General features: G+C 38.8%; 1 protein-coding gene across 3 annotated transcripts; it reads left to right on the plus strand.

Annotated features, from left to right (window-relative positions):
* The first annotated feature begins 4,778 nt into the window (after positions 1-4,778).
* HOMER1 (homer scaffold protein 1) lies at positions 4,779-101,471 on the plus strand. Of its 3 annotated transcripts, none has more exons than XM_080679972.1 (10): positions 4,779-6,540; positions 38,121-38,277; positions 43,016-43,147; positions 47,307-47,399; positions 53,975-54,114; positions 88,619-88,775; positions 89,499-89,609; positions 90,720-90,800; positions 97,981-98,174; positions 100,991-101,471. In XM_080679972.1, exons 1-9 carry the CDS (start codon positions 6,536-6,538, stop codon positions 98,167-98,169), a joined length of 1,065 nt encoding a protein of 354 aa, XP_080536098.1. In that variant the 5' UTR covers positions 4,779-6,535; the 3' UTR covers positions 98,170-98,174; positions 100,991-101,471. The 3 variants fall into 3 exon arrangements, with proteins under 3 accessions (XP_080536098.1, XP_080536099.1, XP_080536097.1); XM_080679973.1 differs by having other exon boundaries at positions 101,225-101,471; XM_080679971.1 differs by lacking the exon at positions 100,991-101,471 and having other exon boundaries at positions 97,981-100,853.
* Positions 101,472-124,138: the final 22,667 nt, after the last annotated feature.

The raw sequence follows: 124,138 nt of genomic DNA on the forward strand, positions 1-124,138 counted from the left end.
TTCCGGGTGAGTGTTTTTTGCTTCTTTGTATTTCAAATCTTTGACTTGATTCTTGCGATCCTCTAGTCTGCTGTTGGAGCTCTGTATAATATTTTTTATTTCAGTCAGTGTATGCTTAATTTCTAGTTGGTCCTTTTTCATATCCTCAAGGGTCTCATTAAATTTATCGGCCTTTTCTAGGAAATTCTTGAAAAACCTTATGAACTCTATATCCAGTTGTTTGCTTTCCTCCATTTCTTTCATTTGTGATCTGTTTCTTTGTCTCTGCATTTTCGTTGCTTCCCTGAGTTGATAGAGTGGTTTTGTGTGCTAGGTGTCCTATAGGGCCCAGTGGCTCAGCCTCCCCAGTTACTTGAGGTGGACACTCTTGGTGCACCCCTTTGTGGGCTGTGTTCACAGCCTTGTTGTAGTTAAGCCTTGATTGTTGTTGGTATCACTGGGAGGAACTGACCTCCAGGCCAATTGGCTGTGAGGATCAGCTGTGTCTGTGCTGGGAGAACTTCTGTGCTGGAGACACCCTTATGAGACAAGACTTGCAAAAAGCCTCTGTGCTCAGCTTGGATGGGGCGGAGTCTCAGGGCGGAGCAGACAGCATTGGTTTCCCATCAGCCCTGCCCTAAGAGGCCCCTGGGTCTCAGTGTCCCGTGGTAATCACGGCAAGCACCTCTGAGAGAAAGCCGCCCTCGAGTTCCGCCCGCTGCCAGACAGTCCAGTTTCTCCCCATATGAGTCTGGGTCCCCAGAGTCTCGCCCGGAACTGAAGTTCAGTGCAGTTGGGAGCTTTTGTCTCCCTCCCGCTTGAGAAAGCCAACCATGTACTCAGTTGCCCGCCCTCTTTGCGTGCGTGTGCCTCAGTACCTCTGCCTTCCACAGTTCCTCTGAGTCTCAGTGTGCTTTTCTCTTCCCTTCTAGTTGTAGAATTTCCACTCAGCCAGCCTTCCTGTGGTTCTGGATGATGTCCATTTTGTCTTTTAGTTGTAGTTTTGAAGTTGTTGTGCGAGGCAGCAGTTCAGGTGTTTACCTATGCCGCCATCTTCGTTTCTCCTTCTCCCATCATTCTTTAGAATAATTCTCTAACTTCCCTCTCTCCACCATAACCCACCCCACTGGTAAAATAGTGCAGACACACCAAAGAGTAAAAATTGTCCTCAAGTCATTGCCTTGGAGATGCCAAACACTTATACTCCCACGCTTGAGACTATTAACTAATCTATTTCTGTTCGGAACATTATTGATAATAGTAAAAGATGGTTTTGAACAGGCCAAACATGTCTTACTGGCACCAAATATCTGCTATACTGTAGAGGAGGTGGGCTGACTCTGGAGAATCAACTGGATAAATTCTGTTTCCCTATAACTCCTTCATTCTTTTCTTATTACTTTTAGGTTTTGCTGGTTACACTTAATTCTTTCATAACTAGGTGCCATCAACTAGGAATCTTGAGATTTCTATTGTATGCAGAGATAACTTTTATTTCTACCTAAGGCTTTATTTGAAAATAGTTGTATTTTGGTCATTAAAAAGAGGGAATTTGAAAGGGAGTTGCTATTATCTAATACAAGCAATTAAAATTAAATCTGGCTTTAAGTCTCTTTCCTGCAAAGTTTTTCTGTCTCCTAGATGTCTTTTCATTGAGAAAGATGTATCTCATGACCAGTCTATGAACACCCATTGACTATTACCATCTCCTATTAAGGGCATGGAAGTAAACTCTGTAACTAAAACAGATGCCTCCACCCACAGATTCTAAAATCAGGGTATTCAGAAGCCTCTCCATAAATTTTCGGAGTGTAGTGGGAAACAGGAACTGTTAAAAATTTGAAAGTCTACCAAAGTACTTTCTGCCTCTTCCGGTAAAAAAATAAAAATAAAAAAATTATATATATATGTGAAGCTCATTATTTTAAAAAACATACAAAGTAATCAGGGTTAGAAATTCATGGCTAGCACTTGGGTTACATCAGGAGAAAAGATATTTACTTTGTGTTGGAAAACCATAGAATGGTTCTCTGACTTCTCTTAAAATTGCATTAGAATTGTTTCAAAAGGGATGGGGAGAAAAGGGTATTTACTTTATTATTTTATGTCTGAGCAGATATTCCATGAAATATCAAACGTCTTACTTATTCCTTTGGGCACATGAACATATAGATTCCCAGATATACTATACAAGCTAGGGGGAAAAAAGAACAATTACTGGCAGAATTTTCTAAATTAAAAGCAGAAGCTGAAATTAAATAATCACATAAACTTTGAGTAATTTTATCACAATGCACCATTAGATTTATATAGGAAAAATGTTGCTCTGCTTTCAGCTGACAAAAGAGCAGCTGAGAAGCGACCATGTAGCTTTGAAAAGTAGAAACTCTAAGGAAGGGTCAGCATTCTAAAGGCAGGGAGGCAGTTGACTCGCCATTTTGACATTTGGGTAAAGATGAGGGGGCCTAAGATTATAACCCAAAGAAGTCATGATAAAAGAGTAGAATCAAGTGTCTAATAATGACAAAGTGAGCTTGGACAGAAAGAGCAGGAAAGAGAGAAAAGTAATTTAGTTCAGACAGGAAATAATTTGTAGAGAAATTTTAGTAAATAACTTAATTTGTATTTCAATTTGCAATAGCCAATGGATGACAATATTTGAAGACTGACAGTCTTATTGCTTTTTATATATATATATAATATTTTTATTGATTTCAGAGAGGAAGGGAGAGGGAGAGAGACAGAAACATCAATGGTGAGAGGGAATCATTGATCAGTTGCCTCCTGCACACCCCTACTGGGGATCAGCCCACAACCCAGGCATATGCCCTGACTGGAATAGAACTCAGGACCCTCCAGTCTGCAGGCTGACATTTTGTCCACTGAGCCAAATCTGCTAGGGCTATAAATATATTTTTAATGATTTCAGAGAGGAAGGGAGAGGGAGAGAGATAGAAACATCAATGGTGAGAGAGAATCATTGATCAGCTGCCTCCTGCATGCCCCCCACTAAGGATCGAGCTCACAATCCCAGCATGTGCCCCGGCCGGGAATCCTGGTTCAATAGGTCAACACTCAACCATTGAGCAACGCTGGCCAGGCAGTTTTAATATTTTATACATATGTAAGAAACTCCATTTATTTGAAAGATAAATTAGTACAAGTTTCTATTAATATGATAGTTGTCAGTCAGGGGGTTGTTTTTTATTAACCTGTTATAACCCTAAAAATACTTTTAATATTTCAAATTGAAAGCAATTGAAATATTAAATTGCTTAATTTTATAATGTGAGGATAACCAGAAAGCCTATTTAGTTACAAATTGGTCCTATTTTGGCTGGTGTCCTTTAATGATGGGCTCCTAAATCGACCAAGAAAATATAAATACAGAAAGCTGTAAAACCAATATTCCTTAAATAGGAATTATGCTAGTAGTTTAACATAAAAACATTTTAAAAAAAGCTACACCTAGTATAAATTCTGCAGAGTTTTAGCTTCTTTTATTTAAACTGCATTGATATCCATTTTTAGCTCTCCTAACAACAATCACTTTATAGGCTGGTAATCCTATGTCCTGGATTTTCCAGGTCACTTCAGATTTCAAATATTTTGTCTATTGTCAAATGATATGCCTAGATTTTGGTTTGGAAAATGTGGTCACTGAATTTATAGACTAACTGAAATAGCAATGGCCTTTAGCATTATCTAGTTATTCTATTTCTGGGTCATGACTATCACATTAAATCAAATCAAAGTTCATTATTTAAGTCTAATAAACTATCAAAATAATAAGGACATTTTATAACTTGCAGTAATTTGCTATTTTAAAAGCATTCATAATATGATTTATTATGCACATACACAGCTAGTAAACCTAAAAATGGCTATTCCCCTTGCCATATAGGAAATGAAAAACCACATATTTAAGAGGTTTTGTTATCACATGGCCCAAACTAAGAAAGACAAACATAACCTAAATGTGGTTTTGTTAATTTTTTTAAAGGGGGATTTGGTAGTCTTTCTTATTTTTAATTTCCATAGACTGGAACTCATATTCTAGATAAACCAGAATTGAGAGGATATACTGGCATTTGCTGTCTATGATGTTAATTATCTAAGATTGATTCATTATCCTGTGCCAAAACTTTGCTGTTCTGCAAATAAAAACACTTAGATTATTTGATGGCCTTCTTCCCTATTAATTACTATCCTTCATTGCATTATAACATTTGTTTATGGCTCCGCTCTTTATTCATTCGTGATTCAGCTAACCACTAAGCGGGAAAAAATTGTTTTTAAGTCCCCTATGTCCAGAATAGCATTAACTCTTGAAAATTAAGGTGATTTTTCCTAAGTCTTGTTAGAAATAATCTATCACTAGTGATCAGGCTTTCCTCCCACATACCCGTGCTAGTTGGGACTAGAAAAGCCCGGGGATCCAGCTGCAATAGAGGTGCGAGTGGGTGACAAGCAAGCACCCGCTTGACACTTTGGCACTGTTGCCATGAATGATTCACTCGCTTTTGGCACCTGTGTGCCAAAGGAAATCTCTGCCTCTTCCTTCTCCAAGCTCCTCTCGGGCTGTCTCCTGTGCTTTGGCCTTTAAGGAAAAGCGAGAACAGGTGGGCACAGAGAGGAGCTTGTGGAACCCTCCTCCCCTGCTCCTTCCCTAATTTAGCAGTACTTCCGGCCGCGTGACATCATCCCCCGCACACCGGTGACGTAAGCGGCGGGTGACGTGTGTGCGGAGAAGAGCGCGCTGACGTTGCTATTTAAAGGTCCTCCTGCGGGGAGGATGGAGACAGGGCGCGAGCACCCGGTGTGGAGTGCAGAGCAGGGGGCTGTGGCAGCCGGGAGCGGGGCCAGGAGCCAGAGCTGGAGCAGGGCGCACGGCCCGCCAGCCGCCGGCCACTAGGGGAGGAGGAAAGGAAGGACGGACGGACTGACGGACTCGCTGACCGGACTAGCTCCCCACGCGGACCGGCTCGGTGCCGCCAGCCTCCCCGCTGCCCTCGCGGCTGCAGCCGCCTCCCGCGGCACGCAGGGCCCCGCCGGGCCCTCGGGACGTGTCAGCGCCCCAACCCCGGCGTCCGCCGCGGCAGCCGCCAGCCTCCCCCCGCGAGCAGGGGGAGGGACCGCTCTGGCCCCCGTTCTCCCCGCCCAGCTCCCCGCTCCCCCCGCCGCAGCCAGCTCTGCCGCCGCGCTGGGCTCACGCGGCGGCGCTGACCTGGGAAGGGGCGCCCTCCGCTCGGCGAGCGTCCGGTGAAGGCAGAGGCAGCGGCGGCTCCAGGGCCGCCCAGGTCGGCGCTGCCTGCTGAGCGGGAGCTGGAGGCCGGCGGTGCTGGAAGTGTGAGGAGGCGGTGGGGCCGGGGACTGAGCGACGCGTGGCGGCGGCTCGGAGCGTGAGAGGCTGGGAGCAGGGGTGGGGGCGCTGGAGCAGCGGCTCTCCGGTGGCTTCGAGTCCCGCTCCCCGCCCCCCGACGCGGAATTAGCCGCCCGCCTGGACTCGGGCGGGCTCCCGTGGACCCTTCAGCTCCGTCCACCACCGCTCGGCCCGCCCCGGAGCTGGGGGCCGGGTACCAGGGCAGCGTGGGGCTAGGCTCTCTGATTCATTCATTCTCCGCCGACGGGAGCCGCGGACCTGCTGTGCTCGGCAGAGGAGGGAAGAGTGGGCAGCCGCGAATGAAGGGCCGGGCGGAAGCCGGGCTCCATTGTGCTCGGCGGCGGGGGGCGGGAAGGGGCTGAGGGAGGTGGGATCGGGCCCCCTCCCCCTGCTCTCCTGCACGCGCTGCGCCCCCAGCCTGCTGCCAGCCTGGAAATGGCTCCGTTTATTCTCGGGAGAATGAATCGATCCTGCCCAGCCTTCTCTGCCTCCTCCCCACCTCTTCTCGGCTCCGAGTCTTAGGAGGGGAAAAAAATTTAAAAGACAGATTCCAATGTGGAGTGCTGTGCACGTCGCGAGCTGCCGGGTTTGCACTTCGAGGAGGTTTTTCTATATAGCCTTTTTCTAATGTGAGTGCAGGGAAGCAGTGGCATTACTGCTTTTAGGATTTTTATTTTCTCGTAGGGCTCTCTATAAAGTGCACGTCGCATTGGGTTGCACGCTCCACCCCCAGGGACCTGGTGTGGTGGAGAAATTTGAACCCGCAGCCTTAGTAGCACCGAAAAGACCGAGTTACCTGCCTCTCCGAGAGTGGAGGAAGACCTGAGCGAAATGACCACCCAAGTCATTTTTTATAGGACTCTGTGAAGCTGGATTCTGCGTTTTCCAACACGTAGACTCATTTTGTGGAATAGAGTTGACCGCCGTCTCCTCCGCGCAGCATTTTAACTCTAATAAGCAAATGCCACCTCTGTGTGAACGTTTTGGTATTTCTGAGAGAGAATTCATTTTACATAAGGGAACTAATTGAATTGTCAGCATTACTGAAATACCTCCAGAAAAGGACCTCGGGGGGTGGAAAAGCAACTGCGAAATAGCAGACGGAGAAATTCCTCTGGAAGTTATTCCGTAGCCTAAGAGCAGAAACTTCAGAGCAAGTTTTCATTGGGCAAAATGGGGTAAGGATTTTTGTGTTTAACACAGCTTTGAACCTGTGTGTGTGTAGTGTGTGTGTGTGTTATTGAGCTATGGTGGCGATTGTCTGTATTTTATGTTTTCAAACAAATTTGCCACCTTGCTAAACTGGCCGTACTTTAAAAATATAGGTGTGTGAACCTTTCAACAAGATTATTTGTTTGTACAGTGACGCCTGAGGTCATAATTAAGAAATATTTAAGAAGACAACATACACTGCACTTTACTGGTCAAACTGCCACATCAGTTTGTAATCAAAATCATGTCTTGGGTTTTGTTGCCGTTATCTTTGAGAGAAGTACGGTACTGCATTCTCTCAGTACTTTGAGAATAATCAGTTGCACAAAGAAACAATTGTAATGAGTGGTTAGACTAAAGTCCTTGAAAATGATCCAATGTAAATTGTTACCCACACTGTGCCCTCTGCTTTGCCCTTGAGTATCCAAAGTTAAAATGTACAGAATTGATTTATTGGAGCATTGAAATGAAAATCCGAAAGCCTTACTGATGGGGTCTTCACGGTGCCAGTGCACTTGGTAAGAGATCAGAGCTTGAATAGAAAAGAGCTTTTTATTGAAGGAACTTGTTCATTTCTTCTGCTGTTTGCTTATAAGCTCAGGTCTTCAGTTTGTGTTGACAATGTCAGATCACCTTCTTTCAGATCCAAAGTCAACTAAGAGTGCATTTTCCAACCTTTTATTAACTCTTCATGCAGTAAATTGATAAAATGCTACTGACTTCCTAATTTAAGCCAGAAACCCATTATATGTTAATGGAATAATGATCTAAGCATTTCATTCATAGATTGTTGATGCTGTTTGTCAAAGAGAAACTTCTAGAATTTTCTCCCTCTTTTTTTTTTTTTTTTTTCTGTGGTGGTTGAACGAACATCTAAAATGTACTTGGGGGGACAGCAATCTAAAGGATATACTTTGAAATTCATTGCGACATTTTAGGGATGTCCACACCTAAACTTTCTTGAAACTTTTGGAGGAAAGTTCTTAGATACTACCTTTTTTCTTGGAGTTACAATTTGAAGTGTATTAACTTGAACAAATTTGAGAATGTAGAACATATATTGTAGGAGCCCTTCGTCAGGAATTAATGAGAAAGAGGGATAATTTTAACATTTAAATGACAGTGGATGAGAACATATTTAACTTGCATGATTTAGAGCAATTAAAATGTCTCATTCTATTTCTAGTGCTTTGTGATCTGAGGCAAATTACTTAACCTGTATGAACTGTTTTCTTATCTGTAAAATGAAGAACTTCGATGAGTTTTAAAAAAATTTTTAGTCTATGAAAGTGAATTTTTTTTCTCCTTTCTGTTTTGATGATTACTAGTTGGTTTCTTAAAGTAAATCTTTCAGATGGAGAGATTGTTTTCTCTAAGCAATTTTTAAATATGTAAATAATGACATTTGAAAAATGTTTTGGATGTATTGTACCAATTTTAGTAAGAGAAAATACTGAAAAATACTACGTGAAACCTTGGAAATATGGCTTCTCTTGATATTCTACACTCTTCCGTTTAAAACATGTTAGAGAAAAAATAATCATGTGGCATTTTTTCATGTTGAAGGCTGCATTCTCTCTAGAATAGATGGTGGAGCAGTAGCATCATGGGAGAAAATCGTTTAATCTGCATCATTGCTCTTCAATTTACCAAGGGAAGCTTGGTATGAACTTAATACTAAGGGGACTAGTGTTTAATATGTGAAAATAAGCCCCCACACATAGCACACACTTTAGATACTTCAGTGTAATTAAATTTGTTTATGAACTTATTTATTTGTCCTTTTCTTAATAAAGTCTTAAAGGTGGACTGGAGAGGAAAAGGAATATTTATGTCATTTTTCTGAACGTCTATATTTGGGTCTATTACTCTTTCTTACTAATATACTTAAGCAGAGTTGTCAAAAGAAGATGGATAATCGAAAGTAGACCATACAGAGAAGGCATTTGTACAAGTTTCTATACTTGGTAGGTGTTTATACCTAATAAGTGTAGAATAAGCCATCTTCAGCACTTATTTAAAGCAAAAGGAAACAGAACTTTAAATGGCTCTTTAAATTTTACCCAGGCAATCCTGAATTACCTTCCTCTAACACAGTGGTTCTCAACCTTTCTAATGCCGCGACCCTTTAATACAGTTCCTCATGTTGTGGTGACCCCCCCACCATAAAATTATTTTCGTTGCTACTTCATAACTGTAATTTTGCTACTGTTATGAATCATAATGTAAATATCTGTGTTTTCCAATGCTCTTAGGCGACCATCTCACCTGCCTGTCGTGACCCACAGGTTGAGAACCACTAGCAGGGTCGACTAAGACCATCGAAAAACACAGATATTTACATTACGATTCATAACAGTAGCAAAATTATAGTTATGAAGTAGCAGCAAAAGTAATTTTATGGTGGGGGGGTCACCACAACATGAGGAACTATATTAAAGGGTCACGGCATTAGAAAGGTTGAGAACCACTGCGGTATCAAAAATTAATATAGTGGGTGAAGTTTCACATTTTATGAATATATTGTTGACTGTTAGGTTATAATAATAATTTATCTTTGCCTTAATTATGGATAAAATTGCAAGTCTGGGGCAAACTTTAAGCAAAAGAAATTATTTTTAAAGAAAATCATTAGCTTAGGCAGAAACAAACATGGCTCATGTAATAGTAGTTTATGAACTATGGTGGAAACAGAAAAGAACAGCTGAAACTGACAGTTGGCAGAGTCTGTCAAAGTATCTTGGATGCTGCCTGCACTGTTTTTAATTACACTGAAGGCAGTTGAAGTAGTGGCTTGTGAAATAGGTGTACCAGACCTCCAAGAATTACAGCATTCATGTATGTAAGATAAAGCCTACAAAAAGCTTCAAAGCCTGGGTGAGGAGCCCCTGTTAGGTCTGACCCCGGTCTTCCAAGTAGTCTCTCATAATGAGAGCAGTGAGTCAGTAGCTATTTCAGAACTATTACAGTAGGTAACAGAACCTAAGTAACTTCAGTGAGTTACTTCATGCTACCTTTTGTTTTGCTTAGCTCATATTGGCGATTTAGTGCCATCAATACGGGAATAGAGAATCCTCCCTCTCCTACCCTCCACTAGGAGTTATTTATAAAATGTGATTGTCCCTGCTAAGGAGGTCTGATAATGCTGTTTCTGATTTATCTCACCTGCCTGTGAGAACCTCTGGAAACCCTCTTGTCCGCCTTTCCCTAGATAACCTCCTGAAGCATGGAAGTGGGTGCTGCTGCATTGCAACCTGAACTGAGTCCCTTTGCTTAGCGAGGAAGCTGACACCTCCTCTTTCTGCCTTAGGCTACTGGGTGCTGCTCTTGGGAGCTATTGTAGCAGAAATGAGGAAATCTTGATCCAGCACTGCAATATGAACAGCCGTTGTTGCAAAGGCAATCATTTCTAACATTAGAGAAGTTAGATGCAAGTCCCTAATTTTTTTTTGTTCATTTTGCCAATTTTGAACCCCTATCATATGGTATGTACAGTAGCTCAGTGCTGCTGATACAGAGACTAGTAAAAGGTATTCCTTCCCTCAGGGAGTCTATAGTTTAGAAGTTGGGAAGATAAGCCTAAAATTAAAAAGGACAGTGAAATGTCTAAGGGGCTATAATGTAGGTTATAATTCCTCATAAAGGTACAAAGTGTGTGTCATTAGCTGCCAAGAGAAAGATAAAGTGTTTGTGGAGAAGGTAACATGTATTAATTAATGAAAGATGAGTATAGGGGGCCTCATGAGAGGTCATTCAAGGCAGAGGGAATAGTGTGATTGACTGCACTAAGACAGGGTGCTACAAAAGTTTGGCATGATGAACTTGGCTTTTTAGGGTGTAGCAAGAGCTAGACCTAGAGCCTTATGCAGGGGCCAGGTTAGAGGGCCTTCTAGACCAAACAAAAGCAGGTATTTTTCAAGCTTTTGGGGGCAATGGTCCATTATAGTAAGATACACAGTTTTATCTCAAAATCTAGTGCACACATATAGAAATGATAAAATGTTGTGAAATAATACACTTTGTGTGTTGCATTCTGGTATTTTCTATTTTTAAGAAAAAAAATGACAGAAAAATAATTGATGGTAGCAACTGGTAATTTGAAAAACACTGCTGTTGGCTGTGGGAACTCCACTAAAGAGTTTTAGGGTAGTTCCAGGAAGGGTCAGGGAAATAGGGTGAGAAAAGTTTTAAAAACCATTTAGAATTTGGTTTTATATGTTTTGTCCTATGGAAAGACCAAGCCAGAGCAATGAACCTGGCTAGGAAGGGGAAGTGGATAGCTGGTCAGGCCCTGGAAAATTCCACGGTAGAGGGAAGGAAGGATGGTGATGAGTTGTGTGTGGTTATCTGAGCAGTACTTTTTTAGGATTAGGGCATTTATTGTTCAGAGGTAAAAATGTAGGACATGGCATGGTATGTTCCTAGCAGAGCTGCTTACTCACATGGGCTATGAGACAGTGAATTTGGGACTTTAAAGGACTTCCAAGTCCTTTAAAAGGAACTTTCTAGCTCACATACAAACCACATGGAAAGTAAGAGTGAGGATATTTAAAAAATTCTACCAATCACGTAATTAAAGGGTACTTGGAGATGCTAGTAAGATTTGCCTTGTAAGCTGAAACGTTACTTGTCCTGTGACTAACATCCTATATAATAAAACCCTAATATGCAAATGGACTGAACGGTGGAACGACCAGTCACTATGACGTGCACTTACCACCAGGGGGCAGATGCCTGCTGGCTTAGGCCCGCTCCCCACATCCCAGACTATGAGAAGGTGCAGGCCAGGCTGAGGGACCCCCCCACCCCCAGTGCACAAATGTCATGCACCGGGCCTCTAGTAGAATTATAATTTTATATCTATCAGCATATATCAGGAAGATACCAACCATAAGTAGAGAAGAAGAGTTTGCATATTTTGAGAATAGGCCCCTCATTTTATTGAAATATGATTGATATAGCATTGTATTACCTTAAGGTACACAATAGTAATGATTTGACACATGTATATATTGTGAAGTAATTACCATAGTAAGTCTAATTAACATTCATCACCTTACATAGTTACAAAGTTTTCTGTGTGATGAGAACTTTCATGAGAATAGGTTTATTTTTTAATATGTTAATGAATAATTGAGTCCACCCCACTCAATGAAATTTTGAAATAACTCTTTTTTTGTTTTTAGGTGGTTTTTTTTTGAGGTAACATGTGGACAAGGTGACCTTTGCTCTTTGCAAATGTCCTTTTCCCCCAATCTGCAACCTATTTGTGTCTATGACCTATTGTTTTATATAGTGAGGACTTTTAAACTGCTTCTTCTTGCTTTTATTTCCTTTTGTCCTTGTGAGTTCACCCTCTTTTTTCTTGTCCTGGTGATATAAGCAGGGATAATAGCAAAGGACTCTCAGGACTTTGCTGGCTACAATGCATTTAGCCACTTAAAGGTAGTGGAAAAAATTTAAGCCCACTCCCACCCTCAAACTTCTGTTCCTGACTTTGCTCCTGTAATTTTCTCCTTTCTTCCCACCTTCTGTTTGCTTCAATGTTGGGATTAGCAGTATTCATCTGAGCCCTCCTTCCCACCCATCCCCTCCAAAAAAATTGAAGGAGGAGGAGAAATTTTCTTTTCCAAATCTAGTGGTGCTGGGATGGGTAGGCCATCCACTCTCAACCGAAAGGCATGATCTCTGTGAGATAGCAATTTGTGTTATCATGCCAAGTTGCAGGAATAGTATTATTTAAATTTATAAATAAGATATTTTATAATGTCTTTTTAAAATGGATTTGATTCTAGAGTTTTTGAAATGAAAATAAAAACTTTTTGATTAGTTTTTCATATTCAGCAGGACACAAATAGAATGAGAGGAGGAGAATCAAGATTATGGTACTTGGGTATTTGTGTAAAGCTATTGTAAGACTATATAAACTAATCAATGTTGATTACATCAAGAATCTGTGTAAATTAACCTTTGGGAGGAGCAAATACTATTAGAGCTGGGATCATTTGGGAGACAATGGATACAGTACATGATGTTTTTGGCTCTGGCCTGAGTTTTTTTTATAAGAATGAAATAGTGATTATGAGAAGCACATTAGGATGTGATTGTGTAATTCTTGAAAGCAAGGTATATTATGTCATTTTGATTAGTCATATTGTGTAGACATTAATCTCTTTTTAAAACCTCCTATTGATCCTATTTTTTTTCCTTTCACTCGTAACTTTCTTCTTTATTTTGATTTCCTGCTTCTCAAATAGAAATTAAACTTTCACAACAAACTTGCAGACTTATCATGAGCAAACAAGTGTATATACAAAAATATCCTTTCAAAATATAAATATATAAAGGATGTGTTTAGGGGAATCTAAATTTTGGTTCAGTATTATAATTTATTAGTTTAATAATTTTGAAATGAAGTCATAATATAAATCTGATTAGTGTGACTTATTTTGGGGGATTAGAGAATCATTGAAGTTGATTTAGGCTAATTACCTGAAATGTTATTCATGGCAGTTAGGGGATTGATAAAGGAAACTATCTTTATACATAGTTTGTAAACTCAGTTTAGTTTTAAGTGAATGTCTCAGATGAAAAAAAAAGGTTAAATCTCAAAAGGTCCAACCTCCCTACTGCCACGTGAATTTTTTTCCCCCAGACCTCTGGTGTTTAGCTGAAATATTTATTCTTGTTATTTAGAATTATTCCAAGTCACTGGACAGAAGAGTAGGGAAAATGAATTACAACTGTTTAATGTTTCCTGATATAATTTTAAATGACTGATATAAGACATTTTAAATAGCTTTATTTCTCAGCTAGTTAGGATATGTTTATTTGAATGAAATGAGCAATTTCTTGTTTCTTTTGTAATGCCTTATAATCTGTGGCTTACCCAGTAAAGTGACCCTGTAGTTTATAAGGTTGATTGTGTTCATGGAATAAGCAAAAGAGAGATTTAGTCCTAGAAATCAAAAAAGACTTTCCCTTTTAAGGTAGACTACTGGAGGAAGGCAAAGAAGTTAGTGTTTTCTTTCTTGTATCAGAAAATAAAATTACTTATAAAATAAAAAAAACTTAGCAATCTAATCAGTATTTTCTCTTCATAGTACAATTTACCTTTGCACGTTTTCTTTTTAAAAAATCACCTTAACACCTAATATTAGCCTTAAAAAAATAGCTTTGCTTTATGGACATTTTCTTTTAACATTCTTTCATAAAACATGAAACATTTCCGTGTTATCTTTGAGAGGAGTTGACAATCAATTCCTGAAGACAGAGCAGTTATAAGAAGCAGGAGCTTTTTGTAAAATCACCAAACAAGAGTTAGATAGAAATTAAACTCAAACAAACAAAACACTGTGCTGAGGAACCACAGATATCAAAGCAGCTTTCATTACTTTATAAGGTCATTTAAGTCATGTTTGTTACGTCATGTCTATTGGCACATCTAGATCCATGGGTTCACGTGCCTCAGAGTCTAGAGAGCTGTAGAACAGTATCCTTAATTCCCCCTCTCACCCCTACACCTCCACCCCAGCTCACCTCATAGAAGGGCTTGCTCCTCATTAGTTCCTGTTTTAGTAGAAGGGCTTTCATAGACATGAACTGAGAGAGAAGCTCTGGTACAGGTTTATATGGATACTATACTGTACATTTCCTAAACACTTAGCTCATAGTATAGCGCACACATGCAGTGTAGGTTGAAGGGATCTGGGAAATTAGAGCCCATTTTTAGTATATAGAAAATCCTGATTCTTAGCAACTGGATATACAGTTGGTCGTACCAATTATTTTTCTGATAATTTTTCTAGGTAAACTGTTGGCTCCTTCCACCTTTACATTTATGTACACCTCAATCTTAAACTTAGTAGTTATTGTCTCCCTTCTGTTACATTTAAGTAAGTTTAAGAGGGCTACTCTTAATAAGGCTTTTTTTTTTGTGAGTTAGAATTTTCTGCCCTAGTTACTTTCAGTTTCCCCCATTAGGCTTTTAATAACAGTCTCTAAGAAATTACCTTAAGTGGATTTGACTATCAAAGAGCTCAAAGTACTCATTAGAAAATTTCTGTCAGTCATTCTTTCTTTATGGAAAGTAAGTGTGTACATTTCTAAACTTACATAGGACAATTATTTCGAACCTACCATAATATTTTAGTATGCTTAGCCTATTCCTTTGCCTTTCTGTGCTTTCTTTTTGCTTATTCTTTTGTAAAATTGCCATTTTCTGTCCTACTCTGTTGTTTTGAATTTCTGTCACATGACTTTTAACATTAAAATTCAAGTGCTTTGCTCATTCAACCTGCCAGCTCCCAAGATGCTTACAGAATGAGGATTCTACCTGCTTTTATTTACTCAGCATTACCAGGGATCTTTATACATTTGGCTGAATGAGAAGACTCCCAAGTCACCCTTAAACTCATCTGTCTTGAGGATCTGCTGGGTTTAAAAAAAAAAATAGTTCTAGATCTTGCAGACTGCCTTTTTTCCTTATTCCACTGATAATATATAGAATTATAGTCATCTGTTTTTATTGTTTCATGTAGTATTTTATTAATGCTAAATTGATATTTATTGTTCTACCTATTTAGTTTTGTTTGGTGGTATATTAGTATATTCTGAGTAATTACTATATGATCTATGGGTAGCTAAACTATAGGCTATTCATATGGTAGAAAGCTAGCCTGAAGAATGTTTTCAGAGATGGTGCAATGGTCAGTTAGAAACCAGAATGCAAAATTGTATATTCTCTACTACCTCAACTATGTAAAATGCATTCTGTCTATGCATAAAAAGATTTGAAGGAAATTTCTTAAAGTGCTACCATTTTTATTTCTGGAAGGTAAGAGTGTGAAATTTTATTTTTTGAGTCTGTAATTTTTTGTTTTTCTATGATGACTATATTAAGTATTAGAACTTTTCTTGGATTTTAAGGGTGAGGGGTATTTTAAAAATGCTAATATCTACAGTGCAAAGTTATCAGGATCAGTCACTGCTCCTGTATATAGACACTTATGTGTTTGTATCAGTTTTTTGCTTGCTTATGTCAAATTTTATTTCATTTTTCTTTTAAAATTGGCTAAAGAAATAGTTACTCTAATGATAGCAAAATTGGTTTCTTATTTAAGTGTAAGGAGTAGTTCTGCTGTCAGTTATCAGAGTGTTAGTACTGATCTCCGCTTTTTATGGAAAGGAGACAGGGAAACTGATTTACGGGAGGTTCTGCAACTGTGAAATGGCAGAGCATATGCTAGCTCCTCAGGGCTCTTACCGTTAGTCCAGGGGATCCAAAATGGATGCTCACATAATATAAAGATTCATATAGAGAAGGCTTTCTAACCCCTCATAGTTAAAAAAAAATTCTAATTTAGTGCAATCTTAGTGGTGAATTAATTACATATATCTTGTTTTCCTTTTAGATGGTTCTGAAACTGCATTCTGATTTTAGTGTAATTAAATCTCTGCTCAGTGCATTACATTTTGAGTACATTGAATTCTTTCTCGTAAATGATTTGAAGTTATTACATGTGTTTGGTATAGAGTTTCCAAAGTTGATATTAAATTGTAATTTCTATTAGTCAAAGCTCTGTTAACTGCCTTTATAGTTATTAGGCACACAAGCCAATGGAATACTTAAGTAGGCAGGGCCTACATCTTTGAAGACTTCAGACCAGAAAAAGAAAGCTTGATATGTTAGCTTGTAACACTTTTCCTAGGGCTTAACATTGGATCAAGAGACCCACAAGTGGAAGGACCAGTTGTAGCATACTATACAAATTTCTGTATCATCATGAGATAGCTGTAAGTTACTTGATTCCCTAGAATTCGTGAGAGACGTTTGGACCATATTGTATACAGATTTAAAATTATTATTTTTTCTGAATTCCATTCCCCAGAGGTCCTAAACTCTGACACTGTCATTGGCTGAGCAGAAAAATGTGTGAATGTATAAGTAGAAGGCAGTAGGGATTGGTAGGGACTACGGGAAAGTGAAGAGAATATGACCTGCCTAAAGGCATTTCTATCCGATGTGTTCTAAAAACCTGGTGAAAGAAACACATCCGAAGCCTAATGTCTTAATTATTTAGCAAACGTTTTTTTGAGCTCCTACTATGTGCTAGTGACTGTGACATTCTAAGCTAGACCAGATACAGTAAGTTTGGAAATTCTTAAATTCTTGACTAAGGAAGGGAGACCAGAGCATTGCAGCACAATGGCAGAACTTAACATTAGATTATGAACCTGAACAATTTTGAACCTGAATCAGAATCACCTAGAGGGCTTGTTAAAAGCACAGTTTACTGGGCTTCAGCCTGAGTTTTTCATTCAGTGGAAGGGGTCTCATGAATTTGTTGTTCTAACCAAGTTCCAGGTAATGCTGATGCTGCTGGTCCAAGGACCAAGAGTCACTGCATTTGATAAATGCAGCTTACACAAGTGAGAAGCTTTGTTGAAAAACTTCAATATTCCTGGAGCCTTCCCCCCTGTTTGCAATGTGCAAAAAATTAGAATTTTGAGCCAAGGAGAAAAACCCTGATTTGAGCCTCGTATCTATTTTTTATAAGGTAAAAGATCCAGGACAACTTGAAACTGATCTCTCTCTTTAAACCTGATTACTTTCCGCAGTACTTACCAGTTATACTCATTTCTTATACAGAGTGACTTCTGCTTTCTGGAATTTCTAAATGTATTATTTTAAAAAACGGTCTGATACTGCTTTGACTTCTGAAGTTTTATGCTTTTGGAGTTATTTATCTTGCTTAGTTTGTTCACATGCTGTATATAGTATTGGTTCTCCATTGTTGGGTGACAAATGAGTACAATTTTAGTGGCTTAAAACAACACCCATTTCTGTGAGTTAGGAGTCTCTGGATACCTTAACTGGATCTTTTGCTTAGGGTTTCACAAGTCTGCAGTTAAGGTAGGAGCTAGGACTAGTCTGTTCTAGTGGATCGGTGTCTTCAAAGCTCATGTGATTGTTGGCTGAATTTAGTTCCTTGCAGCTTTAAACCCAGAGGCTGTATCTTTAAAAGAAGGAGCTGATCCTCAACAAGAGTGAGATACTCAGGTCAGGGCCACTCAGGATAACCTCCCTTTTGATTAACTGAAGGTCAATATGTTTGTGACCTAATCACCTGTGTTATTCCATCTTTTCCAACCCTTACACCAACATTCGACACTCTAGGGGAAAGTTCTGTGTACAAAGTGTCCAACAGGTGGCAGTAATTTGGGGCCATTTTATAATTCTATCTTCTACATCATATCAAATAACTATGGATATATTCAAATGTGCAAATACCAATATTTCCATTTTTTTTTTAACTTTTAAAAATCTATAGCTCTCTACACTCCTGCTCCAGTATGGATTGATTACTCTGTAGGCATTCATTGTACAGTCCACACACTAGACCTTCCCTTAATTTTTTTTTTTTTTTGGGGGGGGGGCGGGCATTGTCTCTCCTGTTTCCTGGACACTGTGTTTTCTTTTTTGGTTTGTCTGAAGATTATTTTCCTGTAGTGCTCTGAAATGACTAGGTAGGAGATAACTTTTTTGAAGCATAGTATATGTGAAAGTGTGTTCCCTCCCCCCTCCCTTCCTTAATTGAATCTAGATCTCTAACAGGAAATAATTTTCTCTATTTTGAAGATACTGATCTATTGTATTCTGGTTTCCAGTGTTCCTGTGGAAGGCTGCTTGTTTCTGATTCCAGTTCCTTCATGTGTGACTTCCCCACTTTGGAAGGTTTTAGAATTTTCTTTTTTTTTTTTCTCTGCTGTTCAAAAATTTTATCGTGATACAGTGTCAGGTTTATTTGTTTTTATGTTTTGCTTTTTAAAAAATCATATGTTCTTTTGGTCACTGCTGGGTCCTTTCAATTTGTCAACTCCCCAAAGTTTGGGAGCTTTTCTTCTATTTTTAAAGGACAGTATATATTTCCTCCACTTTATCAACTTTTAGTTGGATGGTGGACCTTTTTGTCTCATCTACCATTTTTTTTTTTCTTTTTATTCTGCCTTCTAAGGAAATTTCCTTGACTTCATTTTCTAATACTTCTATTGGGTTTTAAATTTTCACGTAACTTTTAATTTCCAAGTCCTCTCTCTCAATTTCTCATTTATTGGAGGACATTTATAGTGTTTTTGAGGTTTGGTTTTTTATTCCCTACTTTGTCTTTCTTTTGTGTTCCTTTTTTGTTTGTTTAATTTCTTCTTTCATGTTGGAAACATTCCTGGAATGTCTGGTGATCCTCAGCTATGTACAAGAGTGAGATACTAAAAAGCTGATTAGGAACTTTTAGTGACTCATTGAGGCTTATCACTACTAGGCCTCAGGTAGGCAGTGAACTGACTTTTTTCTTGGGTGGTCCCCAGGTGACAGTAAGTAGAGATCTGTTCTCTGAGTTTTCTCTCTTTTTTCTGAGACTGTTCAATTTCTCTAGAGAACTCTTTCAATATATGCCCACCTCTTGGCATTCTGAGAGCAAGGTAAGTATATTTCATTATACACCTAAGAGGTGTATTACCTGCTGTTATCTGAAAACAATGAAGGGGAGGGCTTTTGAGGGGCATGGTTTGCTTTGCACCCTTTCTCTCAGTGCTCCTATTTTAGGCCTCACTCTTGTCTTCTGCTGATGGAAAAGGTAGTTGCTTCACCATGAAGGGTGAGGAGAGGGGGAAGAGGATTCTCACTGCTCTGTTATTTAAACTTTCAATCAACTTTCCAATTTCAGCTCCAAACCTCATACCCTCTCCTGCCTTCCTGCCTCTAAATTCTGGCCAGCAAGTTGTTCACTTATAATTCCCCCTTTGCAGGTACTTGACATTGACATTTTCCTTGGTTTTGCCAAGGGAAATACTATTCCCCCTCCCCCCGCTTTTTTTCTAGATACTATTCCTTCTTTCAAAACTGCATTAAAATTATAAGTGGCACTAGTGCATTAGTATTTTTGGTGTTATCAGTTTATATCTTCTTTTCCTCTTTCATTTTAGTGGAATTTCAGAAAAGGAAGATAAATGTGTGTAATTAATTTTCCATGTTTGACCAAAATCACTGAGGCTTAGCATTTGAATTTATATAGGGCATCTTTCAGAATGTGTTGGCACTGTTGACAGTTAACTGATTAGAATTTAGTGAATGATAAAGTGTTGGCTTTCTAAAAAATCTCTCCCTCTTACCAACACCTGAAAACTTAATGCATGATGTAAGCACATCTAAAAATTAAAAAGTTAAAATTGATCATTATTCCAAACCTCAGCAAAACAAAGCATTTACTCTCTCAACTGTGTTGGTAACTGAGGTGTTGCTATAGTTTATCCCCTAACACTGTGCCTCTTGAGCACTTGCAACAAACACTAAGCACTTAATTTGTGTCATGAGTCATGCTAGGCACTGCCAATACAAAGATGAGTAGACCGCCATGTAAACAAGAAATTACATTACTGTGATTTAAGTGCTGTAATAGAGATGCACATTGTGTTTGGAAGCACAGAGAAGGAAGTGCCCACCTCCATCTGGAAAATCAGAGAAAGCTTCATGTAGCCAGTGTTTGTTCTAAACCTTAAAGAACAAATAAGAGTTGATGGGGTGCCGAGGGCAGTGGAGAGAAGGAAAATGTGTGAAGGGGTATTAGGGCATTTCAGGCAGAGGGGTGTCACAGGTACAGCTTAAAAGGTGATGTTTGCTAGTTAGAAAGTTAAAGTAGTTGGACATACCTTGTTTAGAGTATACAAGTAGATTTGACTGGAAAGTCAGTCCTGGACTAGCTATAACTATGTGTCTATTAAAGGATTGTACTTAACCTCTAGGTTAGTGGGCTCCCCATAATTTTCATGTGGTACCCACATCTATGAAAGATTTTGAGCAAACTCCTTCATATATGTATATTTATAAGTTACAGGTCCTACCATATCTATACTAATAAAAGGATAATATGCTAATTAGACCAGACATCTTCCAGACTTCCTTCCGGACAAAGCCACGGTGGCAGGGGCCTAGGCAGAGGCAGTTAGGGGCGATCAGGCTGGCAGGGGGGAGCAGTTAGGGGGCGATCAGGTCGGCAGGGGAGGGCAGTTAGGGGCTATGAGGCCGGCAGGGGAGGGCAGTTAGGGGTCAATCAGGCCAGCAGGGGAGCAATTAGGGGGTGATCAGGCCAGCAGGGGAGCATTTAGGGGGTGATCAGGCTGGCAGGGGAGCAGTTAGGGGGCGATCAGGCCGGCAGGCAAAGGCGGTTAGGGGTGATCAAGTCAGCAGGCAGAGGTGGTTAGGGGCGATCAGGCTGGCAGTGGAGCAGTTAGGGGCATCAGGCCACAGGCAGAGGTGGTTAGGGGCGATCAGGCAGGCAGGCAGGCAAGTGGTTAGGAGCCAGCGGTCCCAGATTGTGAGAGGGTGCAGGCCAGGCTGAGGGACCCCCCTCCCATGCACAAATTTCGTGCACCAGGCCTCTAGTGTATATATAATAAAACATACATAAAAATAGATGTGAAAGAGGAAAAACCTATCTACTTCCTGTACCCCACTTTAGGACCATTACTTGTGTTTTAATTAACTACTGAGGCTGCAAAATAGAGGAAGTTTTGGACTTGTGGGAGGGTGTGTGTGTGTAAAATTGGTGGGGGTCTTAGAGACCTTCAAATTCAATTGTGTAATTGGTTAATTGCAGCAATTTAGTCAAGAATAATGGCTTGAATTAAGATAGAATAGAAGAGGGGCTGAATTTGAAAGAGCCCTAATATCTACAGAAGTTGACAATGAACTATATAGATGTAGAGGGGTAAGGACATTGGCTTGGTTAGCCATTAGTTGAGATAGGGCAGTGGTCAGCAAACTCATTAGTCAACAGAGCCAAATATCAGCAGTACAATGATTGAAATTTCTTTTGAGAGCCAGATTTTTTAAACTTAAACTTCTTCTAATGCCACTTCTTCAAAATAGACTTGCCCAGGCCGTGGTATTTTGTGGAAGAGCCACACTCAAGGGGCCAAAGAGCCACATGTGGCTTGCGAGCCGCGGTTTGCCGACCACTGAGATAGGGAATAAGGAGAAGAGAAGCAAGTTTGTAGTGGAGTGAGATGACAAATTAAGTAAAAGTTGAAGTATGGCCATTCACGTGAGAATGTCTGTTATTCAGGGTAGGAGAACTGGGCTGAGGCTAGAGTTTTGGGAATCATTAGAATATACAAGTATTGGCTGAAACTATGAATGTGGATGAGCTCATTTGGGGTATTTATAGAAAAGAACAGAGCAGATCTCTCTGGGGGAATAGTCATTTAAGGGGCAGGGAAGGAGCTGAGAGAGCTGTCAGGCTAAAACAGTCAGAGAACAGTCAAGAAACCAAGAAAGAGTTTCAAAAATTGAGTTTCTAGGATCAAATGTAGGAGAAACATCAAATGAGGCAAACAATACGTATTCATTTGGGTAAATAGTGGTCCTTTAATCTTACCTTGGGAAGTTTGATCAGCCAGGGTGGAAGCCCAATGGCCATGGGGTGATGGTGCTGATAAAGGAGAAGGAAGCAGAGACCTGAAGCGTAGACTTCTCCTTTAAGACTTTGAAATAGAGTGTAGCTTCAACAACTCTAGAGTTTGGGGAGTTCTTTTGGGTTTGTTTTCAAAATGGGATTAAGCATTCTTTTTCAGTCCTGAGAAAGGACTCTGTAGCTTGGGGTATTTAAAATTACAGTGAAGAAGGATAATTACTTAGGAAAGAGATGGGGGAAAATGCAATAGGGATAATTACTGAGGAAAAAGGTGGGAGGGAATGCAATCTGGAGCACAGGTGGAGTAGTTAACCTTAAGTAGGAGGCATGTCTTAAGTTTGTGTTTCAAGAGCAGAAGCCTGGGAGGGAGGAGTTCCTGAGCTGGGAGACTTCATTTCCTCAATTCATTCCTTGATTTATTTAACAAGTATTTATTAAATACCTACTATGTGTCAAGCACTGAGAGACACATCTGTGAACCAAGAAGCATATATATTCTAGAAAATGATAAAAGACAAGGCCATCTGCTGAGAGTTTGGAGAATGAAGGTTGGGCTGAGCATAGGGAAGAAGGGTGAAGAGTGGGAGACATTGCTGACCATGAACAAGCAGGAGCTTGCAGGGCCCAACTGAGGTGAAAACCCCAAGTTTGGTGCTCTTATTGTTGAAGCAATCTAAATCTAGGTTACTGCTATGCCTGAGGAGCAGAGAACTGTGTGTTAGAAGGGTTTTCATGGTCTCCATTCTGCTAAAATAAAGCGTGAAAGAGGTACGAACAAAGAGGTAATGTTCTATTCGGTTATTTTAAATACCACTCCCCACTCAGTTGCACTTTTCCTTCTTTAGGGAACATTGTTATCTTGGGAAACCAACCTTGTATTATGTTTGCCAGAATATCACCAGCTTTTTTAAACAATTGATATCTCTTCTGTGGAAAACATCCTAAAACCTAGTCCTGTGGAAGGTCTTGGAGTTCTCCTGAAGTCTGAGACAACATTTAATATTTATCTTCTCATCCCTGCTTATGTCCTATGCTCATACCACACAAACACACATGCTCTCATGGGGAACCAGAGTGTAGCGGGGTTGTTGTTATTTTTTAAATATATTTTTACTGATTTCAGAGAGGAAGGGAGAAGGAGAGATAGAAACATCAATGATGAAAGAGAATGATTGATCGGTTGCTTCCTGCATGTCCCACACTGGGGATTGAGCCTGCAACCTGGGCATGTGCCCTGACTGGGAATCGAACCGTGACCTCCTGGTTCATAGGTCAATGCTCAACCACTGAGCCAAGCCAGCCAGGCTAGTGGGGTTCTTTAATACTTTTCTCTTCTCTTATACCTGGGAATGTCACAGAAGTGAATTGATTGGTGTAAGCACTTGGATATTGCTCTGATTCCTACTGAGAAGTCATGTTACTATTTTGGACAAAGTCTTGCCACTTTAATTTATCCTATCTTACTCTTGATAAATGGTAAACTGGTAGTTAGATCTAGGCTTGATTGCATTCTGGTTTGAATCTCTCCTTCCCTCCCCCAAGAATGGTGGGTGGTATATTTCCTGTCGGTAGCATTACACTAGAAGGCACATAAAAATGTCCTGGCATTTCTCTTTTTGTATGTTAAACTTGATCATGGGGCTCAGTGTTATCAGCTTGATCCACCCATTATATTCCTTCAATGAAACCATTATATTTTAGTTATTTCTAATTTAATTCTTGAGGAATACCTAGCTGTCCAATGTTAGTGCCTTTCTTCTAATTTTTCTTTGCAAGGAGCCAGAATAATCTTTTAAATATAAATTGGATCACAAAGTAGCCTGCTTAAAAGGCTTCAGTAGTGTCCCATTATTCATAAACTATACCTAAACTTCCGTCCATGGTCTATAAAAATCTTCATAACCTGGGCTTGATCTACCTTTCTAAACCTCATTATGTGCCACTCTGTTCTTTGCGAGGAAGTACGACATTATTCGTAGCATGGGCTCTTGCACTAGACTTCCTGAGTGTCAGTTCACTGTTCTGTGCCTCAGTCTTCCCATATTTAAAATCAGTGTCTTAAGGGTATCTACCAACAGGATTGCTATGATCAAATAATACAAACAAATCCCTTAAAACCGTGGTCGGCAAACTGCGGCTCGCGAGCCACATGCGACTCTTTGGCCCCTTGAGTGTGGCTCTTCCACAAAATACCACAGCCTGGGCGAGTCTATTTTGAAGAAGTGGTGTTAGAAGAAGTTTAAGTTTTAAAAATTTGGCTCTTAAAAGAAATTTCAATCGTTGTACTGCTGATATTTGGCTCTGTTGACTAATGAGTTTGCCGACCACTGCCTTAGAACAATTCCTGTATAACATAATAAATCCCAAACGTTGGCTGTTGGTGCTGGTGGTGGTGGTAACTGTTATTTATCTCTGTGCTCCAGCTGTACTTTTCGGTTTCTGGAACTGCCAAGATCTTGCTAGCCTCAAGATCTTTGCCCATTGTTCTGATTATCTCTTGCTACATAACAAACCACCCAAACTTTAGTGGTTTAAAGCAACAGTAATCATTTAGCTCACGAGTTTGCAACTTGGGCAGGGCTGGATGGGGCAGCTCATTTCTACTCCGCATGGCATTGCCTGGGATGGCTTCACTGGGGGCTGCAGGATCTGCTTTTAAATGGGTCCTTCATTGTGGTTGGCAAGATAGTGTTGGCTCTTGACGGAGAGGTCAGCTGGGGCTGGGGTCTGGGTGCTTCTCCATAGGCTGTTTGGCTTTCCTCACAGCATGGTGGTTGGGTTCTAAGAGTGAGTGAGCAAGTGAACCAAGCTGAAGATGAATGGCCGGTGACAACCTGGTCTCAGAAATCACACAGCATCACTTTTGCCTCATTATTTTGATCCAGGCAATCATGAAGGTCCTTTCAAGTTTAAGGGGAATGGACATAGACTTTGTCTCCTGACAGGAGAATGGCAAGGTTCTAGAAGAGGGACAGGAGGTATTGCTGCAGCCACCTTTGGAAAATGCATTTTGCTGCACACATGCTGGTTGTTGTCTGAGCCTGAAGCACTATTATCTCTCTGATTCCCACTCTTCAGCTAACCATCCAATCTAAATTAGGTTCCTCTTCCTCCATTCCCATTGTGCACTCTCTTTCTCTAGCACTTCATTTTCCTTGGCAACACTGTTCACAATTTGTAATTATCTCTTTAAGTCCCTGAAGGCTATAGTACCTTGCATAGAAGCTGTTGAAGTGTTAAAATGTGTTAATGGTAACTTACAAATATAAACAACATGTATCACATTTTCACTAGGAAAAGCATATCCCAACTCTGTAGGGAGAAAGGAACAGAAATACCAGGAGTCAGTCCTTTAACTCCTCATATTTCATGTCCTACTGATTAGTGAGGATGGGGTAGAGAGGAGAAACCTGTATGTATAAATTTTGTGGATGAGAGAAGGTTGGGGGCGGGCGGGGAATAAGCAGTTCAAATGGCTGAATTCTTACTTATTCTTGCTTTACTTTTAAAATCCCAAACCACAAATCTTTCTGTTTGCCTATTTTTCTAGAATCCAGTCATGGCCAGAGACTTCTAGCTGATGTGACAAAGAAGCATGGTAGCCTAAGAAATATTCCATACTCTCAGGGAGCAGCCAAATAGATGTACTTTACTCAAGAAATGCTAACCAGACCCTCACTTAGAAAAGGGTTCTTTTTCTTTTGGCACAGATCTAACAAGATTGGTCATCAGGTTTCTCAGCCCCTGGAGACTGGTAGGAAAAAGGAATAGGCTTTTGGAGGTGTAGGGTACAGTTAACAGCAAGAAGAACAGTTGTTGATGTGTTACGTATTGTAGCCTGGGAATAGTAATGTGCGATGGAAGTTTACACAAATTCTGAAGGCATTCATTACTTAATAAATACTGCGTGAGGCGACCGGGCTGATCAGGGGAAGGCGCCAACCCCATCACCCCGCTGCTGCTGCCACTGCTGGTCGCTGCAGCCGCCAAGGTGTTTTCATCAACACTGACTCCAGTCCTTCACCACAAAAAAATGACAACTTACTTTAGGCATTTTTAAGATGTCTCTTTCATAGAACATGACATTTCTTTTTTCTTTTCTTTTTTTTTTATCCGCACCTGAGGATATTTTTCCATTGATTTTTAGGGAGCGTAGAAGAGAGAGGGAAAGACAGAGAGAAACATCAAAGTGAGAGGCACACTTCGATTGGTTGCCTCCTGCATGAGCCCTGACCCGGGCCCCGTCCAGTGAGGAGCCTGCAACCTAGGTACATGTCCTTGATTAGAACTAACCCGGACCCTGCAGTCAGCAGGCTGAGTCTTTACTCACTGAGGCAAACGGTCTGAGGCAGGATATGATATTTCTTAGCCCCTCCAGCAGCAGACCTTCGTTTTTTTCCTCCAGGAATGAGGTGGAAAAACCCTAGATCACCTTCTTGGATTCTTATTACCCAAGTTACCAAGAACACTGCAAGTGGCATAGGGGAGCTTAGCCAATGAGCGGTCAGAAAAGGTGTTTCCTCTGCAGCTCACGCACAGAGGCGGGACTGACGGCATGCCACGCCTGGCAGGCCCTGTTCTCTGCGGGTCTGTGCCATCTGTGGCTTGCCTCACCGCACATGCAGTCCCCACCCGCCCACCTGTGCGCGCAGCCTCCTCCTGAGCGGTCATGACGTTACGGCGTCCTGGACAATTTGCACATTACCTCTTTATATAGATAGCTGACTTTCTTACAAGCATCATCTAGTTGGGTGTTGCTGTATAGGCCTGACAATCTCTGCCTTTTGACTGGGGTGTTTGGATTTTCTCTTCATTATTGATTTAAAGCAATTGAATTATGACGTCCATTGCTATAGCTTTGGATTTGTTGAGCTTCTTGGGAATTATTTCTTTGTTTTTTATTTATATGGGAATTATTTCAACCATAATTTCTTCAAATAGTTTTCATCCCTCCCGTCTTTGAGGACTTCAGTTGCATGTATAATAGGTTACTTGAAGTTGTTCAATAATAATCACATTGATACTCATGGTCTTTTTTTTTTTTAAAGTTTCTTTCTCTGCTTTATTTTGAGTAGTTTATATATACTCAAGTTAACTAGTTTTCTATTCTTCTGCATTGTCTAATTTGCTGTTAATTTCATTCAGTTTATTTTTCATCTCTAGAACATTGATTTGGGCCTTTTATATATCTTAAAGTCTCCCCTTAATATGCTTATCTAACATTCAGAGAAGTAAAATACAACCCATATGAGCAGAAAAATCCATCAACAGAAACAGACGCAGAAGGGGCATAGATGATAGGACTAGTAGACAAGGACATTAAGATAGTTAATTAAGTGTAGCCTGTGTATGAGTATGAGATATGAGATAACTCCTAGTCTCCAAAATCTGTGCTTTCACACAGGCTAACACTTTATTATTGTTATTATCTTATTCTGTTACAGTGGTGGAGTCATTCTATCAAAATACAGATCTAAGTTATCTTCCCTTACAGAAGGAAAGCTCAATAACCAAAATTGACATGACTAAAAATAAGTTTTTGGAATTCTCCCAAACCACAATATAATTTCAATGAAGTGTTATAGAATAGATTGTTTTCAAAATACAGGTAAAAGAGTAAGTGGTACCAGTGTACATACAGACATTTTATGAAAATACTTAAGTACTCTTAACAGTGTTTAACATGCATAGTAATCAGAGTTGTGTGGCTGTATTATCCCACATCTGTCCACAAAATTCCAGACAAGGGCAAGGTGAGAGTTTGGTTACAGAAGTGAACCAGGTTTATATGACAAAATAATTATTTTCCCATCCAAGGATTCAGAATAGGATAAAGGTATGAGCTCTGACAGTGTTCGTATTTTGGCTCTACCATGTGTCACCTTAAGCAAATTATATACCTTTTCTATGCCTCGGGGTTCTCATCTTCAAAAGAGGAATAATAGTAACTACCTCACAAAGGTTGAGAGGATTAATTAATACAGCATAATGCTTATAACAGTGCCTGGCCATTTGGTAAGCTCTCAAAAATATTAATTATAACCAAAGAATTGACCACATACTGTTTTATAAGTGTAGGCTTTTGTTCTCAGGCTTAAGAGGGGCATGTTTGAATTTCTCAGTTTGAATTATCCAATCTGTGGCTTCCCTCCTTATTCACAAATTATGAAAGTTGTTAATTTGTGTGCTTGTTAATTTTTAAAAGGGAAATGGTTGAGATAATCATCATCCCAACTACAAAAGGTTAAAAATGATCAACTTTCTTCTGTCACTATTACTATTTTTAAAGTCAATAAGTAGTGTTTAAGCTATTCAGTTTTTATTATATTATGTCTGTAATCTTTCAGTTTCTACAGAGAATTTCCAGTAATTTATGAAATCAGGAATAAGGTAAAGCGGGACATTTAAAAATACAGTGTTGTAAAGAAACAGATGAATACTGGTAGATGTAGCAGGCACCGAGGTGAGATCATTACCGGAGTGGAAAACAAGATGGCGAGGCAAGTGAGGAAGACGTGTGTTGAGTTGTCTTGTTTGGATATAATACTAGCAAGCAGACAATTTTTTTCTTAATGTCATATGAGATACTGAATAATACGGGGATCTAGTGGGAGTTTCTTTTATCAATATGTTAAAAGATTCACGGGAGAACTTTAAGTCTTAATTCATTGAAGGCTTTCTTCTAGGGGAATTGAAATAACATGAGAGGAAGCTTTAGTATTAGAGAATTTAGAATAGTTAACAGCTTCCTTAAACAAATCCTTTTGATACTTTTGCTAGAGTACCTCAGTAGTAAAAAAGAGTGAATGCATTTAGGATAGGAAGGTCTCAATTTTTAAAAAATTAAGTTTATTGGAGTTACATTGCATTGCTGGGAACACAGAAATGATTAAAAAGACAAGATCCTTGCCCTTTAGGAGATAGTACTTTAGGTGGGGGAGAGGGAAAATCAATAAAATACATGGTGTGTCAGCTAATGGTAAGTGCCATGGGGAAGAGGGAAAGGAGGGAAATAATAGAATCCTGAGAGAGAAGAGGGAGGGGCTGCACCTTTTAGAGCAGCCAGGAAGGGTGTCACTGAGAAGGTAACATTTGAGCAAATACCTGGAGGAGGCGAAGGAAGATACTAGGCAGATCTGAGGGGAAAGATTACTTCAGGCAAAACGCCCTGAGGTGGGGGGAGCTCGGCATGTTTGACAAACACCAGGAGTGCTAATGTGGCTGAAGCTAAAGACAGTAAGGGGTAGATGAGGTTGGAGAGGGAGCAGGGGCATATCCTGTAGTGGTCTTCTCCTGGCTACATGTGAGAATCACCTTGGGAGCTTGGCTGCCCACCAGACCAGATGGTAGAGGTAGAGGCTGGTTGTTTTGATGCAGCCAGGGTGGAGGAACACTGGTAGAAGACTTTGGACTTAATTTTAAGGACTGTGGCTTTTACTATGAGACGGGAAGCCATTGGAGGGTTTTGAGAAATGACCCACCTGATTTAGGTTTTATTACTTTTAAACCCTAGCCTATGAAATTTTTCAGACATATAAAAAAGTAGAAAGTACAATTCTCCTGTATCACTATCATCTCGCCCACTTCAGTAGCAGTCTACATTTGCTGTATACTGACCATCCACCTTTTTATTCCTGGAATATTTGAATGCTAACTTGGGTTTTTAGAAGGATCACTCTGATTTCTGTGTTGAGAGAAGGGGAGGCAGGACAAGGGCTGAATATAAGTATACCCTCCAAGTATATTTTTGTATGCATATAAATACATTAAAAAACACACAAATTATATTGCATTCACTGTTTTGTAAATGATTTTCATTTACTATATTGGACATCTTATGTCACTGAATATTCTGCAACTTTGTTTTTTAACGACTATGTAGGATTCCATTATATGATATGCCATAATTTATTTGATCTTACATTATTAGGCATTTAATTCACAGTCTTTGGTTGCCAAATCTCCACATATACCCATGATTATATCCTTAAGGTAAGCTCCTAGAATGGAATTACTATGTCAAAGAATATGCACAAAAATTTAAAGGCTTTTGATTAATATTCATTGTCAAAGTGTTTTCCAGAAAGACTTTACTCATTTATATTTCCAGCTGCTTTTGAAAGTGTCAGGTTTTCTTAAACTCTCACTAACACTGGATTTTTTTTTCATTAAAAAAAAAAAAAGGTCTTCTATTTTGACAGATGATAGCTCAGTTTTAATTTGCAGTGTTTTTATTTCTAGTGAGGTTGAATGCCGTTTCCATTTGAAATATGTTTATTCATATCATTTGCTAGCTGTGTGACTTTGGGTATGTCACTCAGGACCTATATTTTTGTTTGATGAAATGGGTACCTGCTTCATAGGTTTTTTATGAACATTGAATAAAAGCATTTTGTATGTGCAGATTTTTAAACTTTTTTTTATCACGATCCACAGTAAAAAATACATCTTCCATTGTGTCAAGCATATTTGAATATGTAGTCAAAAGTTTCATGGAATATCTAGGCTGGAGTATACTTTTCATCTAGTACCAGTTAAAGCATCACTTACCTTGATCCTGAATATTCATGAGTTTATGAACAATGAACTTTGAGTAACTTTTTCTATGTATATACCCAAAGTTTAATAATTATAAAAGCACCTGATTAGATCAGGAAAAAAAGGGAATAAAACATAGTTTCTTATTCAACACACAAGATCTGAATTTTGTCCAGGTGCTAGACCTTAATAATAAAATACATATTTTAAGTTTAAAAAAAGTTTCATGAAACAATACATATAACCTGACCACGTGTGATGTACTCTGATTATTTTACATTCTTGTTCACTTTCTAAATGCCCATTGTTAGCTATTAAATTGACCTCTGAGTTGTGACCCACTGTTGGAAAAACACTGCTGTAATGCATCTTATTAGGTGCTCTTTTATCTATAGTGATTACCTCTTTCAGGTACCTCAGAAGTCAAATTGCCCTTAACTCCACTATAATTCATTTTCAGAAAAGTTAAATAGGGAAAGGTCCCAAACCTAGCTTATTGTATTCCTATATCAAATTTTTGGTCAGTTAAAAAAATAAAATACCTTCACAGTCAGAAAACATATTTATTTGGGCTTCTATGATACCAGGACTGAATTATCAACACCACTATTATGAATTAGATCTAATGCATTTGAGCAAAAACTCTAAATCATTACAGAAATTATATTTGCAAAACCCTGAGTTGGGACACAACATCCTACCAAGAATTGTGTCTAAAATTTGTGTTACCTGAAAAGCTAACAAGAAGGGAAAACATAAATCACATTCAGTTATACTTAATATAGTCCTTTTTCAATAGAACAAATAACATGAAAGCTAGGTAAATCCAGATGCTGTTCTTTGGTAGACTTATAGCTAAACTGCCTGAGGACCACTCAGAAAGTTAATCAGATATAATCATTAGCTGTGACCAGAGAAAACCAAATCTGAGGGATGTTGGAATGAAAATTGCATAGGAAATAGAGTGGGAATGGAGTGGTGGTGTTTGCTGGATGAAAAACACCCAGGAGATTAAGCTATCTGACAGAACTGTGTTGTTACTTTTGAGCTCCAGTTTAACATTAAGTATGTTTTGTTTAAATTATTTTTGATGCTAAACCAGGAAAATGTTAAGCGAGTAAGTTAAAAGTTTGATAAGCATTTACCACTCCTCTACTCACCCCTCCACAAAGGAAAAATTTTGAGGAAAGTCAGAAACAATTTGTTAAATAAAAATAAAAACTACCAAAGAACTGTAATTTATCTTTGAAAAAGAGCAGAATAGATGTGCTGTATCTGTACTATATTGATTTTTAAACATTAAGTGTTATCAGATTTAGAAAAATAACTGCCTTTCTTTACTTTAGTGGTTGTTTATCTTAATTAAGTTTGTACCTGCATTTAGAATGTATATATGAGATGTTCCCATGCATATGGATTGAGCTGAATTTTGGATTCTGGTGTTTTCACTCTTCGGAGCTAAAATAAGGTTTTAAACCAGCCCCGGAATAAGTGTGGAACTCTATTGGGCTCACATGGCCCAGAAATGCATAAAGCGCTCCTCAGCCTCACTAGTAATCAAGAGATATGCAATTAAAGCAACAATGAAATAACATTTCATGCCCATCAACCTGGCACAAATTAAAGATGTTACTTGGACATTACCAAGTGTTGGAAGGAAATAATATAAGACTATTAAGAATATAAATTGGTGCATGTGCTGTGCAGAGTAATTTGGAAATATTCTATGGTGCATACCCTGTGACCAGGAATTCAGCTTCTAGTCTATCTCTTGCATGTGTCCCCAAGTAAACATACAGGGGCATTTATTTGTAATAGTGCAAACATAGAACAACATGTATGTCTATCAGTGAGGAAATGGCTACCTAAAATAGTCCAGTATTTTCCACTTGAAATACAATGTGAATAATGTAATATTAACTTTGTTTTTAAAGTTTTAAAAAGGTGAAATCAATATGTTTTGATACAGTATGTCCAATATATTTTTAACATTTGATTAATATAAAAGTAATTGAGATATTTTATTTTTTTATATTAAGCCTTTGAAATCCATTTTTTATTGTGCTTAGAGCACATATCAGTTTGGATGCTAAAATTTTTGTTGGAAAGACTTGGTCTGGATTTGAATTTCATAAAATTTTCACTTGAAACAGTAGATTCATATACCCAAGTTGTCCATACCTGCTTAAAACTATTTCAGTAACTGACTGGGGTATCAACTAAAATTTAAACGAATCCACTTTCTTACACTAGCTGTATTGCAAATGTCCAGTAGTCATGTGGCTAGTAGCTACCTAATCATTACATGGATTTTGGCACAGCAGTTAAAATAAATGATCTACATACACATAAAATAAAATGTGGCTGATTACTCAAATTTCACACTGTCAACAAGAATTCTAGAGAAATGGTGTGATGTTTTGTCTTTTTGAGCATTTTAAAATATTCAGAATAACACAGGGAATAATACAATATCAATGCAACCACTATGGAAATGTAGCAAATGTTAACATTTTGCCCAAGTACCTTCAGCTCTTTCTCATCAGTCCTGGGTTTGTTTGTTTAAGACTATATACGTGTTCAGATACTATATGGTTTGAGTTTCTACTAGGTTAGTTTGTAGTAGGTATAAAGGAAAAAAGAGTACCTAAGAATATTATTGTTCCTTGAAGTGTAATTGGTATTAGACCTTAAATAATATTGTAACATTTAATTCATTTAAAAAAATTTTTAGGAATTGGATGTCTACTAGAAAATTATTTATTTTAGGTTTTTAGAAAAATAATACCTATATTAATAAGAATTCTCATTAACAAGAGGCTATTTTCCTTAGATTTCCCAATGTATATTGTGAGTTTTTGGAATTTAACTTTATTTAGTGGAAATCATTTGGGAAGAGAAGAATATTTAAAGGCTAATTTAATTGAAAATACAATACTAATTTTATTTATTATTATATTTTCATTCTCACCTAAGGATATGTATTTTTCCCCCCATTGATTTGAGAGAGAGCATGAGAGAGAGAAAGAGAGAGAGAGAAATATCAATGTGAGAAATATCAATTGGTTGCTTCTCGTATGCACACTGGCTGGGGATCAAACCCAAAACCTAGATATGTGCCTTGACTGGGAATTGAACCAGGAACCTTTTGGTGTACGAGACCGTGCTCCAATCAGCTGAGCCTCCCAGCCAGGGCTACAATACTAATTTTGAATGTAAGTGAGTTACCAGACATGGGTGTTGATATATTTTAAAACACCCAGTATTTTATCTGGAATGGATAGGGTTTTAAATGGGGAGGAGGGACAGAGGTAATGTCACTTGGCAGTTATTTAATAAATAGCAAGCCAGGTTCTTTAGCATTGAAGATGTTACTTAAATGTATATATTGAGTGAATTTGCTTGCTCTTTATAATGAATTTCTGCATATCTCTGATCTTTTAAATGTAGCTACTTATTAAAGTGCCCAAGGTAAATAAGTATTGGAATTTCTTTGACCTAATAAAAGGACTGAGATGAGTAAAAATTACTTTTAAAATAAGGGATAGTATATAAGGAATATAAACAGTATTCTTATGTTCAAGTATAGTTTTATAATTTAACTAGAGGCCTCATGCAAGGGGCTCGGCCCTCACAGCTCTCGCAGCCCTGGCTTCGTCCAGAAGGTCATCTGGAAGGACGTCTGGAAGGTCGTTTGGCTGTCCGGTCTAATTAGCATATTACACTTTTATTATTATAGATAATTTTAAATTCCAAATGGAAATTTTTAACTTATTTGATATTTTCTTCAGATATGCCAATTAACAACTTGAGGTCATGAAAGTATTCCTTTATTTAAACTTTTAAATTACAGTTGACATTCAATATTACATTAGTTCAGGTGTGCAGCATAGTGCTCAGATATTTATAGAACTTATGAAGTGATCCCCTGTATAAGGCTTGTACCCACCTAACACCATACAGTTATTACAATATTATTGACTATTCCTTATGCTGTACTTTTACATCCCTGTGACTATTTTATAACAGACAATTTTTACTTCTTAATCCCTTTACTTTTTTCACTGAAAATATTTTTTATGCTCAGTTGTTGTGATGCAGACAATTATTTTCTAAATCTTTCATTTGAATGTGCATTTAACCAAATAAAAGATGAAGGAATTCGGATCATACAAGTAAAATAAATACTTCCAGAAAAGACATTTTGCAGTTGGTAGTGTCACATTTTATGTCTCTATACCTCTGTTATATCAACATCACAATTTCATATTTCTATATACAGACTTGGAAGTTTTAAAAAACATGCCTGTTATGTTTTTAGTTCATCACTAGATGGAGTTCTTGCAGTACAACTATGTGTTGGGTAGCCATTAGAATAATCTTTGTTTTCCTTAAAGTAAGCATATGTTTTAAAAAAGCTAAATGTATAAGCAAACAGCTGTCAACCATATAACATGATAATAAGAATACATAGTAACATGCAGTCACAATCTGCTTTGGGGGCTGGGCAGGGGGGCAGTTAAACTGGTTCCCCGATAATCAGTGGAACTACAATTTATATTATTAATTTGTTCAGCACAGTTCTTTTGAAGAAACTCTAATGCTTGAGCTTCAGATTGTCCGAAGACTTGCTGTGCCCTCACAGTGGCACTGAAAGTAAATTCTTCAGGCATTCCGTCTGAAGTTACATGGTCATTAGTGTCTGTCCACTCCTTGTCTTATCCTTGCTCATGTCCTTTTGGCCTTAACAGGTATTGTCCACCTTCTCTTGCCACTTCAAACTCTAAAAACCAAGCTGAAGATAGAATGTTTTTCCTCTTACTTCCTGTGTACTTACCTCTCAGGAAGGGGAGAGTGTTTTCACCAACAGGTGAACGTATCTTCAGCGCTTCCAGTCCTGCAGTTAGGCATGTTTGAGTTTGTGCTTCTCTCCTCCTTTCCCTTTATTCCTCTGTATGAATAATAGAACACTTATATCGTGCGCTCTAACCAACTGAGCTAGCTGGCCAAGGCCATGATAAGATCTCTTGATGATTCCCCACACTTTTCATCCAGCTTGGTTTTCTCTGCTGAACCCCAGCCTAATATTATTAAGTTCCTGTGCTGACAGTTTTACATGCAAGGGCTCTGAACTTAGCCAAAACTGAGCTCGTCCTCTCCCCACTGTCCTGCCAGTCCCCGGCTTTACTTGCTGTTTCCCATCCTGGCCAGTGACATTGTCTTCTTTTCAGTCACCCAAGCCAGAAACCCAGGAGAGAGATTCCAATCGCTCCTTCATCTCCTGTGTTAGGATTTCTCAGCCCTGGCACTATTGCCATTTTTGGCTGGATAATTCTTGGTTGTGTGGGGCTGTCTTGTGCATTGTAGATGTTTAGCAACCAGCCCTGGCTTCTCCTCCTTAGGTGCTAATAATAATCTCCCTCAGTTGTGCCAACCAAAAATGTCTCCTGATGTTTTGAAATGTCCCTTGGGGAACAAATTACCCCTGTTTGAGAACCATTGCCCATGTCTAATCTGTTACTTAACCTTAATGATTCTACTTCCTAAATTTACCTTGAATCCTTCCTCCTATCTTCATCCCACTCCTACCTCCTGTTTGTTGTATGGTTTGACTAGCCTGCTTTTCTCTGATGTTCTTTCTTCCCAATCCACCCTCTTCAGTGATGCCAAATTTATCTTTTAAAAGGCAAAGCTGTTCTGTATTTACATCTTTCAGTAGCTTCCAGCCAGGACCCTCGTGAGCTGGCTTCTTTTTATATTTAGCCTTATTTTTCTTTTAGTTTTATTTTATTGTTTAAAGTATTACAAATAGTACATATGTCTCCTTTTTTCCCCCCATTGACCACCTCCTGGCCTCCCCTACCTCCTGGCACATAACCCTCACTCCCCCCTCCTCCCCCGTGTCTTGCGTCCATTGGTTATGCTTATATTGATCTCTTACCACCCCCCCACAACCTTCCCCAGCCTTCCCGCTACAGTTTGACAGTCTGTTCGATGCTTCTTTGCCTCTGTATCTATTTTTGTTCATCTGTTTATAATGTTCCTTATATTCCACAAATGAGTGAGATCATGTGGTATTTTTCTTTCACTGACTAGATTATTTCACTTAGCATAATGCTCTCCAGTTCCATCCATACTGTTGCAAATGGTAAGAAATTTTACTCCGAACTCGAAAAATTTTGCATTATAATGCTTCTATTATATACAGATAATCTCAGACTGTAAAAAATCTGTAATGATCATATTTTGAAAATTTTAATAGTTTTGGTTTTTGAAGTTATAATTTTTAAAATCTCTTGTACATCTGTAAGGCCCTACTGGATCTGAGTAAAAGATACTGTTGTGGTGAGCCACTTAGTTGTTTATATACTTTTCATTATAGAGATTATACTGATGTAAACTTTCTCAGTAAGTTATTTACCTGTTACCAGAATAATGTAGTTTTTTTTTTTTAAAATATATTTTATTGATATTTCACAGAGAGGAAGGGAGAGGGATAGAGAGCTAGAAACATCGATGAGAGAGAAACATCGATCAGCTGCCTCCTGCACACCTCCCACTGAGGATGTGCCCGCAACCAAGGTACATGCCCTTGACCGGAATCGAACCCGGGACCCTTCAGTCCGCAGGCCGACGCTCTGTCCACTGAGCCAAACCGGTTTCGGCAATAATGTAGTTTTAAATGGGTAACAACCTTTAACCTAGTGAGGGTCAAATAGAAGATGTATATTTTAACAAGGCATAGTCAGATGTCATTATTCACAATTGTTATGTTCTTACAAAAGCTCCACAAACACTGAAGTTGTGAATTTTGACCCATTGCCTCCTAGGGGGAATAGAGGGTCCCTGTGAGCCTCTGTTGTAACATTTTCATCAACCCATCGATACATAAGTTTGTTTTATGTGTTTCTGTTTAAAGATACCTTATTTAATATATATTGTTGATTCATTACCATTGAACTCAAGGCCATTAGTGCTGTAACTCATGCCTGAAAAAGCTTATCTAACATACATTTACTCCATAGGGCACATCACAGCCTCTTGCCCCAGGAACAGGTAGCACTTCAGCACTATGCTTGGGGGCCATTTTAAACAGAAAGCACAAAAATGCAAAATACCCCCGGCACTAAATAGATCGCAAAAAAAGGACACTTTATTATGGTATGAGAGCTGCAACAGAAGGGCTGAGTGTTGCCTTGATCAGCGTCAGATGGAAACATGCTTTTCCAAGGACACACATTTTTCCCCTGCAGAAGACCAAGAAAGGACCTCAAGCATTGCTTTTGGGGTTACAAATACATTTTGTTGAGTAGGCAAATTCGCAAACACAGAATCTTCAAATAATGAGGATTGACTCTCATTGTTTAAAGAAGCTTATGATTGAATACTTAGAATATTCGAATTTGAAAGTTTCTCTTGTTTTCAGGACGTGGGGAGTTTTTGGTTAAGTGGAGTCATCCTCATAGTTTTCATGTTTTATTGTCCAGTGGAGTAAAATGGGCTGGTTTCAGAGTGTCATTTTATTTTCTCCCCCACAGGGAACAACCCATCTTCAGCACTCGTGCTCATGTCTTCCAGATTGACCCAAACACAAAGAAGAACTGGGTACCCACCAGCAAGCACGCAGTTACTGTGTCTTATTTCTATGACAGCACAAGAAATGTGTATAGGATAATCAGTTTAGATGGCTCAAAGGTAAGTTACATTTACTTTAAATAATCTTGCTATTTTGCTTTATACAGTATAGCATCTCAGTTTTAAAGGAATTTTATCTTTATTAAAATATTGAGAGATTTTAAAACAACTTTAAAAAACAAAATTGGTCATTTTTAAAAAATACTTTCTTATTGATTTCAGAGAGGAAGGGAGAGGGGGAGAGAGAGAGAGAGAAACATCAGTGATGAGAGAGAATCATTGATCGGCTGGCTCCTGCATGCCCCACACTGGGGATTGAGTCCGAAACCTGTGCATGTGCCCTGACCAGGAATCAAACCTTGACCTCCTAATTCACAGGTTGATGCTCAACCACTGAGCCATGCTGGCTGGGCCAACATTGGTCATTTTTAAGGTAGTGACATATTTTGTCTACTAAATTACTTGGATTATCCACCTTATTTATACTAAATTACATGTCAAAATATTCTACAAATCTGAGGTCAGTTTTATTTGGGAAATATTCATTGATTATCTGTTATATGTCAGGCATTATGCTAGGGGCTAGGAATATAGTGGTGAATAGGGTGAATGCAATTTCCACTCTTACAGATTAGTATGCTGTTCAAAATCCCTAAGTCATATGAAGTCTGTCAATATTAATATTAAAGTTTATTCTGAGCATCCCTCATTCAGAAAGAAGCATATGGACAGTTCCTACATTTTTATTTTTAGGAGAGGCAGATAGTCTAATATTTAAGAGCATAGACTACCTGGATTCATGTCTCAGCTCTACCATCTACTAAGATTTTGACTTTGGGCAAATTACCTCTCTGAGCTTCATTGTTCTCACCTCAGTGCTTGAAATTGTAAGGATTAAATGAGTTAATATCTGCAAAAACACTTAGATCAGTGCCTGATGGATAGTATACCCTTCAAAAGGGGAAAAATTCCAATTTTTTTATGAGTGAATTTTGAACAACACATGAAGATAAAGAAATGCCAAGCATCATATTCTGGATATAAAGTGTGTGGAATGAGGGCTCCATTCCTTTTCTTCAAGTGTTCATGAAGCCATGAGGCCTTTCTATTCTCAGAAATTTTAGCAATTTAGTTTAGGGGTTAAGGACACAGACTATATAGCCAGACTGTCCGGTTTGAATTTTTGCTCTACTACTTGCTAGCCATTTGGCCTAGAGCGAGATATTTAATGTTTGAGTGCCTCAGTTTTCTCATCTGTGAAGAAGAATTAGTAAGTTGTCTACGTCATCATATCATGGAATTGTTGTGAAGATGAAATACATTTAGGCAAAAGCACTTCAAGGGTGTATAGTAATCTCTATACAAACACAACTGTTACTGTTACCATTATTAATATTATTAAACTATTAATTATGTAGTACTGAGTGGTTTGGGGGAATAAAAGAAAAATCTAATTCAATACTCAAACTTCAGTCTTTTCTGTGTGCTCATTTCTTATCTCATTAACTAGATTATAGGACCCCAGGGACTATTTGTACTTTGGTTCATAAGTGACTAACTTGTATTTATTTGAATAATTGATCCTATTTTCATTTTCATTTGGAGGATTTAAAGGACTTGGGAAATTGAAATAGTTAATATTTGTGAAAGTGTTGTTTTTTTTAAATGAACAATTTTGTCATATTTTATAAGTATTTAGTGAAATGAACAGATACTAATTATTATTAATTTAGACGTTAATTTATTTCTTTTCCCTGATTCGAATCTTTAGTTCTCTATAACCTGTGTTTCTCTCTTGGCCCAAACTACAGATAAAGTGTCATTTTATTAGACAGGAGAGTTAAATGGTATAAAAAATAAAGTTCAACTGAAGTAGTCTCATGTACTGTGTGATTAAGTAATCCTCGTGTGTCTTCCTTCTGAAGCAATATGAACTATTGCTTCTGGCATTTTTATTTTTGAACATACTTTGCAGCTTGTAATTTTTAGGCTCTTAAATAACTCCTATGAAAAAGTTTTTGTTTCATTTCTTTTAATAAAATTCACCCTCTGTAGCAATTAAATTTTTCTATCACATTTTCTACTTTCTAGTTACCTTTCTAAGCTGATGCTGTTAACCACTGCCGTTCCCTGCAGGAGTCATCGGGGTTTTTTGTTTTGTTTGTTTTTTATAAGCCCTACTGGTTTATTTGATGCAGCTAAATGAGTGTTTTTCTTACCACCCTCACTTCTGTTTCTGCACAGCATGATCAGTTGAAAAGGCCTTAGGTGCCCTGACTAGAAAATGTACTTTTACTGAGCATATAAAGTTTGCAGAGACATCAGCTTGGCCAAGGGCCAGGATCAGGGCACTACATGGTCTGTAATAACACAGCATTTCTATCTCTTCTCCTTGAAAGGACAAGAACTTTGGGATTGAGAGACATGTTTACTTTATAGAACTAATTTTTTTCTTTTAAATGGATTCATTGTAGCATTCTATTCAAGGAAGTCTAATAAAATATATTTTTAAGGAAATGTTCAGAATGGGGATTAAAACGGAACTCTTAAACTGAAAAGTAGAAAAAAGTTCATTTGAAATAGTTAAAGCTGAAGGTCAGTACCAACAGCACATGGATGGGCTTTCTCAGCTGCCTGGAACACCTATTGCCATCTCACTTTCTGAGTTATTAGGGTTACCTGTTAAATGCCCTTCTCTTCTTAAAAACACAAACGTGCCTTCCTCAGGGAATACTCCAGAGCCGTGGGATCTCAAGTAGTGCCTGACAGTCCTGGCCATCTAGCCTTTCAGTCTCTATCATATCCTGGTCTTATGGTCTTCATAAGCACTTACCACTCACAGAAAATTGGTCAGCTATTTATTTATGTGGTCATTGACGGACTCTTTTTGCTCTAGAATGTGATCCACAATTATATTGCCTCTTGTTGTATCTCAAGTTTATAGAATTGTGCTTGACATTAATAGGTACTCGATAAAATAGTTGAATAACCAAATGGTTCCTTAGCAAACTAATACAGTAGTTCCCCCTTATCCACAGGGAATACTTCCAAGACTGTGAGTGGATGCCTGAAAGTGCAGATAGAACTGAATTTTTTCCTGTACAAACATACACTTTACAGCTTTTCTTTGGTTTACTCAAGTTGCCAGCATCACTACTCTTGTGCTTTGGGGCCATTATTAAGAGAAATAAAGGTCACTTGAACACAAACACTGGGACATTCAACAGTCAGCCTGATAACCTAGACAGGTACTAAGTGACTATGGGCAGGTAGTGTATGTAGTGTGGCAAATGCTGGACAAAGGCATGATTCAGGAGGCATGATTCAAAGGCAAGACAGGACAGCGAGAGATTTCATCATACTACTCAGAACAGCATGCAACTTAAAACTTATGAATTGTTTATTTCTGGGAATTTTCCATTTACTATTTCAGACTTCTGTTAATCACAGGTAACTGAAACTGGATATAGGGGGACCACTGTATATTCTTTTCCATTCAGTCTTTTCATTTGATGACAACCTCGCAAATCAGTGCAGTTATTAGCCACATTTTACAGGATCTAAAATGACATGCTAGGAAAAGCAGCTTTTGAATTGAAGAGTAAGGAGGTATATGAGTATATAAATTTTGTAAGAGGTAAACAAAAAAGCTTAATCAAGGACAAGGGCTCCATATAACAACAGGTAACACATTTGCTGTCTTTCAGAGAAAGCAAGGGACCACTCTTCTACTGTCTTCTGTAGCAGGCAGGTGTCATACTTTCATTATTATAACTTCACCAGTGCCTGCTTAGCTCATAAATATTTACATTAAACGGTTGTTCACATGGTAAACATTTAGCTTTGTTCTAAAAATGCTCGATTTTCATTCCATATTTAATAAATTACCAGAAAACCACTTATGAATGTGATCACGTTTTTATTTTTATTGAATCACATTGTAATCTCAATTTTGGAGGGCAGTAGACTTAAATAAAATGGATTCTAAACTTTTACAGTACTGGCAGAGGAAATGAATTTAAGTTAATATGTTATAATAATAGTTGAAATCTATTTTAGTGATCACCAAAGTTAATAATATTTAATAACATACTAAAATACTAGTTTTCTAAGAAACTATGTGTTAAACAGAAATGATAGTGATTCTCAAATCATGAATTTATACCACTTTATGAGAAAAGAAATGAAGTATGTATTTCAAGGTTTGTTTTTCCCTTGAGTAAAGGAAAAATACTAAATGATTGAAAGTCTTTTCTGTATCATAATATATTTCAAGTAAGTCAGCTTTTGGAAAATTGTTGATTATGCATTTTAGAAAATTAGTGTACAAATAGAAAATTTTCCTATTGATGTATTCATTTTTGAAAGATTTTTTTGAGAGTGGGAACTATTTTAAAGAAACAACTATTAAAACTTACTTGCTTTTAGTGACTATCACCAAAATTAATAGATGTTAAATAAAATTAAAACAAAATTAATAGATATTAACCCTAAATGTTCAAAGGAAAGAAACTAATTACACTAAAAGCTCTTTAAAATGTTTTGCATCATAAGAAAACCTATTTTGACTCTAAGGTATTGAAATTTTTGATAGAGTGCCATTTTATTTATAGTTCTAGTAGTTACCTTATTTCCACTCTGTCACTTGCAATAATATAAACTATTTCTATAACTATACTGTATATTTAATGTTCTGGCTCATTAAGAATCCTAAGTTCTTATGTAACTAAATAATCCTGTGTTTAAATGTCTGTTTGCTAATTTTGGGCAGGTTACTCATACTTGTTTTATTTCTTAGGCAATAATTAATAGCACCATCACCCCAAACATGACATTTACGAAAACATCTCAGAAGTTTGGCCAGTGGGCCGATAGCCGGGCAAACACTGTTTATGGACTGGGATTCTCCTCTGAGCATCATCTTTCAAAAGTAAGTTAATTCATCAGATCTAAGTGGAAATCTTCGTCTTCAGGTCAGATGTCTTAAATATATAGTAGCAAATGGAGAGTGTAAAATATATAGGAGAAATTTGTTTAATATTCTCAGAACTGTTGTGGTTTTAGAGCAGGAAGAGATCATTGGATTCTATTGTCAATTGGTAAATTCATTGCACACATTAAAAATAGTCACCGCTGATTGAGAAGGCTTTGCTTAGTTAACTGTGTGTATGATAGGAAATAAAACATGTGAATTACCACTTCAGAATGGACTTTGCTCATGACTTTACATCCTTAGTTGGAGATGGTCTGCAACATAGGTAGACACCAAACTTTTATGAATTGTGAAAACTCAAGCTGATAATGGTATATATTTCAACTTTCTGACATGACAGCAGACACATATAAATCACTATGTTTAGGGAAAGCTGTGCATTGTCTGTGTCAGAATTACTCTGAGCTCTCTGATGCAATACAGAGACCCAATAGATACTATGAGGAGTTCTTGGGAAATATTCCTCTTCTGACCAAGTGAAGTACTGTGGCCAGAAAAGCCAGTATAATACAGAACATCACCAGGTTAAATATTGCAAGCAAAACAGTTGTCCTGCCTATAAGCAAAGCCAAGCAGTGTTCACATCAGCAGCACCTTGAGTTCTGTGGTTATCACATGCAAAGAGTATGTAAGGAAAAAAGGAAACAATCTCGGGATGCTAGGGTCTTTCCGCAGGTAGGGTTCAGGAATCTGGAGAAGGGGCTGCTCATAAATGGATAAACTAGACATGAAATATAAATTTTGAAGGCATGGGGGAAAGCCACACAGAAACTTAGTTCTAGTGACTAAGCTCCCTGAATCTCCGGACCTATGGCTTTTTATTTGCTGGAAAACACATTGGCCCTTTAGGAAAGCAGATAATACATATCAAAGGTAAGGTTTGATAAACAGGAAACGATTATCAGGTTAGGGGAAATGCCTTCGGCTGTTCCAGCAGCTTGGTAATAACATGCAGATTTTCAGCCCTGCTGAATATGTCCATTCAACCTTTTGAGGACTTCTTGCATTTATTATGACCTGCTGGACTTTGCCTCCAGCATCGGGATACTAAGATGATGGAGAAAATGAGTGTTACTCACTTTTGCTCTTCAAATTCTATGCTCACCAGACCCAAAGATTTATCCTTAAAACTTCTCTCAAGCATTCAGTTAAAAGGACAACCCTACATTTGAAACACTTGACATGTGTTTTAGTATACACAGGATCTCATGGCTCGAGACTTCAAATTGTTGGGGTCATTCAGATCCTTTTTAAAAGTCTTACACTTTTTGTGACTATTTATTGACTTGAAGTTATTATTAGATAGTTCAGTGGATGTCACATGGAAAGAGTATGTAAGGAATAAGTATGAAATAAGCTTTGTTTCCTTTTGTTTTAGTTGTAAACATTCCTTAACACTTGTTTTCAAATGTTATCTTTTTCACAAATTGTAGTTTAAAGCTCAATTTTTAGACGATTTTAACTTTTGCCTTGGTGATTATAAGTCATTCTTTATAGGACAATTAAAACAAACAAGTTACCTGATTTGGTTTCTCTTATACCCATCTAATTCTCTAAATACATTACTTGAACTGTGGTAGAGGTATGAGTTTTAGAATCAAAGTATTTCAACATAACAGGGACACAGGCATCTGGCTGAGCATTGTCTCTCCATAAACAATTCCCTTAGGAAATTATATGTTTATTCTAATACTTTTGCCATTACTCAGAACCTTAGAACTTTTCTTTTGGAACCATCCATTACAGACTATAGCAAGAATAAAATAAAACTATAATTATATTCCACTTGCTGAATTTTTTTTGGTTAGCACAGGAACTACAATGTGGCTTAATATCTTCAATAAACTTGCATGAAATGATTTTTGAGCTTAAGTAATTTTGACCATATATTAAGTTTTTCATTGTGTCTTTCAGGTTAGTGGGAAAGTAGCTAATGTAATAAAGGAATCGTTTATTAAATTCTGTTCAATTACACTGTCTCCTCTCATTTGATCTTTTTTCTGGGAATGGCTTTTATATTTCAAGAATTTTATTTTCCTTTCTCAAAATTAGCATGTATTTTTGACCAACCTTACCAGTAGTGAATTCTAGTATTTTACATGTGGATTGACTATCAGGAAACAACCTATTAGCTCTCAGAGCCAAGTCCAGGTTTTTAGTCACTAGATTTGGCTCTAAGAGTTTACAGTTAATCTCTTCAGAGTGCTTTGGACCAAAGCATTCTGAAGAGACTAACCTTGAAGTCTAATATGGATGCTTTATAGACTGTAGAGGACCCAATGGAGTGTATAACATTTTATAGAAATGAAGCAAACATGTAAATATTCTGACCTTTTTTTTTTATCATTACAATGAAAAATGAATGCAGGGGTGGAAGAAGCCTCTGAAGGCAGTTGTAGACAGAGGCCTCTCAAAGTAAGGGAGTGTGGCAGTATTAGAACAGCGTGGTTTGTTAAGGTTGAGGCATGAGAAAAATTACAACTGTGCTTATAGTGCTTCCTGAGTTGTATTTTGTTATCATGGAAACAAGTCTTTAAAAATCAGCAATAGCATAGGTTTTTGTGAAATTGAGAAGGATTTTAAACATTAACTACTTTAGAATGCTAAATTAGTGTAAGAAAAGTTTTCTGTACTACAGATTACATAAAGAGAATTATGGTTAGTTAATTCCACCAATATGAATTAAGACCTTTTAAGCTTTGTATTCAGTTTTTTTGTGTGTTTTTTTCTGTAAGGAGATGTTCTGTTTAATTAGTGAAGTATAGTAATACAGATTCACTTCTCATATCTACACGTTGTAGGAGGGGGTGAAAGATTCCCAATCAGGAGGGGGTGAAAGATTTAAAGCAAAAAGGAAAAGTTGCAGTAACTCTAATTTTGATCCTCCTCTATCTCCCAAAGGCACATCAGAGTATCATGAGCCTTTCCTATCAAACAAAGCTTTCCTTCCCAAGATGGAAATGAAATCAGGGTTGGCTTATGGGGTTTGAGGAGAGAAAGATCATTTCATATTTTTATTACCAACTTTAACCAGGTGGTTTAAGTTGCATAGAGATTTTAGGTGTTGTTTTTTTTTTTAAGTCCTCACCTGAGGATATGTTTTTTATTTATTAGAGAGAGAGAGAGAAAGAGAGAGAGAGGAGAGAGGAGAGAGACATCAATTGGTTGTCTCCTATACCCACCCGACTGGGAATTGAACCAGCAACCTAGGTATGTGCCCTGATAGGGAATCGAACCTGAAACCTTCTTTTGTACGGGACGATGCTCCAACCAGGCCACCCGAACAGGAAAAAGAGATTTTAGATTTTTAAATTTGGTTATTTTGTAACCATAACTTACTCTCTCTGAGAATAGTGGTAAACTAGTATCTACTTCCAAAACATAGATAAGGTAGTATTTGTAGCCATGACCTTTATAGATTTCTGTGAGTTCCTAAGAATTAGCATTTTATGTACAGTAATTTTTTAAATTGTTACCAATCTCAAAGACCTTTGTGGAGACATATTATTCCTTCTGCTGCTGTACATTAGCTGTTCAGGAGTCTTTAGAAATGAAGTTTTATTAATGCCAATTAGTAGTAATAGTAAATGTTGCTCTTTGTGTTGTTGAAAATAAAATACCTTACATAATACAAAAGTTTATATTATAGTAAAAGTTAAAAGCGTGCTCCAGATACTGAGATGTTTAGGAGTTGATACTTAAGAGATTCCTTTTTCTCCATGATAAACAAACATAGTATGCCCATCTTTACTGATTCCTCTCCCGATGTGTACCCCTCCGCACCCCGCCCCCGTCTTAGTAAAGGATATCTGAAAAACCAAGGAAGGACATAGGTAAGGTAGCTGACACCGGATTCTAACTTAGTCATGTTGTGATGTTTCTGAATGAGATTGGTCAGTGTACTTTGCAGTATATATATGTTTTGGTATTTGGTTTCTTTCTTTTTTTTCATTTTCATATTATACTTGTAATTGATTTGAGGGGTAGGTTGTATGCATAAGAGTAAGTTATAGAGAAAATAAAAGGAAATTAAGGTAAAAGCGAGCATTGCAACTTGTTTTTATTTGGTTAATGTATATAGTCTTTATACATTCAGTTTGCAGAAAAGTTTCAGGAATTTAAAGAAGCTGCTCGACTAGCAAAGGAGAAATCACAAGAAAAGATGGAACTTACCAGTACACCTTCACAGGTGGGTGTTTAATTTCTATTCTTATTTATGAGCCTTGTTCATTTTAGATGATACCCTTTATGCCAGAGTTAAACTTAAGAACATAATGGCAAAATTAAGATAATTTTCAAAGTGGACATAGAAATGTACCCTTCAGTTCATCTGTACTAGTCAAGAAAGAAAGGTGTTTGTCCTATATGCCAATGTCTACAAGAATCTGGGGGTGGGGAGGGATTAGCTTAGCAATTAAAACTCGGATTTTTAAAATGTTCGTACAACTTAAAAAACAATCGTACCTATAGAGCATAGACTGACCTATTGTTTGTGTTCTGTGATAGTCACTGAGGTGCTGCTTCTGGAGCAGACACAGGGGAGGCTCAGGAAAACAGAGGAGTAGAGTTCAGCTTTGTGCTTTTACTCTTTAGTAATTATTTTTGAAGTTTACTTGGGAGTTTTATGAAGATCAGATGTACAAATGTTTCTCTGGAATAATGTCAGTAGTGGCAGATTTACATAAAACTTCCTTGAGGAAGTAAATAGAAATTGCCTTGGAATTTAGTGACTAGCCAAATGATTGGAACATTTTAGAAAACTTTCACTATTCACTTTCTTCCCGACCCTGGCACCAAACTCTGGCAAACCCTACTGGTATAAAGAGTTTTGTGTGTGTATTTTTTTTTTTAAAGGAAAGGAGAGCTCTCTTAAGTATACTTAAAGTACATATTTCTTCACAGACTAAAGGTGTACTCTGGATTGAAGCTTCATTATACCTCCTCTGTACTAACCGTGACCAGGAATAAAATGAATGATCATTTTGAAATTTCTTTTGAATCTATCTTTCCCTAAGTGCTCTGATGGATTGGTGATACTTTTAAGCATAAAAGCCTATTTAAAATTTAGTACTAACACGTGCTGGGAACTCCAGTTCCTCAGGTGAATGCTTGTAGTGTTGCAAGAGAATACTCAAACGACCCCAGTGAAACTGTAATGGCTTACTTTTTGCCTTTGTACTTAGTTTCTGTTTCTCCAATCACAACTTGCTTTTGTTTAATTGGCCATGAACTATTACAGGTCGCTAAGGTACCTGCTCCTCTTTGGTGGAAGTAGTGTCTTTAAGCCTTTACATACATTGAAGGGATATTTCCAAGACATACCATAAGCTCATCAATATTTGAGAGCCAAAATATATTGATGCCAATTTATCTTTTCAAAATATTTGAAGTTTGATCGTTAAATGAAGCCAGAGAAATAGTGAAGAAAAAAAAAAGCCTTTTTCTTCCACTTCTCTTTTCTCCCCTTTTTGTGACAGTCCATTACAGGGGTCATTAACATTTGTTTTAGTTTGCAGTGTTTGAACGCTGGCTACTCCGATCCTGTTCAACTAAAGAACAGAGCTTGGTTCTCAGTGGTTTAACCCAGTCTGCTAAATTAACACTTTGCCTGGAGAATAGAATATGACTCATGAATTCAGCAAAAGGATCAGAAGGTTAAATTAATAATAGTAAACACTCAGTTAGGCATAGTTTTTGTTTTTATTTGAGGAGGGATAAACAAGTGGTTAAGAGTATGGGTGTTTGAGTCTGACAGGCTTAGTCATAAATCCTTTTTCTGTCACTGTGTGATCTTGCTAAAATTGCTTATAGATCTGTAACACGAGTATTTCATTACTTGCTTTAAAGGATGGTTGGGAGGAACAAGTATGATAATGGCAACATTATTATAACAGACTAGAGGCCCGACACACGAATTCATGCATGGGTAGGGTCTGATCGGCCCACCCTGGTTGGGGCCAATCAGGCCAGGCCGGCCGGGGACTAGGGGGGCCATGGGTGGTTGGCCGGCCGGTCCCACCCCCTGGTTGAACTCCTGGTTGAGGGGACAATTTGCATATTAGCCTTTTATTATATAGGATGACATTATGACAGTGTCATACGATCGTGGCAATAGAGACCGTCTTCGAATCTGGTTTTCTGATTTAAGCAAGTTACTATTTTTAAAAAATCTATAAAATGGGAATAAGAACAGTTATCTTCTTATATGGTTTTGTGAGACTTGAATGAGGATTACAAAATGCTTGGCATATAGTAAATGCTTAATAAATGTTAACAGCTGTTGTTGGTGATGTGATTGTAATGGTGAAGATAATGATGTAAAGCCTCGACATAGGATCTGGCACATAACAGTTATTTAGAAAAACACGAATTCCTAATTGAATAAAGCCTGCATCAGAATCCCCTGGAAGAGTTGTTAAAACACAAGTTGCTGGTTCCCACCCGCAGAAGTCTGATTTGGTGAGGCTGAGATGGGGCCCAGGAATGTGCATTTCTAACAAGTTTCCAGAGATGCTGATGCTGTCAGTCTGGGGACCACACTGTGAGAAGCAGTGCCATGGACAAACCATCCCACCTCTCTGAAGCAGTTGGGCATTGAGAGCAAAGTTATCCACTTCCCCATTCTTAAACTTCTGAGTGCGATCATGTCAGATAATCTTTTTTTAAGTGATTCTTTATTGTTGAAAGTATTACCAATAATCTTAATGTTTTCTGGATAAAGGATGCATCTTTAGGAATAGGTTGAATTACATGTTAATTGTTAGTTTCTTTCATATTACTCTTTAAATAACAGACATTAACTTAGAACTTTTTCTCTATGGAAGGTCTTATATTCTTATGTTTCCATGGAAATCTTATAAACAGTTAATTTTATATCAAATCAAGAGTTATGATTGGTTTTACTCCTGAAATTTTTTATATGGTTCACAGTAAAAATACTATATTCCAGTTAACTTGTTAGGTTTTTTTCTCAGAAAATGCATTAAAGATAAAAGGGTTATATAATCAGATACTATCACAATTTTTCTTCATTGGCGTCTAGAAAAACAATTTAGCTGTCATTTGTCTAAGACTTTTAAATTGAGTCAGGAAGGAGAAAGAGAAGAATAGAAGGAAGAGATCATAGATGGAGCATTATGCAGAAGATATTGTTGTGAGGGGGGAGGATGGAAACAAATTAGCCCCTATATCTGAGATAGGACGAAAGGATAAAAATGGATTCAGATACAGATAAGAGGGAGATTGAGGAAGCCTATGCCAATTTATTTCTATTTTCTCTGTGAAAGAAGAATTCAATCATTCACTGAGAGGAAGGACAATTAAAAAGAGAGAAGGCTTGAACAGAGGCCTGATGGATGCCTGATTGATGTTAGGTAAAGAAAAAAAGAAGAGTCAAACGGAGTAGATAAAGATTACTTGGCACTTCAAGAGCATAATTAAAGTCAGAGCTCAAAATTATCTTCATGGCACCAATCAGCATATTTAACAGTATATTTTCTCTCATAGCTCTTGGTAGCTTGGGCACATAAAGAATAGGGAATGATGGTTCATTTTATATGAAATTAAAATTGACAGCATAGGTGTTATAAAAGGTAAAGGAAACCCGAAAATTAGGATGATGCTAGTCAGAGTATAATTAACATGATTGGCTTTCTGGTGTATGGAAAGAAATAAAACCAAAGATTGTTAGTCTTGAGGTTGAAGAGCAGGTGGAAAGTGGGTAAGGTTGAGAGGACAGGAGGGGATACAGCACAAGCTCTCTTTGGTTGGAATCAAAACTAGTAATTGATGAGTTAATCTAAAAAGTCAGTTAATGTGAAGAATTTTAAAAAGATTATTTAAAATTTATAAATTAAAATTCAATACTATTATGTTTATTTACTCATCCATATTTTGATTTAGAGTTGAAGCCTTTTCTTTGAATATGAACAGATTGAAATTCCATGTTGTCTTTCTTACATAAATTATACTGATAATTAATAGCCCACAATTTTCTGGATAATTTTGCTCAAAATAGAGCTAACCCTTGGCACTTGCAAAGAAATCTGAATGTGATATTAATAGATTTTTTGGTCATTTTTATGATATTGTCCATGATTGACCTGGAAGGAGTCACTTTGGATAGTGTTCCCATTATTCCCTTAGTATAATTTGACTTTGTTGTAAACAATTTTATGTTGCACATTATCCTACTAGAGGCCCGGTGGACGAAATTCGTGCACGGGGGTGGGGGAGTGTCCCTCAGCCCAGCCTGCACCCTCTCCAATCTGGTACCCCTCAAGGGATGTCTGACTGCCTGTTTAGGCCCAATCCTACGGGCAGTCGGACATCCCTCTCACAATCCAGGACTGCTGGCTCCCAAATGCTCGCCTAGCTGCCTTCCTGATTGCCCTTAACCGCTTCTGCCTGCCAGTCTGATCACCCCCTAACCACTCCCCTGCCAGCCTGATTTATGCCTAACTGCTTCCCTGCCAGCCTGATTGCCCCTGTCTCCCCTGCAGGCATGGTCACTCCTAACTGCCCTCCCCTGCAGGCCTGGTCACCCCTAACTGCCCTCCCCTGCAGGCCTGGTCCCCCCCAACTGCCCTCCCCTGCAGGCCTGGTCCCCCCCAACTGCCCTCCCCTGCAGGCCTGGTCCCCCCCAACTGCTCTCCCCTGCAGGCCTGGGTCCCCCACAACTGCCCTCCTCTGTAGGCCCAGTTGCCCCCAATTTCCCTCTGCCCACCTGGTCACCCCTAACTGCCCTCCCCTGCAGGCTTGATTGCCCCCAACTGCCCTCCCTTGCAGGCCTGGTCCCTCCCAACTGCCCTCCCCAGCTGGCCATCTTGTGGCATCCATCTTGTGTCCACATGGGGGCAGGATCTTTGACCACATGGGAGCAACCATCTTGTGTGTTGGAGTGATGGTCAATTTGCATATTACTCTTTTATTAGATAGGATAGAGGCCTGGTGCACAGTTTACCCTGAAGGGTGTCCTGGATCAGGGTGGGGGTTCCCTTGGGGCATGGGGCGGCCTGGGCGAGGGGCCTGTGGTGGTTTGCAGGCTGGCCACGCCCCCTGGCGACCCAAGCAGAGGCCCTGGTATCTGGGATTTATTTATCTTCTATAATTGAAACTTTGTAGACTTGAGCGGAGGCCAGGGCGGGTGGGAAGCTTGGCTTCCTCCATCGCCAGGGGCAACCCAAGCCTCCTGCTTGCTCCAGCTCTGTGGCCGCCGCCATCTTGGTTGGGTTAATTTGCATATTTGCTCCTGATTGGCTGGTGGGCGTGGCTTGTGGGCTTAGGAGAGGTATGGTCAATTTGCATGTTTCTCTTTTATTAGATAGGATAAACTTTATCCATGCATTGACTGTTAGTGAAAACAAAGAGGATTCAGGAAAAAGATTTAATGAGTGAAATTAAAGTTTGAAATAGAGGTTCCATTAGTATTTAAAAAATAGTTAAGTAAGAATGTGGAGTCAAGAGAGTTGTCTTTTGATCTTTGATAGCTTATATAATTTATAGCATTGTGGTACTATTAGCTAAATTATATTTAAGTTTGAAATAAAATGCATTCAGTGGTGTAAAACTAGAAGCCCCCTCAAAAAAAAGTTAGTGTCACCACATCAATATTTTCCATATTTCTTCTTAGCACTTCATGTGCAAGATTTTTCATGTAAAGTATATAAATTATCATAATGTAAGCTATCTCCTTATATTCTTCTATGTTTTTTTCTAATTGGAAGCATTTCCCTGTATTACACATATTCTCCTTCATTTTATTTTAGGAAATCTTGTATTCTTTTAAGTTGACAAATTATGACCATACCTAACCAGTTCCCTAGTGATATTTTCATTTTCTTCCCTAACAATAGACTATTATTTCAAGTCTGAATTTCTATTTCCCAGCAATCACAAGGGGTCCACCAAGCTGCTCTTTCAGTATCTGATGCTAGAACCTCACCTGGTTAATGGTTTATCAAATGACCCCTCATTCTGATTTCTAATATCAAATTTGGATAATTTGATCATGGCAGATGCAAGAATAAGTGTCAGCTTGAGCTTCATTTTAAATTCCATTTATTTTCCTAAGGGATAAGTTAAATTTACCTTGATATGCAGATCAATTAAAAGTAGATTAAGAGGAAATTTTGTGAAGAAAAATAATTCCATTTTGAGTAGGAGTCAAGAAAAGCTGAAATACACTGACATCATTATGTATGTTATAGAGCAGTGGTCGGCAAACCATGGTTTGCGAGCCACATGCAGCTCACCAGCCGCGGTTTGCCACTCTGTTGACTAATGAGTTTGCCGACCACTGTTATAGAGGTATTTCTGACTGCTTTTCTAAGTAATTTCAGGAATTGAGAAGTACGGTAGGTAAAAAGGTTAAAACTTATTGAAGACTTCTCTCTCCACTTTTCTGTCGCACCCTCCCTAATCAAACCTCACATCTCCTTGCATTTTTGTGCCATTTTCTCTTTCTTCTCAAGCAATTCATCGAATATCCTTTATTCTAACTAATTAGTTGCTTATGTAAGCCCCAAAGTGTTTCAGTTCTTTGCAACTATATTCTAACCTGTGTTAGATTTCAGATAGTTTTATTGTGAGTTGCTTTGCTTTAAAAAATGATTTCTCCTTCAAATTTCATTTTTAAGTTTTTGATTCAAATTTTAATTGAAATATATTTCATAAGTAAGCATACATCAGAGTCAGTTTTAACTTTAAGATGATCTTGTGTCTTTTAGTAGAAGCATAACAGTTTTTTATCCCTTTGTTTTTAAGGAATCAGCAGGTGGGGATCTTCAGTCTCCTTTAACACCAGAAAGTATCAATGGGACCGACGATGAAAGAACACCTGATGTCACACAGAACTCAGAGTCAAGGGCTGAACCGACTCAGAATGCATTGCCATTTTCACATAGGTACAAATTCAATTCAACCATCATGATTAAGTAAAATATGTAAACATGGAAAGTTACTTTGGGTTTCAGATGAATCTTGCAAAGTTATAACCCTGAGTGAAAATTCCAGGTCAGATGTTTTTACTGTTTTTGTTAATTTCAGAAAGATTTTAATAATTTATAGTTGCCTGGATGGGCAGGAATGAATATTTCCTTTATCTGTATAAAAAAGGGCTACTGACTAATAATAGTACAAATCATTTTTCAGTGAAACAAGATATGTATTATTGTAAGTCTCTTCTTATTTTCTAACATAGTTGCTGAAAGGCTCCTTGTGTTAATCTGGTTTCCATTTTCATGTATGTTCTTGAGGGTTATAATTAAAAAAAAAATAATTTCCTACTCTGAACTTAAGCTTACCATAGTTTTAGAGGTGATCTCACTGTATGATTTCACAGAAGGAAGCAAGTTATTGGGGTAACTTCTAGAATGAACCTGTTAATGTGAGGATTATTTTTGCACACCAACTAACAGAAAAGAAATCTTCACATGCTTCTGAATTTTAAAAAAGAATTTGATACTTAAAGCAGGTACAGTTTATCCTACATGTGTTCCAAATCAGTCACATTAATTATGGGCCAATTATTAGTACATTTTGGGAATGTAAGGAGGTCTATGAAACTACATTATTGCAAATGTAAACAAATACCTATCAGTCGTCTTAAAGTTCATTTTTACCCTTCTTTTGGCAATTTTTGACTGGGTTGAAATTAAGAAAACAATTTTCCTTTGTTGTGCATCTCTTTTTGGGACCAATTTTTAAAAATCAAATTCTTTAGCATATTCAGAAGAATTGTGAAGTGAGATATTCCAAACTCTTTTTTATGAGAGCCTTAATTTTGAGTGAACTTGTTGGATGTTAGGGGCATAGGATTGAACATATTAGAGACTAGAATTGAGGGACCTCATGGTCAGGCTCAGGAAGAAGAAGAAATTAGGTAAGGTGGTTTTTTTAAGGAATGAATGGGTAGAAACTATTTGACAGTGAGGCTATTCTGATTTATTTCCAAAAAATGCTCATTTACACAAACCGTAGACATATCTTAGAATTATCATGGAGATCATGCTTTACTATTGCAGATTAAGCATGTTCTCTTTTCTGTAGCTATAAAAATGACTGAACACATGAACACTTTTAGTTCTGATCTGAAGACTGTGATTTGTAAAACATTCAGGTTTTTAAAATATGCAATTACAATTAAAGAGCAATGTGATTAGTATGCAATTTTAAAAAATATTTATGTTGAGAGAGGAAAATGTCCTTTTCTATTAAATTATATTTAGTATATCCATTTAATAAATAGACTTCACTACACTGAGTATAATTATAAACTTGAATTCTTTGTAACAATCAAGTCATGTGCATTGAATAGTGTAGCATTTAGAAATAGAATTTTCCTATTTAATATTTGTAAATGCTATTTCTAGTTTACTTTATGCACCAAAAGTTTTCTGAATGTTTATTGTTTTGCTAATCCTTGGTATTTGGAGTTTCTAACTGGGATTGGTCATCGGATGATTTTCTCCACTCCTGGGAGAGTCTAATAGGAGTTATTTACTTTGATTTGAAGATAGAACTTCTTTGACTACTGGAATCTACAGATTAGCCGTGGAGATATTTGAGTTCTGAAAGTAAAACTTAACAGGTCAATTTAAGCTTTTAATTGTGTTAAAAGCATTACATAATCTTATAGTTTTCTTATTATTGTAAAGACATTTTAGCTATAGGATTTTAGATTTATTCTCTGACCTTGTTTTGATTTCTACCTGAGACAAAAGATGATGTATATTGTAGTGAATGTTAGAATCCCAAAATATCAGTTAGAAGAGACCTCAGAGATGATATAAGATAGGATTTTTCAAACTGTGGTAATTTAAAATTAATTTAGGTTATTCATGGCATTCTGAAAAAATGAAATATAATAAAACCAAATAGGAAACATCAGAGTAAAGCGCACATTAAGAGTAGAAACTTTAGCTCAGCTGGAATGGCTTTGTTGGTTGAACGATTTCCAGTGCACCAAAGGGTTGCCAGTTCGATTCCCGATTGGAACATGCGCATGGGTTGAGGTTCGATTCCCTATTGGTGCTCATGCAGAGGACAATCACTCAATCAATCTCTCTCTCTCTCTTTCTCTCTCTCCCTCCCCCACCCCTCTCTCCTTCCTTCCCTCCCCCTTTCCTCTCTCTAAGCATGTCATCGGGTGAGGATTTAAAAAAAAAAGAGTATAAATTTTGTTTCAGTAATGTACATATTTATATGTGTGCTGGATTAACTGTTCCTATTATCCTGTGTAGAGAAAAGATCACTGGAAGACAATTAAAATCTGTTTTAAGGCTTATTTAGACCATTTTGTCTTTCTTCCTTAGTACATTAAAAGTTTTTCTTTTATTTTTCAATTATAGTTGACATTCAATATTATATTAGTTTCAGGTGTACAGCATAGTGATTAGACATTTATATAACTAACGAAGTGATTTCCCCCATAACTCTAGTACCCGCCTGACACCATATATAGTTATTAAAATATCATTGACTATATTCCCTACTCAGTACTTACTTTAACAGAAAAGAATGAATAGCAAAAAAATACTTTGCCAACATTTTTCTGTTCTGGTTGATACTATTTTACTAATAAATAGGGAGCATAATGCTAAAACGTCTATTGTTTGTTTTTGTTTTTAAAAGAAGGATATAGGGAACAGTGATCTAGTCAGTCAAGTTAATTAAGAGTTGATTATAGTAATAGCTACTTAGCTAGCCAATTTGTGCTCTTCTTAGAAATCAGATTTGATGCCTTAATCTCATTAATTTGTGAGTTAACATATCAAAAGAAGACCCTGATTTTCATTTGGTCCTGAACATTTTAGTAATGTGATTATAGTTTGTTTTTTACACTCTGTTAGCTTTTTTTTTTTTTTTTTTTAAATATATTTTATTGATTTTTTTACAGAGAGGAAGGGAGAGGGATAGAGAGTTAGAAACATCGATGAGAGAGAAACATCGATCAGCTGCCTCCTGCACACCTCCCACTGGAGATGTGCCCGCAACCAAGGTACATGCCCTTGACCGGAATCGAACCCGGGACCCTTCAGTACGCAGGCTGACGCTCTATCCACTGAGCCAAACCGGTTTCGGCTACACTCTGTTAGCTTTGTGTATTTTTTAAAAAATACCACTTAGGTTTAAGATATAAGCAAAAATTTTTGTTACCCTTTAAATCTATACAAATTTTCAAATTTATGTGAAAGAGAGAATACTGTTATGAACTCCCATGAACACATATATCACCTAGTCTTAACAGTTATGAAAAAATGGTCATTCTTGTTTCATTTCTATCCCTACAGACTCTTCCACTTCTGGAATTATTTTTAAGGCAAATCTCAGACATATAATTTAATCCACAAATACTTTTTTAAAATTACTTTTGAACTTTTATAAAAGTTATTTATGAAGCTAATACAACTTTTTATTTTCTGTCTAACTCAGTGGCATTATAGGGTTACTTGAATTATTTACTCATTTCTTAGATTTTTATTATACTTCGTAACTAAATTTTAAAATGAATGGGCTGCTCAATACTCCACAGTCAAGTGCTATAGTACTGTTTTATGTCCTTGCCATAAACTATGCAAAAACATTCTCGTTGAATAAGTTTCAATAAATCAATATCTATTTAAATGCTTTTAAAGTTTAAGGATGTGAAAAAGAGGCAGATCGTGAGTATGAAAATGCTTACTAATTTCTTATAGCAAATGATATTAAATTATATCTAAATGGCATCTTTTTCTTAAAAATTACTTTTAAAACTAAATGATAATATCCTTTTGAGACTGTGCAGGTATACACTGTGGCTCACTTGAATGTTCAGGATATCGTTTGAGACAGTAGTCTTAGGTTAGCTATCTATATTAATAATAGAGGAATATGCAAATTGTCTGGGATGCCATCACAGTAACAGTAATGACCGGCAAGTTGCTTGGAGCAACCAAGCCGGCAGGGGGGTTAGCGAGGGATGACCAAACGACTGAACAGCAGGCTGCGTGGGGTGACCAGGCCAGTGTGTGTGGGGGGGGCAGTTGGGGATGACCAGGCTGGCAGGGGGAGCAGTTGTGGGTGACCAGGCTGGCAGGGGGCCAGTTAGGGGTGATCAGGCTGACAGGTGGGCAGTTAGGAGCCAGTGGTCCCAGATTGTGAGAGGGATGTCCGACTGCCGGTTTAGGCCTGATCCCCGGGATCAGGCCTAAACCGGCAGTCGGACATCCCCCAAGGGGTCCCAGATTGGAGAGGGTGCAGGCTGGGCTGAGGGGACCCCCCCCCCGTGCACGAATTTTGTGCACTGGGCCTCTAGTATACTAAATAAAGTAGCTATATACTAATAGAGTAGCATATACATATGGGGGAAGGTTTTGTTCTTTTATTCCAGGGAGTATTGTTTGTTCATAGCATCAGCTATGTGGAATTCTGAAATTTATTTGTTATTTCTTAATAATAATAAATTCCAGGATTTTTTGTTTTTAAGATTTAAAGCTATTTAAAATTCTCTTGGAAATAGTTAATTTTATAGCATCCTCATGCTGTTAGAATATAATACTGAAATATAATATTTAAAACTAAAACTATTAATTTTGTGTATTATAAATTTATGACCTTCAGAGATAGTTATATATGATAAATAACTGCTGTTACATATTTGAGCATTCCAAACAGATATATAGACATTAGTAGCTTGTGAAACTATTTTTTACTAATAAATGTTAACAGTTTTATTATGTTAATAAATATGGGCTATTTTAAGCACTGATTATATTTTAATTATTGTAATGTTTAGATGATAGAGTCTCTCTTTTTAAAAAAATATATATTTTTATTGATTTCAGAGAGGAAGGGAGAGGGAGAGAGAGAGAAACATCAATGATGAGAGAAAATCATTGATCAGCTGCCTCCTGCTTGCCCCCTACTGGGGATCGAGCCTGCAACCCAGCACATGCCCTTCATGGGAATCAAACCTGGGACCCTTCAGTCCACAGGCCGAAGCTCCATCAACTGAGCCAAACCAGCGAGGGCAATAGAGTCTTTTGGTGCTGCTAGAATTTATGCATTTTGGGGGTACTGCACGTATCATCTATTGTGTTTAAGAGATTTTTCTGCCACTACGTGTTTCCAGAAAGTATTTATTAAAAGATGTATGCAGAAACATTACTTTTTAATATATTGATTTTGCTTTAAATCAGCATAACTACAAGTTTACTAAAATTTATGGAATCTGGCTGGGTTAATTGTATTTTAAGATACCTTCATTATCAGAATTTTGGAAAGCTACTATTTTAAAACTGATTTAGGGATTCTTTTACAGTTTCAAAAACTAAATTTCATTGGAAATTTTACATGTCATTTAGTTACATGTTAAAATTTTAAAAAGTGCTTTATATTGAATCAAATGCAGTTTGTACTTCAAAGATGATACAAAGAAGTAAAAAGTGAATTACTGTGAAGAGCTCTGGGGTACTGTACTCTCAATAGCTCTGCCATTTGTCTCCTTTATGAATAGTGAAGAAAACTTGTACGATTATAGATATGAACTACAATAGGAATGATTGTGGCAGATAACTTTTGTGTGTAAAGCTGGGACTGGTTTTACAAGAAGCACTTTGTCATTGATACAATTGCAGATGAAAACTGTAAGTTGTAGGATTCCTCTTATTGTTGCAGTTCCAATTAACTTAAGTACCTTCCACCACTAACCCTCAGAATTAGATTAGGTTTTTAAGAGTTAATTTGAAGGCCAAGATAGTTTGTGAGGGATTGTAACACAACCGTTTGGAGATGTCAGAGTTTCCTTTATCATCATTGTGAACAGATAACACTTTATAAGAAAGTGCTCTAGTAATCTGGTAACATATACACTTAAACATTCTCTAGGAAGTGAAAAGCAGTTTGTACATTTTTAAACAAGATGCAATAAAAATATAGTTTAGTGACCAAGAATGTTTATTAGTTTTCTAAAGAAGTATAAATTTCCTATCTTGAATTTTAAAAGAACTAACCTTTATTCTCATCTGATGTGTGAAAAGCTTTTGAAGAAATTTTAAAATTTGCTGAAGCTTTTTTTCAGGCTTTATAATTTAACTAGAGACCCGATGCACGAAATTCATGCAAGAGTAGGCCTTTGCAGCCCCGGCTCTGTCCAGAAGGTCGTCTGCTGTTCGGTTGTTCGGTCGATTTGTGTATTACACTTTTATTATTATAGATATAGGTTATTTGCAAGAAGAAAACTACTATTCATTTGATATAAAGACATTACTAACCACCTTCAATAGAGATTAGTCCTTTCTCCTTCTCCTTGGCATTAACATTGTTGGCAAAGAATTAATGGCAAAGAACATTCACCAGTCTATCCCTTGTGATTGTCAACTTCTGTTTTCAAGATGACCAGCTGGAGTTAATGGTGTGGTTATTCACAAGAGGTTATTTGTAACTTCTTCCCTGTAGAGGGCTTTTAAAAATTCATAATTTTCTTCAATTTTGCTCTTAGAAGACCATCATGAGGATTCCAGTGGAAGGGAGGTTTGGAACATGGACAGCTCTGTTCTCAGACTTAGGGAAAATGTTCTTCCTTTGAATTTGGCTTTCCATCTTTCCTCTTACTAGAACAGTAAGGGACAAGTAAACATAGAGGACAAGCAGGCCCCTTAAATGTGTGAAATTTGTGGTGACTATGACAGTAAGGAATTGTGAGGTCTGTGGTAAAGTAGAATGGGTGAGGTTCACTTACCTATATTAAAGGTCTTAGGCTAAGCAAAATAAGCTAGTTAAAGTCAAATATCACATGATCTAACTTATATGTGGAATTGAATGAACAAAATAAACTGATGAACAAAATAGGTCAGTGCATAGAACAGAGTGACAGATCTCAGAGGGAAGGGGGGTTGAGGGGACAGGAAGAGATTAACCAAAGAACATATGTATGCATACATACATAACCCATGGACACAGACAATAGTGTGGGGTCGGGGCAGGGTAAAGGGGGGCACAAGGGAGGGTGAAATGGGAAACATTTGTAATAATGTCAACAATAATTTTTTAAAAAAATCAATGTTAAAATACGGAGGGATTGGGACTAGATGACCCATCTGGTTTCCAGTTTAGACTTTCAAATGGCATCTGTGATTTATATATGGTTTAGCTCAGGGTAAGGATTTCTAGCTGATAATATCCTTATAAACTCCTGGTGGAGGTATTTGGGAAGATATGACTTGCAGATTTGGAATATTGGATATTTTCTCTTTGCTGACGTATTACTCTGTCAGGTGTTATCCTCTCAAACACAGAAATCTGACCATGTCATGTTCCCTCTTAAAATATTTCAGTGGCACAGTGTATGTGGACCAATCCATGGTCATCAGAGGAGGCCTCCCCAGCCTCATCATCTGTGCTTCTGTAGCAGTTACTCTGATTGCTTGTACTCCTCCACATACAACCAAGCAAACATGCTCTTGCTCACGAGCAAGTCTCTGTTTCCTTGTTTTTGAATGTCCTCCCTTTTCTTTGCAATGGCTGCATATACACATGAGACACACACACTTCATACATCCTCCCACCTGACTTCTGCCTCTAACTTGACCACCAACTGGTCAATCCCTGTGTATATATTCTATAAGTTACAGCATCGCCTTCTCTGGCAAGCTTTCTTTCATGCTGTCAGACTGAATTATGTTCCTTCCCCTCTTAAATCCCTGTTACCTTCAAACTGACATATGGAGGTTAACATTAACCTCTCAGCCTCTTCTGGGGCAAGGATTGTGTTTTATTTATTTGTATCCCTGCTGTATCCATGGTAAACATTCAATAAACATATGAATGAAACAATTTACCTCACAGAAATTGAGTACATGTTCTGAATGTCCTTGGTACTGTCAGCTAAAGTTACACCTATGGATTCATAGACCTTGAAGCTAAGATATAAAATGAGCTATATTCCTTGAAAATCAGTCATTGTTATCAAACTTAAGAATTTAACTGACTACCTAATTTTCTTGAAAGCTTCCTAATTTGTACAAAGAAATTTTAAAGATAATGTGTTAATAAACAATGTTGTTAAGTACTTAAATAATGTGAAAGATGCTAAAATGTGCATTTTTCTTAATAGAATAATTTTTTTTTTCTTGAGAATAATTTTTCTCATTTAAAAAACAGTGCATAGTCACTTAATGGTATATTTTCTGTGGAATTAGACAATATTTATATGCTTTGTTTTTAAACTAATTATTCCTAAAATGTTTTTTTTAAAAAATTTCATCTCTTATAAAGTTCAACACAAGTATCCTATCTAATAAAAGAGTAATATGCAAATTGACCATCACTCCAACACACAAGATGGCCGCCCCCATGTGGTCAAAGATGGCTGTCCCCATGTGGACACAAGACGGCCGCCACAAGATGGCCAGCAGGGGAGGGCAGTTAGGGGCAATCAGGCCTGCAAGGGAGGGCAGTTGGGGGCGATCAGGCTGGCAGGGGAGCAGTTAGGCATCAATCAGGCTGGCAGGGGAGTGGTTAGGGGGTGATCAGGCTGGCAGGCAGAAGCGGTTAGGGGCAATCAGGAAGGCAGGCAGGTGAGCATTTGGGAGCCAGCAGTCCTGGATTGTGAGAGGGATGTCCGACTGCCCGTTTGGGCCTAAACGGGCAGTCGGACATCCCTTGAGGGGTACCAGATTGGAGAGGGTGCAGGCTGGGCTGAGGGACACTCCCTCTCCCCCGTGCGTGAACTTCGTGCACCAGGCCTGTGGTTTATTATAAACTCAAGTGAAATTAAGGACAATGAATTTTTTTTAAATTGAGAATTGTATTAATTTTTTTAATTAATTTTATTGGGGTGACATCAGTCGACATGATCAGATACGTTTCAGGTGTGAGTTTCCATGTTACAAGGTCTGTATATTGCACTGTGTGCCCCACCCAAAGTCAAATCTTCTCCTGTCCCCATATATTAGGACCCTCTTCTCCCCCCTATATTCACATGAAAATAGCTGACAGTTAATTCACTGAAATATATTGAAAATTGTCATGCTCCTAGGACCACCTTCCTTGTGGGGTGTGGAAAATGTTGATATGACTAAACAGTTGAAATAAATGTATAATTTATTATCTATCAGTTTGCCATTTTCCATTGACAATTTAGCTTGTCCGTATATCCACTATAGACAAAATAGTTAATTTTTTTACTCTGGCCAAAAATAAAATCTAAACATTTATGTTAGAACTATGAAGATAGAAGGAACTTTGCTATTACATAGTCCGGCGACTTCATTTTACAGAAGTGGAATCAAGTCCATGGAAGAGGCATTTAGTATCATTATTTGCTAATAGCTAGATTAACCAGAGACGTAGGTCCCCAGAGTTATTGATCATCAGGGTCCATACTGGTGGAGGCAGCTGTTTTTCTACTAAACTCCAGAAATGTTTTCTGTATCACATTTCAGATACTTATCATCTTGATTTTTATCACTGTTCAACACACATCCTATATAATAAAAGGCTAATATGCAAATCAACCAAATGGCGGAATGACCAGTCGCTATGATGTGCTCAATGTAGGAGCTGCCCCCTGGTGGTCAGTGCACTCCCACAGCAGGAATGCCGCTCAGCCAGAAGCCCTAAGCAGGGCTCATGGCTGGTGAGCGCAGCGGTGGTGGCAGGAACCTCTTCCGCCTCCGTGGCAGCGCTAAGGATGTCCATCAGTCAGACATCCCCAGAGGGCTCCCGGACTGTGAGAGGGCGCAGGCCGGGCTGAGGAACCCCCCCACCCCGAGTGCATGAATTTCATGAACCAGGCCTCTAGTTTACTATAGCTTGCTAAACTCCCCCACTAGATTCTTAGTTTCTGGGCTAAGCCTGGTTGAGTTACATTTCTTGGTATCCCATAGAGTTTAATGAATAAATTTGTTGAGTGGATAAATATATGTGTTTTTACTGAGAGATAATAGGAAGGGTTAAATAAGTTAGTGCAACTTGATCATTAGCATAAAAATATATCATATACCAGGCAGGGCTAACAAAGATACCAATATTAAGAGTAATTAGTTTACTTTTTAAATTCTAACAGGAATCACTTAGCTGTTAATAGTCACATTAATATTTTAGTAACATTTTTATTGAAATGTAATTCACATCTAAACAATTCATCTATTTAAAGTGTACTATTAAGTGGTTTTCAGTATATTCGCAGAGTTGTGCAACCATCACCACAATCCATTTTAAAACATTTTTATCACCTTCCCCAAAACCCTGAACCCATTAGCAATCACTTCCCTTTTCTCCTTCACACACTCCAGGAATCTACTTTTTATCTCTGTAGAATTGCCAATTCTGGACATTGTTATCAATGGAATCATACAATATGTGAACTTTTATGACTGGATTCTTTCAGCATGTTTTTCAAAGTTTACTCGTGTTGTAGAATGTATAAATATTTCATTTCCTTTTATTGCCTAATAGTAGTCCATTGTGTGGATATACCACCTGGTATTAATCCACTCATCGGTTGATAGACATTTAGGCTGTGTCCACTTTTTGAAAGTTCCACCATTGTTATGAATGATGCTGCTGTGAACATTGTGTACAAGTTTTTATGTGGACATATGTTTTCAGTTCTCTGGATATACTAGTATACCTACAAGTGGAATTGCTGGCACGTGTGGTAGTTCTACATTTGCAAAGCACCTGCACTATTTTATATTCCCACCAGCAGTATATAAGGTTCCACTTTCTCTACATTATCAGCCCTTGTTATTGTCTTTTTTATTATAGCCATTCTAGTAGGTGGGAAAATGATATCTCTGAGGTTTTGATTTGTATTTCCCTGATGGCTAATGTTGAACATTGTTTCATGTGTCTATTGGCCACTTGTAAATCTTTGGAGAAAGCTCATTTTTAATTGGGCTGTTCGTTTTTTTTGTTGTTGAGTTGTAATTCTTTATATATTCTAGATATTAACTCCTTATGAGATAAATGATTGGCAGATATTTTCTCCAGTTCTGCGGATTGTCTTTTCACCTTCTTGACGATGTTCTTGCAATACAAATGTTTTTAATTTCATTTAAGTCCCATTTTTCTATTTTTTCCCTTTGTTGCTTATGCTTTTGGTGTCATGTCTAAGAAACCATTGCCCAATTCAAAGTCATTAAGACTTATGTTTTTCTCTAAGAGTTTTATAGTTTTAACTCCTACAGTCAGATCTGGTTCATTTTGAATGAACTTTTCTATATGATGTGAGGCCCAACTTCATTCTTTTGCATGTGGATATCCAGTTGTCCCAGCACCATTTGGTGAAAAGACTATTCTTTTCCTATTGAGTTGTCTTGGCATCCTTGAAAAATAATATCTGACCATAAATGTGAGGGTTTATTTCTGAACTCTCAGTTCTATCCCATTCATCTATCTGTCCTTTTGCCAGTACCATAGTATCTTTATTATTATAGCTTTGCAGTAAGTTTTTAAATTGGGAATGTGAGTCTTCCAACTTTATTCTTCCTTTTTAAGATTGTTTTGACTATTCTGAGTCCCTAGAATTTTCATATGAATTTTAGGACCAGCTTGTGATTATCTGCAAAGAAGCCAGGTAGGATTCTGATAGGAATTGTTGAATCTATAGAACAATTTGGATGGCTAGCCATCTTAACAATGTTAAGTCTATCAATCTATAAACATGGGATGATTTCTTATTTATTTAGCTTTTCTTTAATTTCTTTCAAAAAATGTTTTTAGCTTTCAGAGTATAAGTTTTATACTTCTTTTGTTAAATTTATTCCTATGTATTTTATTCTTTTTGCTGCTGTTATTAGTGGAATTATTTTCTTAGTAATTTCATTTATTAGTTTTAATAGTTTTTAGTAGCTTCCTTAGGATTTATACAAAATCATGTCATCTGCAAATAGAGATAATTTTACTTCTTCCTTTCCATTCTTTTTATTTTATTATTGTCTAAAGTTTTACATATGTCTCCTTTTTCCCAAATTGACCGCCCCCCTCCCAGCCATTCCAACCCCGGGCAAGCCTCCACCGCCTCCGTGTCTGTGTCCATTGGTTATGCTAATATGCATGCATACAAGTCCTTTGGTCTCTAATCCCCCTCCCCTACCTTTTGTCTCTACATCGATCCAGTTTATTCTGTTCATCAGATTTTTTTATTCACTTGATTTTTAGATTCACTTGTTGATAGATATGTGTTTGTTGTTCATAATTTTTATCTTTACCTTTTTCTTCTTCTTCCTCTTCTTAAAGAATACCTTTCAGCATTTCATATAATACTGGTTTGGCAGTGATGAACTCCTTTAGCTTTTTCTTATCTGTGAAGCTCTTTATCTGCCCTTCAATTCTGAATGATAGCTTTGCTGGGTAGAGTAATCTTGGTTGTAGGTTCTTGTTATTCATCACTCTGAATATTTCTTGCCACTCCCATCTGGCCTGCATAGTTTCTGTTGAGAAATCAGCTGACAGTCGTATGGGTTCTCCCTTGTAGGTAACTAACTTTTTTCTCTTGCTGCTTTTAATATTCTCTCTTTGTCTTTTGCTCTTGGCATTTTAATTATGATGTGCCTTGGTGTGGTCCTCTTTGGATTCCTTTTGTTTGGGGTTCTGTGTGCTTCCTGGACTTGTAAGTCTATTTCTTTCACCAGGTGGGGGAAGTTTTTGGTCATTATTTCTTCAAATAGGTTTTCAGTATCTTGCTCTCTCTCTTCTTCTGGCACCCCCATAATTCTGATGTTGGTACGCTTGAAGTTGTCCCAGAGTCTTCTTACACTATCTTCAACTTTTTGGATTTTTTTTTTGCTTTTTGCTTTTTCGGTTGAGTGTTTTTTGCTTCTTTGTATTTCAATTCTTTGACTTGATTTTTGTGATCCTCTAGTCTGCTGTTGGAGCTCTGTATATTATTCTTTATTTCAGTCAGTGTATGCTTAATTTCTAGTTGGTCCTTTTTCATATCTTCGAGGGTCTCATTATATTTATCGGCCTTTTCTAGGATATTCTTGAAAAGCCTTATAACCATGGTTTTGAATTCTATATCCAGTCGTTTGTTTTCCTCCATTTCTTTCGTTTGTGATCTGATTCTTTGACGCCGCATTTTCACTGCTTCCCTGAGTTGGTAAGGTAGATTTGTGTGCTAGGTTTCCAATATGGCCCAGTGGGTCTGCCTCCCCAGTTAACCTGAGGTGGACACTCTTGGTGCACCCCTTTGTAGACTGTGTGTACAGCCTTGTTGTAATTAAGTCTTGATTGTTGTTGGTATCACTGGGAAGAATTGACCTCCAGGCCAGTTGGCTGTAAGGATCAGCTGTGTCTACGCTGGGAGAAGTTCGGTGCTGGAGACAGCCTTATAGGATTAGACTTGCCAAATTGCAATAGCCTCTGTGCTCAGCTTGGGTGGGGTGGAGTCTCAGTTTTGGCTTCCTGTCAGCCTTGCCCTTGTGCGCACGTGCGCGCCTTCAGACCTCTGCCTTCCCCGGCTCCCGAGTCTCCGCCCGAGAGTCCAGACTCCCCCCACAAGAGCGTGGGTCCCCAGGGGCTCGCCTGGAACTGGGGTCCAGTGCAGTCAGAACTGGGGCTCAGTGCAGTCAGGAGCCTCCGACTCCCTTCCACTAGGGAAAGCCTGTGGCAACCTCCGCAGCCTTTGTGCGCACTGGCACGTGCGCGCCTTCAGACTTCTGCCTTCCCCAGCTCCTGAGTCTCCGCCCGAGAGTCCAGACTCCCCCCGTAAGAGCGTGGGTCCCCAGGGCCTCGCCCGGAACTGGGGTTCAGTGCAGTCAGAACTGGTGTTCAGTGCAGTCAGAACTGGGGTTCAGTGCGGTTGGGGGCTTCCTTCCCCCTTCCACCAGAGAAAGTCAGCCAGGCTCTCAGCCGCCCTTCCTCTCTACGCGCACAAAGACCCTTTGCTGTACCTCTAATTCTCTGTGAGCTTTTCTCTTTCCTTTTAGTTGTAGAATTTTCACTCAGCCAGCCTTCCTGTGGTTCTGGATGATGTCCGTTTTGTCTTTTAGTTGTAGTTTTGAAATTGTTGTGCGAGGCAGCAGTTCAGGTGTTTACCTATGCTGCCATCTTGGTTTCTCCTCTCAATCTGTTCTTGTTCATCAAATTATGTAGATCATTATATCCCACATATGAGTGAGATCATGTAATATTTATCTTTCTCCGACTGGCTTATTTGGAACTGGAGAGCATTATGCTAAGCGAAATAATTTCTTTCCATTCTTGATGTCATTTATTTCATTTTCTTGACTGGTTGCCCTATGTAGAACTTCCAGTACAATGCAGAATAGAAATGACAAGAATGAACATCCATGTCTTGTTCCCTATTTTAGGGGGACACTTTCAGTCTTCTACCATTAGGCATGATATTAGCTATGGGGTTTGTTTGTTTTTTAGATGCTCTTTATCAGGTTGAAGAAGTTCCACTACATTCCTCTTTTTAGTGTTTTTCCCATTAATATTTTTGTTTTTAATGGAAAAGCTGGACTCCTTATTTCCTTACATTCTGATACCTACTGGATAGTTTCATTGTTTTTGTTTTTTGAAAGTCAGAAAAGATCATTTCTCCAATTGGACTTTTTTTCCTACTACGGAGACAACCAATTTTCCTTGGTAGATGACTTCTGGGACCACCTTTAGTTTTGGAACTTATTGGAGTCAACATGTCCCATGGAAGAAGAGGATCTGAAGTTTATTCTAATTGAAACCATGCAAGTAATCCCTGACCAAGAGAGAGAGGGAGAAACTAACATGGGAGAAACAAGACAATTTAAAAAGACAGAATCATCACAGTTTTAACTTTGAAGAGCCAAAAGAAGTAATACTTTTAAAGAAGACACTTAACCGTGTGAATTCCTGTGTATGCCTACATGGCATTTAAGATATTTCCATTTAAGATATCTTGGAAGAAAAAAATGACTTGGCATGGCATCACGTGTTTTTTGTTTTTTGTTTGGCAAAATACTATTATTATATTTGCTCCACTTAATTTTCAGAAAACTCAAAAGCCCTTGATGAAGAACATTTTTTGTTTTTTTGAAAATCAAAATAGCTATTATTCCTGATAAAGATAGTGAAAAAACTAAGCAACCTAATTTTCCTGGACTTCACAGTAGAACTGGTTCATAGATGCCATTTCTTTTAAAACTTAATGTAGCATTTTCCTACATGTAATCTGATCCTCATTTCTTTGGTTGTCATATGAGAACACTTCACTCCCCACCTCACAGGGTTGTTGTGAGGCAAATTTTAAATGTTTTTAAGAGTGTAGTGTTGATAACTCTTGACTGTCTCCTTGTTGATAGTTTCTATAATCATAAGATTTTGTTTCTTTTAAAATTTGCAAGTGCTTTCCTATGGCTATGAATGGATATCAGGTATATTGAAATGGAAATAAGATAATGGAGTTATATTTGACTTATTAATGAACATCCTTGTAAATAATTTAACTGCATGAAATGTTGCACTGATTTTTTTTTCAACTAAGCTTTCATACAGTTATAATTAAAGAAGTGCTAAAGTAAAAGTGTCTGGTTTCCCCTTTTATTTAGTTGAGATTTAATTATTCATTTCTGTAAGATAAAAGGTAACTCAACTCATCAAATTCAAATGAATAAAAAATATGAAAAACACAATGAAATAGATGTAATTTAAAGAAATTAAATGAAAATCTTGAAACGAGGTTCAAGCTTGTGTAGAGATGACCAGAATTCAGACAAGTGAAAACAGTAACACTGTGTTATTAGGTAGAAGTGAAATCTTAGTAATATTTTCATTAAAAATAGGGTTACTGTAGGAATAGCGCTTTGATGAGTCAGAAAGAAAATCTGCATATACTAAATAAATGAAAAATTTTAAAATATGAGTTAAAATTCATGCATAGAAAATTCTTGATAGCCTGCAGAATTTGCTTTTATTTGTACAATTTTATTTTTACAACCTAGGACGGGAAGTAATTGTATAGCATTTTGTATTTCACATAATCAATCAATTTGATTTTTGCAAGTCAAAGCTTACTGGTAGATATAGTATGTGAACAGATAATGGCTTACACAGTGAGACTTTAAAATTGCAGTCAGATGTCTGTGTTCTACTGCTTTGTTCTTACTGTGTAACAGATTCAAAAGGCATATCAATTCAATGTGAATTTAGGGGTTTGGGCTTATAATCTGGTATTTGTAAACAAATAATTTAGAAAATGTATTCTTACTATATCATTTAAATGTTTGTTTTATAACTTATTCTATACACTATAAAAATGAGAATGGGCATAGTGCTAGGTTGTGTGTTGGGATCAAGAAAGTACTTAAAATCAGAATTTTTTTATATTCTTCACTTAAAAAAATAAATAGCTTTAGATGAACCTTGTATACTTCACTGCGCTAGAGATCCTACTGCTCCATATGTCATATACATATCACAAAATCCACTCACTTATTTAACTTGTGTAGCGGTGGGAACTACAGAAGGAGCCTTTCTTGGGCTAACTCAGTTTATCCTTTATTTGCTCTCTTTCAATAGTTTCATAATTTGCCCTTATTGCAGCATTTTATGTATACATTCATATCTACTACTGATATGAATGATGTAAATTGGTCCATAGTATATTATTCTTTATTCAGTTTAATGCTCATATCTTTGAATACACAGCAAGAATAATATTTTGGAAATTCTAACCTCATAATAATGAGAAAAACATTATGCAGTTTGAGCTAGTTTGAGAAAAATTAAGAAATTATTGATTAATTTTATGTATAACCATTAATAAAATGAAGCTTCTTTGAAAATTATTTCTGAACCTGGTTTCTATTGCCCCTACTGTTGTTTTAACACCAAAGTGGGATCTAATACTGAGAAGTTATTACTAATACTAGAGTAAGAGTGCTTTCTTTTTCTCTGAAATACAATTACATCTAGTTTTATATATGTGTTCTTCTAATCAGTCTGTCATAGAAAGCAAATGTTAAAGTGGGTGAACATATGCCTCAGAAATAATAAAGAAATATAACAGTATTAGTCATTATCTTAACAGTATTACTTTTCTGATCTTTAAAACTTACAAGGGCTATCTTGTATCAGTGCCCATTTTATTGTGGAAATAACAGTTCATAGAATGCATCCTGAGTCTGATTTAATTCTAGAGAGGATAATTTCCTGGGAGAAAATGTGTATAATATAGTGGTTTTGTGATCACTTTGTTGATCTCTAAAAATAAAACACATTCTTATCATTATATCCCTCTCAAAAATAAAGGGGTTGAACTTGGGTTCTTTTGATTGTATCACCAATAGCGTTCATTTAGGCAAATCACTTCATCTCTCTGAACTGGTTTCCTCATCTATTAAGTGAAATAAGAGGGGAGTGAATAATGATTTCTAAGGCCCTTTCTCTTGATTATCTTAACATGATTATCCCTGTAGTCCAGGAAATGAATAAGATTCCTCTCGTGGTCTTCTGTGGCTGGGCATGAGGTTTAGTGCTGAGTTTATAATCCTTAAAAACATTGATATGTTACTGTGCTACATAAACGAATCTATTACCTACGTCAAATTAGCTACCTCTTTACATAGCATATTAGGAAAAAGAAGTATTGTGTCCTTGCTTTCGCATTGTGTGCACACATAATTTAAATTCCTTCCAGATGGCACTGTGGATTCAAAATATGTGATCCACCAGTTCTTACTTTTCAACGATAGATTCATTTGAAATGAGGGCACTAACATAGGAGGTAGCATAACATCATAATGTCCTTGAATGGATTATTGTAATGGATACATTTCTGAACTATACTGCTCCCTAATAGCTAAACTTACAGATGGAAACCCATAGTGAATATTAAATTTTCTAAACTTCGTAAATCTTCTATACTTGGGAATGGAGTTTAACAGTATAAAATAAAACAGCAAAGTGAAAGAAACTTGCTCTGTGCAGTAGCTGTTATTGAAACAATGGAAAATGGTGAAGTCTGACATGCTGTTTTGGGGGAAAGTAAGATATAAGAACTTAATAAGTAATATATGGTTATGTCTGGGAAATAATATTGTAGGCATTTAGCACTTGGCATGGTGTTGATGTCTCACCTGTGAGTGATACCTCAGTCTAACACCACTTGTAGATGAATTATAGGAAGAAAGCATTATACCCTGAAAGACCAGGGAAGGATACTCCTTACTTTTAACTCACTAAAGTTCAGTGACACTGACAGAGAAATATCATTTTTGTCCTTTTTCAATTTTTTTCCCCTCTAGAGATCATCTTATAACTGTCCATTCATGTTAGTTTAGAACTCTGAATGCTTGGCTAGGTGCACTGTCCTTAGTACTTCTAAAGATTAGGTAGCATGATGTACATGGAAATCTATCCATTAAAGACTAGGTGTAGATGGGCTTATACCTAAACCTATGTTTTTATAATTTTTATAGTCTTATCTCTGCTCATTTTGTTTTATAATTATCTTATGAGAAGCAGAACAGATGTAATTTCCCTATTTTTCAGGGTGAAAATCTGAGGTGTAAGGAGATTAGGGAATCTTTAAAAAACCTATAGATACCTGAATTAGAATTTGACTCTAATCCTTTGATTCTCTGCTCCTATCTTCCCCTCATTTATCATAAAGAAAGTTTAAGTTTCTATATGGAGACCAAACTTGAAAGAAATGATAGCTAACAAAATTCATTTATTATTTGGCACAAAAACAGGTTATGAATCTTTAAATGTGCAGTTGAAGTTCATGAATAAGTATTAGGTCTGTAGGCATTTAATTCATTTAAGAATGTATTATGTATTTAGGTTAAGTCAACATGGTCATGTTGATTTTATAGTTATTTACATTGGCAAATATCTTTCTTTTGGCAAATACCTTAACAGAGTTCAGTGTGTACACTTGTGTATGTGTAGTCTTAGTATTCTTTATTATATAGCTGCAAGCAAAGGAAAATTATTAGGGGATCTTATGTTTGGGTAATTTGTGTGAGTAAACTTATACTGTGCTTTCTTGGCTTAGTAATATAGTTAAGAATACAATCTGGGTATTGCCTAAGTAGCTGGCTAATGGTTTTATTTCTGCTTAGAGCTAACTTTAATGTTTCCAGACCATCATGGCATGAGCAAACAGAACACTTGTCCTCAGATGTGCGTGTAGGCTAAGGCAGCTTAGCGGCATCTAGAGGGGGCCTCATAGCAGAAGGTATTTCTTGGGAGCAGCAGGTTGAAACTTTTAAATAGCTTCACAAGTATTTTGCAAAAGATGGCTAATAGGCCCTGAATGGTTCAAAAAGTAAATTTTATTTGAAGGTAAAGAGTTTAAAACTGTAAACCAATGATTTCAACCAGATGTTAAAACTGAAAACCATGTCCAGAGAATGGGAGGCACAATTATCCTTGTGGAGTGTTTTTATATGTATGCATATGTCTATATATAATCATGTGGCTTGGAAGTCATTAAATGACTAACAAGTTGTATATGTAACATCTCCATGAGCCACACACAAAAGCAATTAGTGGTCTAACTCGGCATGACCAGCTGTTTCTGGCAATTATCCACATGTAGGTCCATCTTAATACTCATTTATTCAAAATCATTTATCCGGCATGTCTGTTTGAAAAAACATGAGTAAGATTGCCCTCGAGGAGCTTTGTGAGACTGTAGACTACATAAGCAGTATGACAGTGATCTGTGATGTTGAGAGGTAGTGATTCATGGGGTGCTTTAGAAGCCCCAAAGAGTCCCAGCTCTCTCCCTAGCTACGTCCATACTCTCTGATCTCATACTTCCTTTTACATTCTTTTGACATATTTAATTGTCAGGCATTATGGGTACATCAGCAAACAAGAAAAATATCTCTGTTCTCATGGTGTTTAAACTTAAGTGGGGAACAAAAAAACTAATTAAATACCTGTATAATTACTGTTATGAATAGTATCATGAAAGTAGAGATCAAAGAGAGAGGGAGAGGGCAGGTATTGGGGCAGTGGTATGGCTGGATAGAAGTGTAGGCCTTGAGGAGTCACACATCACTCATCCTTGAGAATAGAAGCAGCCCCAGGAGAGTGGGGAAGGAGCAGTCCAGACAGAGGGGGGAGCATCTCCTTTGCCTTGAAACAATTAGGTGTTTAGTGTCTTCATCTGAGGTCATGGTAGTGACAGTGAAAAAGACTATAGAGAAAATAAGGATGGAAGAAATGAGAGAATTGTTCATTGTGTAGCTTTGAGAGCAAGGGAATAAGAAAAGTTAAAGATATTTCTAGCCTCTACTTTGTATGGCTTTTGAGCAATAGCCATATTTATTTCATCATTGAATTCACATTGTCTGGTATAGTACTTGATACATAGTAGGTGATAAATATTTATAAATCATGTGACTGGTCAGCTGTTTCTTATATGTCAGATTTTTTTCTACAGTTAAGGTAGAAATTCCTTTGAGGATGAGAAAAATGTCATATACATATGCCCCAAAATACTAGACACATAAAAGGTGATAAATACTATTGATTTATTGTTAATTGCTGAATTAAGTTCAGAAATTGCATAAACGGACAGCGTATTATCTAATAACCATCAAAATGCTAGTGCAGCCGTGGGCAAACTACGGCCCGCGGAGCCGAAAGAGTGGAGGGTTCTCTTGCTCTCTCCTCCGCTCCTTTACTTTGAATTTATATTAGTTCACACAAACACTCCATCCATGCTTTTGTTCCGGCCCTCCGGTCCAGTTTAAGAACCCATTGTGGCCCTCGAGTCAAAAAGTTTGCCCACCCCTGTCACATGACTTAATGAATTAGAAATGCAAATCTTTTAAAAAATTATTTACTGATTTGAGAGAGAGAGAAAGTGGGGGGTGGGCATTGATTTCCTGTTCTACTTATTTATGCATTCATTAGTTGATTCTTATATGTTCCCTGACTGGGGATTGAACCCACAGCTTTGGTATATCACAGTAATGTTCTAATCAACTGAGCTACTGGGCAAGGCCTAACAATGCACATCTTAATGCATTGATAACAAAATGAACTTAAACTTCCTTAATTTTGTCTGTCTTCTCCAAATAGAACCCAAGCGCCAAAATGTATAAATGCCCAAATTTTATAGAATTTGTCATATGATTCTCAATTGCTAAAAATATTAAAGAAGAGATACTTATGACTATGTTATAAATCTAGAATATTACTAGCACTGTCTGGTTGATCATTTATGAATATAGTGTTAAGTGGTATCAGTAAATGGAATCTAAAATGTTTTTCTTTTTTCTTAAATTTCTCTATTCCCTTTTACAGAAAATGCATATGAAAAATTAATTTAACAATACTCTCAAGAGATTAACATTTTTAAATTGCTTATGAAAGTGGTTGCCATAGATCATGTCATTTTAATATAATTCTTGAAGAAACTGAGCATGGAAACTAGCTTTAGCTTTCCAGATCTATACTTACATTAGTAGCCCTGCTCATGAATTCGTGCGCCAGTAGTACTCTATGAGGCCTGGCAGCTCTGTGCCCACTGCCCAGAGGCCCTCCGCGGCCGGCAATTGTTGCTACGGCAATGAAGCAAGCGTCCCGCCCCGGACGCTCTGCCCCCACTTCCCATAGGCCCTCCATGACCGGGGTGGAACGCTTGCCTTGTCACCATAGCAACGAAGCAAGCATTCCGCCAGGCCTCTCACGCTGCCCACTCTCAGCGGCTGCCCCCCACAAGAACTGGGGGACTCCAGCGGGGCTGAGGGGACTGGGCACTGCCATCTTGTGGCTATGGGCACCTCCATCTTTGTGACGGAGTGATGGTTAATTTGCATATTACCCTTTTATTAGATAGTATGCTAGAGGCCCGGTGAACGAAATCGTGCATGGGTAGGGTCCCTAGGCCTGGCCGCCAATCAGGGCTGATCAGGTTCCCTGCCTCTCCACCTCCCCGCATCCTCCTTCCCTCGCTCCCTCAGTGCCTGTCTCAGCACCTCACCGCAGTTGGTCGCCTGCCATGTTCTGTGCCGCCCCCTGGTGGTCAGCGCACGTTATAGTGAGCAATCGAACTCCCAGGCTCCCGGTTGAACTCACAAGGGGACACTTTGCATATTAGCCCTTTATATATATAGATATATATATAGATAGTTTCACCGTCTTTTTTTCCCAGCTGTACCGAGACATAGTTGGCATAGAATATTCTGTAAGTTTAAGGTGTAAAATGTGTTGATTTGATACACTTATATATTATAAAATGATTATCACCATAGCCTTAACCAACACCTAGGTCAGGTCACATAATTACCATTTCTTCTGTGTGGTCAGAACATTTAAGATCTACTCTCTTAGCAACTTTCAAGTACTGTTAACTCTAATCACTGTGCTGTACATTAGACCACCAGACCTTACTCACCTAATAGCTGAAAGTGTGTACCCTGATCAACATCTCGATTCCTTTCCCCACCTCCCTCACCCCTAGTAACTACCATGTAGTCTCTGTTTCTCTGCACTTGGCTTTTTTAGAGTCCACATATAAGTGATTGCATACAGTTTTTGTCTTTCTCTGTCTGACTTATTTCACTTAGCATAATGGCCTCAGTGCCCATCTGTGTTGTCACCAGTGGCAGGATGTTCTTTCTCATGGCTGAATTATATTTCATTGTGTATGAATCATATTCCATCTTTACCCATTCATCCATTGACATACACTTAGCTTGTTTCTATATATTGGCTATAGTGAGTAATGCTGCAGTGAACATGATCTATTAGTTTTCTATAAGTCAGTACTAATCATGGAGATTATTAACTAGTTGTAAGGTGAGGGAAAACGTCATCAGTCATTGCAAGCCCATATGAAAAAAGACATTATAGTTTAGTTGGAAAAAACCTTAAGGCAGGTGTCTTGGTTCAAGCCCTAGCTTTGTGGCTATTGTATGGAAGACAGAAAGTCCCCTCCACAGCAGCATTTGGGTTTAATAGTCTGGATCAGTTAGTTCAGTTGCTTAAGCTTGGTATAACTGAAGCCCACATTACTGGTCTTGATATCATATGTGGTAGCTTCACACAGAGAAAAACTCTTTCAGAGTCACATTACAAAAGAGAGTGTTAAATCAGGAGAAAGGAAGTTTATGAGACGGGCATGCTCAAGTCTGCCAGCATTACTAGAAAAACACACAAAGCGAATAGCCTGCTGACAGATTTCAGTTGTGTCATATTCTGTAGCTAAAGTGGTGACTCTTGCTGAACTAACCTGGAGTTGGAGAACAGCCAGTCTTCATCACCTTGGTTGGTCCTCAGAGTTGTAACAGAGTTTGGTTTCCATCAGTAGTGGACTAAGCTATTACTAATTCTGAGCTGTATTCACTTAGCATCTCCCCCTCCTTAAAGTTCATTGTGATCAGGGCCCTTACTTTTGCATATTACTTACGAAGATCATGTATGCAATGATGATCGCCACAACTAACAGACAATAATTGTTGCAAGTAGAATATTGTTCATACTAAACATTTAAATAATTGGAAGGTATGTCTTTTGACTCTGGCCTTCTCTTTAAAAACAAATTTAAACAAAATTCTGAGTATCAAACAATGATCAATCAAATTATTGATTACAACTGGTTTCTAAAAGAATGAAAATTTTTCATGACAGGAAATTGGAAAACAGAGATTTTACTGTAAAATTATTCATATATTTCCATCCAATTTTAGCTTTATCAAAATCTCTGTTGATAGCATTTTATATTCTGTCAGTATTGAGAGTGAATTCTATTATTTTATTTATAATGTTTTCCCCAGCAATACTAAATATTGTGCTAATCAATTTTTAGGATGGCTTTTCCTTAAGTGACCTACTTTGCAAGGAAACAGAGGCATCTTAGCTTCCAAAATAAAATCAAATTATGGATGGACAGATAGAGATTCATTTCTGTCTTGAATAAACTATAATGCTTATAATGCTGTTATTCTATAAATACAGGACAGTCTTAAAATTAATTGATCTCACTCTTTGCACAGGATAGATGTATACTTAAAAGAGATTAGAGAAACATAATTTTTCACTTATGTAGGCTATTTCCCCGAAGACTTCTCTCCAATAGGATAATCTAACATCATACTCTGAATACATGGCCAAAGAAAGTTTTTAGTTACTGATTAGTTTTTTATAAAAGGGAAAACAATACAAATATTGACTTGTATGAAAGTAGTAGATGCATAACACACAATATTACCTTGAATAAATTTTTTATCACTTATGAACTAGCACTGAATAGCTTTTTACTCCCTTCCCTTAGATTCTATACCCAACCCTGATGCAGGGAAAGTATGGTTAACATTAAAATATTTAAAATGCCTGTAAAGTAGTTTGAGCCTTTCACAAGTAAATATCTTTAGAGCAACAAGTTGTTATCCACACCTCCTCCCTTAGAATAGGCTACTTTAAATTTTAAAAGGCAATCCCTTTATACGTTTTAGATCATCGTGTGTAGGGGAGACCTGCAGTGAGAGTAAAAAGTAGAAGTGAAGTGAAATTGGGACCTCCTGTGGTTTCTTCATCTTTTATCTCCTTTCCTTGGAGACTGACTGCTACTTTAAGGCACATGGCGAAGACCACAGAAGGCACTGTGCCAGGCAGGCGGCAGGTGGATGTTAGGGGATGTTGCAGTACCCAGCCGTCTCCCGTGAGAGCTACTCTAGCATGTAGACATGCTTCTGTTACTGCTGGGAGCAGTGATGGCAGCCAGGGAATTTCTAAGGGCCTCTTTTTAGTGGGTTTGTGGTTCCCTCCATTTTAGTGAATAAAAAGTGGGAGTAAAACTAGACTTTTTGTGCCCTCTAAAACCAAATGGGAAACTGCCTGAAGTGCAGAATGTGTTTATGTGGTAAACGTAATGTCGTTTAGATTCAGATTTCACCTTCCCTTCTCTTCTCTCACAATCAGAAATCAACCTCACCACTTCATGAGAATCATTTCTGTTCACTTATATTCTCACTCCATTAACTGGCTAAATTTATTCTGAGGCCTACACCACAGGCGTAAACTTATTATAAACTAGGGGCCCAGTGCACAAATTCATGCACCTTGAAAAGAACTTTGGGACACGAGGCTGCGGTGGGCACAGGGGCGGGTCTTGGCTCATCCTCCGCGCCCCTGCCCGGCCCCTCCCACTCCAGTCCCCTGTCTGCTGGTCCCGCTTCCGCTGCTGCCGCTCCCACACACTGACGGCGCTGGCCCCGCTCGCACCTGCTAACAGCGCCAAGTGATTGGGACCGGCGCCAGGCACTGGCAGCGGGTGTGAGCGGGGTCGTCGTTAGCAGTGGGTGTGAGAGGTGGCTGCCAGCCCTGATTGCCCCTCAGGAGCAGGGGGAGCTGGAAGAGCCCTGAGGGGCGACTGGGGCCAGCAGCTGCCGCTTGCACCCACTGATGGCACTGAGCAATCAGGGTGGCGCCAGGCACCCGCAGCGGGTGCAAGCAGTGGCTCTGGTGCCAGCAGCAGGTGTGAGCAGGGCTGGCACTGCAGCAGGTGCGAGCACCGGGCGGGACTGTGGCGCACAGGAGCAAGGAATTTTCAGTAACCACCAGAGGCTCGCCCCAATGACAGCAACCGGCGCCCCGCCTTGGTCTGGCGCCCCCGCTCACCTCCACCATCCTACTGTGGCCAACACCCACCATGTTCCACACGCACCCCCTGGTGGTCAGCACACATCATAGCACATGACTGGTTGTTTGAGTGTCCCGCCATTTTGTCTATTGCATATTTGGGTTTTATATATATAGACTAGAGTCCTGGTGCATGAAATTTGTGCACAGGGGGGCCCCTCTGCCCAGCCTGCACCCTCTCCAGTCAGGGACCCCTTGGGGAATGTCCGACTGCTGGTTTAGGCCCGATCCCAGACCATTGGCTCCTAATCACTCACTTGCCTGCCTGCCTGGTCGCCCCTAACTGCCCCCTGCTGCCGGCCAGGTTGCCCCCAACTGCTCCCCCCCACCAGCCTAGTCACCCATCACTGCCCCCCTGCCAGCCTAATCGCCCCTAACTGCCCCCCCCCCTGCTGGCCTGGTCATAGGCAGCCATCTTGTGAGGGTGTGACAGTCAATTTGCATATTACCTCTTTATTATATAGGATAATATATATCCGTAGTACCTAAGGACAACAACATAATTCATTAAGTGCATACCTGATATGGATATAATTTAAATTACATCTATTTAAGTTGTGTACATCACTAATCAAAAATATCTCCCTTAAAATATTTAATGTTAAATCTTTTTAGCTTTTTCATAGCTCACTCAAGATTCTTTCAAGATTCTTTTTTTTTATTTCTTTTTTTTTTGTATTTGATTTTTTAAAATTTCTTTTTTTTTAATTGTTTGAAGTATTACAAATAGTAGTACATATGTCTCCTTTTTTTTTTCCCCCATTGACCTTCCCCCGGCCTCCCCTTCCCCCCAGTACATGCCTTTACCTGCCCCCCCCCCAGTGTTTTTTATCCATTGGCTAAGCTTATATGCATGCGTACAAATCCTTAGGTTGATCTCTTACAGCCCCCCCCCCCCACCCCGCAACCTCCTCTGCCTTCCCACTGTAGTTTGACAGTCTGTTCAATGCTTCTTTGCCTCTGTATCTATTTTTTTCCCCATTTCATTCCTTTAAAAAATCTTGCCTCTGCAGACTAGAAATAAACATATAATAACAAAAAATGTTTGAGTCCCAATTTCCATGTCCAACAGTTCTGAGTCCCCGTTTCAATGTCAAACAGTTTCTTAAGTGACATGTCAGCAATGATATCTGGATGGTGGGCACATGGTGGCAATGCAGGTCAAGATTCTTTATTGCTTGTGCATTTGGAAGATTCTAACAATTGCATGTGTATTATGTGCTTTCTTCAAGGGTACTTTTATATGGGCTGTTTATTCCTCAGTCACCCAGTGAGGATGGTTACTATTAATCCTAATTTTACAGATGGGGAAACAGACCTAATGAGGTTAGATAACATGCCTAGGGTCCCATAACTAGCAAGTGGCTGGAGCCACAGTTTGAACAAGGTCGACAGACTTCTGAGTCTATGCTTTTATTAAAAGTTGACATATAATGGACATGTAACATTGTACCAGTTGTTGTTGTACCTGAACCTATACTTATAACCACTTTTTCACAATGGTTCTTGTTTGATGTATACATTTAACAATATTCTTCACAATTTAGAAATTTCTACTTATAGACTGATAAACACATGCATTTATTACATTTTGAAGTAATTTGTTTCAACAAAAAGATTCAAATTTACCCAAAAAAATGCAGTTTTTGGTTGTTATTACAAAATGGCCTTAAGAACATATCTTTATTTACGTTGGAACCAAGCTTGTAATTTTATAACTTCCTCCAAAAAGTCAATGGTGTTTCATTTTCTTTACCAGAAATAAGTAAAATTCTGTATTTTATCTAAGTTCAGATGTTTGATGATAAGACACCATTATTTTACATGTTAACAAGAAAATATTGTCAATTGAACTGACTATAACAGCTCTTTATTTGGATATAAATGGCAGTGTGTCTCTGTAACTACTTTTGTATATGGGTAATATATGTAAGATGAGTGGTTTAAGATGCTCCTGTAATTTTATAATATTCAGAGTCCAACTCTTCTGGTTTATTGTTTATTATAGTTTATGTCCATGTTTTTCAACCTAGTATCATGGATATCAATAACATTGGTGATACAGTGTTTCTTTAAAAACTACCTCCCTCTTGTCTGAGATTTTCTTCCAAGCCACTGTTTATTAAAAGCTTTAATACTTAATTCTAAAATTCTAAACACCATGTTTTCCAGAATATGACCAAGTTATTTCCAGTTTACTACAGGGACTGTCTTTAAAAGTATCAGCAAATATATCGTTATCTGTTTACATGTAGCCATTAGTTTATGGATGGCAGGCTATGTGCAAAGATGATGGGTTGTGAGGCAGGGAAGGAATTTGAGCTGGAATGTAAGACTCCGGGGATTACCCAGGCATACATTGAAAGCATGCGTCAGGAGAAGCAAGTACCAACAGGACGATAGGAACAGAACACTGGGAACACCTGATAACAGGACCTCAAGAATAAGGAAGTAACCAAAGGAGTTGCCAGAATTACAGTAAGCTTTGAGAGCCACCTTATTAAGCATTTAGGCAAATTAAAGCTTTCAGCTACATCTAGTAGAAAAAGCCTTTCGTATACAAGGCTATCTGCATGGCAGGACCTTAAATCCCTACTCACTGAAGTCCTTTTGATGGAAAAAACAAACTGATTATAAACAGTGCAAAATCACTTTGTTTTCATTTAAAAGGATAACTTAAATTGTATTAAGAAACCAATTTGGACCCTAAACTACTGAAGGAAGCATTAGTTTCTAAGTGGAACTAGGTTGGGGCCAACACGCCAACATGAGAGCACATGGCGCAGAAGTGGCACACAGGTGTGTAGATGTCCATGTTGGCTGCTTCTGCCTTCGCAGGTGTGGGCGGGCAGTGAAGAGAGAGCACGAGGCCGATCCTGAGACAAGTCAGGATTGTGAAGTGCTTGAGCCAGTCTTATTTGCATAGTTAGGGAGTGACCTCACCATTCACACTGAGAATAATGTCGAAAAGTAAGCCTGTTGCAGTCTATTTTTAAAACCTTATCTGGATATTTTTTCACAATTCTACATAATTAACATGCTTAAGAAGCACATGCAAGGCACTGCTATTTAGAGACTGATGGTGGATCCTGGCCCCTGCAGGCATGGAGGAGAGGCAGGTTCTTAAATTACTGACCGTGGACACACAGGGTTTACGCCACAGGTTAAATAAGTGCCTTGCTCATGCACTAGACTCTTATTTTGTTAGATAGATTACTTTGTTAGATGATACTTTTGAAGTATCTTCTGGATATTGCATAACTAATTTAACTAAGTTGACTGCTTTCTTGTAGAACTTTGACTTTAGATAAAAGAAAGTTGTAAAATTCCAGCTTAAGGAATCTTTAAAATGATGTTTTTGGAATGTTCTGAACTCCTTTCCTGACTTCTAGATCGAAAGTGCCAGCAGGAAACTAGCTGGTCATGTTTGAAGGGAAACTTTATCAGTCATGGGAATAAAGAATTATTTTGTCCTTATTCCAGCACTCAGACATGAGGTCATAGTGGTATTTCAAAATCTCTTCTGACTCACTGGTGTCTCCAGCTGAACAATTTAGGTGTTTCTTTGTGAGCAGTTTATTTGGTGTGAAACTGTCAAAAGTGTACCTGTAAAAAAAGACCAAGCTAGCAGTCAGAGAACCTCAATTTTTTTTAACAATATTCCTGAAATGTAAGATGCTAACTTAAAGTTTTGGTATCAGAATTAATCCCAAGGTATTAATTACTGCTAAATATGAGTCTAAAGGGGGAGGAGTTGTAGATAGAAGAAAGGAACATTGTTTCTCAAAATTACAAAAGTATGCCAAGTATTTAAAATTATATATAAGGGCTGAACACATCAGAGCTAACAGTAGCTCACATGTAGAACTTCCTGCAGGATACTCTTTGGAACTCATTGTAAGTTGACATTATATAGGGTATTCTAATATACTAGATGGTGAAAAGAATATATGAGGAAGCTCCCCAGAGAAAACAGGGCAAATTACAAAAATAAAAAATATTTTATTTTCTAAATTGTATTTCACATTGTGCTCTAGAAAATTGGATTATTAATGAAGCCACTCCTAAAGTAGAAGAAGCAAGAATGTCCTGAAAGATTCAAATTTACCAACAAAGATGCAGTTTTTGGTTGATATTACAAAATGGCCTTAAGAACATACCTTTATTTACGTTGGAACCAAGCATATGAAAATGCAGAAACACACAAACTTAGCATTGAACTGGTCTCCTGTAGAACTCATTTCAGGACTATTAGGTCTTAGATTGTTATTGCTGATTGTAGTCTTGTGCAATATGCATGCAAGTATTTGATAAAATAATTTGTTTCAACATTTATTTTCTTAAGTGCAATCAGCAGTATTTTGGAGCTCTGCAGAGTAAAGGAAGAAAAGAGTTAGTGGGAATTCATTGAACTTCCTATCTGTGGCCAAATCTCACTACTTAATATATTAGAGACTCAAGACATGTTCATGGATATGAAGTAAACAAATTATGGTATATCAAGACTTTATACGTTCATCTTTTTCTATCCTGTTCCAGAGGCATCATTTCAGTTTTTTCCTTACCCAAGCCAATTTTTAAATGTGTGTGTGTGTGTGTGTGTGTGTGTGTGTGTGTGTATTTCAGAGAGGAAGGGAGAGGCAGAGAGAGATAGAAATATAAGTGATGAGAGAGAATTATTGATGGGCTGCCTCCCGCATGCCCCCTGTTGGAAATTGAGCCCACAACCCAGGCATGTGCCCTGACCAGGAATGGAACTGTGACCTCCTAGTTCATAGGACGACACTCAACCCTTGAGCCACACCAGCCAGACCCCAAACTAATTTTAATTACAGCTGTCTATTCCTTTCCCTTGCGTATCCCTGCCTCTGTAATCCTACTTCTCCAATCTCCTTTTTATCAACATCTCCAGAAGCCCTCACCTCCTTCCTTTTTATTTTGGACTCTCATTATATCACAGCTGTTCTGTTTCCTGCCCACTCAGTCTCTTCCCATGCCAATAAATACAGACATGAATGGAGCAGCTTAGAAACCGTTCTACCCATCTAAGAAGACTTTCCGCTCTTATTATTTGTAATGCTACAGTCACAGAAAGAATATCTAGGAGTGCTTAGAAAGCTTTTCTTTTTTTCTTTTGGTAGTGTGATAATAATGTTTTAATTGAAGCATAATTTATATATAGTAAAATTTACCCTCTCTTCTGTACAATTTTATGAGTTTTGAAAAACACATTTAAATAAAACTCATCTCTGTAGTGGAACAATTGTTAGGTGGTTTTTAAAAATATCTATAATTCAGTTAGAGCAGGTGAATCAGTGCACACTTTGCTCAGAAAATCTAAATCCAGAAAATCCTTCCACAAAAGAAGAATTAGAAAGAACTTTCTTTTTAAGGAGAAAAATGGGTTGTTAAATTAATAGCTTAACTAATAGTTTGATTCTGTTCTTTCATGTTTTGATGAAAAATTTTCAGGACCCTTTAGAAACATTTTTAGTTTTCTATTTTAAATTAATTTTAAACATATAAAAATTGCAAAACTGTATAGAGATTTCCCATATGCCTCTCACCTAGATTCCATTAATGTTAACATCTTTCATAATCATAATTCTCAAAACCAGGAAATTAACATTGATACAGTACTTCTAACTAAACTGCAGATATCAATTTTCACCAATGTCCCTTTTTGTGTTCTAGGACCTAACCAGGATCTCACATTGCATTTACTTATTTCTTCTTAGTCTCCTCCATTTTTTCTCAGTCTTATTCTTGTTGACACTTTTGAAGAGCACCAATCAGTTAATTTGTAGAATGTCTCCCAGTTTGGGTTTATAGAATGTTTTCTCATAATTAGGATGAGAGTTATGAATTTTTGGCAAGAATTTCACAGAAATGATCTCATAATGCTGATATGTCTTATTATTCGTGATGAGCTTTAGGAATCTTGATTATAGAAATTATGCTTTCTTTTATCTAATATATATTAATATTACTATAAAATATCAGTCCATCAAAACATTTGTTTTGTGATGCAATAACATCAAACATCAAAATGTGGATTAAGGAAAGCTATTATCATTACTAGTTAGTTAATGGAATGAGGTTAGTAGAACTTCACTAATAGGAACAAACTCTTCAATAATGAGAAAGGAGGCAATTCTTTCTTCATTATAAAGTTTAAGAAAGGAATTATCAAAAAAGAGATCTTCCTAACTAGTAGAATTGTCTTTGTAGTAGAAAATTGTCTTGATTGAGATACTTAACTTTGGGTAACTTATCAAGTAGAACGTTAAATGGGGGAAAGGTGATTGCTTTAAGTTCTGTTCTATCAGTGACAGGGGAATTCTGTCAGAAATTAAATCATTAGTTTCTAGGTCTAGTCTGTCATATGACCTGAAATCAATTTATTCCAGCATTTTAAAAAAATATATTTTATTGGTTTTTTACAGAGAGGAAGGGAGAGGGATAGAGAGTTAGAAACATCGATGAGAGAGAAACATTGATCAGCTGCCTCCTGCACACTCCCTACTGGGGATGTGCCCGCAACCAAGGTACATGCCCTTGACTGGAATCGAACCTGGGACCCTTCAGTCCGCAGGCCGATGCTCTATCCACTGAGCCAAATTGGCTAGGGCATCCTCATATGTTTTATTTATTTATTTTTTTAAATAAATCTTTATTCAGATTATTACAATTATTTCTCCTTTTTCCCCCCATAGCTCCCCTCCACCCCTTTCCCACCCCACCTTCTGCCCTTACCTCCCCCCCACTGTCCTCATCCATAGGTGTATGATTTTTGTCCATTCTCTTCATGAACCCCCCATACCCCTTTCCCCCTGAGAATTATCAGTCCATTCCCTTTCTATGCCCCTGATTCTATTATATTCACCAGATTATTCTGCTCCTCAGGTTTTTAATTCACTTGATTTTTAGGTTCGCTTGTTGATAGATATGTATTTGTTGTTCATAATTTTTATCTTTACTTTTTTCTTCTTCCTCTTCTTTAAGAATACCTTTCAGCATTTCATATAATACTGGTTTGGTGGTGGTGAACTCCTTCAGCTTTTTCTTATCTGTGAAGCTCTTTATCTGCCCTTCAATTCTGAATGATAGCTTTGCTGGGTAGAGTAATCTTGGTTGTAGGTTTTTGCTATTCATCACATTGAAAATTTCTTGCCACTCCCGTCTGGCCTGCATAGTTTCTGTTGAGAAGTCAGCTGACAGTCGTATGGGTGCTCCCTTGTAGGTAATTAACTGTTTTTCTCTTGCTGCTTTTAATATTCTCTCTTTGTCTTTTGCTCTTGGCATTTTAATTATGATGTGTCTTGGTGTGGTCCTCTTTGGATTCCTTTTGTTTGGGGTTCTGTGGGCTTCCTGGACTTGTAAGTCTATTTCTTTCACCAGGTGGGGGAAGTTTTCGGTCATTATTTCTTCAAATAGGTTTTCAGTATCTTGCTCTCTCTCTTCTTCTGGCACCCCCATAATTCTGATGTTGGTACGCTTGAAGTTGTCCCAGAGTCTTCTTACATTATCTTCAACTTTTTGGATTTTTTTTTTTTGCTTTTTGCTTTTTCGGTTGAGTGTTTTTTGCTTCTTTGTATTTCAATTCTTTGACTTGATTCTTGTGTTCCTCTATTCTGTTTCTGGGTCTCTGTATAATATTTTTTATTTCAGTCAGTGTATGTTTAATTTCTAGTTGGTCTTTTTTCATATCTTCGAGGGTCTCGTTATATTTATCGGCCTTTTCTAGGACATTCTTAAAAAGTCTTATAACCGTGGTTTTGAATTCTATATCCAGTCGTTTGTTTTCCTCCATTTCTTTCGTTTGTGATCTGATTCTTTGACCCCGCATTTTCACTGATTCCCTGAGTTGGTAAGGTAGATATTTGTGCTAGGTTTCCAATATGGCCCAGTGGGTCTGCTTCCCCAGTTAACCTGAGGTGGACACTCTTGGTGCACCCCTTTGTGGACTGTGTGTACAGCCTTGTTGTAATTAAGTCTTTATTGTTGTTGGTATCACTGGGAAGAATTGACCTCCGGGCCAGTTGGCTGTAAGGATCAGCTGTGTCTATGCTGGGAGAAGCCCGGTGCTGGAGACAGCCCTATAGGATTAGACTTGCCAAATTGCAATAGCCTCTGTGCTCAGCTTGGATGGGGTGGAGCCTCAGTCTTGGCTTCCTGTCAGCCCCGCCCCTCCGCGCACGTGCGCTTTCAGTCCTCTGCCTTCCCCAGCTCCAGTCTCTCATATGTTTCATATGAAGGAATAACATTGTACTTAAGGCTATGATGCTCTTAAAAATACAGTACATTATTAGGTTTTCTTCATAGATATTTTTCAGGATATAATGTTTATTCTTCAAAAGAGAATGGGTAGAGCCCAGCTGGTGTGCTCAGTAGTCAGGGCACATGCCCAGGTTTTGGGCTGATCCCCAGTAGGGGGCATGCAGGAGGCAGCCAGTCGATTATTCTCTCTCATCATTGATATTTCTCTTTCTCTCCCTCTCTTTTCCTCTCTGAAATCAATAAAAATAAATTTTAAAAAAAGAAAGAATGGGTGGCGACTCTCCTGTAAGATACCGGTATCTGTTATAGTGAGTAGAACTTTTCCACATTAAGCCTACTACTTTGGTACTTTTTATATTTCCTCATTTGCTAGTTTTTCTTTACTAGGAGCATTTCAGTGAAATACTTGTGTTTTTATTCTTTTTGGATTGTCTTTGAAACATTCATGAACTATGAACCAAATGATAGACCTGAGTACTGCTGTCCTTTCAATGTAATAATATTCAGTATAATGGATAGAGGTTTTTTGTTTTTTGTTTTTTTTTTTAATTTCAGTTCAGCAATCAGCAAACATTGGGAGGCTGAACTGGCTACCCTCAAAGGAAATAATGCCAAGCTCACTGCAGCCCTGTTGGAGTCTACTGCCAATGTGAAACAATGGAAACAGCAACTTGCTGCATATCAAGAGGAAGCAGAACGTCTGCACAAGCGGGCAAGTACAGGGCTGCTGTCCATGGAATTTATGGCTAGCAGATTTCCTAGCAGATTTCCTTGATTAGAGGAAATTTACATGTAGATTCAGCACAGGGACATCGTTTGGAGATTTCCATTGGTTCTCAGAGCATATATAGGTTGTATTATATCTGTTCTCTCAAAAAATAGCAAGTGTTCATTAAAAGTTATGTTGTGTTTCGGCCCTCAGTCAATCTATTGACTGAAGAACTATCTTTTGCCGTAAGAGAAACTATTAATATGTAGACATTCTAGTATCCAATATTTAAGTTGTATTTTAAGCATATTTTTTCTTCCAGATTCTCTTACATTTTGGAAATGTATTAGAAAAATTTCTCACCTCTGCAAGACCAGTTTTCAATTAAATTTGAAAGCTGCAGATGGAGGGCAGATGACTATATCTGATTTTGAATGTTATGAGTAGTTTTTAAAGGAATTTTCTACTATCATTAATCACTTAAGTTTTCCTATCCTTTTCATGACCAACCCATGTAAATAGTTATTTCCTTTGCTCTTTTTTATCCTAAATCCACATCTCTAAAGAATCTTTTCTACTTATTCTTTTATCTGAATATTTCTCAAAATTAATTTTTATATATTGATTCAAAATTAATTATTCACCTATCAAGGGCCTGTTATCTCTTCAGTAATAAATTCTTTGAAATTTTCATATAATTTAACCTGAGTTCTCATTTAATTTTAGGTGACTGAGCTTGAATGTGTTAGTAGTCAAGCAAATGCAGTGCATACCCATAAGACAGAATTAAATCAGACAATACAAGAACTGGAAGAAACACTGAAAGTAAAGGAAGAGGTACTTTCTACTTTTTGCTCATCTGTAATCTAGCTAAAATCTTAGAGTCTGTGTACTTGATGGAATAAGGTAAGGCTGTGTGGGTTTTTTTAGCATGAAATTTTTCTTGAGTTATATTAACCTTGTTCATATTTTCTCCATCCTTGTTTCTATTGTTATGAACTATGGTGAGGCAATCAGACTGAGATACTGCTTGTTGCATACCAGTTATGCAACTCTCTGTCTGAGAGTTGTATCCACATGACCAACAGGAATCTATTAGAAGTTATATGAATTTTACAAGCTGTTGCTTTCTCTGGTTTTCAGTCAGATTTACTATCCCAGGGAAGAATTCAAAACTTGACACAACCTTAAAATGTTCAGACTGTTTCTGAGCAGTGCTATACCAAAGCCATAAAGTTAGACTTGTTGCTTGTTTCTTAAGATTATTCTGCACAAGACAACATGCCTATAAAGATGAATTCAGCCTGGCTGGCGTGGCTCAGTGGTTGAGCATCGACCTATGAACTGGGCAGTCACAGTTTGATTCCTGGGTGGGGCATGTGCCCAGATTGCAGGCTTAATCCCATTGTAAGGCATGCAGGAGGCAGCCGATCAATGATTCTCTCTCATCATTGATGTTTCTATCTCTCTGTCCCTTTCCCTTCCTCTCTGAAATCAATAAAAATATATATTTAAAGATGAATTCACCTCTCTAAATGTCAGTATAAAGGAATGCTCTTTATTTTTTTATTGAATTTACTGGGGTGCCATTGGTTAATACAATTATATAGGTTTCAGGGGCACAATTCTATATCATATCATCTGTATATGGTTCACCATCCCAAGTCAAGTCTCTTTCCATACATTTGTCCCTCCTTTACTCTCTCCTACCTCCCCCCATCTATCTTTCCCTCTAGTAATCATTATACTGTTGTCTGTCTATGAGTTAATTTCTTTTTTTATTTGTTTTTTTTAATCCTTTCACCTTTTTTAAGGAATTTAAAGTAAATGTTCTTTAAATCATTGTCTTAAAGAACTAGGACAGTAATTTCAGGAGAAAACGGGGCCTTCTCTTTCCTTGATATCACTTAAATGTTGTTGTTAAAGACATTGCTCTACTTTTTCTAGGAAATAGAAAGATTAAAACAAGAAATTGATAATGCCAGAGAACTCCAAGAACAGAGGGACTCTCTGACTCAGAAACTGCAGGTAAGCTCTAATAAAATGTTTATTCATTTCTGCATAGGGAGGCATCAATCATTCTATCACATAGTAATGACTTTTTTCTGAAACTCCATTTTGTAGATTCTTGGTCATTTTTCTTTTCCAGGACTTCTGATTCATGCCTAAGCTTAGATTTTTCAAAAAGTAGTTGGTAATTTCATTTAGGTAGCTTACAGTCATCATAGGTAGTCATTTATAAATTATCTTTAGTAAATTATTTTAGAAATTTCTACTTTTAAACTAAAAATACTCTGAATTTAAAGAAAACGTTTCTAATGGTTTTCATTCAGTTTAGAATGTCTGCTCATTTTTTTACACTGAATCTATAATAATAAAAGAGTAATATGCTAATTAGACTAGACATCCTCCTGGATGTCACTCTGGATATCCTTCCAGACGAAGCTGGGGCCGTCTCAGGTGCCTGCAGGTGGCCGGAGTGAAGCCCGGGTTCCGGGTGCTGGCTGGTGGCCGGAGGGAAGCCAGCCTGGGTTCCGGGTGCCAGAGGGAAGCCGGTGCCAGCAGCCAGAGGAAGGAAGGCCTACTCTTGCACGAATTTCGTGCATCGGGCCTCTAGTTAAGGTATAAATTAAAGCAGTAGTTGTGCCCTAATGGAAATCAAGTCAGTGCTCTTCTTATTTTTTCAGTCTAATTAATTTTACTCACTTTTTTCTGCATGAATAGTGTGCTTCCAATTTATATACACCTATTAGGTGTCAGTGATAGCGAACCATAGTTAGGAAGATTTTTTAAAATTCATTACCAAAGTCTCCTCCTGCAAACTCAGAAACTTTGATTAAATCCCCATGGCGAGCTACCTCAAGAGGGGTTAGGACCACTTTATGGTTTGTAGTAGAAATAAATGTATGTATAGAGTGAGGAATTTTGGATAAGAGGTGCTAAATGGGACCTGAAAGCCCAGGATTGGAAAGAGTACCTAGGTTATAATCAGAATTCCAGCAGTTATTGAATATATACTGTGTACCAGACACACTGCACTAAGCACTTACTTATATTATGCATTTAATCTCTATGAGTCAATGAGGAAACAGAGGCTTGCATAGGCTAACTTGTTCAACCTGTATGTAAACGGAGACAGTCACATTCTCTGACAGTAGAGAGTCTTCATAAAGGAAACAGGTTCTTTACATGAAATGAAATATTTCCCTTTACCCCTCCTCTCACTGATTTCAGTGGCCTGGGAAAAATGAGGTCACTTGTTTTGATTTGCCCTACTAACAGTTTCTACATTTTAGTCATCTGTGTAAATCAGTGGTTTTCAACTGGGTACAGTCTTGTTCCCCAGGGGACATTTAACAACGTGTGGAGACATTTTTTATTTTCACAAGTAGGGTGGTGCTACTGCTAGCTCGTAGGTCAAAGCCGAGGATGCTGCTGAACATAGAATCATCCAGCCCAAAATGTCAGTATGCCAAGGTTGAGAAATCCTGGTGTAGAACTAAAATATGAAACCTGCATTCGGGGCTGGAAAAACATGGGGGAAATTCAGCCTAGTTTTGTTGTCTGTTTCAACTTTGGCTACCATTTTTTTCAGTATTTGCTATAATTCAGGCATATGCTAAGCACTTACATACATTAGCTCTGATTCTCACAGTAACAGGTGTTGTATCCCACTTCCAAAGAGAAGGCAGCAGTTCAGAAGTGTTAGCAAGTTCAGTCAAGCACCTAGCTAGTAAGTAGTGAGGCCTAGATTTGTTTTGATTCCAAAATTTCTGTTTTTCCTTCATGACCACACTGCTTCAGGCAGCAAGTGTCCAAGTCATTCCTAACAATTCTTTCAATTTTTTTTAGTTATATGTACATTTACATTATCCCAGAGAAACTAAGAGGTAATTTATTCATATTAAATTGCTAAATATATTTCATCATTGATTGATCAGTAATTGTATATTACACTTGGCACCTGGAATTGTGAATATCAATTTTTACCTATTATTTCAATGAATATCAAAAGCACTTACAAACTAACAAATACAGAGCTTGACCTTCTGCCAACTAGGATTTATACTTTCAGTTATTGACCGTAAAGCACTGGAAAGGGAGTTAGCAAATTCTGACCTGCCATGCTTTCTTTATAAGGGCTGAATCAGGCCTCTGGATGTCCGGTAACAAGCTTACATATCAGTAAAGGAGAAGGGGAAAATAGTAGGACAAGAATGATAATAAACAGAAGAATGAGTTAGGAGGGGACAATACAGGAAGAAAAAAGAGGAAGGTAGAATGGGAAGTGCCACCATCCAGGGCTCCGACTGCCTCCTGTTGGCCCCGTGCACCGGGTGTCTATTCTTGCCCTAGGATCACATTCTCTGCCTCAGAATAGACCAGCACCATCAGCATTGTATTGGATCCCTTTTGTTCTCTGCCTAGTAAAATTCCTCCAATCAGAAAAATGGCTTAGAGTATGAGACTCCTTTTAGAGAGAATAACACCATTTTAATAGCTGAGAGAATTTTGTGTTTTGCTTGCTTCCATTGGAAATGTTTGGATGTTTCCTTGATTGGCAAAGAGAACAAGGAAGCCTTTCATTTTAAAGGAAGGCTTTAGAGGGCAAACTGGGTGGTGCCTGGTGAAGAGGGTGTTTTCTAGGGAATGACATGTCGTCTATTTTTATAGTTGGAAACATCCTACTCTTAAGCTTATTGTTTAAGCAGGCAAGAGAGCTCGCTGTGCAGTCACGAGTGGCATTTTTAGATTTGATCCCAGGGTCTATTTTCTCCCTCATAGTTTAGAGCCTCCAGGGCTTCTGGATTTATAAGCATTTTATTGATTTCAGATTCTGCACTCAATTTACTTATCTTCATCTTGTGGATTATTCAAAGGAAGGAGATTAGAAACATACCTGGTAAACATCTCACAGTAAATACCTTAAGATTAGGTTGGGATTCCTTCAATTCTTCATTTATAAGTGATTATAGCTGCGTAATTCCTTTTTTATATTTTCCCAGGCTGTTGCAACGCATCTGTGGCATCCTGGCTTAAGCCTTGATCTTAGCTATTTCTGTCAAAGCCCATGAATATTTCTACCTGTTCGGAATCCTAAATCAACTGTTACTCTTTTATGTATTCAAGCCATTTCCCAGTTATTTTTCTCTAAAGTTTAACAGGTATTATGAGATAAATTTTGGAAAAAGTACCCATAATCCCCAAACCCTGAAGAAATTCCTATTTCTTATTAGTACATTAATTCCCAGTGTTTGTCCTCATGCATACAAATCTGCTTCACATACTGTTCTTTTTATTTACCAAATTGTCTTTCGGTAATTAAAAAAATGTCCCCCTATCCTGACTTGACAGAATTTTTTAGAGATTTATACATTTTTTTAAAAGTCTCTAAGTTAGTTTATTTTTTTGTTGTTCATTTTAAAAATAAACCTTTATTCAGATTATTACATATGTTCCTCTTTTTCCCTCCATAGCTCCCCTCCACCCGGTTTCCACCCCACACTCTGCCCTTACCCCCCCCCCCACTGTCCTCATCCATAGGTGTATGATTTTTGTCCAGTCTCTTCCCGCACGCCCCCACCCCTTTCCCCCCGAGAATTGTCAGTCCACTCCCATTCTATGCCCCTGATTCTATTATATTCACCAGTTTATTCTGTTCATCAGATTTTTTATTCACTTGATTTTTAGATTCACTTGTTGATAGATATGTATTTGTTGTTCATAATTTTTATCTTTACCTTTTTCTTCTTCTTCCTCTTCTTAAAGAATACCTTTCAGCATTTCATATAATACTGGTTTGGTGGTGATGAACTCCTTTAGCTTTTTCTTATCTGTGAAGCTCTTTATCTGACCTTCAATTCTGAATGATAGCTTTGCTGGGTAGAGTAATCTTGGTTGTAGGTTCTTGCTATTCATCACTCTGAATATTTCTTGCCACTCCCGTCTGGCCTGCATAGTTTCTGTTGAGAAATCAGCTGACAGTCGTATGGGTGCTCCCTTGTAGGTAACTAACTGTTTTTCTCTTGCTGCTTTTAATATTCTCTCTTTGTCTTTTGCTCTTGGCATTTTAATTATGATGTGTCTTGGTGTGGTCCTCTTTGGATTCCTTTTGTTTGGGGTTCTGTGCGCTTCCTGGACTCGTAAGTCTATTTCTTTCACCAGGTGGGGGAAGTTTTTGGTCATTATTTCTTCAAAAAGGTTTTCAGTATCTTGCTCTCTCTCTTCTTCTGGCACCCCCATAATTCTGATGTTGGTACGCTTGAAGTTGTCCCAGAGGCTCCTTACACTATCTTCATATTTTTGGATTCTTTTTTCTTTTTGCTTTTCCGGGTGAGTGTTTTTTGCTTCTTTGTATTTCAAATCTTTGACTTGATTCTTGTGATCCTCTAGTCTGCTGTTGGAGCTCTGTATATTATTCTTTATTTCAGTCAGTGTATGCTTAATTTCTAGTTGGTCCTTTTTCATATCCTCAAGGGTCTCGCTAAATTTATCGGCCTTTTCTAGAAAATTCTTGAAAAACCTTATAACCGTGGTTTTGAACTCTATATCCAGTCATTTGCTTTCCTCCATTTCTTTCGTTTGTGACCTGTGTCTTTGTCTCTGCATTTTGGCTGCTTCCCTGAATTGACAGAGTGGCTTTGTGTGCTAGGTGTCCTATAGGGTCCAATGGCTCAGCCTCCACAGTTACCTGAGGTGGACACTCTTGGTGCACCCCTTTGTGGGCTGTGTGCACAGTCTTGTTGTAGTTAAGCCTTGATTATTGTTGGTATCGCTGGGAGGAATTGACCTCCAGGCCAATTGGCTGTGAGGATCAGCTGTGTCTACAATGGGAGAACTGTGCTGGAGACACCCTTATGAGACAAGACTTGCTTCAGTGGGGCTTTGGTGCTCACTGAGTCTGCCCCCTGAGTGTGTCCCTTATGGATCTGAGGAGTTGTCATCTGGATGGTCCCACTCTGACCCCTGGGTACACTGGCTCTTGGATCTCCAAGGAGGTGCTAATTTAGCCTCTGCCTGAGGCCACCCAGCAGGAGCTACAGAGAGATCTGCAGATTCCTCTTCTTTGTTTGGGTTTTGGAGGTGCCCAGATGAGGCCCAGCTGTGAAGCAATGCAAGCTGCTGTGGGGCCTTGGGCCTTCTTTTGGATGTTCTGGGTCTCACTGACTCAGCTGCAGTTTGTTAGGTAAGTTTAGAATTCAAAGGACCAGGCCATTCATATGCAAAAGCCTCTGGGCTCAGCTTGGATGGGGTGGAGTCTCAGGGTGGAGCAAACAGCAATGGCTTTGTGGGGCGGGATCTCAGGGCGGTGGTCTCAGTGTCCCAAGGTAATCGCTGCAAGCACCTCTGAGAGAAAGCCACCCTTGAGTTTCGCTCGCTGCCAGACAGTCCAGTTTCTCCCCATATGAGTCTGGGTCCCCAGAGTCTCACCCAGATCTGGAGTTCAGAGCAGTCAGGAGCTTTTGTCTCCCCGCCGATTGAGAAAGCCAACCGCGTACTCAGTTGCCAGCCGTCTCTGCGCGAGGGTCTCTGTATCTCTGCCTTCCGCAGCTCCTGTGAGTCTCAGTGTGCTTTTCTCTTTCCTTCTAGTTGTAGAATTTCCACTCAGCAAACCTTCCTGTGGTTCTAGATGATGTCCGTTTTGTCTTTTAGTTGTAGTTTTGAAATTGTTGTGCGAGGCAGCAGTTCAGGTGTTTACCTATGCCGCCATCTTGGTTTCTCCAAAATGTTTTTATTATTCCATAGAATTTGCATACGTCAGTGTAAATTGTGTCTGTCACCTCAGTCCTCTCAGATGTAAAAGTGAGCTTTCTAGAAAGGTTATATACAGTAGTCCCCTCTTACCTAGGGTTTTTGTTTTTTATCAAGATTGCACAAAAAACAGTTACTTGTGGTCAACTGCAGTCTGAAACTATTAAATGGGAAATTCCAGAAATAAAGTTTATAAGTTGTAAATTGCATGCCATTCTGAGGGTCGTGACAAAATCTTCAGCGGTCCTTGTTCCCCCGCAGGACATAACATCTGTTTGTCCAGCGTATCCACATTGAATAGGCTACCCGCCTGCTGGTCACTTAGTTGCTGTCTCAGTTATCAGATATTTTGGGAGAGAGACCACATTCACATAACTTTTACTACAGTATGTTGTTATATTCTATTTTATTGTTAACATCTTACTGAACCTAATTTATAAGTTCAATGTTATATAGGTATGTATGTGTAGGAAAAAATACAGTATATATAGGGTTTGGTACTCTCTGCAATTTCAGGCATCCACTGGGGGTCTTAGAACGTGTCCCCTCTCCGATAAGGGGACTACTATAACTGTCAGTTCATGGCTTATCTGCAATTCATATGCTTATTTAAAATATAATAGTTGGTTTTCTGCTATTTTTCTCCATTTTATTTTTTACTGAAATTAAATCAAAGCTCATGGTACGTTATTTTATTTTATAGAATTGCTTACTATATTTGTCACATTTAGAAACATTTTTAGGGCAGTAAAAACTTCTAAGTACCGTATGCCAGAATTTAATGTGTTAAAAAAATTATTCTTGTTGCCATGAACTTCCTTTTTTGTGATTCCTTTTCTTTCCTTGTTTCCCAGTATGTTGGAATTATTATCTTTATAATTCTTATATGTAGTTATTATATGTCTTCACTATCGTTTTTAACAATTGAACTATGTTTTCTATCACATGCATTCATTCGCTCTTGTGGCAAAACAAAGAATAATTAACATATTCAGAGGATCCTAAAACTTCATTTTAGGAAGTCATTTTCTTCTCTCAGTATTTCTCCAGAATTGCCAATAAGGAGAAAACATTAACTTCCCTCTTTTTCTCTGCCTGCTTTCACCAAAGATTGCTAACAGTTGTGCATTAGGAACAGCATGGTAGCAGAAATAGAAATGAGATGCAGATAATCCTCTAAGTGGGTCTTCAGTGCTGTCTCGGTATTTGAAGTGCCCAGGGGCTTGCCTGGCCCAAAGTAAGCAGTAAGGAAATTTTTGTTAGATGGGTAGGTGGGTTCATGAACAAACCAGTCAGTAAAACCGCATGGATTTCTCAGATGGTTAAGTCTGAAATCTTTCCTAAAATTGTGTTAATCTGAGATTCATAACTACCACAATATTGGAAATAACAAAAGTTATATCGTTTTCTAAATCATTAACTGACATGTATATATATATCACTTTTGTTTCTAAAGGAAGTAGAAATTCGGAACAAAGACCTGGAGGGACAACTCTCTGACTTAGAGCAACGTCTGGAGAAAAGTCAGAATGAACAAGAAGCTTTTCGTAATAACCTGAAGACACTCTTAGAAATTCTCGATGGAAAAATATTTGAACTAACAGAGTTACGAGATAACTTGGCCAAGCTTCTAGAATGCAGCTAAGGAAAGTGAAATTTCAGTGCCAATTGATTAAAAAATACACTGTCTCCCTTCATAGGACTGTTTGGGCTCTGCATCAAGATTGCACAAAAAATTTAAATATCACTCCTCCAGGAGGAGGATTTTTTGAAAATTGGAATTGTATATTTCAGTGTAAATTTTAGAATCCAGCTTGTAGCTAGTTGGGGAAAAAGATGAAACACTTGAACTACAAATTACCTCCATGTATATTATTGGCCATAGTTAACTAGAAAATTATAAATAGACACTTAATGCAATCCTTTTTTTCTTTTTCCTGATATTAGCCAATGGGAGAATTAACAATGTCTGGGTCACATCCCCTTTTTGTGTTCAACACAGTGAAGGCTATCTGCTTTTTAACTTAATTTATTTATGATATCTAAAGCTGTGTTTTGTGCAAAAAACCTTAGTGACGAAAGCCCTGTCTTTTGTTATAATCTGAATAATTTCTCAGGATATTTTTGCACTGTTGAGAAGCAGTGTCCTTACCAATTAATTCTTGCCAGGAGTGAGAGAGCGCTGCGTCTTTAATTGAAACATGCTTGCTGTGACAGGGTGGGTAGAGCTCTTCCCTTTTTTTATGCGGGAAGATATTTCACTCTGGCGACCACTCTGCTACACTCTGGTGTTCTCTAACCTTGTCACTGTATAGTTTACTTTTCCATATTGATTCCATGTATTTATGAGAAGATACTGTCTCCCATTTTATTACACATTTTAAAGCCAGCTAACGAAGGCAGCTGAGTCCCTCAGAAATTTTTCTTTTTAAATTTCTAATAAATTTGACACAGTACTGAAATGCAGCAGCCCGTCACTGGCGGTCTGGTCTAGCAATGTTAAGTATATTTACAGAATATGCAGTTACCTTTATTTATATATTTTGCAAGAAATCTTTTCTGAATGATCAACGCATTTCAATTTACAAATAATTATGGTTATTGGGGAACTGTTTATTATAGATCATTTTCAGGTGTATAGCTATTTTAAAAGGGATCCATTTCCATCAAACAGCTGATCAGAGGACTAATGGGATTGAGCCGTGTACTCTGTCTGGATCTTCACGCCAACCATATCTCTAGTCAAACCTCACAAGGCAATATTCTGAACTGTTAACTAGGCATTTCAACACAGGAATTCAACTCAATAGGCTCTTCTCAGTGAACAGGTTTTAATGTTGTTTTGATGTAATTTTAAAAGACTTTTAGCAAAGATGCATTTCTTTATATATTTCTTTTAAGAAGCTATTTTAAAAGTAAGGCACGTGCTATTTAGTCTGCATATGGAGTAGGAGTTGCATCAGAGTCCATGTATTCTCGCTGTACAATGCCTGCGATGTTGAGGAGGGTTCTTTTTTAAAGTGTATGCTTGGGAATTTGACTCGGAGGAGTCTACAAAGTGCACTGACTTTTGGTTTGTACCCCCAAAAGACTGAATTGTTAAGAAGAAAATTAAGCTAATTAATCAATTTGTAACCATTTTTTCACTCACAAACAGCTACTCAGCATAGGCAATTTTGTTTTATATATGTATGTGTATGTATGGAAATACATACATATTAATTTATATTAGAGTGAAAAATAAATGGTTTCTAAACTTAGTTTCTAAAGTGAATTTTCAGATGTCTCTGAAAAGTTTTTATCAGACACTTGATCATCATGTATTATATGTGCTATAACATCATGTGAGTTACCTCCATCTATTTTAGGGTATTTTCCTCACCTATGTATTACAGGGAAGATAATGTAGGTACACAAGCTCAGAGCTGAGATATTTCTCTGACAAATCAGGTAATAAAATTTTATTTGATAGAATTTTGAAGTAGATGTGATTTTATCTATCAGTTTCTGAGTAACAAAGAGCACCAGATTTTGACTTAAATAGGGGATTTAACTCTAGGGATCAGGGAATGTAGATATGAAGAGTTAAAAATAAAAATAAACAGTGTAAGCTGTTGAAATGGTAAGTGAATTATTTTAACGATGTAATAAGATATTTTTAAATTTTGACATAGTTATTATATAGTGGGAAAATAACTCATCAAAGTGTCTCCACTTGAGTTGTATTGATATGTGAGATGTGTGTAACTCAATATATACATATATCCATATGTATATACAGAAAATTATTTTTAATATTTTCCTACTATATGAAATTTAAAATTGGAAATTTTCTGAGTTTTTTCCTTGTCCAATAGAGCCTAATTTTTTTTAAAGTGATCTAACAATTTCTTGAGGGCTGCACCTTTAAATTCCCAGATTGTCATTAGATGTGTACAGTATATGGGATAAGGTGGACACAAGTGCACATATAAATAAAATCTTACGACTATTTTAAACATTGATTTACGGTAGGAGAGTATCTAGAGTCATCATTTTCAAGTCATAATTAGGTTGTGTGCCTACTGTAGTTTTCTCCATTTCTGTATTATAGAAATAAAAGTTTGCATATTAAAATTTGATTTTCCCAGAGACAAATATTATATAATGTATCTATATTTAGATCAAACTGTGGTAATATATTTGTCAGAAAACAATGTTGGGGACTGTAGCCTGAACATGTGGACTCGAAGTGACACAGAAAGGAGAGCAGAGGGTGATCGCATTGTGTATAAGTTATTATATGAAAACTGAATTCTTGTACAAAAAAACAACTGGAAAAAAAAGAAAGACAAAAATACAGTTTTTATTTTGAAATACATTTGTTGTTCTCTGGAGAATGTACTTTATCTTTTTTCCCCTCAGTCTTTTACAGATACTTTTTAAAAAGCATTCAAGTGATGGCAGCATTTACTTAAATCTTACAGGTGCTATTGGATTTTACATTAGTGTGATCTGTTGTGAAACCCTAACTTTGACATAAAAGGTTTTGTAAGTATTTTCCTGCCTGGAAAATTAGTTTTGGCCTCTCTCTCTCTCTCTCTCTCTCTCTCTCTTTCTCTCTCCCCCTCTACCCCTCCCTCCCTCCCTCCCTCCCCCCCTCCCCTCTTCCCCTTCTTCCTCCGTCCCTTCCCCTCTCTTTTTTTTCTCCCTTACTGCAGATCTTACAAAGTTCGTGAAGGTGCATCTCTGCCCTTACAGAAGAGCTCCAGCACCATCATAGATTTAATGTTTTGCTGTCATTGAACTGTTGGGAAGCAATTACAGTAGAGAAAAAACTTACACTTTTTTTTCCAAGTGGAACTTGAAAAAGGGACACTCAGAATTAAAGCAGTACCACCTTTTTAAACTCTTTGGTTTGTTAAAGAATTAAATTCCTTGTTCAAATTAAATTCATTCGTTAACAAGTGTGCTATAGTCTTCCATGTTTTCATTCAACTCTGGAGTACGCAGCTGGCCTGCTCTCTCCTGCGCACCTGACTTCGGTCCGTTCTGGAGTGGGAGGCAGGCAGGGGGAACATTTGTTAGGTGGCAGTATTTGTTCGTTGGTTTTTCAAGAAATTATTTTGTCTATTTGACATCAAATGACTTTAACATCCTGAAATTCTGTGCTTGAAGTTATAAAATAGTCTTCAATGAATTTTCGTCTTCTGGATATTTAGCATTGTTCTTTTATCATTCATGAATAAATTATATAAAACTTAAAGAAGAAAACTTCCAGATAAGTAGTAGTTGAGAATGACATATTTTTAAAAATTTCTCAAGTAGCGTATTATACTGTTAACTTGTTAAGATGATTTTCATGTAAGAGTATTTTGAAAATTATTAGAAATGGATCTTTTTAGAATGGCAACAGATGCATCATTCACCTTACTCTAGTTGTAGAGATGTTCCTCATATTCACATTAAATCGGACCTTACATTTTTATGACAGTTTTTCTCTATGGGAATCTGATATGAAGATGTCACACAAATAGAAACAGTTAATTGAATTAAAGACATGATATTTTTATTTATTTAACCCTCACCAGAGGGTATATTTTTCATTGATTTCTAGAGAGAGTGTAAGGGAGGAAAGAGGAGGGAGCGAGAAATATTGACATGAGAGACACATCGATCGGCTGCCTCCTGCACTCGCCCCTACCAAGGCTGGGGAGCCTGCAACCAAAGTATTTGCCTTTGACCGGGAATCAAACCGGGGCCCTTTGGTCCGCAGGCCGATGCTCTGAGCCAGTGGTCGGCAAACTCCTTAGTCAACAGAGCCAAATATCAACAGTACAACGATTGGAATTTCTTTTGAGAGCCAAATTTTTTAAACTTAAACTTCTTCTGACGCCACTTCTTCAAAATAGACTCGCCCAGGCCGTGGTATTTTGTGGAAGAGCCACACTCAAGGGCTCAAGGGGCCGAAGAGCTGCGTGTGGCTCACGAGCCGCAGTTTGCCGACCACTGCTCTGAGCTAACCGGCCAGGGCAAATGTTTTTCATTTTTTTTGTTTATATATTGCCTTATAAAATAGCTAACAATTTCATCCAAGAAAAAAACCCTCAAAAACTCAGTCAGCACTCACTGCCTAGTGCTTTGTACACTAGATGGAAAAGAAATATTGTAAGTCATTTTTACCAAAAACGGGTAACATAGGGAGAGAAATTACATCTGGACTAGATGGAATAGGGAAAAGGCCACAGCTCCCAATAGACTTCTAATGGAATCACGGGTCTCTTTGAGGATACTTCTTTCCTTTCAAGGACACATTCCAGAGGATACCTGGAGTATCAGAGTGAGAGGAGGTTTTTTTTGAGGGGGAGGTCAGAGCCAGCAAAAAGAGTAGGAGCATGATGAGCAGTTTTTATCTAAGGGACGGCAGGATAGCCAGAGACACATAAAAGTGCTATTTCCTACCTGCTGCTGCTTTTAAATAAATGAGTTGGGAATTGTCCTCATTAATTTCAAAGTCTTTCAGAAGACCTTGAAATTTGTCTTGTCAGGACTTATAACCAAACTAGAGGCCCGGTGCACGAAATTCGTGCAGCAGGGGCGGGGGGGGGGGGGGCGGTCCCTCAGCCCAGCTTGCAAAGACGCAAGCGTTCTGCACCCGGCCTGGCCAGAGGCCCTCTGCGGCCGAGCGCGAAACGCTTGCCTCATCGCCAGGGCGATGACACAAGTGTCTCCCCCCCCCCCCCCCGCCACTCCCCCGCTGCTCCATGCCCGCTGCCCCAAGGCCCTCCATGGCTGGGGTGGAATGCTTGTCTCGTTGCCACAGCAACGAAGCAAGTATTCCGCCAGGCTGCTCACGCTGCCCGCTCTCAGCAGCCGCCCCCCCCCCCCCCGGGACTGGGGGACTCCAGTGGGGCTGAGAGGACTGGGCGCTGCCATCTTGTGGCTATGGGCACCTCCATCTTCGTGATGGAGTGATGGCCAATTTGCATATTCCCTCTTTATGATTTTGACCTACTTTTGTCAGTTATTTTCACATCTGATCTACCCAGGGACAGACATATTACTCTGCTTTCTTTTAATAACACCAAATTAAGGTGATAATGGGTGCCTAATAAATGCAAAATTAAGCCCATTTTTTGTAGCATAGAAAAATGTCTTTTATTGGTAGTTTTTCTAGCAACATTCATGATTTTATCTTATCTGTGTTATATAACCATGTTACTATATGTAGTAAGTCATATATCTATGACTTCTGTCTATGACCTATTTGATTGTTATACCTTAAGCGGAATGACTATTTCAGAAAACATGGCTAGAAAGCACATGTACTTGAAGTGAATGATTTCCTGACAACTTCAGTATAAAATGGAACATAAAGGAGTGTTTGTTGACTATCTGCTGTATGACAGGCACAATACTAACTGTTTGACATTTCATTTCTACATAGAGGGGTCCATCCAGGGGTGTTCTTTTGGAAGGGGGTGGAGGAAGGCAGGGAAGAGGCCAAATGATTGCACCTGCAGTCATCGGGCTGGTTATCCAGTACACCAGTTAAAAAGGTGGAAATCTTGCTCATGTTTCTGGTACAATCTTTCCCTCTAGCTTGCCTTCCTTGCCTCTCTAGAATATCTGTTAGGGTACTTCTTAATTATATATTTTATATTCATACTCCTCGAACTTCTTCCTTTAGCTCCTTTGATTTTGACAATGCTTATTGTCATTCAGTTGTAAGTCATATTTTGTTTACAGATGTCATGTTTTAGTCCCAATTTTTTGAATTTATGAGCTTCAGATAATATAAGGAAAGTAGTTTCATATGCAGAATTCGGTCTATAAAACTTATGTATCAAACTATTTCCAAAGGCCTTGGAAAGGCAGTTTATCTCTTAAGTTTCCTACTGAAACAAGTTGTAAACCTGCACAACTCATCCCCCTCCACTAAATAGCAGTTCAGCAATCAGTACTGAGTGAGTTTGTGGTTGGTTCTGGTTCCACAGCAGTTGAGGCCTCTCCAGGTTGATTAAGCCATTGGCTCAGCCACAGAAGTAACTCATTAGATGGTAATATGCCTCACATAAGTAGAATCATACATTATTTGTCATCTTGTGTCTGTTTTTTTCATTTAGTAAAATGCTTTCAAGGTTCATCCATATTGTGGCATATATCAGAATTTCATTCTTTTGAATACTGAATAATATTCCATTGTACAGATATACCACATTTGATTTATCCATTCATCTGTCAATTGACATGTGGGTCATTTTTACCTTTTGGCTATTGTGAATAATTCTGCAATGAACATTCATGTACAAGTGTTTGAGTTCCTGTTTTCATTTCCACCTAGGAGTGGGATTGCAGGATAATGTGTTAATTCTATCTTTAACCTTTTGAGGAACCAAAAGGATTGGGTCTGAATTGGGTTCATTGGAAAGGTTCATAGAGCAAGGTGCCGTCGCACTGGGAAGTCACAGTCGTGGGGTTACTGCTTTGTTAATAGACCTATAAGTGATCCATTGGCCTCTATGTCATGCCTCTTACTCTTGCAACTAAAATATTTATTGAGCACCTGTTATGTCCCACCTGTTATTCTATTTTGGAATCAAAACAAGAGAAACACTCACAATGTAGTACAGGACACACATACTTTACAGTGTAAAGTGCTGGGATCAGGAGAGCACTCGCATGAGGGAGCCCAGAGACAAGAGGAGTGGAGAAGTCTTTCCCAGAAGAGATGGTACCTGTCTGAGTCCTGGTGTAGGAGTAGGAGCTAACTAGCAGAAAAGAAGTGAAAGAGAATTGCAGAGTATAATGGAGAAGTAGGCAAGGGGAAGAACAGGAAGGACTTTAAGTTGTGTGAAAATTTTGGGTTTTATTCTGAAGGAAATACAGAGGTATTTAAGGATTTTCTGTAAAGAAGTGATGTAACAAAAACATGTTTTATACGTCTAGGTAGTTGTGTGAAGTACAATAAATCCCCCATCGTGGGAGTGGGAATGGAGAAGGTGTTCAGAGAGTATTTAGGAGGTGGAATTAGTAGGACTGATTGGCTAATGTAGATGACAAGGGAAAAGAAGAATGCGGGATGATTCCTAGCTCTCTTGAGTTGGACAACCAGATGAACAATCCCATTTATTGAGAGCGCACATTCAGGAGAGGAGGTGAGACAAAGCAAGACGAATGATGAGCTCTGTTTAGAGTTTAAGATGTCTATAGAACATCCAAGTGAGATATAAGTCTAAACGGAGCTTAGAAGAGAAATATGAGCTGTTTGGGAGATAGGTGTCTGGGAGTTGTCAACATAGGTCATGGTAATTGAGGGCATAAGAAATGGGGAGAATAAGATGAACATGTCACTGTGGGCCAGGGGCAGGACAGGACCAGAGCTTTTCAAGGAAACAGAAGGAACGGCCAAGAGGGAAGAGTGAACAACCAGGCCTAGAGTGGAGTGTCAGAAAACCGGGCACATTTCACACAATAATGATACCAGTAAATAAACTCATGTCTGAGGTGATGATACTCAAACTGTGTTCTATTGAGATCCTTCATTAAGTTTGATTTTAAAATACATATTAACTTAAAAAATCAAAACCAGCAAACTCCAGTACACCATTTATAACATTTCAAAACATTGAAACCCAGCAAACATCAGTACCAGGTTAACTGTTTTTGTGCAGATGCAGAATAAGGCCATCTCTGGTAAATTGAAGAGCATCTTAGTATTTCGAGGTGAGCTATTAAAGAAGTGCTACTATTTCTTAGTGTGAATCAGGGCTTTCTCAGTACTTTGCAACTGAAGCAAAATACAAGGTGGGGTCTACATATGGTAACTGCTGTCTTCTATAAGCCCAGTTTCAAATGTTTATGAAAATGACTTCATTTTTCTTATTGACTTGTTGATTAAATGCTACCATTTTTTTTTCTGTTAATAGCTTCCATGTTGCTGTCATTTCTAAAAGGTTGTGGGGGTGGGGGGACAATAGACAAGAAGAATTAACACTTTTCTAGTAAAACTTGACTTACTATCTTTCTGTGGCTCACCTGCCTCTCAAAGTCAAGTTCTAGAGGCTAAAGTGTATTGCATGTTCCTTTTCCAATGTGTTACTTTGATACTGAATTCACCTCGAGGACCAGGTGATTTTGTGTTTGCATTGCCATAGAAAGTTTAGAGAGTTAACATTTCTGTTGTCTTACTCTTCTTTTTATATTGATTCATAAACAGGTAACTGTATACAAATTATCTCTGGTAGAAATAAGCTCAAACAACAACAAAATACTCCTTGTATTTGTTATTTGATTTTTATGTCTAGTTTAAGTTAAAATTAAAATTAGCTTGAATTCCTCGAGTAGACATGACTTGCACTACTTAGGTGAATTAGAGCATGTCAGACATTCCAGGAAGAAACGGAGCTACTGGTTTTCAAATTTGGCTCCAAATAATCCATAAAACTTACAAATCACTTGTGAATTGTCAAATAAACTGACTTTTAAACCACCTTTGTTCATATTTTTCTACTGAGTGATTAATCTTGGTCTCCTTTAGCAGAGCCTTTATCTAGAGTACATTCTGTGCATTAAAATCCCGATATATATAATAGTGTAAAACATAGAGCGTCACAGTCCACGGTGCATGGCCATCCCACAGGTTCACAGCAATGTCGTGACTTAACCGTATTTGTTGTCCCATTTTATAGATTTCATAGACTCAGCAAGATTAAGTGATTGGCCAAGTAAGAGGCAGAACAAGGAATAGAACGCAGGTCCTCTGCCCGCTAATCCACTCCATCGTGTCCCAACTAGGAACGGCAGGCCTTTTAGAAGAAGGCAGGTACAGGTACAAAAGTTTAAATTCACAGTATTTGACAACCTATCACTTAATGGGAAAAAGCATTCTCCATTTTACAATAGTATTGTCTTTGAATATTTAACACACCACTTCTCTGCTTTTTTAGGGGAAAAAACTTAATTATGCAAGTGGTTCTTACATGATTTCTTTTTTGCAAATGTTTTTAACAGTACAGATAAAGCAAAAGTTACTCTTAAGTTCTCAGTTTCATCCCTAGAAATTGTTACTATAATCTAATTAATATGTGTCCTTTCAGCATTTTATATCCATTTATATACAAAATATATTTGTTGATAGATATTTTTAGTTGTTTGAGGGGGAAGGGAGTGTATAAATTTTATATGGCGTGTCTTGTTCTACAATTGCTACTTTTTACTTAATTTCTTTGGAAGATATGGCCAAGTTGGTCACATATAGACCTACCGCGCCCCTTTTAACTCCTTCAGAGTTACGCTTTATGGATATGTCACAGTTTAAGCATTTGCATATTTTTCTTTTATCTTTTATACCACCACCTTCTTCCTGAACTTGAGGCTACTTATTAAATATTAGGGGTGTTTAGGATTGATTAATACCCAGTTACCAAATGCCCCACACTACCTCTTATAATCTAAATCAGGATAAGCTCTGGATGTTTTAAGTTTTCCTGAAAATTTCAAAAAATGTTTTAACTGATCCTGAGGAAAATATTTCTAAATGAAACAACAGGCAACACCTAGCACATGCTTTGGACAAAAAATGTTGAATAAATGTGTTGAACAACTGAATATGCTTACTGTCTTAGAAAAGAGGGGATGCCCAATGTAAATTTTAACCTTGACTTGGTCCACCAGCTGTTGGATAGGACCATTGGGATGGCTAGGGAACCAACCGGGGTATGTGAGACAAACCCAAAGTGTAGTGCTTCCCCTGCCAGTTGAAACGTTTTGTGAGCACCTACAGTATCACTAGGCACTGGGAACGCAAAGATCTAAGACACAGTCCCTTCTCGCAAGAAACAGAGTCTAGTGAAGAAAGCATATGTGTTCCATATGTGCAGTAAGACAGTGTTGTGATAAAAGGAGTCGGAGCTTCCAGTGACTAGACAGAGGAAGGAGTTAGTCCATCAGTGGTCATTGAGGAGTTGACATCTGAGCTGAGATGTAAAGATAAATAGATGTCTACTTAGAAGATTCTGGTGATGGCCAGAGAGTCGAGGGGAAAGGGTGCATCACAAGAGCACAGAGCCACACACTCAAATGCAGTCTAAACCCCTGATGGACCCGTCAGTGGCTTAGCTTGGGGCACCGAGCAGATGAGGTAGACAGATTCCAGACCGAGACCTTGTTTCGTGTCCTTGGCAGTTCTGACTTCCTAAAGGCAGTGGAGAGTCTCCGAAACCTTGGAGGAGGGAAGTAACATGATTGGATTTACATTTTAGAAAAAGCAAATCACTGGCCACAGTATCAAGAATGAATTTGACTCCTCGAGTTAATGGAGGTATTAACTAACTTGATTGTGGTAATAATTTATATATATATATATATATATATATATATATATATATATATATATGTATATATATATATATATATCTCACATTGTATACCTTAAACTTGTACAATATTATATACTAATTATACCTCAGAAAATCTTGCGGGGTGGGGGGAGATTGAACTAAGAAAGGTTCTGCAAGAACAGATTCAGGATTCTAGATGACTTATTATTTTCATTGTAGAAGTCCAAGTAAGAGACAAAAAAAAAAAAATGGAAAATGATGCGAAAACAGCTGAACTAATTATGAGAGAGATTCAGGAGGTATGTGATGGGATGACATTTTAGGATTTTTAATCTGTTTCTTTTTTCCTGGCATTTATTAATCCTTTCCTTTCCCCTTACCCCCAATTCAGACAACAGCCAAAGCATTTAATTCCCTGGCCCTCAGGACTGGGTTGTTAGTGCAGTAATGAGAAAGTCAATTCTCTACTTTTGAATTTCTCCTCTCAAATCAGATTAAAACAACAACAACTCCCGTGTGACAAGCAAGAGGAAATGAAGGAAACAAGTTAATGAGAAGGTAGTAAGTATTGCTAAGAAGGAACCCTGAGCACTGCCCCCTCCCTCTAACACTCCAGCCTTAAGTCAGGGACAAATAGGTGAACCCCACGGGATTAGAATTGAATAGCAGAAGACACCCATGCCTCAGTTTCCAGGTATCCCCTGGGCCAGGGTGATGCAGCAGATGCTGAGGAGAAATGGTGACATGGTGTGTCTAAGCTAAGAGAGTCCCCAACAAGTTTCTTGGGACCCCAGAGTGGCACAGGGAGGCATCTGCAATGTTTCCCTGCCTGACCCTCTCTAGCAGGTGCAGAAGTTATTGACCAAGGAGCCAGTGAATTAGGACAGAGTCACTTGGGACCAAAGACCAGATCAGATGGGCAGCTCAGTGGATGTTGGTGCAGAAAGGTGCCAGTGGCCAGCGCCAGAGGTAACCTAGTTGTGGAAGCAAATGCCAGCACTGATAGAGGTGGACAAGGAACCAGAACCCACCACTCTCCCAGCTCTCCAAGTACCCTGATGCTACATGAAACCTAGTTGGAACCCCAGAGAGGAGGTGGGAAACCCTAATTGGCTGAGTTTATCTTGAACTGACAAAACCAATGTTTCTGATGCAGAATATGTTTTAGAACAAAACGGAGAAGAATGAAATTATATTCTTTGCACACCCAAATTGTGGCCTGCAAAAATGTACCCACCACCAATAGACTTTGTAGGGCGTGGTAGCTGGAGGACTTCTGGGTTTCCAGATTTGGTTGGAAGAAAAGTAACTTTTGTTTGTTGAGTTGGAGGTTCTTCTCCAGAAGTCGTATGAGTCTGAAGATTGGGAAGGGAGTGTTGGCTGGAGAAATGGATTTGCAAGTTACCAGAAAATAGGCTGCTGGTGAAGCCATGAGATGAAATCAGAGAGGGTGAAGACAACAGGACCAGAGCCCTAGAGAGCCCGGACATTGACAGGGGTGTGCAGGGAGAAATGGAGGTCAAAAGGTCCAAATGACCTAGAGAAGAGCTAGCAGGTGACACCAGATAATCAAATTGATTAACTGTCATTTAATTTTATACTAAATCAGTAGGATCCATACCAAGGATAGTTCAGGCTTACAAACTAAAATTCTTTGTTATAACTTCTATTAACCAGGAAATGATCTACTTCACATCCAAATGTGAGGCCACATTCTGACTGCCTGGGGCTGCTGGGCTGCTGGGATTCGGACCCCAGGACCTAACTGATGTTAACATGGTGTAGCCTTACTTATCTCCGTAATGTTCCTGCAAGACCTACTTCATACCTAATGGGGGAACGGTGCGAGAGGTTCTGAACTGTGCTCTTAATACAATCACATACACTGGGCGCTCTCCTCTGCATGTTAATATACTGTAGAAATTTTCTTTTTTTGTCCTACCCAATTCCCCTTTTAAGAAAAGGTCTCTGAAAAATTGTTTTCAAAGACTAAGACTAAACAAATTTGTTCTTTTGGGCCAATGCTTCTTATATCTGGGCAGTAAGAACTACATAAATCCATCATTCCCTCTTCACCCTGGCTGCCAGGAAGCTAAGACCAGGCTTGGGGCTTAAAACCCATTGTGTTCCTCAGAGAGTTCTTACAGTTTCTTTTTTCTTCCTCTTGGTCCTTATTTGTTCCTTGCTCCTTTTTTTTTTTTTTTGTTATCAGTAGTTTGGTCTTACTATATTGGTTCTTACATTTTTATAATAAACTGTCTCAAATATAGTTTGTGTTTGGCAAAAAAGTAGAATAGGTAATTAAAAACTAAAGGATATGTCCTCATTATTTTTCAGTTTCTTAAAACCATATCTCTGAGTAGTTACGAAGTTCATTCTGATGACTGTTTCAGAGAAGTTTTTCCCCAATAGCTAATCTATATATCAACAACAATAACAAAAATTAAACATTTGGTTGTTAATGGTATATGGGCATTTAAGGAAAGCGTTCCTCTTTAGTCTGTTAGCTTTATCAATTATGGCCTTGTTGGTCAGAAGTATGGTTACTAACCTTATTAGTGTTAGCATAAATTTTTTTCTTCTCCAAATCCCATGTCAGAGCTGATAACATGCTTCTTGCTTGGACTGTTGAATTATCATGAGCAAGAACTGGACAAAACTAGCACACATTCCCCGTGTTGGGCTTGGTTCAGAAATTTGAGCATGCTTTCGTTCGTCACATCTTTTGGACTAGCAGATTCTGTTAGGTGCCATGATGTCCTTTTACCATCACCAGCCAGGAAGATACAAGGCTTCCCTCAGAGCAAAGACTGAGCTATTGATAGACACTCTGTCAAGAGCAAGTATTTCCCCAAGAGCCCTGCCAAAGGTTGCTGCCCAGGCCGGACGCAGCCTCCTTCGGAGTGCGGAACTCCCAGGAGACCTTCCTGTTCCTCAGATGGCTAATATATTAGTCATTAAGCCACATGTGCCAGGTTAGAATGAAGTTAGCAATTACCATGGCTTTAATTCCCAAGTTGGCCCTGAGCAACCTGACCTGAACGCTGGATGAAACTCTCCTTTGAATAATGTTTATGGTGGCTGGATGTAGCCTAGGTCCTCAGCCACTGTGCTAAGTATTAGCGTGGGTCTCAACAAAGAGAAAAGGTCCAAACCCTCCCTTTTGGCTAATGATTTGTTCCTCAAACCAACACGTCTTGAAACTCTAGTTCTAGTTTTAATCATTTCATTCCATTTGAAAGAACAGTAGCTATAAGAGGGAGCAAGGGAATTATTCACTTTGTATCATGTGCTGGGCACTCTCCGTGTTACGTCATTTGGTCCTAACCACAGCCCAGCAAGGTGATGGGTGGCTCCACTGCACGGATGAACCCAGAGACTGGACACCAGTGGTCACCCAATGCCATGTAGCCAGCAAAGGATGAAATCCAGTTTGAACTCAGAAAGCTCCTATTTTTTCTCTAAGAGGCACAGTTTTCTTTCCCACCCTCAGCAATGACATAGAAAGATTAAGAAAAAGGTGGAGTTGACTGCTCATTCAAGAGGCTGTAGCAAGATTGGAGCTGGGTGGCTGCTGGGTAGAGCCAGGGCAAGGCCTTGGGGAAGGTTCCTGAATTGCTGACCATCATTCATTCAGGCCTTCCTGCTGCCTGGATTATTATCTGATCCCAAGACTGTGCTCTAACTTTGGGGGTGAAAAAACAGCTAGGGGTTTATGCAGTACTCCCTCCTCCACCCAATGTCCTGATTCCCAAGAGGCCTACTTCATACCTAATGGGGGAGCGATGGGAGGAGTTCCGAACTGTGCTCTTAATACAGTCCTTCTCGTGCCAGGTTAGGCCAGCTCATGTGGACCCAGGAACCGCAGCGACACCTTTTGGAAGCTAAACAAGCTGGCAGTAACGCTGATAGCAGTTAGTAGGCCTACTCGGGGAAGACTCTGGGTTCATGGAGTCAGGATCAAATAAAGGGGGTGTCGGTAAAGAATCTTCTTAGCCTTCGCCATACTCATTCTCCAGTTAAGAACTCCCTTCCACTTGCTGTTCGAAATATAAAAATAAAAACAAAATGAAGATTTTGGTCCCACCTTGTCTGAGTACCAAGACAATTGTTGCTGCTGACTGGAACGGGCAGTGTCTCTAGAGACAGAGTACTTACGGGTTCCTTAAAAACCTGCAGCATGTTTGAAGCATGAAAACCACAGGAACACTTTTGAGATGCAACTTAATCTTCAGGCTATAAAACCAGCTTCAATGATGACGGGGCTTTTGTTTTCTCTGCAGAACCTGGGCTGCCTTTGAAAAAAAGTTGTCACATTTGTAAAGGCGATAAATGTAATGCTTTTCAGTAAGCTGCCATTTCTTCCTCTTTGTTATTTGGTTCAAAGAATTTTTGAATTTCATTCCAATTATTTTTTCTCTGGGTGTGTCAAGAAAAAGTCATACAGAGAAAGGCTTAATAATATATTCTTTTCGTATCACAAACTCTCAAAGTTGTTTTTTCTGAGAGAAATAAAACTAATTTTATTTGCTGTTGGGTTACGGTTATGTGCCTTCAAGTAACATATTTTTCCCTTTAAATACGCATTTTCTTTTTTTTTTTGGTCTTTTTTTTTCTTTATTGATTAAGGTATTACATATGTGTCCTTATCGCCCCATTGCCCCCCCCTCCCCTGCTTATGCCCTCACCCCCCTGGTGTCTGTGTCCATTGGTTATGCTTATATGCATGCATACAAGTCCTTTGGTTGATCTCTCCCCCTTACCCCCACATCTGCTTGATTGCAACACTTAAAATGCCATCCCATCTGAAATAAGATTTGCTGTTATTGCTAAAGATGGTTTTACAAATATCCCTCCAAGAACCATGCATACTATTGACAATAGAGAGCAAACCTATTGTTTTTAATCAAAATTTTGTTAGGCTTATGTTTTGGATTAAGGAGGCGATGTGGTCATTTAATGATTTTATTCCATTTTTATTGCAAAAAGAATGAAAACATGAACAAATATTTCCACACTGGATTCCTCGTAAATGAATTCAAGCCAAGCTCATTACTAGTGGCTGTGCATTTATCAAAGGTGTAAAGTGTGCCCATAGCGGGGTGGCCCAGCTCTTTGAGTGGACACTGCTGGCCTCGGAGAGTGGCTGTCTTCACACATGCCTGGTAAGTTCCAGGGGCTTCTAGGGCTTTGTCAGAAGTCATGCTAACACTATTTTTCCCCACTGGATTCTAGGCACAGAAGGTATGCCACCAGATGTAAGTGAGGCTTAGATCCTTCCTGACCAGGACAGTCCGTAGGTGAGCTGGGCCCCTAAGCTGGGCAGCCCCTCTTGTCCTCCCATGAAGCACTCGGCACGCTCATTTGCCGTGCAACGCTCTTCACACACGTGACCTGCCAACACCTCTAACATGCCTGCAGCTCTTTTGTGGAGGTATTTTCATCTCAGGCCACAATTTCCTCCGCTGCAAATGGGAGACGTGCTCTATAACTTACTAGAGGCCCGGTGCACGAAATTCGTGCACGGGGAGGGGGGCCCCTCAGCCCAGCCTGCACCCTCTCCAATCTGGGACCCCTTGAGGGATGTTCCACTGCCTATTTAAGCCCGATCCTGGTGGGATCAGGCCTAAACGGGCAGTCAGACATCCTTCTCACAATCCAGGACTGCTGGCTCCCAACTGCTCGCCTGCCTGCCTTCCTGATTGCCCCTAACCCAGGGGTGGGCAAACTTTTTGACTTGAGGGCCACAATGGGTTCTTAAACTGGACCAGAGGGCCGGAACAAAAGCATGGATGGAGTGTTTGTGTGAACTAATATAAATTCAAAGTAAAGGAGTGGAGGGGAGAGCAAGAGAACCGGATAGAACATCCGGATCCGGCCCGCGGGCCGTAGTTTGCCCACGGCTGCCCTAACCGCTTCTGCCTGCCAGCCTGATTGATGCCAAACTGCTCCCCTGCCAGCCTGTTTTCCCCTAACTACCCTCCCCTGCAGGCCAGGTCACCCCTAACTGCCCTCCCCTGCAGGCCTGGTGCCCTCCCCCCCCCCTCAACTGCTCTCCCCTGCAGGCCTGGGTCCCTCCCAACTGCCTTTCCCTGCAGTCCTGGTCACCCCCAACTTCCCTCCTCTGCCAGCTTAGTCACCCCTAACTGCCCTCCCCTGCAGGCTTGATCGCCCCCAACTGCCCTCCCTTGCAGGCCTGGTCCCTCCCAACTTTCCTCCCCTGCTGGCCATCTTGTGGTGGCCATCTTGTGTCCACATGGGGGCAGGATCTTTGACCACATGGGGGCAGCCATCTTGTGTGTTGGAGTGATGGTCAATCTGTATATTACTCTTTTATTAGATAGGATAGAGGCCTGGTGCATGGGTGGGGGCCAGCTGGTTTGCCCTGAAGGATGTCCCGGATCAGGGTGGGGGTTCCCTTGGGGTGTGGGGCGGCCTGGGCGAGGGGCCTGTGGTGGTTTGCAGGCCGGCCACGCCAACTGGCGACCCAAGCGGAGGCCCTGGTATCTGGGGTTTATTTATCTTCTACAATTGAAACTTTGTAGCCTGGAGCGGAGCCAAGCCTTCTGCTTGCTCCATAGCAGCAGCCATTTCTATTGGGATTTATGTATCTTCTATGATTGAAACTTTGTAGCCTTGAGTGGAGGCCTAGGCCGGCAAGGGCAGGCGGAAAGCTTGGCTTCCTCCATTGCCGGGGAAACCCAAGCCTCCCTCCTGCTCTCTGTGGCCGTAGCCATCTTGGTTGGGTTTATTTGCATATTCGGTCCTGATTGACTGGTGGGCGTGGCTTATGGGCGTGGCTTGTGGGTGTAGCAGAGTGATGGTTAATTTGCATATTACTCTTTTATTAGATAGGATTCAGTGCCTCTAGAGAAACAAAGGCTTCTCTCATCTGAGGGCAAAGGTGTGCCTGGCAGTCATTTACTGTTGTCTGGACATTTTGTGAGCTTTCTTTAAACACACACCTACCAGATGATCCCGACATTCTACTCCTTTACTTGAAAGAAATAAAAACATGTCCCCACAATAGCCCCAAACTGGAAATAACCCAAATGCCTATTAACAGATGAATGAATAAACAAAATGTAACACCATCTATATAGTGAACTACTACTTAGCAACAAGAAGGAACAAACTACTGATACATGCAACAGGAATGAATTTCATGACATTGAATGGAGAAGCCAGACACAAGAGTACATATTATATGATGCCACTTACACAAAATTCTAGAGAAGGCAAGCTAATCTATTGTAGCGACAAAAAGGTCAGTGGTTGTCTATGGATCACAAAAAGGTACAAGGAAGTTAGCTCTTGGTGGTGAAATGGTCTTGATTGTGATGGCAGTTTCACACGTGTGCAAAACTGTCACCATTTATCAAATTGTACACTTTATATGGGTACAAATTATATGTAAATTCTCAAAGCTACTAGGGAAAAATTTTGTAAGCTCTTGACTATAAAATTTGAAGCTTGAAGAAAATACATAATGGGCAGCAGACAAGTTTTGTGAGACTATGATACCAAAAAAAGGTTGGTGAACCAAACAGAACAATCTTTTTTTTTTTTTTAAGTTGATTTGAATGAGAGAGAGAGAGAGAGAGAGAGAGAGAGAGAGAGAGAGAGAGAAACATCAATTTGTTGTTCCACTTATTTAAGAATTCATTGGTTGATGCTTGTATGTGCCCTGCCCAGGAACAAACCCATAACCTTGGTGTATTGGGAGAATGCTCTAACCAACTTAACAACCCAGCCAGGGACCAAGTATTCTAGAAAGCACTTTGGTTTCTGGGCGGCTTGTGTGAATTTGTAGGAGAATAATTTCGGTAAACCTCAGAACAAAGAACTGCTTTGGGGCCTAAGTAGGGACCCAGGCTGGCTGGGCTTTCCTGGCTCTCCCCCCGGCCCTCTGTGGATTCCCGAGAGCCAGCTGGTTCAGCAACAAAGGCAAGTGCATGGTGGCAGGCAGCTCTTTTGGGCATGTCGGGCTCCTTAAAAGAGATGTCTGCTTTCCCTTCGCCTGAGGTGGCATGTGTCTACTTGGGGCAGATTCCATTCTACCTTTTAAATGTTCTATTCAGAAACTAGAAAGCTGTAGGGCACTTTCTTCTTTCATAGGCACCAGAGTGACCTGTTTTGGTTGACATCACTTTTGGAACCACAGGATGTGAGAATTGGAAGGGACCTGAGATTCTCCTGTCCCACTTCTCAGAGGAGGAAACGGCGGCCCGGAGAAGGTGAGTGACGAAGCTCACACAGCCAGAGCAGAACTGAAAATCGCCGTCCTCCAAGAGTCTCTCTTTTTCTCACTCATAATCCTCTAGAAAAAAATGCAGCCTAAGACCGCTGGATGCCTAAAGCCAGATCCTAAATCCAAGCTCTGAGCCTGCTGCACTTAAAAAAAAATTAAAGCTCTTAAATGGCTGGAATCTAACTGAAAGGCAGCAGTTCTCAATTCTGACCTGCTGTGAGGAGATGTAAGGACCAATCCTCAGCACGGGAATGAATGAGAGGCATTTAGGATTATTGTAGAACTTGGCAGCAATGAAAAATCTATTCCATGGTGAAAATGACCATGTTAAATTTCCATTCTTATTTGCATTTGCAAAAAATAGAATAAAATTATTTCTTCTTGGATAGGAATGTTCTCTGTGACTCGGAAAGGCTTCCTGGCCATTACTGTTCCTTTCACTCTTCATCTACATTCCCTGATGGCTATTGAAATAGCAGGTATTTTATACAGCAAGAACACTCATAACAGCAAATTCTTGACTGAAGTGGAATCAGACTCTTCCAGCAAAGCAGCCATTGCCAGGGAGTAAATTAGGTCTTGCCCGGAGCTCCGCCTACTCTCAGCCAACACTGCTCTTGCACTTTCACACCACACTTCGGCATCTCACATCTGCCCTCAGAGCCTGAGCAGGAGCGCTCCCTGGCTTGTGATGTTCTCTCCCATGGGTGGCTGGACAGCGCTGTGAGGTTGGCGCCAGTGGTTTTGGAGAGACAAAGATGACAGCTGTGTAATTTAGCGGTAGTCCTGGCCCTTCGGATCGCCTGGCAGAGTAACTAGGACAATAACGTAACGAAGGTGACTTCAGGTTGTTAGAACCACCCCAAGCTGAAGCTGCTTTTCTACGTCCATGAGGGGACCCCTGGACTACCAAATCGTGGCACATCCTGGTGGCGTGGACAGAGGTGAGGCCCTACCCTTACCAACGGGATTGATTCTGTGCCACTTGGTCTTGTCCGGATGGCCATGATGGGTGTCAGACATTGGGGGGCTGCTGGGTGGGTCTAACACTTGTGTCCACGACTGAGCACTGTGGGTGCAGAGACTTGCTTTTCTTTGCAACCTATTTCCATGCTCTAGAATTACAGATAACTGTGTATCCACAAGGGCACACAGGTATCTGTATGTAGTAGATCCTGTTGAATGTTAAATTACTTGTTGAACAAGTGGATAATAAAAGTACCACCTTAAATGTGGACTAATCAAGTCAGTGTACTAGTGACACAAGAAGTCAGTGAACATACTGTGGGAGAAACTTTTTCTAGAAAATCCATTAATGACCAGAATAGCTCTAACGGCTATTTTCATGTACATTATATAACCGTGCAGAACTGAGGTGGGTACTTGGGAAGAACCATATACCTCCTCTAATCCTTTGAATTTAAATCATTCCCATCATTGAGGTCAAAGATGTTTGGGATGCCTGAAGTGGATAATTTTCTTCCCCATTTTCTCTTTATTAATTATAAGTGGTCTTATTTACCTAAGAAGCAATAATACAATTGTTATCTCAAGCCACTTCTACTTTTTATCTATTTTGTATCGGTACCTCAGCACACAAGCATGCCTTAGTGTTTCTTTTTTTTTTATTGTCTAAAGTGTTACATATGTCTTCTTTTTCCCCAATTGACCCCCCACCCCCGCCACCGCCCCAGCCATTCCCACCCCGGGCAGGCCCCCACTGCCCCAGTGCCTGTGTCCATTGGTTATGCTAATATGCATGCATACAAGTCTTTTGGTTGCTCTCTACCCACCCCTCCCCTACCATTTCATTTGTCTCTGGATCTATTCTTGTTCACCAAATTATGTTGATCATTATATCCCACATATGAGTGAGATCATGTGATATTTATCTTTCTCTGCCTGGCTTATTTCGCTTAGCATAATGCTCTTCAGTTCCATCCATACTGTTGCAAATGTTAAGAATTCCTTCTTTTTTACAGCAGTGTAGTATTCCATTGTGTAGATGTACCACAGTTTTTTAATCCACTCATCTGCTGATGGGTACTTAGGCTGTTTCCAAATCTTAGCTATTGTAAATTGTGCTGCTATGAACATAGGGGTGCATATATCCTTTCTGATTGGTGTATCTGGTTTCTTGGGATATATTCCTAGAAGTGGGATTACTGGGCCAAATGGTAGTTCCATTTTTAATTTTTTGAGGAAACTCCATACTGTTCTCCACAGTGGCTGCACCAGTCTGCATTCCCACCGACAGTGCACGAGGGTTCCTTTTTCTCTACATCCTCACCAGCACTTGTCGTTTGTTGATGATAGCCATTCCGACAGGTATGATATGGTATCTCATTGTTGTTTTGATTTGCATCTCTCTGATGATTAGTGACTTTGAGCATGTTTTCATATGTCTCTGGGCCTTCTGTATGTCCTCTTTCGAAAAGTGTCTATTTAGATCCTTTGCCCATTTTTTGATTGGCTTGTTTATCTTCCTTTTGTTAAGTTGTATGAGTTCTCTGTAAATTTTGGAGATTAAACCATTATCAGAAATATCATTGGCAAATATGTTCTGCCATGCAGTGGGTTTTCGTGTTTTGTTGATGGTTTCTTTTGCTGTGCAGCTTTTAACTTTGATGTAGTCCCATCCTATCTAATAAAGAGGGAATATGCTAATTGACCATCACTCTGTCACAAAGATGGCTGCACCCACAGCTGAGGCCAAGTTCCCATATGGAGCCTTAATGAGCAATCAGCAGGGACCCGAGGCTACACCCTCCCCAACCCCTGTGGGGCTTGACAGGGGACCTCAGGCTGCATCCCCCACCCGGCAGGGCTTGACAGGGGACCTCAGGCTGTGCCCCCACCCAGCAGGGCTTGACAGGGGACCTCAGGCTGTGCCCCCGACCCCGGCACCAGGCCAGGGGACCTGAGGCCATGCCCACTGCCTGGTGGGGCTTGATGGTGGACCTCAAGGTACGCTTCCCGTCCTGGTGCTGGGCTAGGGACCTCAGGCCACACCTCCCACCAGGTGGGGCTTGACAGGGGACTTTAGGCCACGCCCCCCATCCTGGCACCAGGCTGGGGGACCTCAGACCGCACCCCCCGCCTGGCGGGGCTTGACAGGTGACCTCAGGCCATGCCCCCTGCCCCAGCACCGGGCCAGGGGACCTAAGGCTGCGCCCCCCCTGCCTGGCTGGGCTTGACAGGGGACCTCAAGGTGCACCCCCAGTGCTGGGTCAGGGGAACTCAGGCTGCGCCCCCCACTAGGTGGGGCTTGACAGGGGACTTCAGGCCACGCTCCCACCCAGTGGGGCTTGACAGGGGACCTCAAGGTGCACCCCCAGTGCTGGGTCGGGGGAACTCAGGCTGCGCCCCCCGCCCAGAAGGGCTTAATGGGGGACCTGAGGCTGCAACCCCTGCCAGTGGGGCTTGACGGGGGACCTCAGGCCGCGCCCCCCGTCCTGACGCCGGGCCAGGGGACCTGAGGCTATGCCCCCTGCCCGGCGGGGCTTGACAAGGGTGGGACTGGCCGTGTCTTGGAGTGGCGGTGGGGGGGGGGGCGGCTGGGTCTGGGTCTCACGCAATTTTGAGGCACATGTGGGTGGGCAGAGACTTGACTCTGGGTTGTGTGGTGCACCCCAGACTCTAACAGGAGGAACGTTTTCATATACATTTTACTAATTTTCTTTCATCTCTGACACTTCTATTATAGAGAAAGGGCAAATAGCAATATTAAAGTATTTCCTCTAATTAATCCCCTTTTAATGTGCACGAATTTCATGCACCGGGCCACTAGTTTGTTTATATTCTTCTTAGTCTCCATTGCCCTGGGAGCAGTGTCTGTAAAGATATTGCTATGACTTAGTGTTTCTTACCTATAAAAAATACCCACCCTTAATCCTTAGAGCTATTGGTTGATTTCTCTTCTTTTTCACTGGAAAATTTTTTGAAAGAATTGTATACTCACGAATTATCTCTTCTCAATTTTCCATTTGCTCTGCAGACTTCTCCACTCTGGCTCTGCCCCCACTGATCTGCCAAAAACTCTGTCTCCAAGGGCCCAGTACCTCAGGTCGCCCGTACCAGGGAGCGTTTTTTGAATTCCTATCTGACTGGGACGCTCCTCAGAGGCCCCTCAGAATCCTATTGCACATGAAAGGAAATGCAACTCAATTTGTGGCAAAGAGAACAGTAAGTTTCTTGTATTGTTTAATAATGTTCTCTCCTCCACTTCTCTCTTCTTCCTGGCATCAATCAGATGTTGGATGAGCCAAATCAATCCTCTTTTCTATGTTCATCTCCTTAGTGGTTATTCAGCTCTAAGAGTTGAATTTTTCAAAATGCATTTTATTTTTTCCATCACCATTTGTTCCTTCTATGCCCTCTTCAGCTGTCATAATTTTCATTTCTAAGTGTCACTCCTTGTTTTCAGACTATTCCTTTTTGCTGCAACACATTCTTGTATTATGAATGTAGTATTTCACCTTATTTTTCTGACAAAAATAATTTTAATGTTTTTCTCCTAGTCTCTGAACTGTCTTTTGTTTTCTGAGTTACTTTCTTTAGTTCGTTTTAGTCTGTCCGTCGGGTGGAGACTTTCTGAAACTGGTTCTAAGTAGTCTGTTCATATTCTACAGTGAGACCCTGGGAGCCGGAAGCGGGGGCTGGTTGACTAGTATCTTTGGGGGTAGGATGATTGGGTGGGAGGCCAGCTTCACCATTTGGTAAATCTCCATCTCTCCTCACACATTCATGATGGCCTTTTCTCTGAGGGATTTAATTTCTACAGAAGCATCTTCCAGACTCACCTGGGGGCTGGCGATGCCTAGCTGAGGCTCCCCGTGATTCTGGAGGATTTTAACTTAATCCTCAGGTGTTCAGCAGTAAGTGCCCTCCTCTGTACCTGCTATAGGAGCCCAGATCTTCTCTGGTTCATTTTATACAGAGAATGAACCTCTAGCATCCTGCAGTGGGAAAGGAGGGCCTGGAGATGGGGGTGAGGTCAATTGCTTCTTTTTGACTTTCCACCTCTCTCCTTTCACACTTACACCTCATCCCCACCCTTCAAAGAACAGAGTGCCTCCAAATGGAGTCCCCTCAGGGCTTGGCTTGCTTCTTGCTGCACACTCAGGTCAGCTCCCTCCGCTAACGGCCCAGGCATCTTCCAAACGCTTACTGACATTTCTTGTCCACAGTTTTCTCTTCTTTTAATTCCTTTACTGTCATGTTAGGACTTTAGAAAGAAGTATCGATGTTTGAAGCCACCATATTTAACTGGAAGTTCACTGACATTTATATTTTTGGATTATTTTTTAGATTCTTTAGGATCCCATCTCCACATAAAGTGAGTCAGCAAATAGAAATCCTGCATTTTTCCACTGCACCCAATTCTTCCTACAAAGAGCCAACATAAAGGTTTTCTGTTAATTTAAAATGTTGCTTATTGCAGAATATTCATTTTGAGACATGTGAAATTGTTCTATTACAACAGGAAATGTATATGACTATTGCTGCCTTTTCAGACTGTCCAGGAGCGGCTACTCTAGATTCAGATGTTCCTGCTTCCAAATTATACAAATCTTTGTGTGTGTGTGTGTGTCAAGAACTTTGGTTTCTATTTTCAGAATAATAGCTAACATTTATGTATGCATTTAGCCCATACCACAACCTTATGAAGTAGAAACCATCCATGTTGCAGATGAACAAACAGAAGAACACAGAATTTGTCCACATTCACAGCTAGTAGGCGTCTCAAGAGTCCCTGCTCTTAACCACTATGACTATGTTGTAGAATCATTTATTTAAAAAAATAATTATTGTTGAATGTATTACATATGTCCCCCTTTTCCCCCATTAACCACCACCAGCCCGCCTCCGCCCCAGGCCTTCAGCACCCTATTGTCTGTAGCATATTTTTATTTGATGGAATTTTTAAAGATTTTCCTATCTACTTCCTCACAAGAAACCTAAATAGTAGAACAAACACCTAGAGAAGGAGTTTAATGCACACACACACACAAACACGCGTGCACTAACACAGCCGATGAAAAGGAGCGTAGAACTCTGTGGAGAGAAGTCTGAGATGAGCTGGTTTTTTCATTGTCCTCATTGTTTTGTAGAGCAAGCATGCAAAGTATTTTGTGTATAAAACGTATTTGGCAACTTGAATTCTAGAAGCAATTTATAGAATAATAGAACAACACTACATTCGAGTTTTAAAACCTTTTTTTATTAGGAAATGTACTGCTTATTCAGAAAAATACAGGAACATTAAATGTAAGGCTTACCGAGTTACTGTTTAGTGGACCCCCATCTAATCACCACCCTGGTCAACCAATAGGAGCTTGACAGCCCCACAGAATTTTAGTCACAAAGCTCTCCTTTCCCTCCAATGTGACCATAATTTTTATGGTAATCATACCTTTGCTTTTAAAAAAGTTTTACTGCTTAAATAATAGCCTAAATACTACAGTTTAGTTTAGTCTGCTTTGTAATTTTATATGACTGGAATCATATATTATTCTTTTTGGCTTCTTTTGCTCAACTTTATGAGACTCATCGGAACTGCAGCTCTATTCATTTTTAGTGTTCTACAGCACTCCATTGTAGGACACACCACATTTCAGGAATATTCCACAATTGTCTGTCCATCAGTGCATGGACATTTATGTATTTTGGTTGTTGGCTATTATGAAGAATGCTGCTATAAGCATTCTTGCAGATGTCTCCTGGTTCAAGTATACATATTTCAACTAGGTCGCAGGGTGAGCATACATCCAACTTTTGTAGCTAATGCCTAGCAGTTTTCCAATAGCTATACCATTTATACTACCACTAGTAGTGTATGAAAGTTCCCGTTTTCTACAAAATCCTTGATAATTCTCGAAACTGTCAATCGTTTCAATTTTAACCATTCTTCCAAGTGTAATGGTATCTCATTTTGTTTTAATTATGTTCTCGTTACAAATGAGGTAGACTGTTGTTTTTTGGTATGCACATTAGTCATTTCGATTTCTTTTATGAATTGCCTATTCAAGATTTGGGATTTT

This window comes from Plecotus auritus, assembly GCF_963455305.1.
Source record: "Plecotus auritus genome assembly, chromosome: 7".
Taxonomy (NCBI): domain Eukaryota; kingdom Metazoa; phylum Chordata; class Mammalia; order Chiroptera; family Vespertilionidae; genus Plecotus; species Plecotus auritus.

Bases quoted from the DNA above. Each gene is read 5' to 3' on its own strand.
- HOMER1 (XM_080679972.1), top strand. The intron at 43,148-47,306 runs GTAAGTTAATTC...TTATACATTCAG, and splicing joins CTGAGCATCATCTTTCAAAA to TTTGCAGAAAAGTTTCAGGA. The intron at 88,776-89,498 runs GCAAGTACAGGG...ATTTAATTTTAG, and splicing joins CAGAACGTCTGCACAAGCGG to GTGACTGAGCTTGAATGTGT.